The 144,179-nt window shown below is 36.4% G+C and overlaps 1 long non-coding RNA gene across 1 annotated transcript; it reads right to left on the reverse strand.

Moving 5' to 3' along the window:
* Positions 1 to 1,062: 1,062 nt before the first annotated feature.
* On the reverse strand, positions 1,063 to 58,386 carry LOC115483186. Its single transcript, XR_003944272.1, has 3 exons — positions 58,139 to 58,386; positions 20,020 to 20,046; positions 1,063 to 1,909 (listed from the first exon to the last, which is right to left on the reverse strand). It is a non-coding gene; the product is annotated as an uncharacterized LOC115483186 (long non-coding RNA).
* Positions 58,387 to 144,179: the final 85,793 nt, after the last annotated feature.

Genomic DNA, 144,179 nt, shown 5'->3' on the forward strand with positions numbered 1-144,179 from the left:
TTAAATATGAAGAGCGAAAAAGGATGCTGCAGCGAGATAGGTAGCCAGCAACACGAAACCCTTTTCTCAAACTTGTCCTTGCTTTATTTTCCTCTTGCCTTTTATACCCTACAGAGTGACTTATAAAGTGCGTTCGTGTCTATGTAGCGAATGATAGTGATTGAAAATATATTTTAAATTGAGTTATGAATCTCTAGAGGCCTTAAGCGTGGAGGTTGCAGCTCTGCAGCCTGAGCAGAAATATTATATAATTTCCTGCTTTGGCTGACTAAAGCTTAGTTTAATTAACTCTCTGCATATTGACTTAACTTTCCATATTTAATATTTAGCAAATCAGTAAGTGAAGTGATGAATATCTTAAGCATTTGTTATCTCTGAAACTGCGCTTTGAGCTCTTTTTTTAGAGCTACAATTTTTATTGTCTATACATAATACATAATAGGTAGATTACTGTCGTCTAAGAATTGTGTATAGAGATGAAGTATTTCTTCAAATTAAATTTTTGGAATTGCTGCAGAGGACATAAAATATATTGAATATTCTTGAATTTTAATACTGTTAAATAAATAAAATACAATATTTCTAGTTTATATTCAAGCTTAATTGTTTACAGTAATAGAAGAGTATATACAAGTTCAAATATATATTATATAGACTAAAAATAATAGTCTTGAGCTCTCTGGCTTTAGTTAACATAAAGAAAAAATCTTAAGAAAATATATAAAAAATTCTAACATAAAATACGCTAATTTTTAATATCTTTCTTAACACAAAATATTTCTCATATTCATTAAAATAGATTACCAGACAAAATAGAAATATTTTCTTTAATACCTCTCTTAGCTCAAGCTTGGCTAGGGTATCAAGTCTTTCACAAATTGAAAAAATTAAATATAAATAATAAAATATAAATCTTTTCTTTAATACTTCCTTTATCTCCTATACATTTTATCAAGGGTATCAACTCTTCCATAAGCCAAATTAATTTTTTTTTTAAATTTTTGCTTTGAACCTTTTCTTCTATTTATTTATTTTTGATGTTTTTGTCTTTTTGCTAACGAGTGCAGCGCATTGAAAGTTGAAAATTAGCATTCTTATTTGGTGCCTGAGCCAACTTCTGGCTAACTGGCTAACTGGGCCGGCGACTGGGTCAAGATTTCCCTTTCATTGAAGCGTAAAAAGAAGTCGAAGCATTGTCACTTACCAATTAACAAAAGTTTCCAAATATGCATTTGTATGTCGAATGCTGTTGAGTCCATTCAAATTAGAAGCAGACAATTTTGAAGCTTTGCTTCTGCTGCCACGCCTCCTGCTCCTGCTGCGCTGTTCGGCTACTTCTCAAGATACTCCTGCTGGCTATAGTGGGAGCTTGTTTGTTTGTCTGTTGCTAGTGCGTGCTCCGTTTGTTTCTTATGCCCTGCACAAATGTTGTTGCCAATGGATTTGCTCAGCTAGTTGGGGGCAGGGCGTTGGCAGCAGCATTTTGTCCAAAAAGTTTTTGGCTTTAATTGTTGCATTCGCTTCAGACGGCAACAGCAACGCCAACAATGAGAGCCGTGGCAATTAAACTTCCAGTTCGTTGGCTGGTTGGCTCGGCTGGCAATCGTGCAGCAAATTACTGACCCCGTTTAGATGCGACTATCTTCGTATTTTTTCGCCTGTCTCTCACTATCTCCCTTTCTCTTGATCTCCTTTTTTTTTTTTTTTTTGCAATTTTATGCAATTTTCTGTGGCAATTTTATGTTGCAATCAAAGTGCCTTCTTTTATCTGCTGCTGCTTTAATTTTTCGAATTTTCTTCGATATTTCTTTACGTTTTTTTCCTTTTTTTTTTTTTTGGTTTGCCTCTAATGTCTGCAGTTAATGGGATTGTAGTGGGTTCTCTTGTTCAAATTTAAATTTTTAAAGAGCTGCAATGAGAGAGTTACGAAATTTACATTAGTATTTCCAGTTGGTAAAGATGTTGAGTAAAATCCTAGTTGGACTAGATGTGTGCAGAGTAAAGTTTTTCTATATATATTTGAAGAGTTGTATTGGGTAATTTTTTTAGAGTTACATAAGTTTAAGTCAGTATAAAATAAATAAATATAATTTATATATAAATAAGATGAATTTTATTACAGAGAAAACTTTATGTTATTAATGGCGAAATATAATTTCGATGTTTTATGCTAGAACAGCGACTTTCACGAGCATTACGATCATAAGCATCACAGTTGTTAAAGACATATGAATTAATTAGCCCGTCAGAATAAATTGACATTCAGGAAATGGACTTGATTGTACACTGACTTAATCTCCGACATATACATATATATATACAACTTTAGACAACTGGAATCCATAATAGAAAATGCCAACAGCCATCGCTAGGTACACTTTAGACTTAGCATAATTAATTCAAATTTATACAAATCATTTTTCCCTTTACTCTGAATAAGTTTACATGTACTTAAACAAATATCTCTTTCACTATAAAAACAACTTCTGCTTGCTATCGACGCCAATTGAGCATGTCAACGGTGGCAGCTCAGTCGCTTGACAGCTTCATTCGGAAACTTTCATTAAGCCAACAATATCATTTATAGTTTTTAAAGTATATTTCATACTTTAAGTCCTTACAGCGACGTTTTTGTGTCATCATTTAAATACACAATAAAAATTTGAGCAGCCGTAAAAAAATATGCAATAAAAACACGTCGCAGCTTGAATACTCTTGCAGAGACAAAGACATAAAAATGGCATTTAGACATTTTATTTGTGTGATGGCGGCTTACTTATATGTACTAAAATTTGTTTATAAATATAATAAAATTGAATTTTTATTATTTATTTTATTTTTATTTTTATATTCTTTAAATTTCAAATTTATGTATGTTTCTATTGAGGTTACATGATATGGATAAAGTGTGTTAGAAATCATTTTTAAATTAAAGGAAATTATATTGAGAGGAGTATAAATGTTGCAGGTGGGCTTTAGTGACTGCATAATACTCTTTGATGATAGAGATAAATAATTTTTGGCAAGCCTCAAGAGACAGCCTGCATTTACTTCACTGCCAAATAGTAAAAGGTTTTGTAAATAAACTTAAGAAGCCATGATTTTATTTCCATTAACCACAGATATATCTTCTATATATAGCTTTGTTGTTGCCTTGTCTTCTAGAGTATACATTCAAAATTTCAAGCCTCTAGCAGCTTATCGCATATATTACTCTAGTATTTCTGTCATAACAGATATAGAATTTCCCAAATTGACACTACTTCTTTATTCGGCGTATGGAAAAAATCTTTAAAGGCAAGTTTACTTAGAGGTATTTAGGTTTAAGTAGGCTCAGACAGATGGAGGGACAGCAAGACGGATCTATATATTCTATTCACTTTGCCTAAGAGTATAGACACTGAGCCAACCTTTCTGCTGGACTAGCTGCAGCAAATATGTAGCATTCTCTAAGGCAATGTATAGATTATCTGATATATAAACGAAAATATGTTCCCTGGATACTCAATTTTGTTGACTAGTCTCGAGTTGCAGATGCAGTGTAAAGAGCAACTTATTGACTTCTAAATACAGCTTTCAACACGTGCATTATCATTATCTGTCCCGATCAATTCCTTAACTTCAACTAACAATATCTTTTCTCTATGCATTACGAACATCTTCATCAAGTCATGCCACCGACTGTAGTGTATAGGAACGTAGTACGAGTGATTTAATTTATGGCACTTTGTTGTTATTTATGCCAGTCTATTGGTTAATTATGCGTACTGCGCACACAAAGGCAGGCGGCTCTGACGCACTGCCTGATTGTTGCTGATCCAGAATGTCCTATCAAATATTGTCACAATAAATATTGCTGCAGAGCGAAAATAATTAATGCAAATTTTTTATGCATACCACCACACAGCGCAGCAACAACAACAGCAAACGGCGTCAAACTGAAATATTAAGTTCGATAAACGCCACAAGAAATATTAAAAAAAAAAATAAATAAAAATGTTAAACAAATTTGTGCACATTTTACTGCAATTAAAATGAACAGCAAAGAGAAAAAAAAACAAAGAAAAATTAATAACAGTGTAAACAAAAAATATTTATTAATTAAATAAGTCATTGGCATAGCTGGCGGTAGCCAAAGCGAATTGAAATTTCAAATTTAAAAAACAATTCACTGAGAGTGTTAAGCTGCTGCCTTAGCGTAATCTTGAAAATATTATAACGAGCAGCGAATTCCTGAAATTCACAATTGAAATATCGATAAAAAATATGCAAAGAATTGCGATTAAATTGTCAAAAGGTTGCTGGGCCTGGCCCGGCTGGCTTTAAGGCTTAAACCGAGAGCAGCTGTCAATTTCGATCGGCTGCGAGTAGGAACCGGCATCGGTATGCAGCCTTTGTCAAATCCGGAACATTACAATGTGGAAACTCATCTCGTCTCGTCTCGACTCGTCTGCTCCTGTCTCGTCTTGTGTCGCCTTGTCTCATCGCATTTCAGTTCTTCCCAAATGCCGAGCCGTCGCTTTTGTGCACTGAATTACTTTTCTTGACGTTTTGTTTGCTAACAACCGCAGAAGACAATGGCATTCTGTGCATGTCTGTGTATAGCAAAATTACGCAACACACACACACACACACACACATACGCACGCACACGCACACACACATATAGACATTCCCATGTCACTCGGCTGCTATTTAATTTATGAAGTAGAGCGCGTAAAAATTGTGCATTGTGGCAAAAGTTGCAGCGTTGCCCAACACTGGCGAAACGGCAGGCGAGGGCAAGTCGTTTTCTAAAGCGGGCTGGGACGGGGCTTGGGAGCTGGCAGTGGATTTTAGTGGGAATGGTTATCATATACTTAATGCATTTTTGTTTCTGTCCAACAAAGGACAGTTTAGAAATCAGTCAGACGGCAACGACTTTCGCATTGTGCTCGCCTCTATTCGGCAAATGTAAGCCCCATAAGCTAAGTACTTGCACATACATATACATGGCACGAGTTGGCAATGCTTAAAACTATGACTTAAATATTGCACAGCTACTAAAAGCTTTAAATGGCTCAGAAACCAAAAAGTTTTGCCATATTTTTGCTATAGTCGACTGAAATGGGTTTGGCTCTGGTCGAATTTAAATGAACATTTTTATTTCGTGAGATTTATGTGACTAATATGCATAGTGAAATATGGAAGGAGAGACAAAGAAATATATTAATGTCATGAATGCTGAGAAGTATTATAAATAAAACCACTTAAAGGATCATCCAGCTAAGGACTCTGACGACTCATGATACCTCATGATAATTTTTTGTATTTCAACATAAAAATGGAATTGTGAGTTGAATGCTTACAGAAGCTGTCGAAGTCCTCAAACAGCTCATTTTGGAGCTATTCCTTTGGAGTGAAAATTATTTCTAGCCTATGCAAAAGCGTTTTGACTACCAAGCAGAATATATTAAAAAACAATAGAATCATTCTCCTTATAATTATAAACTGAACCCATTAAAACTAGAATTTATTAAGAAACTTCATAGAAAAAAATATATGCAACAATTAAGTTGCAAGGCAATGCTGCAGCCCAAGCGGAGCAGCTGCTTCACGGGGTATCTCCTAGTGGAGCCGTCTCAACTAGAGCAATCTTACTTATTTTATGCTGTTTTTTATACTTAACATCTCATTTTGGAATGCAACAGTTTGGCTATAAAATTTGATAGTCAATGAAATTTATATTTTAATAATATTTATGAAATACTAAAATATTTAATTTGTTTTAAAATTTTCTACAAATAAATTTTTTTAACAAAAAAAAAATTTTTTTAGTCAACTCCAATTTCTATGCATATTTCAGTGCCATTTAAATTACAAACAATATTTCTTAACAATTTCTTTAGATAATAATTTTTGAAAAATTTCTTTCATTAGTTCTTTAGTTATATTTGAAAACTTCTTTCTGGCACGTCTTTTGCTGCCTAAGCCGTTTATCTGGCCCAGGCCACCTGCATAAGTTCAGTTGCAATGACCTCACACATTTCAGATATTAAATTCCACTGCCACATAACACCAATTATGCAAAAAGTTTTCAACACACACACACATAGAGAGAGAGAGAGAGAGAGAGAGAGAGAGAGCGTGTGTTGAAGAGGCAGCAAAGTTTTTGCCTAACTACTCGCAATTTGACGTCATTTTTTGCAGCAGATGTGTGCGAGGGCTCGCAAAACAGTAAAGGGGGCGTGACATGGGCTAAGCCTTCTCTATAAATCAAAAGTTATTAAACGCGCAACGTGCTTCCTGTTATACTCGATTTCACTCTGAAAGTTTAGCTGCCATCATGATCGCAAGTATTTTGTCTGCCAGCTTCAACTACTGCTGCCTGCTGTCCTCTGCCTTCATCCTTTGTAGCTGCCAAATTAGTTTGACCGAAATTTACGCTTCGTTTCAGCACATTAAACGCTTTCTCATTTATCGACAGCGAGAGAGAGCAAAAAAAAAAAATTAGCATTCGTCTGAGGAGATGGTCGCTGCGGCTGAGCGGGGCAAAATTAAATGCAGAAATTATTAACTGGCGCCATCTAGCGCTCGCTTTCATTAACGTCTAATGCCGGGCCACGTACACAGTGCGCGTTGCTACCGGCCGCGGGGGGGACGCATGGGTCGACAACTTTTTGATTATGATTATGCGGGCTGGGCTTAATCAGCATGTGGCTTATGATAATTAAGCTGATGATATGCTGATACGATTATGTTAATCACGGCGACGACGCCGATGATTGTCGTATGACCCGAACGAACGCGCAGCGCGTGAGGGGTCTCGATATAATAGTTTAGTGTTAATAGTTCGGGCAAATTAATTCTGTGGTTTAACCACAGTTTGTTTGCCTAATGGCTATGCACTGGAGTCCATTATGCAGGATTATATATGTATATATACATTTGATATTTAACTATATATTTGCCTGCTTTCGCAGCAGGCAGTGATTCGTCACATTAAAAGCCAACTCATTCAAACAATTGACATGGCTAGTGACACGTGTAAGCCATACATATATATATATGGCAGATTGAAAAAAAGTCGAAAAAATTGACTAGACATTGCCCATGCCATGGATATTTTTTAGCCAATTTTTTTTTCTTTCGGCATTGTCATGCTCAACGAGGCAAGAGTCTTGCCACATCACGTCGCGTCAACGAAACGCCAAACTCAAATATGTGTACAACTCGTACGACCAGAGACTGTGCTGCTACCAGGCCAGGCCAGACCATGAAATATGACTCGCTGTGACGACATCCAACAATGATGTCGAATAAAACGCTATGGCCATGCAGCTAACATAGTTTCCTGCAGTCGCGGAGTTGCTGAAGTGAAATAGTTGCACATGTCAAATCATCTTCAACGTGCGCTACATCTAAGCGCCCGCTGCAATTGATGCAGAGCAGAGAAAACAAATTGATTTGAAAGCTGAGCCAATTGTTCGAATGAAGTTGCCAGCACAGTTTCGGCGGCAGCTTTAAATATCGTTTATATATAAGAAAATGGAGTACAGACTAGACTAGATTATTCTCACAGTTAGCTCATCGGGCAGTCGCGTCAGCTGAGAGTCGCCATTTTACGGGCATCTGTCATTGGTATCCGCGCTGCATGATGGCTTAATCCAATTTCGCAATGCAATTGTCGCTGCTCAGATATGTGCACAGCACTGTCAGTGCGGATAGATTGGCGGGGCGGAGCCAAACAGGGTTTGGGCCCGGCCAACAATGCCGCGAGCAATAGTCATAGCCAAGTCAAAGCCACCACGCGCGTGAGAGTGATCCACGAGTGGAGCAAGTGACTCCATTGTGGTTTAACAGCGTCCATTTCTTTTTCCACTCGTATTTTTTTACTGCTGCTGCCGTTGCTGTCGCTGTTGCTGTTGACATGTCCCCAGCTATTTTTGCATGCGAATGCGTGTGAATGCCCTGCGGTTGCCTCTGTAATTGTCAAAAATGTTCTCGACTCAGACGTACGCACTCACACACACACCAAACATCTGTCCTGGGAGTCGATTATTATGAAACTAGACAGCTACCAAATGCAAGTTTTGACTAAAGTGCTGGCCAGAGTGTAGCTCTAACTTGGCTAGGATGGTGTCGTACGCACCAGAGCTTAGCTTGGCCAGTGGGTCGTATGATAGAGCAACATTTAGTAGTTGAACTAAAGTGAGTATGGAAACATTTTGTTCTGCGTAGAATTACATTTTGAAGGGGTTGTTAGGGTCTTTATTTGAGCCTCTCACATTATTAATATGTATTTTTTGTTCTAATAAAATTCAATATATAGAAAAAATAATAGAAAATTTCTTTAAAGTGCCCCTAAATACCTGAAATATCTTTAATTAAATTTTTTAATTTTTTTTTTTAATTTATAAAATAGTTGGCTAAACTAAATAACTAAATAAAATTAGAAAATATTTCTTATAAACACATATGAATATAAATAGTTTAAAAACCATATATAATATAATTTATAAATTCCACAGCAACTCCCATTTAATTAAGTTGAAGAACTCGCAAAACATCTGTAGAAGCATCCTTTGGTCAAACAATATTAATGAAATGTCAAAGCTCGTTTCGCCACACTTAAATTGCGCAGTTTTTTTTTTTTTTTGTTGGAATAACAGAGCTCAGGCAATGATCCTTGCAGTCCCTATGCCCTAAGCTGAACTCATTGTCAGCGGCTTAGTGTGGCACAGGGAACATGTGGCAGGCGGAGAGAGAGCGGTAGCACAACCACGTGGCAATGTACAGAAATTGTTGGTTACTTCCACGCTTTGCTGTTTGATGCTTGATGAGATTGGGTTGTGAAATAGGGTTTAAGCGTAGGGGCTGGCATCCATTGAGAATGGCTAACAAATTGAAAGCTCAATCATGTTGCAGCAGCTGTTCGTGCGAGTGGCCAATGCCAATGTGTGTGTTCCCGTTGTTGTTTTGTTGGTTTTATGCGACAAGCTGGGGCGGCAACACCTAACCCCAAGCCCACAGTCCGTCCGACCGTTGGCACATGAGCAAATTATGTAAATGTCATTAATCCTTATGGTACACAATAGTTTAACGGTTCGGCGCATTATTGTCACGTCGACAGCGCTCAGTGCGTGCCATCAACGGGTAACAGCAAACTGTGCACCAACCCGAAATTACATTCCCTCCCCCTCAGCCCACCCCACTTGGTCGGATGACAAAGTTTTGTGCTGGACCCACATGAACGTTCGGGTTTGGCTCTCTAGGTTCAAGTCCCACTCCCCCGCGCCTGATGCGTGTCACAGCTTTTTATGCTTACGTGCTCGCAGGCATTTTATGTGTGTGTGTGTGCGTGGGTGAATGGGAATGTGAATGTGAATGTGTTATGTCCTCCACGGGGCAGCCACCCACAGCCAACAAACCACTCCAGCATTTTCTGTTAATTACGAAATCACTCAGCGCCAATTGAGAAAAAAACTGAGCCAAGTGGCGTTGCCAACTCAACACATTTCACAATCAATTGGCCAAACGAAACGTGATCCAATGTTTTTTTCCCCTTTTGCCATAACTTTATGAGCAAATCGACAAGTATTTAAAGTAATTCATTCTGCTGTAATTCTTATGTAAGCTTAATTGCATAAGAGCTTAGTAACAAGTTTACCTTTTTACATATTTTATTGAATCGCAACTTACAATTTTGCATTGCTAATGTTATCGATAACTTATACAGGCGCTCGAAAGGAGTCTCGCTTTGTTTAGTGACTCTATATAATGCGTTGGGAATAAATAAGTTACTGAATTTCTAAATATCAGCTTAAAATGTTGCTTAATTTACATTATTCCGTTATCGATAACTCATATAGGCACCTAAAAAGAGTATCGCTTTGTTTAGTGACTCTATATAACGCGTTGGGAAAAACTAAGTTACCAAATTTCTAAATATCAGCTTAAAATGTTGCTTAACTTACATTATTTCGTTATCGATAACTCATATACTCCTATAGGCGCTTAAAAAGTGTATCGCTCCTTCTTATAGATTCTATATAACGCTTTGGGTATAACTAAGTTACAAAGTTTTTAATTGGCAGCTTAAAATTCTGCTTCACTTAAATCTTTGCGTTATCGATAAATTATTAAGATGCTCAAATATAGTTATCGTTAATAGTATTACTCTTGCTTGATAACTTTATATAGTGCTTTTGGAATAACTGAGTTACCAGGCAGCTTACAATGTCGCATCTCTGATATCATTGTGTTATCGATAACTTATGTAGGTGATCTAATAAGGTTATTGAAGACAGTGTCGCTCTGTTTTTCTAACATTATTTAGCGCTATTGGCATAGTCATCAAATTCTTGCTTTGCAGCTTTTGTTGTTGTTTCAGTTTTACCATTGCGTTATCGATAACTTATATAGGCGTTATAATACAGTTAGCGAAATCACTCTTGAATACTGTATATAGTCGTGAAGAGAATCAACAGCTATGTCGAGCTATCGTCTATCTATGTATACGTAGATCTGTGAAATTATAGTTACGGCAGGCGTCGCTTTCGATAACCGATAACTTCACACATATTCAATAAGTTTGGCATATATCTTACGCTTAAAAAAACCCCCATCTTTACTTATTAATTCAGACTCATATCTCTTTATTGATTATGTTAAAAAACTAACCGAAAGCCAGCGGAAAATTAAAGTGATTTAAAAAAATGCGATTTAATAATTTGCCGCCCATCCATAAGGCAATTATGTGGCTTTCACGCACAATTGTTCCGTAATATATCTGATTGATTGCATGTTGACTCGAGTAAATGACATGTGAATGGAGTGTAAATTCAATAGCCACGCCCACGCGCACGTAGAGAGCGGGAGCGAGAGAGGGAAAGGTTTCTTAATGACCCCAGCCTTTCATTTAAATGCTTGTTATTTAAAATTAAGTGCCACTTTTACACTTGCCGCCCCTTTTGTTTGTGTGGGCGTGGCAATTATTGTAATTGTTGCAACAACAACAACAGCAACAAGCGCAACATCGAGTGCAAAGTGCGCAATAATCACAATGGCTACACAAAGAGCTCAGTTCACACCACGCCCAAGCCCATCTATGCACGTGTGTGCGCATACTTATGTGTGCGACTGTATTGTGAACGGCTGGCTATTTATGCTAACAGCTCAGCACTCGCCCTGCTAATGTCTGCGCATTTGCCGAACAATGTTTTCTCTTTGCGTTTCTTTCAGCTGCACTCGACCTTTCAGTGGACAAACGCGCACAGTTCATTTGCCTTTATCGCATTTGCGAGCGCCTTATACGATTAATTGTTTTGCTGCTCAGTATTATAACACACACACACACAGACACATGTACATAATGTAAGCAGCTCTGCAGCACACGTGCATAATTAACAAAAAGTTCTTTGCTCTCGTCCTTCACGCACACGCACGCTGAGAGCGAAGTGGACATGGCCATATCATTAACGTGCGAGCCACATAAATTCGTCGTAATACACCACAGAAAAGTGGCTGCCCAAAGCAGCTTAGCACAAAGATGTGCGACTATAAGTTACCCTGTAATTGTTGCAGAGAAAAGTTAAAACAAACAGCTGGAAAGAACCAAGAGAATTAAGTATAAATATAAAATTAATCAAGCTCAAAGAGAGCCTAGGAAGTAGAGCTCTCTACAAGATACCCTGTAATTTATAGGCTGTACAAATTGTAGCTGAAGAGAACGAGCGTAGTGAAATCTATATAACAAGACACAAAAAAATGTTGCCACAAACAGCTACAGCCATATATGATTGACTAAAAAATACCCTCTAAAATGTTAAGTAGAAAAATTGCAACTAAAAGCAAAGCAGCAGCCAGTAAAGAAGGAAATTACACAACATTTTTATAAAAAACAGCGTATAACACATGTGATGAACTACAAGATACCCTAACATATTTGACAATAAAACGTAAGTCTAAATGCAGACCAAAAGAGAATAGAAAATGACTCAAAAAATTCTTTTGTCAGGGCAAACTACATAATTGACAAATGCTTTCACGAAGTAAAAGATACCCTATGATCTGTACCTTTTGGTCATGAGGTATATTGCATTTTTCACAAAATTTGTCAACTATGAAGTTTGCAGGAACAACAGAGTTTTAAAATAGTTTAATGATCTGTATTACTTGATGGAAAATCTCATAAATTTTCAGAAGTTCATTTTATGACAGACTAGAAGCTACCCTATAAAAGATAAATCCATAATTTAATTTAACATTTGAATGAAAGTAGAGAACAAACTATAAAGACTTTTGCTGAGACACACTTAATAGCTGATAAGCTCTTAAATACCCTGTCTTCAGTAAACGGCTTAGAACTTTGACTCTCAGGTAAGCTCTACTCTAAGGAGCTCAAAAAATGTCTAGTGGAAACATGAAGAACACTAGGAAAATATCTATAAAAACTTTAGTCAAGGCAAACCTCATGCCAACTGCAATGCCAATATACCCAATATACTTGCCATTTACAGTTTAAAGGGTAACAAGAAAAAAAATCACAGTTGTTTTTATGCGAGGCCGAAGGTGGGCGCGCGTGACTCCACGCTGAGGGAATAGTCCATGCTGAGTGGTGCTCGGTGCCCGGTTTTTGTGGTTTATTAATTCGACTGGGACATGCGACGACGCAGCACTTGCTAAGTAAGGTCGTAAGGAAGCCGTACACTTAGCTGGCCAAAATGATGATGCGAGGCGCTCATAAAGCTCATGTCATGCTGTCATGTAATTATGCTTTGGCCCGTCTTAAATTTGCTTAAATTAGTTCAAGAGCTAAACATTTGCTCAGCATCCGAGTTGAATCAATGGAATGCAAAAGGCGAGAGCACTTTGAGTGCAGCTCCATCTGGTCAAGTTAGCTTTGATTAAACTGGAGCAAAGCTCTGTGTGTCTGATGAACTTTTGTCTACAATAATAGAAAAATGTAAAAAGAACGAGAAAGAGAGAAAAGCAAAAATAGAGCGAGCAGAGAATTGCAATGAAATTCGTTGAGCAGAAGGTGAAATACGTAATTGTTAAGTGCTCATTAGAAATGCTCGAGTCGAGACGAACAAGGCACTGGGCGCTGGCTGCTGGGCGCTGAGAGCAGCTCAAGTGCATTTTCAATTAACTATGGCAAAATATTTGGCTGCACTTTGGCAGCCAGGGCAATGCCTGCACTGGGGCAACTGGGGTAAGCAGCCAATAAACTGCTAACTTACGACAGGTCCTAATAGCATTTCATTCATTTATTTCACAGGCAACAACAACACTTGAAGGGCATTGACCAAGTTCTAAGAACTCACATTTGGAATTCATTGAAATCAACTTCAAACAACAATCCACACACTTCTTGAACTTTGTTTCAGTTTCCATAAAGGTGAGTTCTGCTTTGATATCGATGACCATTGACTTTCGCTAGCATAAAAGATACATATCTTTTCGCTTCGGCTAACATCAATGCATGTTAAGTATACGCCGCGTGGTTGCTACGACTTTATCGATTGGCCAGCTTTTCTGAATAATTGACTTAAATTTTCTTTAATAAAAATATGTCTCATAATTCAAGAGATGAAGCAGCATGAATCGCATGGCAACTAATGAATTGGCCAAGTTGAGGGAGCAGAAACAAGCTTTGCTTTAAGCTGGCTCTGCTTCGTATTCATATTTTGTAAATTAAGTCGAGCTTCATCCATACTCTGACTGCATTGCTTCAATATGTCAGCTGCTTTTGTTGTTGCTGCAGTTAAGCCCTGTTTTTGAACCTGTTAGACAGTTAGAACAGAATTGTAATTCCACTCAGTGGGAACGAAAACCACATTCTGAATCAGAAACTGAATCTGTTTGCATTTCCAGTTGGCTGCCTGAACTTTTGCCACTTGAGTACATTGCTTTTTGCAGCCGATTAACAACAATAGAGCCGCAGCAAGCCAGCAAAACTAGAAGATGTTGCCCGAATAAAAAGCTGAAAGCTTTGTATACGCTTTATGAAATGCAAAAAGTTGCTCAGCTCGACTGTTGAGCTGGAATGATGCAGAGAGACGGACTGCAGTTGCTCAACTATTAACAGGGTATTTTCCAGTCGGGCGTATTGCTGTGCTTGCTTTGTTCGGTCTGCCAGTTGCCAGTTGCCCGCTAGACCATTTGGCATTTTCATGCACAGCTCGAGAAGATTTTACCTACTTGAGTAATGCAGCGCAGTGTGGCACATTGACTTTTTACAGCTGGCGGCTGCCAGTTGCCTGTGCTGCCTGTGCTGCATGTGGCATGCTGGCAGCCAGCATTGCAATGCCACATGCTTTGCATATCTCGCTTGTCCTCGGCTGGGCCCTTCAATAACATTTGATTTTTATTATCACTCGCAATTGTTGCAATAGTCAAATGCAAAGCACTCAGTGCGGGCAATAAGCGTTATGTGGGTGGCTCTCTAGCTCTTTCTCTCTCTGTATTATTTTTGAAATTGAATTGCTTTTGATTTTCATGCAACATTTTGTGTAATGTGGCATTAAATCTAGCATTGACTTCGTGCCTCATGCTCTTTTTCCCACAAAGTTTTTAGCCAACAAAACTTAACAACAGGAAACAGCTGATAACAGACATTCCCACACACACACACACACACATATATAAATATATATAATTATCAAACTGGCAACAAACTGTTTTGAATTACATCGGAAGGTGGCAGGTTCAGAGCACACATGCAATAGATAACAGCGGACATCGGACAGCTTTGCTAAAAACTTGCAACTTATGCCGGCGCTGCACACATTTTCATTACAGCCAAGTGTGCTCCCTCGCCCACGCCCTCCCCCTCTCCCCACACTGTCTCTCACTGCGCTCATATAAACAAAAATGACAGCTCTTTTGTAGCTGGCTTCTTGCTGGCATCCGGAAATAGTGCGGCTGCAAAAAAAAATATAGTTCGTGGCAAATAAATATTATGCAAAAAAGTTGCAAGCAACACAGAAATAACTTTCATACTTCAGGGCAAAGTAGAACTATGCACTTTGCGCATTTTACAACACTGTGCTTAGTTGTTAATGCATAATTACACGTAGCGAGTCGTTAGAGTCACAAGATACTCATGCGAAACTCCAGTTTTGGCATTTTTATCTGAATAGTTGATGCTCCTCAGCTGTTGGAATATTTGAAGTTGTGGCTTCTGGTAATTATTTCAAATTGAAGTGTATACATCAGATGTGATGTATGCATAGATATATTATTATATATATTTTAGATATATTTTTATATGCACAGAAATCGTTAGTTGGTTGCTTAAAGGGCAATCCTGTGGCAGAAGATTTAAGTTAAGCTTTGATACATTATCATTTAGCTTATTTCATTTGCTGTTGCTGTTTGATCTGCTTTAATTCCACTCATGCTTAAGACTAAGCTTGAGCATGCCAACAAGCTCTGGGGTTTCTGGGTTTCGGCAATGAAACCAGCTAATTTTATTAAGAAAAAAAAATTAGGAGAAAGAGTTTCTTTCGAATGAATTTCAGTTGTTTCATTTAATATAAAATGTTTTCTTTAAGCGAACTGGCATAGCGTCATCTGATATCAATGTTAATATTAATACTTTTTTCAAGTTGATGTTGCAGCTTTTGCAACTTGATCATAGATGTCCAGTAGAAGCTACTTAAGGCGCATTACCTGTGGCAGCTTCAAGTGGCGTTGGATTTTGTAACATGGCTCACGAAAATGAATATAAACTGGAGTTGAAAATAATTAACAAATTTCGGCGCGAATAAAATTTTATTTTTAATGAAGCTCAATTTCAAATGCTCAGTAAAAATGTATTTAAAAAAAATTTTACTTTTTATTTATAATCAATCAACACAGAGTTCCAAACTTAAACTTGTGTGATTTGCTTTAAATAAAGCTGATAGTTGATATAAAGAACCCGATTCTTAAGCTCATTTATTTTCAATAAATTCTTTCAATTACTCTGAAAAACTAACATTGTATAATCACTGTATTGGCACAGATAGACTTCTCAAGCTTATTTTGAGAAAAAAAAAACTAAAAACGCCATTAGGCAGTATTTCTAAAAACATATTTTCAATAAGAAGATTGCTGCTAATGACAGTTAATCAATAGAGTAAAATGTATCACTTTGTCGAGTCTAAAAAGTTATGTACACCTGTTATAACAGGTAAGTAGAAAGTGCGTAATGAAAGGCAGACAGGTTAGAGCAATAGCGGGTTGCGCTCAGAGTGTTGTGCTACAAGCACACGCACACACACACATACACACATACACTTGTACAAGCATGCAGCTGCATATGTGAGTGGGTGTGTGGGTGTCTGTGTGTGGGTGTGCTTCAGGCACATAAAAGTTCGTAAACTTTTGGGCCAAAAAAGTACGTCGTCACGTTGGCGTTTTGTATATTTTTTGTTGTTGTTTATTTTGATTTTGTTTTTATTTTTTTATTTTTTTTGCTGTGTGTGTAGCTCAAGTCATTTTCTGCAGATGACAAGTTGTGCCACGCATGAAACAAGCCAAGTTTTTCTCTCTCTCTCTGTGCTGAAATGTTGCTGTACGAAATTAGCTTTCAGCTTTATTTTTTCTTTTTTTGAATACATGAAATATGCACCAGTTTTGGGCTGCTGATAACTTTTTAAACACTTTAATATATATTTAATGGGATGTGTAATTAGTTTGGAAAGAATCGTTTTGATTTCTACTGATTGTGTGTGGTTGTGTGTTTAAAGGGAAGGAGCTTGAAGAAAATTTGAAAATTTCTACATTTCTAGACGGAATTATGTATGGAAAGGAGAGAGAGAGAGAGAGAGCGCCTAATGCAGTTGAACTTAGACTGTTCAGTTTATAGAGTTTTCAGTGTAATCTTGAGTTAAATTTCTTGGTTTTTATACACTTTGAGTTATAGAAATTTATTTCTTGCATTGTCTTGTTGATTTTATTATAAACGAGCGAATGCTCAGTTCCATTATTAATGGGCAAAGCGAGCAGAGTAAACCGAGGCAAAAATTATAGGACTTTGAAGCTCAGCCTGTCCAGCTACGTTGGCCATTTCATTGCTGAGCAAATGCTCTTATATGTTATTGAAATTAAAACAGAAACTACTTTAGTTTCATTGCAATTTCATTGCCTATTGCTCTTATCTTTAGTCTAGTTAAGTCTATAGTCTATTAAGATTATAGGGTATTCATAATGCACATACTCCTATTCGACTCTTGTTGCACTTAAGTAAACAATGCTTTAAAATAGGTTAAATAAACATTATATTTAATTGGCTGTGTGCCTTAAACATGCACAAAAGAAGAATGCGAAAAGTTTATTTGAATCAGAGACAAAATAAACTTCATAATTGGCAAGTGCAAATAGAGTTATGAATATAATAGTTGATAAAAACTAGTTTCTAATACAAATTCTAATACAAATAAATTGCTTTGAGGCGCGTTAGCAAGAAGTTCAAGTCAAGCGCTGCAATGTTACATAAATTGAAATAGTTTTGTCGACAAGTTGCAAAATGCATGCAAAACTTGCCACAAAAAAAAAAAAAACTAAGGAGAAGAAGCAGAAGCACAGCTGACATTTTTTTATTATTTTTAATTAAACTAAACTTGAGGCTGGTGCAAAGTTGTTGCTCTCAGCCCAGCAGAAATGAACAACAGCCCGAATAAAAGTCAAGTGCAAATAGAAATGTCTGCGTCGCAGTGGGCAAAAGTCATTTGAAAGTTTTAGTTTTAGCACGCTTGGTCAGCCATGAGTTAACATGCATGCGAGCAGCATCAGCCATACAATATTCTTATAAAACTAATCTTAACCCCTTGTCAACGGCACAAAAAGTGCCAAGCGAAACAAACTCAGTGCGAAACTTTTTCGATATTTCAAATTGGCGAAATTTGGAGTAAAAGTAAAGAAACCTTAGACAATAACTTTCAAATCCAATTACGTCGAACCATGCCTTATGACATGCGTCTACTTGAATTCATGGCCTTTTTGTCGCTTGCATATTAAATTAGCCAGCAAATTGGGTGTGCGTGTGTCGGGCACAGAGACCTGCCAATTTAAAATCAAATTTTGTTTTTGCCACGTCACAAGGGTCAGCAACAGACACCAGCAGGCCACAACAAGGCAGCGTGAGCTAGGCGAGCATGCTCGACGCTCAGATGCGCTCTGAAGTCTCAACAAAATATTTGCTCAGCTTTGCTTTGCTACAAATCGCTTAAGACTGCAGATGCTGATATGGTTTATATCGCCTTCAATCGATTGATGATTTGAGATACTTTTTCTTCCGCAAATTTCATGGGTATTGGCTATGCATCCGTTGCACGTTGCGTATACGCAATGCTGCAACGTTGCGTATACGCAATGTGTTACGTGACAAGTTTGCAATTATATGAGCTTTGGTATTTCGCCAATCGTTGCCAGGCAGCAAATTTGATTTGTCAATGCAAAAACGCAATGATTTACCTAAGTGTAAACTCATTTTCCACTCAACAGAAGATGTAACAAGATGCAATTGATTGTGCTCTCTCGCTGTCACTTGCTATATGCTAGCAACAATAACAAGGCCACTGCGCTTTTCACCTTAACAACATAATGGCAATCAACTGATAGAATTGACACAACCTCAGACTCTGCCACAGCCAGACGCTGCCTTACATTGAGTCTTCCTGCCAGCGCACGCTTCGCTCTCAGCCACACTGCGTCGGTTATATGTGGCTGGCATATACATTGACTGCGGGCATTTGCCATTATTCATTTAAACCTGGGATTGAGCAAAGTGTTGCATTGCACAGCCGACAAATAGCCGCAGGCACCGAGCATTCTCAGCATTTCTTACTTATTCTTTGTCGGGGTTTTTTTTTATTTTATCCTGCGCTTGTTGTGGGTTTCGGTTTCGATTTAGTATACAAATTGAGGGAGAGTCGAAATGTTGCTTTTCAAATTGTATAAGCCAAGTCAAAATTGCTTTCCATAGAACATGTGAGCAGATGATTGCTGTAAACTGCAACTGAGTGTGTGCCTGGGCCTGGGTGTGTTTAGACTTGATTAAATTGACTGGATTTGGTTACATTAAGGTAGGGCCTATTCTACGTTTGCCTGAATTGAGTTTAATTGGAATTGAAAGCCTGCAGGCTCTCAGCATATATTGATTTCTGTATCTATTGGATAATTTTAATTTGCAATTAATATTTAGCTAAGCTCCGACTGAGGCTGGCTGTTAAAAGCAAGAAAAAAACTCGATAAAGAAAGATTTAATATTGGTAGATGGCAGCAGATTCAGAAGCAGGCAGACATTTCGTATATAAAATCAATTCATTTATTGCTGGAATTATTTTTATAATATATATAATTGTTTAGCAGCCGATTAACAGTTGATATAAATTTAAACAAACATTGATTTCAAGATGTCAAAACTTGTGTCTTGATTATGCAAGCGAGTCTAACAAATAATAATTTATTGTAAAGGGTGTGTTTTTTAGAGCCGCACAACTTTGAGTTAGCAGAGCTAATTTGATTGACAAGTTATTTAAATCTTGATAGCTGATTTTTATTGAGTTTAGCTTGACATTTCAGCATGAATAGGCTTTGCTTAGTGCATTGCTAGAAAATTGTTAAAATATTGTGTCAAAATTCAGTTTGTCAAACTTATCGTGCAGTATAACATAATGATAAATAAGTTTTTTTGCTTAAGTCGAATTGTTGCATTTGGTGTGAGGATAAACGATAAGCTTTTGTCGAAACATTAAACATCCACAGAAAATAACTGTTAGGTGTGCTTTATGGTCTATCGTTGTTATTGGCGCATGTCGCTTCAAGCCCGCTTATGGCAATGATTGTCATAATTATGAAAATGAAAGTTCAACAGCCGAAATCATATTGAAACATTGATGTCATAAAATGTTTAATTTAATAAAATACATTTCAATTATATTAAAAATATATATAAATATTTTATTATAATTTAAACTTGTGTTACTTTAAAAAAAAAACCGATATTAGACGCAATCAAAGACAACAAACTTATCTTAACTAACATACCTTGACAGCTGCTTCGTTGAGCCAAGTCTGCAATAGAGAAGACAATTTCAATTATTATAAAAGTGTATAAAATATATAAACTAAATGTGATCAATGTAAAGGCGTGTTTGCAGTCATGTTTTATGCTTGTAATTGCGTTGAATGTTCTCTGCAAATCTTAAAGTTTAATCGCAGCAAAAACATGTCGAGAATGTCAGCGCAACATGATTGTCTGACTTTATTGTTGCTTTTGTTGTTGCTGCTGCTGCTGCTGCTGTTGCTGTTGCTTGCCATTTCAGATTACGGCTGTAGTTTGGTTGGCATGTACAGGCGGACGACACATGCCTAGAAGCTTATTTATAATAAAAAATCATACATGCTCGCACAGACAATGAGACAATAGACGACAACGACAGCGACAACAACAACAATGAGCGCAATGTGGCACGAACAGAGTAAAAAAAGAGAGACGAAGAAGAAGTAGCAAAATAACAACACGCCTGCCAGAGTTAAGCCAGTCGCAGCTTCGCCCATATAAGTTGACTGCTGACTGCCAGGCAAACACTGCCTGAGCCATCATTAACTGCGTAGCTGTAGCTGTGTGAGTGCAAGCTTACACACACACACGTACGGTGAGCACACCTCATCTAACCATTCATTGACAACATTCAGCATTGTAGATAACATTCAGCTTATCTACCTAGGGCAACCGAAAGCAACAAAAACATTGTAATGAAATTTTCGAAATATCTATGATGATTTGCGGTTGCCATGATTGTCGGCCCATATGTGTGCGTGTGTGTGTGTGTGTGTTTGTGTGTGTGTTCAACACTTCCGCATCGCTTTCAATACAATAGAGCTACATAGCAAGCAAGGCTTTTGCCCTCTGGTTTCCGGCAATTGCAAGTGACTAAAGTCACACTTGCTGCCTTCTGGCCATTTCATTGTTTGCCCTTTTTTGGCCAAACAGTCAGCCAGCCAGCTAGCCAGCCATTCGGCCAGCCAATCTGTGCACTGGCCATTTGGGCATTTGTGGTTTTAGCTCGCACACCCTGGGATTTAAGGCTACATGATGCTAACAGCATTATTATTAATTTTCTCAAATTGAAATTTTGTGCTTTAACAGGATTTGAGAGCTTGCTGAGAGGCTGAAAGCTTTAATATCCATTTTTGTGCTGCATAAGCTTTGTCAGTCGAATATTCAATGAAGCTGAACACTGGCCAATGTTTCTATCTTTATATATTTATATTACATTTATATGAAACATAATAAATCATAAATGAATTTTGCAGGTGCTGCAAAGTCGTTGCATAGTCTCAAAGTCTTAAAGCTAACCAAATTTATATATTTTTTAATTCTTATACTTCGATCTGCCTATCATCTATTGTATTTATTTTAAAAGCTTAAATTCTTTAGACTACTTATTCTATCTGCTTTGTCTGTTTGATGCTATAAAAACGAGTTTTTGTGCTTTTGAATTTGATATTTCAATAAAGCTCAAACTAAAATAAAAATATTGAAAAGCCTATATCAATACAGAGAATAGAGACAGACTCAGTTGGCCAGCTATGACCCAAATTCACGGCCAAAAAAATCATTAATATTATGAGACTGTGAGGCACTTCAAGGGACTACTCTAAAATATTTGTGAATAATTTAAAGTTTCCATCAAATTTTAAGTAATAAAATATATATACAAATTAATAATAAATCTGAATATAAGTATCAAGATAACTACCTAAATATATACACTTATAAATTCTTAACTGATATCCTGTGTGAGTCGACTTTAATGCAAGCTAGTTTCTTCGTTTATTTTTTAACAAGTGTAAGCATAGAGTTAACAAATTCCTAACACTTCTACAAGTCAGATCAAACTCTTTTATAGAAGGTTTAACTTTTTAACTTGTTCACATGCCAAATCTAATATGAGAGGTTACTCCAGAAGTTTTAAGATAATGAAAAGTGAAGAAGAATTTTATTATATTTCTCTTCTCTATATATATTTCACTTCTCTAAAGTGAAAAAAAAAAATTAGAGCTTCTTGTTCACCTGGTATGGCTGTAGCTGCTCACACAGAGCTCAGTTTCCCAATGACAGCCATAGCAATAATAACAGCGTAATAAATGCATATTTATATCAGAATTATTTTGCACTTGTGCTTCTTTTATTGACTCGACTCGACTCATTGCTCAGTTGATTTTTATTTCTCATTTTTGTGAATTGTTGATTTCAATATGGAAATAAATCATTCAGCTGAAGCAGCGCTTGTTGTTGTCAGGCACACTCGACTCTGTCGCATTTATAATTTCTCAAGGACTTTGCGTAGACCGCAAATGCGCTGCGATTTCTTCAAGTTGTGTGTGCAGAGAGACTGAGACTAAGGCCGAGAGACTGCCCGCAGTCGACGTCGGTTGCAATGGAGAAGCTGAAATGAGCTTTTAATGGCAGTTTTTTTTGTTTTTTTGTATGCAGTGCATTTTTCAATATTTGCCTTGCCAGCTGGGCGTGGCTGTGGGCGGTGCAGAATTCAAACTGACAGCAAAATAATTTTATTATTTATGGTGAATGGCGACGACGACGATAAAGTGGTAGCGTGTGAAACACTGACGGAGCAGCGCCTAAAAAGTTGTAACGGAATTATTGTAAAATTTTGTGTGTGTGAAAATATATATATATATGTATAAGGGAATGTGCGCATTCGTAATGCCTGGCCAGGGCAGGGCAGGGCAGGCCAGAGCAGGGCAGGGCATATGCAATCATAAATTTTTGTGTGTGGCATGCAAAATAACGTAATAACATTAAATATGCAAATGCCTTTTGTCAGCCATGCATTTACACATGGCAAACACGCACACACACACACACACACACACACACACACCGACACACATTTACAGAAATGGGACACATTTACTGAGCACTCGCATGGGCATTCATTCATATAGCACTCAATGTTTGGGTAGCTGCCTCTGCATCTTCAGACTCGACTTCATCACAACTTTTGCAATTTGCATAAAGTGAAAATGATGCACATTTCTGTTTTCCTACGACAATTTGCCTTTATTGATTTTCTTTGATTTTCTTTACACACTGAGTCGGTGTCGGAGTCGGAGTCAGAGTGGGCACAGTGGCTCCGCTCAAGCAGCGCACTTCGAGCTGCTTTACATGTGTTTTGAATGACGTTGAGTGCTGCTATGCAAACATTTTCTAACGAACACTTAGTGCAAATAGATTGCGCACAGCACACAAGAGTCTCTCTCTCTCTCTCTCTCTCTCTCTCTCTGTGTGTGTGTGCGTGACAGTTACATCGACTGCTTCACACTTCTTTCTATCTTTCAGTTCTCTTCAGCATTTTTTTATTGCTTGCCAATTACTTCTTCTTCTTGTTCTTCTCTGTGTGTGTCTGTCTTGAATTTCATTAGATTTTCTAGTTGTTAAATCAAAATTGACATTATGCATTCGATTACATTTTATCGAATGTGGCCTGTAGCCACAATTGTTATTGCGCCATGGCTAGCAAATCAAATTAAGTTTAACTTTAGAGCTTCTGAGGATTATGCTTAACAGTTGTGGCGCGCTCTTAACTGGATGTGCGAGGCATGTTGATCTAATAACATTTGACTTGAGAGCAAAATTCAATTGAATTTCAATTTCAATTTCTTTAAACTAAAAGTAAAATCAAATGAATTTCATTTTTAGTTATTTTAATTAACTTCATTCTGCTTGCTTTCGTTCTCATCTCCTGTTTCAGCGAAACCCGTATATAAAAATTCAATTTATAATAAACAATCTTTTTATTCAATTTATTCTTGTTAACTTTTTCTTTTCTTACAATACAATTTCTGCTAGAAATTCTTTCTTTTTTGCCGTTAACTCTATGCGAACTGTCGGTCATGTGCACCGGAACTTTATATTGCGAGTAAAGTTTGCAATATCGACAACGAGTGCAACAGTCGCTGCCATTTTCGCAAATTGGCCAATAAAGCGTGCTCACAATATTGGGCACAACTTGCTGGCGTTACCTTTCAAATAAACTTGGTCACGGCTTACAATTGCCAACTGTTAAGAGTTGGCTCAAATATTAAATGTGCATTTAATAGAAAATAAATGAAGTTCCATTTGAAAACAATTACAAATTGTTGCCTCTATAAATAATAGACTTAAATGGAGTGGAACTGTCGAGTCTAGCTGTCAGAGATGTTGTCTGTAGAAATGAGGAAAAATGAGGAAAGTGAAAGCTTAAGGTTTGGCACATATAACTCGAACTGCGATAGCAGCAAGGAGTAGCACAAGAAGTTTCAGTTGCCTTTAAGCTGAAGTAAGTTCTGTTTTCATTGCCTTTAAATTGAGCAAACATCAGAAGCAAAAATGTGTGTTTGTTTAAGCGATATTTTAAGCAAGCCAACTTTATATTGAGGCATTCTAGTTCAAAATTCTTAGAGTATATATAAGTTATCAGCTATATATACCTAGCTGATCTAATGTGCTAAGCTGGCGCATCCTATAATCGTCGCATTTCGCCTTAGCTGTCCAGAGAGACAAGTGTCTGGCTGTTTATGAGCCTTAAACAACAGCCTATGGCCGTTGTCATAGTTGATTAATCACACTTAACTTATATATAAGACTGAGTTAGTCGAGCTCTTCACATTAAATACATACTGCTAGTGAGTTCTAGCAAAACATCTCTCAAGAATCCATCTCGAGCTCATTTATTCACTTAAAAGTCTAGTCTTAACAACCCAATATGAGAATCTTACAACTACTTGAAGTCTTTGGAATGGTCGTACTTATTATCCACATATATTTACACATATTTACCACATGTGGCCCCTTATGACAGCCTCAGCAGTATTCAAGGCAGCTAAGAGATGCAGCTAAAGGAGTTAAGTATCTCAGTTATTGCATAATATCTATTACAAATCTAGATGCTTAAACAAGGAGTGTTGGCTTGAAATTTTAAGTTAACTTAAGTTTTAAGGCTCAAATTTCTAGCTTTTGGGCTCTTCTGTTGCTGTTGTCTGCTGTCGCTCAATGTTGATCAAATGCTGACGTTTGAATAATAACTAAAGTTGACATATGTATATGAATAGAATAAGATATCTTTAGCTACGTTGCTGTATGGATAGCCACATATTAATTTTCAAGCTTGCTGCTCACAGAGTTTCACGAACTCAGATATTTGAATACAAAAACAGCCGAGCACGACCTGATCTACATGGCTCCTGCATACATTATTTTGTAAGCCACGTTTTCTTCAGTTTGAAACATAAATTTAAGCACAATCATTTTGCGACTGCAGCTATACACTAACTAACTTCTAAAGGGCATTTGCTAGTCACTCTCTACAAGCAGACATTTCGACTTATATCGTCAGGCTGTCCCATTTTGTAACGTTGACTTTATCAACTTTTAATCGATTCAATCGACTGTGCACATTGCAGTCCATGTAAGCCAACACTTGCTAAATACTCAACAGTCATTGCCAACTTTGCCAATAGGGGCTCACACACACACACACACACACACACAGAGTGAGACACTTGTGTCTGTGGCTAGTTGGGCGCAAGGATTTGTGCGTTGCGCTTTGGTGAAATTAGTTTGGGGATTTAATGGAATTGATCATTAGTTGGTATTTTACAGCAGACTTTGGTATATGTCAAACTATCCAATCATCACACAAATGACCAAATATTTGCATGGAAGCCAGCGTCCGGGAATGGAAGTCATTAGCATAGAAACCTGTTGGTTTCGTGCAGCCATGCAGCGCACTATATTCAATTAAATGCCTGAAAAATAGTTTAGTGAAATTAATTAATTTGATTGGTATACTAAGGTAGTCTGTCATAGATGCAAACAATGCATGGGAATCTAGCTGAAAAGTATCGAACTAAAAGCAAAAGCTGAGCAGAGCAATTCAATGTGTAATTTGTTATTGTGCCGCCAGATGGCGCCACAACAAGCTGCGTGTCAGTTTGTTCATCAATTTCGCTGTCAGTTGTTATTATAATTATGCCCATCTAGTTCAATAGCCTCGAACCATTTGAACTGTCGTCGTTGTGAATTAGACGTTTGCCAACTGTTAATTATCATCCAGTTCTTGGGCTACTTCAGTTTTATTTTCGTGGCACAAGCGATGAAATCTCTGTGCTTTGCTAATTTATGCTGCTGCTACACATTTGCTCACCATTCAATTGCCGTTGCCATTGCCATTGCCATTGCCATTGCCACTATGGCTGTCAGCTCATAAGCATTACGGCGTGACCACATTCGCATTCACAATTCAGCGGCAGTCGTTGCCCATTGGCATTCACAATCAACCACTTGGCAGGCCATAAATTTAACACACACCTAACCACATAGTGCTATGTCTACACATGGAGAGAGCGAGTGAAACTCTGGCGGAAACCAAATCATTAGCCAGAAAAATTGACCAAGCTGCCGCTCTGGCAGGATATTCGTGCACGCAGAGGCCAACAGGGCACCACACACACACCCACATACACCCACACACCCCACGCACATATAGTTGGTGTTTATTGAATTTTCGACAGTGAGGAATAATTTTTGAAGGCAACCAAAGCAACGCAGTTTGGCAACCGCATCCGGCAGCCGCTGGTCAGCCCATAATTATCTAACCAAAAATATGCGACTGCAATTTGCAGCAACTGAACCAACTGAACCAACTGCCAACTGCCGTCAGCCGTCAGCTACCAAATGCTACATGGTCACAAAGAGGTCATGCCGCTGTAAACATTCACAAAATTCAACACGAATTGTTTTTGGCAACTTTTTTGAACTGGACTGCCGCCCACGCGCCCCAGCTGTGATTTGTTTATTGTGGCCCATGATTTGTTGAAATTATATGTCAAATGAAAATTAATAACCTACACTTGCCGCAGTAAATACTAGAGTTCATGAACTACGCCTAGATTGATCGAAGCCTTACAGTGAAATTTGTGAATTTTGTTGTGGCTTTATCAATTTCGATAGAGTTATGAGTGGCTGCCAGGTCATGTGTTGTAAATTGTTGAAATATTAAACGAACCGTTTAACTATTTGAGTCATATTTCATGACTTGAATTGTGATAGCAAGCTAGGCCGACAGCTTTTTGTAAGTTTTCATAGAATATTTAAAAGCAAATAATATATAAAGGGTGTTTTTTTAGAGGTGCAGAGTTTTGTATTGCAAGCACTGCTTTGTTTAATAATATATTTTAAAAGTTTTGATTGCCTTTTGTTGACTTTAACTTGACATTTTATTGTGTATAAAAATTTACTGGAGTGATGCCTGCAAATTGTTGAATTTTTTTTATCAAACTACGGAGTCTGTTTATAAAAATTATCGCGCAGTTCGTCAATTTTATGAAGTAGAAAACGATGAAGCCCATGTTTGATTTAAATTTAATTTCATTTTCAGCCAGGCTTGGCGGCTGCATAACCAAATTCATTGTTAAATATTAATGTCATAAAATTTGCTGCACAGCATCGTACATTTAATTGATATATAAAATTCAGTTCCTTGTTTTATTATGATTTAAATTTGTGTAGCTCTAAAAAAGATCACCCTTTATTTTAAAGCAATTTAATAATGATGTAGATACAAAAGGAAAAGGAAAATTTCATTTGTAAGTTTATCAGATCAAATAAAATAAACGAAGCAATTGCAATTGAAAAATTCTTCAAGTATTGTTAAAAATTGCAGCAGAAAATCAGCAGCAACCGGAAAGTATTCGTGTGAAAAACTGTTACCAATTAAAAGCATTGTTAACTAAGTATTGGACAAGGCAAAAACTGTTAAAAAACTTTTATTAAAACGTGAAAATTGAGATGCTGCTCGCTGACTTTGAGTTATTTATACTCGTATTTCACTGTGCGTATCTGTAGAATATGCACAATTTTATCTGATAACTATGGACTCATGAACTCAGTTTTTATTACAGTAATTTTCCTGAATCTAAAAAATTATATTAATATTAAAATAACCTGCAATGCGAGAATCAGTTTTTTGCTCTTGGTTACTTTTGGTTTTTAAATGAATTTTATGAACAACATAATTTTCATTAACTCTTAGCTTGCTTCATTGAAACTGAACGCCACATGGCGAGAGTTGATCAAAACTTGATTATGAGCGTTAAATAAACACAAAATTGATAGCCCACAGCTACACAGATAGAAGCCATGTGTTAGCACTCAGTGCCAGCGATAATCAAGCTCAGCTTTGGTAGGAGCAGAGCAAGGAGCAGGAGTGTATCAACGAGTTCACGCTGATTAAAATCGCACTATTTCGCCGTGTGAGGCAACTGAGTGGAAGTTAAACGAAGCAACAACTGGCAATAACTGCAGCACGAATTGCCAATGGGGCAAAGTTCCTGCCTGGGCGAAGATAACACTCAGAAAGTCATGAGCATATCATCGATGTGCTGGCATAGCAAAACAATTGCAATTCTTGCGCGTGGCGCCAAAAGGACTGTTGAGGACAATGGACAATGGAGCAGCGCCGGCAACTGGACCAAATTAATGCATTGTCCTCCAGGCTGCAGGCTGCAGGCTGCAAGCACAAACGGCTAGCAAACGCGTCGCATTTATCAGGCACAATACCGCACATAAGTAACGCACAAAGGGCCGCAGCACGACACAAAAACACACGCGAGTCCACACTAACCACACACACACACACACACACACAGGGATCACTGCACATACACACGCTAGGGTCAGTTTTTGCTGTCGATTGCCGGCAATTGAAACCTGCTCAGAGCATGAAGAGCTTTGGGGCCAAGTGTTCCCCTAACAAAACTCAAATAAATTTTAAACCATTTCAGCTGCACAAGTATCGAGGGCTACGCAGCAGCCAATGAGTGGAAATTTATATTAATTTAATAATTGTTTAGAATGCTATTAGTTACTAAATAAATACAGTAAAAAATTCTTAAAATTTCAAATTTAATTTTGAAAAAATAAACAATTTTCACATAATATTTAATTTATTTTTATTGTAGCATTTTTCTTATAATTACACAAATAAAAATGTATATAAAAATTTTTAGAACTGCAAATTTTATATAAAAATTTTAGAAATATATTGAAAAAAAAAGTAATTTAAATGAAAATATGAATTATATTTAAAAAAAAATTAATAAAAATAAATTAATTATAATAATTTAAGAATATTTAACACCTACAACATGAAAAACTTTGGACATCATTTTAAAAGTCAATTAATAAATAAAATAGTTAACTAAGAGAGAAAAATGAGTTGGAAATTTTCATAAGATATAGCTTTTTTATTATATATATATTTATATAATAAATTTATATTATTAAATTATTATTGAAGTCTTGAAGACATTTTACCAAGATTTTTAGTTTAAAAAAATAATTTCCATTATTTTAAAAATTGTTTATAGAATTTGTCCAGAAATTTGTGTTATTTATTAATAATATTAACTTAAATTTTTTTCTTAATTTTATGTTTCATTAATTTAAAAAATATTTTATTTAGTACTTAGAGTGCTGAATAACTAACATTACATGCAAAAAATAATAAAGAAAATTCCTTAAGCAAAAAAATGAATTTAAGTGCAAGCGATCTTCTCTAGCGATTTGGTGGAGAAAGCGATTTATGGAACAGCCCATTTACTGGCATGCTTTATGCAGCAGCAAAACCAGCAGCTGGCAACATTTTGTAGCTGTCGTTTGCTTTGCAGCAAAACCAATTATGATGGCACAGAACTCATTAAAGAGGTTTAAGCTGCCCCAGGCCCCAGGTCCCTCCTCAATGCAGCATACTTCATGCTGTCCCTCGACTATCTTCTCGCCCAACTGCAACTTCCTTTCTGCTCTTTGCTGCTAGTATATGAGTTATGTGTTGCGCAATTAACATTTGCATTGCTGGCACAAAATACTTTTGCATACACCCATTTGTTCTTCTTCTTCTTTTTCTTTTTTCGTTTTTGTTGTTGTCTTTTTGTTTTTGGCAAGCACTTAAAATTAAAAATTACAATTACATTTAACTTGGCACAGCCCGAAGCCGGAAATTTTTGCACTGCGACAGTCAACGGGTTTTGTTTACCATCTTTTGTTTTTATTTTGCTTTCTTTCTCACTCGTTTTTGCTCAACACGAACTATGCAAAAAGTTGCAGAAACTAAGAAGTTGCGCTGCATTACTTTATTTGCCACTTGCACAAAGTTGCCAAGTTGGCAGCTCCAACAAGAGCTTGACTCAAAGAGAGAGAGAGAGGGCTGGCTGAGCAGAGAACACAGGTTTGCCATTTGCCTGTCACACACGTAGCTATGGCCAACTTATGGCCAGCTATTGAAAAATTCATTAAGTGGCAAATAGACGCATTATGTTCACGTCTCCTGCTCGCTGCCAAAAGCCAACATGGCAAAAATATCGCATGCCAAACATAATTCGGCTAACAATTCATAAAATTATAATTCTTTGACTTCGGCTCGGTCGATTGCTCAACTTCTCATGAACTGATTTACAAATTAATATGCGATTTATTGGACTCAAACTAGAGTTTACTTTTGTTCATCCTAGGGTATACTTCAGCTTTGAAGTAGATCAACTGAATGGAACGCTTAGTGTCTGCTTTTTCAGCACAAATAACTTCTCACAGATTGGCAAAAATAATAAAAATTATAAATAGACTAATCTTTTGCATAAATATCTGTTTCACTTGAAAGAAGTAAATGTAACTAGAAATTCGTAACTAGAATACCGCTTCCTTATCCTTATATATGTGTGTCAATTCGCCTGAGCAGATTCTCGCTGCCTTTCTTAAATATCTAAACTCTCTTAGTCCAAGTAATTTGTAGCCGACCTTGGCATAGATTGAGAATTTAACATAGTTAAAACTTCTGGAAAAAGTGTAGCTTCAACAATTTACTACAACTTTTAGCCTCTACAACAATGTTGGCTTTCCAGCTATTTCAACTCAGCAAAATCGATCAGTCAATTCAAATTGACAGCTTAAAATAATATTTTCTAAAAGTCTCCTAGTTGATGCGTACTAGCAAATTAATGTGCCAATTAGCCGCAACATGGCTTACATACATCAGTTGCCAACAAAACCAGCCAGCGCACCAGCTGGTAATATAAAAATAAACTTTTAATTGCATAAATTTGCGTAAATTTACAGCGAGACAACAATTTCGGATGGAACATTTTATAAAATTGCATAAACTGAATAAGCTGAAAGCTTGGGGCGCGAAACATTTACAGAAATAAACTATGCAAAAACTAACAACAAAATTCCAACTAATTAAACATTACAGTTTAGGAGCTATCAAATATATATATATATATATATATATAGTTGTGTAAAATCTGATGTAAATTTGCTGGCGCTCGAAATAAACCAATATATAGTAGTTTGAAGAGAGCTGGCCTTGGCCAGGTCCATTGTTTGTTCAGAACTTGAATACATATTAGTTATATATATACATATATATATATGTTAGGTGGCGTGTTCATGTTCATCAGAATGATGATGATGTTCATAAAAATGAGGCAAAGTCGTTGCACAAGTGGGTTTATTATGAATGTGAAACCCTATTCGAGTCTAATATTCTGTATATACAGACAGACGACGTCTTTGACGGCACATTTAGCACGCATTAATAAAACCGCAGGAACGTGAGCCAAACAAAGCAAAGGCAGACGTCAGGCAGAGCAGTGGAGAGCAAAAGTGAATCTAAGACAGAGTCGCACACACACACACACACACATGTGTGTGCTGACAACAATAATCAGTCATCATAATGATGCCGAGACAAGGTCGTAGCATAAAAAGCATGCTTCGAGTGTTTGGCAAGAGTAAATTAATTGAATTCATTATGTCTGATATATGCATGTTGTATATATATTCTGAATATATATGTATGCATATATACATGTAAGCATGTGCTTCAAATGGGCATTTAATCAAATGCTTTACTTGCCATATTAAATATCATGCTGAGTGCCAAGAATTTCAGTTGCTAAATTAAGCGAGTCATGTGCCACACATATTTATTATCTTTATGGCATCTAAAGAAATATGAAAAGGGCGAAAGCAAAAACAAAAAAGAAATCATAATTTCTCTATATTTCTAGCTTTGTGCGTTATTGTTCCACTAAATGTTTTCTCTCACTCTTCTGGCTGAAATAAAATTTCTTTGGCAGTCGCACTTTAAGCTTCACCTGTGCAGCGCAATCAATTTTACAATGTAATTTGAATTTTCACTGTCTTCGAGTTACATGTGAATTATCTTGTCACCGTTTTTTGTTTTTTTTTTTGTTTTTGCCCCTTTGTAAATCACAATTTATCCCAATCAGACGGCAGCGCTCAGATGAAATAAGCAAATACTCATTTATATGAACTGTAGCTGTCCTGCTTTTGTGCTGGCTGCGCGGCGAAATGTTTTGTTCGAATCACATTACATTGGGAATTAAGTTGATCCCGCTTTAACCAACACTTTCACGTTCTGCCAACCTTTTGCCCTTTTCGACGTGTTTGCCATTTCGAATTGTTTGGATTTGGCTGCGAGCGGTGCTTGAAAAGTTTTCAATTTGTAAGCATTCAGTAGGGATATTAATCATGGTTACGTTGCGGTAGAAAGTATATTATTCTCGATAACTAAACTATGAATAATAATTAGTTGCTGAAACATTCTTTCACTATTCAAATGAAATATGTATACGTGAAAGACTTGAAGTATCTTTTAACATCGATTAGCAATAGAAACTTGAAAGAACTATTGATTGCTTGTCAATGTGGGAGCTGACCAAGCAAGAATGATACTATTTGAGGTGACTATATTGCAGCAGCTGCTTGAGTTATCAATATGATTTAATTTTTAGTATAATTATTGAAGTATGCCATTTCGTTTTGAGTAATGTTAGGCTTGCTGAGTGTTAAAAAATAATTTTTAAAATTTACTAAAATGATGGCTAAATTCTTACACTTAATGTGAACTGCATGGTTGATCCCAATCGTGCCTTCAGTAAACTCTTTTGAATCGTAAGTCCATATTCAAGATAGATATAGACTGTAGAACATTTAACAGTATTAGAGTCAAGAGTTGTCTGAGTAATGTCTTGGGCAACCCTCGTCATTTCATGTAGGCAAATATGTATGCATGTGTTTATATATCCTTTTAATGTAGCTCGTTGGAGCTTGCTGTTGTTGCTGTTGTTGTTATTGCCTATATGCCTACCTCATGATTATTGTTGTTGCCAAATACAGATATATATATGTATATATTTTCAATGAATATTAAATGTGAACACACTTTTAAACATCATTGCTGTTGCTGTTGCTTTGCTGTGTTGCTTTACATTTCTTTTTCATGTTTGGTTTTTTATTTTCATGCAATTTATTTTTATCAGCGTGCGGCTGCAAACAAATTACAATAAATATTGTTTTTGAGGGTCTCCGTTTTTTGATTGTATCTGATTGGACATATGCTTGCATGTATTTAAATTGAGATTTCATTTCCGTATCAATCCAAATTAATAAGCAGGAGACGTAATGAAATTCTTCGATGAAATTTGTATGTTAATGTGTGCAAAGTAGGCTGACAGCTGCAATTCGTCTCGCATTTCATGATTTAAGCGTTTTCTTTTTTTCGAATTATGCTTTTCATTTAATTTGCGAGAGTAAGGGTAATGAGTTGCAGATACTGATTGATGGATTGATTGATTGATGCCCTGTACAGATTATCCCTGGCAGCAGAAACGAGGCAATTGCCAAAGATTAAAGCCTCTGCATGGTAAGTTGTCTTATGTCTATCTCTTGTATCAGAGATGAAGCAATTGGCAAAGAGTTAGTCTTCCATATGAGAGATTGTTTCATATCTCTCTCATATCAGAGATGAATCAATTGTCAAAGCGTAAGTCATCCACATAACAGATGTATTTATTTCTCTCTCACATTAAAGCTTAAGCAATTACCAAAGAGTCAAGGTTTTGCCTGAGAGGTTGTCTCATATCTTTCCCCCACTTTTGAGATGCTGAAGAGAAAGTTTTCCACATAAAAGATTTCCTCATAGTGCAAAGCTTCTCTGAGAGATATGATTGATATCTTAATATCATTCCAATCTATAGATCATATAGTCCGTTAATGAAAATTTAACCTACTTTCAGCTTATTGAATAAATAAGTGAATGTATTTTTAAAAAAGTCCAAGCATCCCTCTTCCCTCAGCCGCATCCATAAAGGGTATGATGAATGCAATAAAATTCATTGTAATATGTGAAGCTTCACGCGTGTGAAGACATACTCGCTGCTTGATTAACCATACTGACAATAATAATTGGACGCTTGAAAAGATAAAATGAATATGCCAATTATTTGCAGCCCTTTCGTCTGCATGACATACCGAACGCAACAGAAAATTTGTAAGGAAACTGTGGAGTAATGTGGAACAAGACTAGGAAGCACATGCAGCATGCTGTGCGGCTGTAAATGGAAGTCGTGCAGCCCTAATAGCTGCCGCAGAAGGTAAGGCAAAGCATCAATAAGGCAGCTGAGTGGATTTTGTCAGACATTGAGGCATTGAGACATTGAGACGGTGTCAAGAGAGACACGTGACACCCATTTGAAATCGGAGTTTGCGGCAACGTAGCTGGGCTGCAGTGGCTGCCAAAGCTGCAAAGGTGCTATTAATGGTGTGGCGTGCTACGTTGCAGTGAGGCGCTTAAGTACTTCAATTAATTAATTGCAATTTGCAAGGCTGCGTGTGCCGATGGCTCATTGCCAGCTGCGTTTAGTGCACAGCCACTGAGCCAGTGAAACTAGCTCCCCTTTGGGCTCAGCGTTCAAGGGTAACATTGTGTAACATGCCTTGCGTACACAACATGGCGTATGCTTGATATGCTCTGCTGTTGACGTGTTATTAACACGGCAACCGCACAAATGCATCAGCAGCAGCAAAGACAGCAGCAACATCAGATCCTTTCCAGGTGTTGTCGTCGCTGTCAGTCTGCGTCTCTTTCTGCTGCTCATCGCTCGCTCGTACATTGCCAAGGTGTGTGTCAGCTATACGAGAGCATAAATAAATGATGATACTTCGGTTAAGATTCAGCAACACGCACGGACAGATAGCGAGACAGCTCACAGTTTATGAAGATGAACGGCAGCCATAGCCGAGATAAGCGCTCCTGTCTGAGCTCAACTCTTAACTATGCCAATGAAATATGTATACGTGAAAGACTTGAAGTATCTTTTAACATCGATTAGCAATAGAAACTTGAAAGAACTATTGATTGCTTGTCAATGTAGAGCCTGACCAAGCAAGAGTGATACTATTTGAGGTGGCTATGTTTCAGCAGCTGCCTTAGTTATCGCTAGGATTTAATTTTTTATATATTTAATGAAGTATGCCATTTGAATCTGAGTTATGATATGACTGCTGATTGTGGCATAATTTTAAAAATTCTCGCTATGTTGTCAATGCTCATACTGCAGTCTGTTGTCAGTAGAGGTTCAGTTTGTAGGCAATTCGTTAAGGTTGTAAAATTGAAAAATGAGTTAAGTCTCTTGAAGCTAAAACTAATATTTAGATGTAGATTGGTATGATGAGCATTGAAGTTGACACGGAAAGTTTGCTCACACGAAAATACTCGAGTAACTATGCGAGAAGAACATCTGATATGACTAAGAGATATATTCAAAATTTAATCTTATACTTAAAGCATTGCCTATATAGGCAATATATTTTAATATATTTCTAATATAATTTCATGCATGTAGCTTCAAAATAAAGCCAGAAACAATAAAATATGCCTAGCCATAAGCTACTCCACCACTGCTTTAAACTCTACTGATCTTTAAGCTTAATCATGAGCTATTAATTAAGCCACGATATCAAATGTTTTCGGTTTTAATTATCAAAGTTGTGCTAGCTACTTGAGCGTGTTGTATAAATTCTCAAGTCTTAAGTACATACCTTGGTCGCTTACATTATTGCAAATTTATATACTATACATAGGCCGCCTGTGTAGCTGGGCAATATGTGCAAGTAAATTTGCTTGAAATTAATATTTATATAACATGGCCAGAGCTTATAAAATATGCAGATAGTCAAAGGCAGACGGTGTCTGGCCTGGCAGCCATAGCAAGTTCAAAGGACCATAAAACTTCACTCTAATTACCGCAAATCGCCCGCAACTAATTTAATAATAGCAACAAACAACTTGACCATCTTCGCACACACACACAGACTGAGAGCGAGACGTTGCAGCTGCATAAACTGCCTCAAATGGCCATTAAAAGCCTCAGCGTACACCCCCACACAATTTGTGCGCTTCCAGTTTTTGGAGCCAAATTGACGTTCGCCAAGGCTCACAAAAGTTTCACGGCACTCAGAATGGCTCAAGCAACAGAAACAGCAGCAGCAATCAACAAGGACATCATAAAGCGACTGAAGAGGGTCTGGGGCAGGCACTCGAACAAGTACAACGAAGCACCGCAACTGGCATAAAACAATTGAACGTGAGCTGTTTGACGCGCTGCTCCTGCTGACCGTCTTGGCCATAAAAACTAAGTGACACTCAAACTGGGGGGGCAGGGCGGCGGCTAGGGTAGACTGTGATTAATTGCCGCCCGTGCAAGTCGTGAGCCGTAGCGGAACCTTAACAGTATCATTAAAACTTTGTCACCCGGCTCGATGTCAACGTCATCTTCATTTGGGCTTATGTTAATAATTGGCCAGACCGACTTCTGGCAGCCCAGCCCGACCCAGCCGCTATTAGCTGTCAATACGGCCAGCTTCTGTCAAATTTTGAGCAGCAGGCTCAACTCAAAGGGCGTTTGCCCAATGCCTGTCAGATTCATGGCTCCAGCTTGTCGGCCCTGGCAGCGGGTGCCAGTTATCAAATTGATGGCGTTTGCAACAGCATGAATACGTCAGAAACAAAAATACGCATGAATTGGACACTTGATTATATCAAAAGTTTTGCTCTTGTTATTGCCGCTGCGATGTCCAGTGATGAGGGATAGAGAACAAAAAAGAAATAGAATTATTTATACACCGGTCAAAAGTTTAATGAAAATTTAACATAAAACTGACAGCCATGATGAATGTTTCTGACTGTCCAAACTGGCCAAAGTTCCATTGTATTCGAGCATATTTAAATATTTTGTGTGCGCTTGCAGCACGTGCACCAGATAAAGCTCTGCATAAAAAATGAGGAAGCAGAGCCAAACTTTAAGAGCAATATAAATGTTGTCTGGAGTGAAATTTGGCATTTCAATAAGATGGACAGCAGCTGCTAAAGAGGAAATAGCAATGGCAATGGCAATGGCAGCGGCCATAAAGGCTTGAACGGTAGTGGAAATGTGGCTAGCAACGGATTGGCCAGGATTTCAATAAGAGCCAAAACAGCTGCTGAAAATTTGTAGACCCTTTTTCACTAAAACAAGTGGAAGTGCTTCAGTTGCAAGCGATCGACTAGCAGATGCCCTTGGGAATCTGAGGATAATAAGTTGTTGAATCGTTTCTGATTTAATTTGTTGAGATAAGTTGTTGAGGATAAATTTTAACTTCTGAATGGAATATAAAAAATTCTTCGAAAATAAAAAGAGAATTAATAGCTCTTGGCTCAAGCTAAGCCTGAAGGAGTATTTATCGATAATCAGCAAATACGAGTATGTATATTATATATTCATTGTATATATGAGACTTATACTTGGTATGCAGAAATTCATATTTGAAGTGACAAGCTTTCTGCTTTTTTAGAACAGATAGACATACAGCTGGACAGACAGAGTTGGCTGAACCATTTCAGCACGTTTACTGATCAAGAATATATGTGCTTAGATAAGTTAATCGCGTCGCTATGTTATTAGGACATAATATAGTTAATAGCTGAGTCTATTTTCATTGTTGCTCTTCCTCTTTCAGTGCTGTTTACCGTTTGCCAATTCTTTTCAATTTCGTTGTGATTGCCTTCTACTGCTGGCAAAGCATTAGTAAGAGGGTGAGAGCTAGTGTAGAGTTATTCTAGTTGCGCACTTCTCATCTCAAGCAGAGTAAGAGAGAGACAAATACAGTTATTGTTGACTGTTGCTGCGTGAGAGCGAGAGGTAATTCTTAGGGCACTTCGGTTGGGTGCATTACGATTTCGATGGACAAAGAAAACGCGAATAGAATTGTTCAGCCTCGAAGAGCAAATGCTGTAAAAGAGCGAAAGGTCTGAAAAACAACAGGTAAGACACAGCACAGTCGGGTATACGTTTCTGCGAATTCGTTTGTGTTGCACAGAATTCTGACCGCGCAAATTTGAGTTTGAAAGGTTAGCAAAACATTGCCTCTATTCATATGCGATGTTTATTTGTGAAAAAAACATTGTGCTGCTCGCATGCAGATCGAAACCGAAGGAGCAAATGAAAACCAGCTGGGAAAATATCGTTCGTCACTTCTCACTCATACATGCATATTCATATGCCCTTGAATACACGCTGCTTTGCCAGAGAAGATAATTTGCAACAGTTTGAGCGCAGTTAGAAAATTATTTAGTTAGAATGAAAGGCAATGAAAATGAATTGTTTAGAAATCTTTTTTAAATATTTTTATCTATTTTATAATTTTTGAAATATTTTGTAATATTAATAAATTGGAAAATGGTACCTAAAATAAAAAAAAAAACTAAAATTTCTATATATTTAAAAAGAAACCAAAGGCAAAAAATTGTTTCAGCAATAAAATCTGAATAAATATCTGAATATTGTTTTTATTCGATTTAAAGGAAATTGAGTACTTGGACATAGGTAGAACATTTAAACTCTGTAAGTCATTTTAATTAAGGGTGTCAATCTACTTTGACACACAGTCACACAGTACACTTGAAGTCAGCTGGAGATGGCCCTCAATAACATTTTCAAGCTTCAACAATCTCAAAAATTATTTTTTACATAACAAATCGTCCCCTAAATATAATAGATTACGATAAAGCCAATCAGCTTGTTTTTTTTTAGCAAATCAATTATTCAAGCATTGCAATGCTTTGATTTTTATATAAATTAATTTGTTTTTAATAATGTAAGCTACATATTTTATTGCATTTTGATTTGCAGAGAAATTTAAGCTTAAGCTTGTATATAATAAAATTTTATGTTCTCGCATTTAAGCTAGAAAATGTAATCAATTAAATGAAAGTATTTATCTATAACAAATTATCTTCGCATTTAATTGATTACAGATTCATGAAGCGCATTTGGTGCCATATATATAGACATATATATATGTATATATATATTTATATATATATTTATTATTTTTTATTTATGCACTAGCATGCAGTATTTATTTTATATGCGCAATAAATTATCTTATCATTGCTTACATATATGTTTCTATATACATATATATATATTTATCTATTTATATCTACTATAATTTAAAAGTTAGCGTTTATGTTGTGCGCTTTAAATTTATGAGACCTGACTCGATTACACATAAATATAAATGCCAATATACCGAGCGAGGTAGAGATAGAGCGAGAGTGAGTATAACCTTTTTTATTCAAGCACATACATATATATATATTCGTTGAGCAATTCATTACTCTTGGGCTCTGCTACTCTCTCCACTCCCAGCTGAATGGAATATAGAAACAATGCTGAATAAATGCATGTCAAAAATCGCGTAATAAATCACAGCGGCCTTAGAATAACGGAATTGCTCTTACCATGGCATAATTTATTTTCTAAGCCCCATCGCACTTTTGTTTTCGTAGTTTTGCGCCCTCCAACTGCCACGCCCCTGCCCACGCTCAGCATATTGTACAAATTTGAAGCTTATTATAAGTTTGCCATTTTTTACGATTGTTTCGATCTGCTTTCGCGCTTGATTAAATTTGCGCTGCGAGTTTTCAAAGCTTCATTAATCATTTTGTTTTGAGCGCAGCCTCGCCGCCCCGCCGCATCCCCAATACAAAGTTTTGCATAGTTTGCAAAAATAAAAATCTAAAAAATCTTGAGCTGTTGCTGTCGCTGCAATTGGCATTGCCAATAATAAGATTTGCGCAGCGTGACAAAAAAACAAATTGTGAGATTTTGCTCGTCAATTTGCTAGCTTTATATTCAGTTGAGCGAATTTGTGTCTGTCTACTAAATAAATTAGCGCATTATGAGTGGCAGAGCATCGCTGTGTGTGTATCTAATGGGCCACAAAATGGGACAAGCTTGGAGCTTAAAGATTTGTGGAGCAGCCAGCAGCTGTCGCCGCCTGGTGCTGAGTTTATTTTAATTATTTCATTTCTCGACCAGTGAATGAAAGTGGTAAATTTTTTGGCTTTGGCCACGTTCGCCTGGGCACAAAAGGCCTTCATTTATTCATCATCAAAATGGCGTTGGCAAAATCGCTGGCTAAGACAAAGCGCGCCCCAATGTATTTTCTGCCCAAGTTATTTGTATCTCAGATGCAAGGACTTGGCTTGCTAGCAGCAACCGACCGCAGTAACCGACAGCTCTGGCGACCACAATGCTTCAGCTGCTGGGGCAGGGCTGGGCTGATGAGTTTGCCTTGTTCATTTAGCAGTCAAACGGAGTTGCGACGAAGGACATCGCCCGGCGCTGTCTCCGTTGGCTTTCAGCTTCCTGCCTTGTGCAAATTTCATGGCAATATATTTTTGCTGGCCAACCAGCTCAGCCATCATCAGTCATTTTGTCTAAAAAGAATATATTGCAATTAAAAGCAGAAAATATGCTTTTACACTGGCCAAGTGCGCAACACAGTTTGCTACTGTCCTGCCATCTTCCTGCTCCCATTACAGCTCTACGCTCCCACTCTTCCATTCTTCCACTCTATTTTGCCTTCTTGCACTTTCTCTGCCTTTATTTATGAGATGCAACACTTGGCCCTGGGCCGCCCACTGCATTTTGTGTGGAAAAACTTTCGGTTTGGCTGCTCCACTGTTTTGCTTGTTGCTGTTGATGTTTTACTACCCCCAGCAAATTAAAATTGCTTCATTCTGTTGCGGCACAGCGCCCCGCCCAAGACCCAGCACTCAATGAGAAAGTGCGGGCTTCTCTTTTAACGCTCAACACTTAATAAATTGTCTGAGCGCAGATAGGCTTTAATGAAATTGCAGTTCAGCTACAAAGTCTATTTTCGACTCGAATATAATATGCTTATATAAATATATAGCCTTGTCTTTGCTATAAGGAACTGTAACACTGCTGGCATGCGCTGACACAGCTAAAGCTATACTATTTGCAATAATTATACTTCAGCAGCTTCTTTAAAAATTAATTAAAATAAGCTTTAGAAATATTATATATGAATTGCCATTTGATTCTAAATTGTTCTAATGTTGAAAATATTTTTTAAGAAACTTACATAAATGCCAGCTTGTTTATTAAAGCGCAACTTGAATTCTGTCATCATAAAATAAAAGCTGAGCTCGCAGTTAAAATGTTGAGCAGTTTGAAAAGTGGAAGTAAGATTAGACTCTTTTGGTTCTTAAGTGCAACAGCCAGACGGAGATTGATATGAAACAACAAAAATCTAGTTGCCGTAGCAACGAGTGCTCAAGAAGAATACAATTGGCGGATTAACTTTGAACAGATTGCAGCGCCTTATCGCAAATTATATCAGTCTGGAAGCCCTGTTAGCAAGGCCTTTGGTTTATTTTAATACATAATAAAAGTTGATTTAAAATTAAAGCAAAATAAATGCAATATCTCAAGCATTATTGCACTTACCTGACCCTATTCGCTGCTATTTGTTCACTCTATAGAAGAGCCAAATAAAAAGTTCACAAATTTCTTAAATAATTATCCAAATATCATTTCAGTATTTAAGTATGAACTTAGGCGTCCACAATTTATGCAGCTGAATTTTGATTAAGAAAGCGAAAAACTGAATCCAAATATGCGAGCAGCTAAATTTTTCATTTGAAAACTTTTGCGCGCTCAAGCAGCATCTGTTAACAAAACGGAAATGTGAACTTGGCGCGTCGCACTTGGAAGAAATGTCTGAAAGAAGAAAACATTTGAAAGAGCCCAACAAAAAAATGGCAACCAAAGGCATTCTGAATGCCAGCAAAATGTCATATACTTCATACATATTTAGATGTACTTGACGAGTTATGCCTGAAATTTAAGCTTACATGTGGCTGAAAGAAGAATGCCATGAAGCTGCTTCCGCTTCCCGCTCCGCTGACGCTGTCAAAACAAAACAATGAATGTCATCAGCATTGGCATTGAGTTTTCATAAGATGCGCCCACGCACGCTGAATTTCTGATGAGTACCTAAGGCGCTGACGTCGCCAGATATATATATATATATATAAATATATATATGCTGAGGAAGAAGCTGCGAGCAACCCTTTCAAGCGTTTTTCTTACGTTTAAGCTGTCATTTGAGTTCGCTCTCGGCTCGGCTTTATGAAGCGTGCAAAATTTGTGCGCTTTAATAGAAAAATTTATTCGCCGCCACACAAAAAGTTTTTAATGAGCCCAACGACAATGTTTTCTTGATAGTTCTGAAACAAAGTTTGTGCCGTCCACTTATTTATGTTGTTAGCGATAAAACATTGCTGAGCTAATAAAATGTTGGCACTAAAATTATTGAATCAGATTAAAACGAAGTTTCTCTCCCCATCTCGCTTTCGTTTCAATTCGAGTATTATTTGTGTTTAAAGCGCCAATATCAATCATACGCCGCGTGGCACGACGTATCAACAGCTGCCACGCTTCAATGTGCTGTTTACTTTAAGTCCTGAAAACAATTTCTCAGAAACAACATTACTTTCTGAAGCCCCTAGAAACACATGTAGCACTTACAGCGCCAGCATAAAGCGAAAAGAAACAGGCAAAGGGGAAAGGTTCTGACTGAAAAAGTAAACCTTTCACACTCGAATTTAAAGACAAACTGACATATGGATATATGGTAGTGTGAGTGTGCCAGTGTGTGTATGTGTGTGTGTGTTTATGTTGGGGGAGCGAGTGCTAAACAAATCACATCTGGGGCAAATAAAATCCCAGCTAAAGTCAGCACAAAAGATCTAGCGAACCGCCAGCAAATAGACACACGCAAATACACACACACACACACACTCACACACACACACACCCTGTCAGCCCGTTGCCCGTTAAGTAATTCCATATTTTATTTGGCTTTGGCCAAGTTGAGATACAGCGCTATGTGTGCCATGCTGCCAAGGCCAAGAAAATGGATTTGAACAAAGCAAAGCAACACAAAAAGGACTTCGACTTGGACTTGGATATCTAGAGCTCCGGCTGTGGCTAAAGCAGCGCCAAGTATTCGCATTCGTTTGCGCATTTGCACGTAGATCTTCGGTTGGCCACGGCCAGCCAGGTAGCAAATAATAAAAAACTTATTTAAAGGGATTGCAATAAAGTGCCTGGCACATTGGGATTTGCGCCTAGCCATTTCTACCTGTAAATATTTGAAGCACACACACACACACATACCTATACACACACATGCTAGCGCATGCCAATGTGCGGTCCCAAATGAAAGGATTCTTTTTTCGCCACATGCCAATGATGAGCCTCGCCCACATTAGGCCTAGGCCAGGTTTGCTCCGGCCTTTCCCAGCCGTATGGCATTCGTTTTATGTGCAATTCCCTCAAGTGCTTTATTTGGCCAACATTTCAGTTGGCCGCCTCATCGTTAACTCTTTGGTTTCTCTGTGCTCTGCTTTCTTCATGTTTTGCCCTTTTTTCTATTTTTTGAGTTTTCTCTTTTTTTTTTGATTTTTTAACTGTTGCATATAATTTATTGTAACTAAAAGTTTTTTCTGTTTGGCCTGGTCTTCTCTGTTTGTTGCTCTCTTGTGTACAATTTTATAGAGCGTTGTTGTCCATTTGTGCATGTGTGTGTATGGCTGGGTGTGTGCCAGTTGGACATTCTACTTTGGCAAAGTTTCAACTGTCAATGTGAACTTAGCCTGGGGATTAAAATTGACGTTAAGCTCAAGATTAGTAGTTGACTTGCTTTTGACTTTTGCGCCCAACCCTTGCACACGTGCGAGACTGCGAACCCTTTTTATTCGCTTTCGCAAATCTGCGGCTAAGTCCCTTGCAGGGCCACTTGTATCTCATAACATTAACTATAAATCACTTGCTGTCAATAACTCTGTTCGTGGTTTATCGTATATTAAAAATCCCTTTAAGTCTCAGTGGATCAAAAAATCAACTCATTAAATATTTATTGGTTACATAAAGTGAGTTGAAAGCAATGCGAAAAGTTGAAATGAGAAAAACGAACTCTACTGTGTGATATGGTAGAGCTTAAAGAGCTTAGGATATTTTGAAACACAAGCTTAAGACAAGAGCTGAAGATATGATTAAGCTAATCTCTTCAGCTGAATTGAAAATTTTTTCTTTATTGTTCCCATTTTTTTAGTGCATTTAAGTTAGCCCAAGTACCCAGACCTTCAATCAATTTTAATAATATTAAGACATAAGAACAAGAAAAAATTGTCCTAATTAAATAATCGTATTTGGGTAAACGAACTTAAAATTCGTGGCTCGACAAAATCAAATTGAAAACGGAGAACGAGCGCAGACGGCGTCTGCATACGCCTAATAAGACGGGCAAGTTGCGGCAATAACAAAATGTTGACATTAATTAAAATGTCATTTAAATGAAATATAACAGCGTGGCTACAACACTGAAAAATGTGCCCCTCTTATGGCTGACACCCATAAAAAGGGACACACAATAAACAACAGCCAAGTGGGCGACTCGAGGGGCAAACTTTGAGTGGGCATTCGACGACGAAGAAGATGAAGCAGCACCAGCAGCAGCAGCAGCAGCAGTGGCAGCGGCTGTAGAAGAAGACCCAACATAAAGCAGACAACACTCGACTCAGTCCTTTCAATGGCAAATGGGATTGAAGTGAACCCAGAAACTCGGCTCGTCCAAGCCCCACGCACAATGCATGGCAATGGCAAACGCTCCATTAGGGTAATGAACAAGTTAACAGGCGCATATTTCTCATTTTTATTGCTGCGGCCTGGAGGGTTCATGTTGCGTTTAAATTTTTAATTTCAATTGCGGGGCGCAAATTAAGTGTGCCACGCCCACTCGTACACGGCCACACTCAAGTGCTGGCCAAACAAACGCTCAATATGAAAGTTGTCGACACAAACTGTCCAAAAATATAATTATAAATAAATTGAACCAAGCTGAACGAGCTCCATAAATATATTGCGAATAAATAAACAGCAAAAGAGACGACAGTTGCCAAAGCGAAAGAAAAAGAAAAACATTTTGCGTTAATGAAGCGAGCAAAATGCCAAACCAATTTGTAGTGCGTATACCCTGTAGGCAAAGGTACAAAGGTGTCTGGGAATAACTAAGAAGAAGATTACAAATGGAAGATGGAAGATTGAAAATGGAAGAAGGAAGATTGAATATATAAGATATACGTTATACGATGTACAATATACGATATGTTATATATGTTATACTCTGTACGATATACGATATGCCATATACAATAAATGATATAAGTTATACGATATATAATAGAAGATAGACGATGTATAGTAAAAAAAAATAAATAAAATTTGTAACATTTTTTTTCTATAATAAAATTATTTATATATATTCCAAAAGGACTGAGATCTATTATATTATATAGAAAATGTATTACATAAATGTTAGATATGGATACACAATTTATCTTTCTATTTTTTGTAGAGCAATACTTGGTGTCATGATAATATACCCCGAAAAGAAACCTCAAATTTCAAGCTGATAAAAATCATACAAAATATATATTTTGTAGAGTAATATAAATGTAAATAAATATTCAAGTGGAATAACTTTTTTCTAGGTAATTTTATATAAATTGAGATAATTGAATCTCTGAACAGTATTAATTAATATTAATTAATTATTAATGCATAACTCTTTTTTAAATGGCGTGAAACAAGAAAACGATGTAGCAAAACCTAGAATATTTCCACACATTTTTTTATAAATATAACAAAGCATCTATGATTTAATGCTCTTAAGACGTATCGCACAGCTTAGCATTTGCTTTAATTTCTGTTATTATTCCAGCCGGCCAGCTAAATGACTGCGAAACCATTAAGTCGTGTTTCGCAAATTGTCCCGAATGTAAGTCTCTGTCAGAGTCTGAGACAATGACTAGGCAAATTTGGGGCCAAGGGTTGTGCCGTAAGCTTTCGGCGGGGCTGTTGGGGGTCAGCTGATTCAGCAGAAAAAGATTAATGATTTCTCATTGGATTGTCGCCGCGGCGTTAAAAACATTTTCTCGGGTCACGAAGAACTAAGCGCTTGTCTTTATTTCTGTTCTGGTTTTGGTTTTAGCTTTGGCTTTGGCTGTCTTTGCCTTTGGCCAATAAAATGAAATTAAATAAATTTTTGAGCCAAATCTTATTTGTATATTTGTCAGTTGACGTTGGCTTTGTCGCTGCTCTTCCTGTTGTCGTCGTCGTCATCGTGGTCTTTTGGCTGCTGTCGATATTGCTTTTATTTTGTTTCATATTGGCTTTGCCCTCGACTTATTTATGTCAATTTGTTAGCGAACATTTTCTAAGCCATTTGTTCTTGGACTTTATGTTTATTTGCGTTTGTTTCGTAATATTCCAAAGTGGATGATTGCAAAGTTTGCCTTCAACCGACAGCCAAATGCGAGAATAAATACAACTTAAGCTTGTGTTAAAAGTTTTACCAAGATAACAAAATAATATATATATAAATATCGAATGCTATAACAGAGGAAGAGCACTTCAATTTTTATTCAATGTTTTATTGGTCGAGATTTTTTAATCCTCAGCTATTCCATTAGCACTCGAAAATTTGCAAAGCTGACACAAATCTTTTGGCATATTTGATGGCCCTGGCCAAGGGAAGCCAAAACCAAAATCAATAAAAAATGCACTTAAAATTTTTGACGTGGGAATAAAATCGGTTATTTGTAACAAAGCGTGTTGGAAAGGCTTCAAATAATTAAACAAAAGCCAATTCGTGGCATGTTAAGAGGGCGAAAATCGAGTATACGCAGCGTGATACGCAGTCATCGCGTTGGCAGTTTTCGATGATAAATGGAAAGTCAAAGGTCTGCACCAACATGGCTTGTCATGCAAATTTCTGATGGCCTTTCAACCGAAGTCAGCAAATATTTAAGCAGGTCCGTGTAACAACAGCAGCACAACAACAAGCAAAGTGTGGGTATATTCTTGTGGTAAACCCAAATGTTGAGCCCGTTTGTGTTGCTCAAATTGCATGCAAATGTATGCACATAACACAACAGGCAAAGGCACACAACCAATACAATAACAAGACAAACAACAGCAACGGCAGCGACAACGGCAACGGCAACAGCAACATTAACACCCAACAGTTGGCACAGCAGCTGACACCGAGTTTTATTTACAAATCCACTTCTCGTTGACTTTTAAGCCAATAATAATATTAACAGAGCGTCCAAACGAAAGTAGATGCGGATTTCCATATCACACATACAACAATAAAAAATGTTGACTTTTATTTGTATAAAAGCGATAAATTCGAAATATATGAAAAAAGTAAAAATACGAAAAAGATGCTGAAAAGTAAAGAATGGAAACATTTTTGGATGACCAACTAAAAGTGATACCATTTGCCATAGCAATATTTCATCAATTGATCTAGACATTGACCACATTTAGTTGTGAGCATCCTTAGGAGCATTTGCCATCTTATTATTATCTTAGATATATTATCTTAGATATGCTAAATGTAAAAAATTATTTAGTACGTTTATGCAACCAAGCACAGTTTAATATCCTAAACAGTTTATCTTATAGTTGCAATCCCTTTTGCTACTGCTCTTATTTTTTTTTTTCACGTACGGCCTTGTTCATAAAAATAGTAGTGTGATTGAGCACAAAATGATTTAGTGATAAAAAAAATATTTCTGAAAAAAATTTAAAGCGAGTATTAAGATTAAAATATTTTTTCTTAATTTTTATACATTTTTTGGTTCTAAAATTAGGCTTGAGAAGAAAAAAGAGCAAAATTTAATCATTCATAAGAATAATAGTGGCTAAAAAAAATTGTTTAACAATAGTTTAAGTTCATATATTATATTTTACACATATTTTTTGCACTAATACTTAGTGTGAAATACACCTTGATATGGCTCTGGCACCACTTCAAAGAAATTTTGTGCCCCACGCCTCTAAAACTACAGGCCTCATTCGATGGCTCAATAATAATACAAAAATAAGTACAAAAAATTAATAATAACAAAAAATATTTTCAATGCATAAAAGAACAAAAGCACAACAAAGTAAAGCCATAATTTATATATTTAATAATTAAACCAATAAAACAGTCCGTGTGCTTAATGAGGTATTAACTCCTTTTGACTGCGCCACACGTAATGAAGTAGTTCACTTATTTTAACTACCAACACACTTCAATGCACAATAAAACATAAAATTAAAAAATAAACTTATATGAAAGTCAGCTGCTTTAACATTTTATAAATGAGCTGGGAAATTGATGCCAACACGTTTTTAATTTGCAAGCCGTGTGCGCTATAAATCTGTCAAGTCAAATTCGTGTAGTTTTTTTATGGACTCTCTGCTGTCTTCGGCTCTCACATTTGGCAACAGACAGAGTAAGGGGGGGAGAGAGAGAGGTCAGATGAGCGGCTGCTATGTTTCCTATGCAGGCCACGTTCTGAGCAGGAAAACCGCAAACCCAACGCTTAACTTCGTCGGTGGTAATACAAACGACAATTACAGTTTGCCTTCAAATGAACGTACAAACAGACGAACCGCAATTTGATGGCCAACAGAATGAAATGGACATATGGCACAGGCAACAGAGAGAGGGAGAGAGAGAACGGGAAATGGCAATGACCAGAGCAAATCTGTGCGGTTAAACGCAAGTGTCAGCTGTCATTTTAGTGCGGGGAATGCAAAAACAAAAACAAAATACAAAACGATCTCTGGTATATGCAAAGGCAATAATTCTTTGAGCAAGTGTAACAAGAAAATAAGGGCAATGGCAACCAGACGTAATGAAAAGCGCATAAAAAACTCAGAAAAGCACAGAGACAAGGACAGAAAGAACCGACTGTCACTTGGGGAAGTAAAACTGGCCAAGCTGTCAGCTCTGTATGTGTATGGACTGCACCGAATGAGTGCGCCATAGTTTAGGAATAAGGACAAAAACCGAAAGAAAGAAATAACGCCTGATGTGTGCGTGTGCCTGAAAGCAGTTTTGCAAAAGAAACGGATTTCCATAAGGCTACAAGATAGATGATAGTTTCTTTTGCCTGCCATGCTGCCAACTGCTGTAGCCACCTTAGATTAGGGCCAAGCAACGCACAGCATAAAAAGCTAAATCTGTGCGGTTAAGAACAAAGCAGCCAAGTCTCAAGTGTGAGACTTGAGAATGCTTTAACATGATTGCGTGTAGCTTTCGCAGTTTCGACAAGTGGCCAAATGAAACTATGTCTATAAAGTTCAGGCGAAAGCCAATGCTATATGCTAAGAGACAGCTTAGCAGACCATAATTGATGTTATATGAGCAAAAATTTAATATGTTTCAAACTTTCTTTACTTAACACTTGAGTAACTTTGTCTAAAAAACTCAGCGATTTATGGCTGCTGTCAGTTCAACCAGGTCTAGTTTGAATTCGAATTTTAAATTTAAAATAGTTTTTATATTACATCAGTTTATTCTCTAGCATATTTCCGCATTTAGTTTATAGGCAGCTATAACCCAAGCCAAATCGGACTGCCTTAAGTTGAGCCTTATAAAAAATTGCATCTAAAAGCCAAAGCGTTCGTCTGAGGCGTGAGCCAAGCTATCGTCAATTTGTTTGGCTTTCACAGTCAAGACAAAAGGAAACTAAAAACTAAAAACTAAAAACTTCATCTATCCGTCTTCGCTGCTGGCAGCTGCTGCAGCGACTGCTCCTTAAAAAGCTACTTGGAAGAGGCAGTAGAGGACGTTGCATAGACATCAGCTTACTGACTGTTTCTTCTGAAGGACAACTGGCCAGCTATACAGCTGACCGGTCATAATGCCTGCAAATCGCCTGATTATGTGCTTAAAGCCATAGCTACTGGATGGGCCATGCGTTGCAGGGACAGCAGCCTGCAGTGGGCAGCAGTTAGGACAGTGGCAGGACACTGGCTAGCTGGGGCATGTCGATGACGGGGCCCTAGCAAGTGCTTTCATCACCAAGCAGATGTCGTGTTGAGAGCTTCATGTTGCTCTGCTCTGCAGGATTTGCATAGCATTGCAGTTGTTTAGCTATTGTTTTTTAGCAACAAGCGCCAGGACCTGCTGTGAGTCGGCGCCGTTCTTAGCCGTATTTGTTTATGTCACTGTATTTGTGTATGTGTCTCTGCGTGCGTATGCTAAAATCATAGTCATGTCCATGAATATCCTTAGCTGATTACATGCACCGTAGCTTATAAAAACAAGGACAACAGCAGCGGCGACAATGACAACATCTGTGCTCTCAATGCAGGGCTAATATCCGAGCTCTTGGTCCGGCCAAGAGTTATGTCCAGTTATGTCTTGCCAACTTTGCCTGCCCGATTCAATAAAAACTTTTAGCCGATAATAAAGTTAAGTTAATTTACAGCTTGCAGCAAAGTGGGTATTAAAACTACTCGTGGAAAGTAACTATGGAGATTTCTAGGGAATGTGAGAATTTCCAAAGAATAAAATTATTGCTCAATCTGAAAATTGTTATTAAAATTTATAATTAACTATTTCTTAAGAGCTCAGAGACTGTCTGAGACTGAGTTTATTGCATTTCAGACACAATATATTGTATTCCAATTTCATAAAGGCGAGTTGACAGGCCACAGCACGAGTTTATTTACTGTGCCCTGATATATTGACATACTCATACATAGATTTAATATTAAAATGAGAATTGCTCTTGACTTGCAGACGAGTTAAATATTAACTAATATTGACATTCAAAAGGCTTTTGCCATTGAAATACAAAAAATGATAAATATTATATTAATAAATCAATATGCTTCTATATTTTAATAAACAATTTATTTAATCTTTAAATATAGTAAAATATTATAAGGAATTTAATAAAAAAATTATTATTTTTACAAAAATTTAAAGAAAGATTTTAAAAGAAAATAAATCAAAATTTAAATGGAATTGAAGCTAAAAAATTAAAATTTTTTTTAAAAAAATAAAAAAGTTTTTAAAAATTAAAAAAAATTATTTTTAAATATGCGTGAATTTTTAACTATGGGAGCAAAACAATTTTAAAGGAATTTTAGAGAAACATTAAACATTTAATTCATTAAGAATATAAATAGAATATTAGTAATTGAAAAAAAGTATATGAATTACTTAACTAAACCCTGTTGACATGTGTAAGTAAGCATTGTCCATGATTTTTTAATAAGAAATCAGACTGTATTTTCATTAAACAATTTTTAATATATATTTTTAACATTCTTACGCTCAAGTTGGAAGATTTGTGAAGACTGACAGCAAAATCAATAAATTTTTAGCGCTGTGTATTTGATGAAAATTAAATTGAGACGAGAAGAGAGTAGAAAAAGAGGCGGACATGAGCTGCATGTGAATGGGGCGCAAGTTGCGGGCGATCCATTTGAGAGGCACCACGCGGCGGGCACTTCAAAAACCACTTGGCCGCAATTACGCGCTGTTAATGAACGTCAATTGGGCGGCCACAACAAGTTGAAAATTATGCGACCCATAATGGACTGGCGTGGAGTGGAGCTGAGGAAACTGAAACTGGAAGTGGAAGTCGATTTTTGAGCTGCGACTGACAGGTGGACGCACTTAAAATGTTTACCCAGATGGGCAAGCGGTTGAAGCTGCCTTGTGCTGGGCTCGGCTCGGCTGTGTCTGCTGCAGGGTCCATAATGCAGCCAATTAATTATTTGGCGTGGCGCAGGCTGCGGGTGGGATGCTGACTGACAGCTGGGCATGTTATTATTGTTCCCATGCGCAGATATCGTGTGTCAGAAGGACACACTCCGGGTGCAGAGCGTGATTTATGTTTTAATATGGATTGCTTTCATTATGCATTTTTCGCCCATTTGGCGCCATTGGGTGCCGAGTAATTGTAATTTCTGTTATTTAAAAATTTATGACCATCGATGCGCCGGAAGCGTACGACATCGTACTACAGCAGGATATGCACAGCCAGCCGGTCAGCCATCGTCGGGTAGGTGAAAGAGCAGAAAATAATTGAATTTTCCTTATTTCTGCTTTAGCTGCAACAAATTGAAATTCCATATGGACAGCAGCAGCCACAGGCGCATAATGATGCAAAAAGATCGAAGTTACGTATTAATTAAGCACCTGAAAAGACTTGGCTTGTCTTGGCTTAAGCAGCAAAAAGTGGCCAGCGACTTAAAAGTTTCTTGGCTCTACTTAAAGCGAACCCATTGCCCAGCATCAACTGAGCCAAGTTATTAGATCGTAAGCTTATTTGCTTAACGTTTAAGCCCTTGGCTGTTAACATCATTAGACTTGGCTCTCTATAATGGCGTTTGGCGTTGGCCCTGACTTACGGTAAACTTTCTCTGGGGTAAAATCAAAATAAATAAAATCGCATAATAAAAATTGAAGTGGAGAAAGTTTTGCGACGTGCCAACTGCGTGTCCGGCTAACTTCCAAGCCAAAAAAAAAAATATAATAGGAGTAAAGTAGATAAGATGTAAGCGAAGCTGTGCGTTGAGCTACCCTCTGACTGATTGGTAATCGAAAGTTATCGATTTTGTGTGGCTTTGAAAAAGGGGAGCAAGAATAAGTCCTTTGCCATCCACGAATTTTTATTTAAAATCTACGATAAAAATTCAAATATTATGAATATATATAAAATGTAAATAATCGATATTTATCGAAATTAAACTTAGCAGAATCACATTGATTAGCCACATTACTTCATTATATATGTCATGCCCAACGTGGACAACTACAGGGTATACATAAGAAAAGGTTGCCTTTCGATTGCTTGCGGAATATAAGAAATCGTAAAAAATCAAAGGTAATGGAAATAATAAAGGCAAACGATACTCCCAACTAAAGGTGACAGGTGCGGCAGGTGCGACAAGTATGGAGGGAAGGACACAGAACAAGTCAATAAATTGACAGTCTAGTTGCTAAAGCGTACAATTACTTGGGGATTAGCGTGAAAATGTTGTGCACGTTGCCCTGGGAGCAGAGGTTCGCTTATTGTGCGAACTCCGTGACTGCGTGAACTTTGGGCCAATAAAATGGAAAAGTCTCAACAGTTAGGCAAAAGCAAGGCTTCTTAACTTATAATTATGCCACAGGAGTGCTATATATAGATAACTCAACTGTTTGTTGAGGTCGCTCTGCAGAAAGTTTGCCCGAGCATTGCAAATGTTTTGATTGGAAATAGTGAAGTTGGCATTAATGCTATTTATAGCAGTCTTTTAATGCGCATATAAAATTTAATTCAATTATATTTATTTACCCATTCATCCATTATAAAAGTAAGCTGACTAAATCAGGCATTGTCTCTCGCTCTCTCGCTGCTTTCCTGACGTGCCACTGGCTTAAGCGTCGCAGCTGCCATTGCAGTTCAAGTGGAAGTCTGCATTTTCGTTGGCCCTTTCTTCTTCTTCTTCTTGCTCGTTTTTTTTTGCTGGCTATTTGCACTCTTTATCTTGGCTATGACATGATTTATATGCAGCTGTTTTATCTGCTCAGCGCACACATAGCACCAGCAGCAGAGTGCAGCATATTTTGGTTTTGGTTTTGGTTTCGGCTGCCACAGTCCACAGGCCAAATACAAAAGGCGACAGCGCTTTACCTATACACACATTCACACAGACACACCCAAAGTTTTGTGCACATAATTTAAAATATGCATAAAGTGGACTTTAAATTTCTGCATTTGTTGCCGCAGCTTATTTCAGTTTTACATACAAATTTTTGTAATATCACGAGAAATCTTCCATATGAAATGCAAATAAAAGTAAATATAAGCAATTGTTCCGGCACATGCAAGGGCATCAAACTTTCGGCATGCCTACAACACTTATTCAATTTTCATGTGACTTGAACATGCGATTGTTGCACTTTGATGTTTTTTACAGCAGCTAATGATAATGTGTTTGAAAAGCGGCCCAATCAACTGAACTTTTTTGCGTTGTTTTTGGCAATTCAAGTGGATAGTAAGCAACAGCGCAAAGAGTTCCAAGGCAGACCCTTCTAAGAGCTGCATATGTAAAATAAAATCAATTTATATTTATGACTTTTTATGCCTTCCATCTTTCTTTAGACGCGCATCACTTGAAGCCAATATACCCGCTTGTTCCACCACACGGCAAGTTGACATCAATTTTTCACCTGAAAAGTTTTGCCGCACACGTAACTGGAACGACATGGGCGTTGCAAAAAAAGTTGCATACATTTCGGCGTCTACAATGGGTATATAAGCCATAACTTTGGCAGCCGGCATGACAGGCAGCGCCAACAGCAGGCGAAAACGGCCCAAAGCGCGCAGTTTTCGTGGTACACACGCTTTGCAGACGGCATATGAATAAACTTTATGACCAGCAGCTAAAGCAGCTGGCCTGGTAAGTGAAGACGAAGCAGTAGCTGTAGCTGTATGTGGGTAAGTGCGGCCAGGTCGTGGCAGCCAGAACACTAATCCATTTGCTTGCCCCTCACGCATTAAACGCATTAAGTTTTCGCAGCGAGTTTGCTTTTTAATTGAATTGTATGGGCGGTGGTTAGGGGTGGCTGGCTATGGGCGTGTTAAGCTAGCTCTTTGTTTACACTTGAAACTATTTGCACGCCCGCCGCTCTATAGAGTCTGTGCTGCTGCCTTCATGTGGAAAAATCTAATTACTTGGCTGCTGTTTAACTAACAAGCAACGACTACTGCCACAGACAGACAGAGGCAGGCAGGCGACAACAACAGCAAAAGCAACAGCAGAGATGGCAGACAGCATTAGCAGCTGGTATCTTTGTTTGATTTTACGACAGTGCGACTACGCGGCTACGTGGCGTATGCGTAATATTTGCGCATTGCGTATACGGCAAGCAGCAGCATGCCCCTTTTTAGTCTCTAGCTGGCTGGGCGTCCCTGTTGGGACATTAAGTGCTTATAATTTGAACAGAAAATGCGCGTAACTTATGATGTTTACACATGACTTACAAATTGTTTACGTCGTTCGGTTTCAGCTTACGCCAAGGCAAATGCACACAGCGGAGGCTATGCACAGACACCCACAGACCCACACACACACACAGGGTGAGAGAGCTAACCACAGATAGCTGTGGTGCCCACGTAATGGCTATGGCCTGGCTGCCGTAGCAGCTGGCAGTCGAACGTAGCAGCTGCCAGCTGTGGGATTTGCTTTTGCATGGTTTACCTCCGGCATGCCCGGCCACGCCTCGTCATATTTGTCAAGCACTTGAGCACGTTGGCATTTGCGTTGCGGCCAGCGTCGAGCTAAGCCGGGCTAAGAATTTATTTAACTGGGCTAAAAAAGAAAAGGGAACATTAACAGCGCGTGCACGGCACACGGCGCCCGTAACCTGGCAATAATCATAATCTATTTTATGATTTATCAACTGAGCGCATTTGCCATAAGGCGAAATTTTTTCACAACTCACGAGAGTTTAAAGTGGGCTCCTCTGGCTCGAGTAGCTATCTATACGCATGCCAATCACAAATATTATATTTGCCATGCACAAAATGGTAATTCATCAATGTCAATCAGAGCGCCTGCCTGGGCATACGACTAGAAATCAATAAATATATATGTTATGTACAAACTATATATATATATGTATCTGTATATCGATGCATAACCGTAAAAGCTGAGGCATTTAATTTGCATTATGCAAATAATTTGCAAGTCCATAAAATCGAAATGCAGCTGCAGCTGCAGCTGCAGCACAAATTCAATTCAGCAGCATTCCCAAGTCGATCTATCAACTGCTTCGCCTGGGCACAACGAACAGCGAGGGGAAAGCTTACTTTGTAAATAGTTGACAAGAGCCTGTGATGAATTCCTTTGAATTTCGTTGCGAAAATAACATTTTCTCCACTCGATGAAGTCATGACAGCAATTAATGTAAATGAGCTCTTGCTTTAGGGCCAGCACAGGCAATTACACATTACGCATACGCAGCGTGGTGCCAAGAAAAATGAAAAAAAAAAAAACAAAAACGAACGAGCGAGCGAAATATAAAACAAAACAGCCGCCGGCTAAAGGCATTAGCTTTGCTTTTCTAGCTGTGGTAGGGGATTGAGTATTATATATCAAAACAATTTATGCTTAATTTAAATTAATTATAGCCCAGTTTAGAGCCCAGCTCTATCTCGTTGTCCGGACAACTCTCGCCAGCAAAATTAATTACATGCAATAACAACAAAGTCGCCGCGCTGACATTGTCTCAAAATCAACACTAGCCAGCAAATTTGGGGGGCGCAATGCCAACAACATTGCAGCAAAAATACACAAAGTGCTGGAGGAAAGCCCACAAAAACCCAAGTTTAAAAAGTTGTGAAGTATGTTGCTTTCTTTACATAATTTTCAAAACTTTTTTTTATTAGAAATCAATTATTTTCTTTTTTGTGTTTAAGCAGAGCATAAAGAGCATGTTGGATTGCCCTAACATGCGCCGAACTCATTAAGAAAACAATGAATAATTTATGCGAAAAAACTCTCTCTGTAGGAACATTGGGCACACTCTTAATTAGATTCCTAGAAAAGGCAAACAATTAATTAACATCTGTACAATTTCAGAAACTGCGTACATTTCTTCCACTGCTTACGCTACATAGAACATTCAAATATTTTTCTATTGAATAATTTAATATGCGTTGAAGCGTAAACGCATTTGCAATTACCTTGCCCCATTGTTATGCGCAAATTAATAATTGTTTTTACACAAAGAACTATAGGGTCTTTGAATTGGTTATAAACTTGTTGACTCTATTCACATTAATTATAAATATAGATATATATATAATAATAATATAAATGAATCGAATTTGCTTTCATTAGCTTTTAGCACTTTTAACCAATTAAAGTTTCATTTCTTGTCAGCATTGAATCAAAATGAGTTCACGTTTTCTACAGTTACATTTTCTGTGAGATATAAATATCTATAGAAGCTATAGCTTGTCTTGTGGAGTACACTACTCATTAGAGACTTCACACTTTCAAATATATTTTTAAATAACACAGAATGTAGTTCAAGGTTATCACCTAATAGCACACTCCTGCTTAGAGAACTTTTATTTTTTTTGCTATCTTAAAGAACTTTAATTGCGGAATACCTTTGTTGCCTATGCTGCTGCATCTCCAATCGATAGATTTTAACCGATCTCTTTTAGTAATCTTTTGCTGTTTCTTAAAAAAAATTAATTTAATAAATATTAAAATTAAATTTAAATATAAATATTAAATTAAATTGAATAAATAAGTAAATTTTTAAATAAATATTTACAAAATATAAATAAATAAAATAAATAAATATATAAGTAAAAGCAAAAAAAAAAAAAAATTAATAAAAGATAAATAAATAAAATATACATGAAGAGAAAAATCTTATATTTTAGTTCTATATTATATTATATTCCTAGTCATTAAATAAATGTAAAGAAGTTCATTGGAAACATATTTTTGATAAATTGCATTTTTTTCAAACATATTTGATATCTGTAGAAGGTAAGTATTTTACAAAAATAAAATAAATAATAAATAAATAAAGTAAAAATAAAATAATAATTAGCTTTAAATATAAGGGTTTGATATCTGAATCATATTTATGATTTTACGAACTCTTCTATACTTTTTTTTTCTATTTTACGCAGGGCAAAAACATGTTGCATTTTTTTCTTAATCTTTTTACAATCTTCAAAAAATATTACACAAATGCAAATGAAAGCAATTTGAGCAGCGATTGGTTTATATATTTTCTCTGTATTCCAAATAACGAACCAAGTTCGATGCTTAAGCTGATGTCGCATTGCCTTATAAATAGTTGAATTCATAGTTGCCAAATGTGTTCTGCACTCATAAAAAATACTGCACTTAAAAGTCAGCTCTCCTATAGTAAGTTACTCTAGTGGGCATATTAAATTGATATAAAATATATAAAAATACTAAAAGAGTTCATTAAACCTACCCGTATTCGGTGCTCTGCTACAGTTTTTGTTGCCACTGATAATCCAAATGACGCGTTTTGTTTATGCCTGGCTTTTAATTAAAGCATTTACCAGCAGCACACACACAAATACACACACACAGACATATGCACTTGATATGACATTTTATTTGTTGCATTCTTGTTGGAAACGTGTCGTAGCTATAAATGTTTTATAAGCTTCAATTATTCAAGAGCGCATTTTTTCATAATATATATGTTAATATATTTATTTATATATGGCTTTTATTTAAATGCATGCTCAATTATTGCCAGCACACATACACACGCACACACTTACACGCACGCACCCCTCTCAGATGTGTGCAGAGAACAACACTTAAACACACTTATGCCATCGATTTATTGCTCTTTGCCATTGGAAAATATTTAGAACAAATTTATATGAAAATATATAAATAAATATATATTTATTTGAATGTGATATTTTTAATTTGAAATGCATTTACATTTTATTTCCTTTTTTTGTTTTAATTATTTATTATCGCTGGCAATTAGGTCAGAGAAGTGAATAATTTGATTATGTTTCAAGTGTTTTAAGCATATTTTTTAGATTTTTTAGTATATCTATGTGTATGTTATATATGTATATATATGTGCAGCATATGTCGCTAAATATTTGATTAATTTGCTTCACTTGTTTGCAATTAAATTGAATTGTTTTTATTTAAATTTTGTTGAATTTCGATTTCTTTCTATGTAATTAGCAATTGTTTGTATATATTTTTTATGACTAAGTAAACATTGAATTCTTTTTTTTTTAGCTTTTAGAGTTTATTGTTTTGTTTGATTTCTTATTTTTACCCTCATTTAATGCATTTTATTTGTATATGAAATTTTTATTTGATACTATTTTAGTTTGTTTTAGTAATAGAATTTTGTATGATTTTATTTTTAATGAAAATTTATTTTTGAATGAATATTTTAGCAATTTTTTCTGTTAATTTTTAATAATTTTATTTTTTCTTATTCTTAATTTTTGTTTCTTTTCTCACGCTTAAATTCACTTTGCAATTTGTTGCTTGTAATTTTGGGTTTTATGCTTTTTTGACCACAAGCCGAATGCTAATTGGTGTCCTAGGTTGTAGAGGCTACACCTGCTGACAGCACCACAAAATAGACGCACAGGTCTGGCAACAAGTTCGGCCCGCAAAATGTTGAACCACACAAAATTTCCACTTCACGAGCTGCCGCAACGAACAAAATTAAATTTTTTGTTTTTTTTTTTTTAACGATTTCGATTCTGATTCTGATCAGCAATTAGCCGCGCCTGATTGAGCATTTAAATTTGATTTGATTTTGAATTCGACAAGGTGCAGCCGGTGTGTGGCACACAATCTACGCGTTTTGTATTTTGACGAGAGTTCGAGCGCAGAACGTGGGCCGTCTGCCTGGTTGTGTGTGTGTTGTGCACAGTAACAGCTATGCCGTTTGACTGAAGACGGGATGCTGCTGCTGGCTGTCGTGTGGCTCTGTGTGGCATGTGGCATGTTGCAGCGTCTGCTTGATTTCTTGGTCAATGTTAGTTATTTCGAATTGTTTGTGGATGCCATCGAGCAACGCGCATGCTCCTCGCTCTCTCTAACTCTGTCTCTCTCTCTCTACACGGACTTTTCGGCTGACACAGTTTCGTTTTCTTTTCTTTTTTTTTTACTTTTTGTGTTGTTGTTATTAAGGCGTCGCTTGTTGTAGTAGGTTAGTGCCTCGTCCTTAAAGTAGCGGCTGGATTTCGAAGCGTGCTGCGTATTACTTAATATGCTTGGCACCTTCGACGTCGTTGCTACTGGTGCTGCTGCTGCTGCTGCTGGTATTTGGATTTAGCATAGCATAAATGATTCATGTGGCGTTATTAAAGCCACATGTTTACAGCTCCACGTCTATCCATTCATCTTTAATTCAAGCTAGCAGTCGACACAGACACACACACAGACACAGCCACAGACATACACACTTGGAGCTAGACTTAACTATTGGGTCAGTGTGATTTGTTCTTGGGCACATTTGTCTGGTACGGTGTAATAAGTTTACGAGCGACAGCTGCAAATTCATTTATGTTAATTTGCTCGGTTAGACCAAGGGCTGGCCGCAGAAGCCAGTGAGTGAAGAGCGCATTTAGGAGTCAACTACATTTATCAGCCCACATGCACATTTGTCAGCTACTCTTCGACATTTTCTTCTGCTTTGTAGTTGCTATCGCCTGTGGCTGGTGGCTGGCTTGTTGACAGCGGCCAACGAGGCGTATGCGTTATTTTAATGAGCTTTTTTCATGTAGATTAGTTTTATGATTGGGCATATTAGTCTTGCCGTCGACTTCCGCTCTGTTGTCTAACAATCATATGTTTAATTATGCTGTCTGTGTGTCTGTCTGGCCTTATGCTTTATTAGCCAGCGCCAGTTGCTTGGCTCACATTTGATTGGTTGAAGCCATAAGCCGTTTAGGTCAAGCTTATAACAAAATTCGTGTTGATTTCCGTTCAACTGAATCTGGCAAATTTAATGCAATCAAACATACTGAATCTTTCGGCTACCTTTAATTAACCTAATTAGCTTGATTTGTTTTTACTTTACTGCTTCGAGCTTTTATAAATTAATTAAGTAAATGCAATCTCTAAATTTGGCTCCAATTGAATTTTGTTTTCGTCGTTTTATTTAAATAAGCTTATAGCAAAAATTTATATGTTTTCTAATTGATAAATATCTAATTGGAATACCTTTTCAAATTTTACTGTAAGTGCATTAAATGTAGTTTTTGAATTATGTAGCTTTTAAGTGGGCATTGAAAGCCTGAACAGCTTAGCAAGTTATGTGGTATTTGGTTTTTTAGTTGGCTTAAATATGGATTTAATTTTAATTTTTTATATGTAAATAATTTTTTTTATTAATAATATTTTTTTTATAAATTTAATAGTGATTTAAGAAGTGATGTAGAGTATTATAATAGAGCACTTGACTTATTTGTATAATTATTTGTGCTATATTTCGCTCTCAGCTTGGATTTAAGATTCAAGTATTCAAAGTCTATTTATATATATCAATAAATTGATCTATTTTAGACATTTTTTATCTACATCTATCTACATCCCTTTTTCTACTCTAGCTCAAACTCTTAATATACATGAACTGATTTCGATTCAATTCAACTCTTATCTAAGCTGTTTTAGAGTATTCAGCAGCCGCTTGCATTTCATCACGAATTATGATGGCTTCGATAATGACTTTCGGATTGCGCAATTTGCCAAATGGCATTAAATTTAAAGCCTCATTAAAGCTGTGCGACCATTGGAAGCTCGATTTATATGCAAACATAATCATAACGACTTAAGATTTTACTTAATATTTAATTTTAAATGAATTAAATCCACAAAATTTCCATTAGAGGCCACATTCCTGTTGTCTACTCAAGCTCCATATTAATTCCATATTAATTCTGCATTTGCAACAAGGAGCTAAGTAGCTTACTGTGTTAGCCAGGCAGTGTACCTTGGCTTACATCCGATTCTGACAAACAAATCCGAAGCACACGCGCAAATTTCAACATATTGCCAGGAGCTCTCAGCTGCTGCCTGGGCAATCTGTAGCACTGCGAGTTCGTCATGGATGCGAGATGCTCGTAAGTAATACGCAGCCAAGTTTTAATCCATTGTGATCCAGTGCACACTGCAGCAACGCCCACGCACACTCGTAAAGTCCGTTGAAATGCGCATTCATAACTCAAAATGGCAAACTAATTTACGCCAGACTTATTATCTCAGTGCCGTGGCAACACGTTGGCCCATCCCCCTGGCCAGGCTGCCGAGCACGCAGGAGGCAGACAACAGTTGACAACGGCATTGGGCGCTGGCGCTGGCGCCACTCTACGCGCGCCAGACAAAAACAAGTCGCGTTGCTGTTAGCCAAAATGCTTGACTATGTGATACCCTGCCCGAGCTTAACACATGCAGAAACTGATCTGCTGAATAAGTTATGCATTTGTAACGCTTTTAAAGGTCTTAGAACTATCATTGAGATATTTACAAATGTGCTCAGCTTACTCAAACAGAAAAATGGCTGGATACCCAGGTAAACAGGCAAGGGACTTAGACAAACTTTCTACATATAAAACACATTTGTTTAGATATATTTCTAGGTGTCCCGAGGTAGCTGCTTCACAGAGTACAACAAGTCGGGCAGCAGTTATATTTTTGACTGTCGCGCCGTGACTGTAGCCACTTGGGCCAATGGCAAATATATTAACAGTTACAGTTAGAGCACGTGCGCGACAAACAGACAAAAGACAATGCAGCTGCGGGCAGGTGCAGTGCGCGGGAGTGGGAAGCGTGACGCGCCAGCTGCCACTTGCTATAAAAAATGACAAAAGATAACCCGCCACACACACACAGCGGCCCCACGTCTCACGTCCAGGTGCAGGTGTTTTGTCATTTTAACGCCACAGACGCCAAGATATAGACGGAGGTAGAGAGAAAGTAGCGTCTATCTCCATCGCAATCTCCCAGGCATGATTTTAGACTCGGCTCTATGCTTTATTTACACTTGAACGAATTGTTGCGCATTTGCGACATCGCCAACCGCTGGGCACCGGGAGCGAAGGGGCGACAAATGAGAGTTTGGGGGCCTGGGCGAGAGGCAAAACACAACAACAGGGCGCAGGCAACAGGCAACAGCCGACTGGCAACTGGCAACTGGCAACTGGCAACAATGCTGACGATGATGATGATGACGTAGATGGCGGGCATATGAGGACCGGAGCAGCAGTTGATGCAGCAAATGAGCTGCTTCTTGATTTTCAATGGCACTCGAAGAACGGCAACGACAACAACAACAATAACGACATCAAATGCGACATGTCACGTGATTTGAATTGAAGATGTTGTCGCAAATGTGCATTAATTTGTCAGAGCCTTGCCAAAATATCCTTAGAGCCTAATGCAATTTGTCCTGTTTGTAGCACAAGCGAAATGCGTAAATAATGAGCATCTCAGACCAAGCAACCAATCGAGGCGTCTTGTCCATGCTTTGCATTGTATCCATATGGAATGGATATGGCCAAGTGAGATGCATATCAGATGCCATCGAACACTATGGATCGATAATTGCATTGTGTGTCAGATATGTTGCTTCACTGAACATAGTTTCTGATAGAAGAGGTCTGCTCAAAAATATGGTGAATAGCTTTAAGTCAAGTCCAAAGAAATCTAAGAAAACTTTAATTTACTTTGCACAGGGTTCTAAGGACGAGCTTTAAATAGTTGTCTATGCACTCACAGCTGCCATTTCTGAAGTATTAGCTCATGTGCCTCACTTATGTCGGCAAGTTTGGCCAATTTGATTGCCTGCTTGGACATGTTTTGGTTCTCCTTCGATTTTTCTCCCAAAAATATAGCAAAGAATTCATTCTAGGAATGATTGATGTATATATATATATAAGTATATATATATATATATATATATATATATGCATGATCAGTAGGTGTTCATATAGTTGCATATATTTCTCTGTCTTCTATATCATGTAGAATGATGAGTAAAAAAGTAATAAAAATGCTCAACAGCAGAAAGAAAAACACATTTGACTCACACATATATAAAGTATATATGTATAGCATATATATTCCCGATCAGAATGACACGTTTTGCGTATATAGCTAGCTCCGTCTGCTCGCTTTTCCTTCTTCTAAATGAGTGCAAATTCTCACTCAAGAGGCGCTCTTGAGCTCTGCTTGTGCTGGCTTCTGAGTGACTTTCAGGTATAAAAGGGGCACCGCCGGCTGTGGGCGATCAGTCGAGTTCGTGACCTGGACTAGGTCAGTCGTGTGCAGTTCAGTGCAAATAGTGAATAAATTTAAGTATTTTTTGTTAAATAGTTAAGGTTTAAATAATTTGTATTTCTTTAATAAATATTGTATTTGTTTAAATAAATATATTTATGATTTTTTTGTGTAATAAATATTTAAATGTTAAAAATATATCATTGTTAGTATTTAAGTAACTTTTAAGTATTAGTAATAAACAATAATTGTTATTAAAATAATGAAGTTTGTCGTAATGTAAATTAGCGATAATGATCATCCGGAATAATGATCATTTATGCTCATGATTATTACCGATAATTATCAATAACGATAATGATCATTAGCAACATGATTTTTTCGTGATCATTTTCGTAATGCTAATTAAGTTACGATTCTCTACTCTCAGTTCTCTTTAAAATTGTTAATAATTACACTTACAATTATTATATACTTAAGAAAATCATCAGTTTGGCTTCAGGAGACAGCATGGAACACCGGAACAGGTTCACAGAGTTGTGCACCATATCCTTGGAGCCTTTGAAGAAAAGATGTACTGCTCTGCCGTCTTTTTAGACATCAAACAGGCGTTTGATCGAGTTTGGCACCTGGGACTGCTGCAGAAAGTGAGGACCACCCTTCCAGCCCCATTTTTCGCGTTGCTATCCTCATACCTTATTGGAAGAACCTTCCAAGTGTCAAGGGGGCAAGCAGTATCCTTGACTAGACCAATTATGGCTGGAGTACCACAGGGTAGTGTTCTAGGCCCAACACTTTATACTTTATTCACAGGAGATATGCCAACTCCCGAGCCAAATATAGGAAGTACAGATGCAGTACTCATAGCGACCTATGCAGATGACACCGCCATCTTATCACGTCATGTATCTGCGCAAGAAGCTTCAGACTCACTACAAAAATATCTGGACTCTTTCGGACGCTGGGCAAAACGGTGGTGTATCACCATTAATGCACAAAAGTCTGTACATACTACCTTCGCCACTAGAAGAGGAGATTGCCCAAGCGTTGCATTGGGGCCCACTATTCCCAAAGCCTCAAAAGTAAAGTACCTTGGTATCACTCTTGACAGAAGGCTGACTTTTAAAGCGCACATAAGTCAAGTAACCTCAAAATGCAAAAGCAAGCTAAAAACCCTCGACTGGATGCTGAGAGCTTCAAGCAAGTTGTCTTACAGCAGCAAGGCCGCCATCTACAAGGCAATAGTTGTCCCAACCTTCGTATATGGTATCTCTCTATGGGGCTCCTCGGCGAAGACTACAAGGAACAAAATTCAGACCCTGCAGAATAAAGCACTACGCAGATGGACTGGAGCCAGCTGGTTTGTAAGAAACTCAGTCTTACATAGGGATTTAGCAATTCCCACAGTTGCTGAACTCATTGGGCGACACAGTTCAAGATACGCGGACAGACTTGCAGCGCATCCTAACCATCTCGCAAGCAACCTGGCTATAAACAACAATAGGCGAAGACTGAAGAGATTGCATCCTCTAGACAATATTAGAACTAATTAAGATAGTAGCTACAAGTGCAGAATAATTGGCATATCTGCCCTCCCATTAGTTAAGGTTTAGAGCTAAATGCGCTATAGAGTCTAAGACAATAAGCTGCAACAAAATAAAGAAATAAAAACGAAAAAAAAAAAAAAAAAAAAAAAAAAAAAAAAAAAAAAAAAAAAAAAAAAATAATATTTAAGAGCATTTAATTTTGTTGACCTCCTTGTGATATAGTTAAGTTATTTGCAAAGTGTACTCAGTGCTTGTCATAGCAGAGAATCTCTTCTCTTAATTTTAATTTTTATAACATTATATTTTGGCACATATATTTTAAATGTTGCAAAAAGACATACCTGTAAATTTGTTTATATTTGAGAAATATTTATAAACAGGAATATATAAATGTATTATATATATAAATATATTTAGTATATTAAATATCATTGACAAATGCTAAATAATTTATTTATGTATTACAAAATGAATATTTCTGACAATTTGTTCTTTAAAAATAGAAAAAAATGTCTAAAATAAATAAGAGAAAAATAGTAGAAAGTCAGAAAAAAAATTTAAAACACTTAATATATTAATATTTATGTCTCTACACCTATATTTAATTCCTGAAGGGAATATATATATATTTAATTCCCTTCAGGAATTAAATATTTATTTAGTAGAGTTGCTGTATAGTCGATTTTGGTTTGAATATTAATGTTTAATGTCGGTTATTATTTGTCATTTTTTTAATGCTCGATACAAGCTGTGGAAAATACTAAAAACCGCAGTTTAGAAAAAGGTTCAGGGAATCTCCTTATCGGGCTTCATACTTATTTGTTATATATTTTAAATATTTAAGAATTTTTTTTTACATAATTATTAGCAAAGGTTTTACATTTACTTCAAACAAATTTCAAAGAAATTTAATTTTGTTTTTTATTCTCTTAATCATTTTTAGTAACCTTTAAGCGTAGACTAATTTGGTTTCATTTTAAATTCATGTCAGCTTAGTGTTAATGTGACATTAACATTTATAGTGCTGGCTGGGCTGACCTATGAATATAATTTGAATGTCAAAGGCACATTTATTACAGCTGGCGTAACTATTTGGCCCTATGCGCTGCCCTCATTCGATGCGACGCCAAAAGCTTCATTTTATTAGCTGTTAAAGCTCATGTTGATGCGCGGCTTCATTATCTAATGCCCATTTTCAATTTTTGCAGCTACGCACTTTAATCCTAGAGTTTTCTCGTGTTTGCTGCTGTGCACGCAATAAAAATATTTTAATGCACATTTTTTACGGTTGCCTTCCGGCTGCCCATTAAAAGGGCTGTGCCACGTGAAAAATGTGAAAGACACACGAAAAACAACGAGAGGATGAGAGAGAGAGAGAGAGAGGGAAAGAAAGAAAATATAAAATAAAATAATAATAACTGAAGGCAAACGTGCCGAAACTCATCTCATTTTGGATGATTATGTTTCTGATGCTGCTGCTTTTGCTCTTGAGGTTGGCCAACAAACTTTGTGCTGGCCCACGTAAAACATGGCCATAAACTAATTGAATATTTTAGGGCATTATCTAAGCCATTTATTGTTTGAGTTTCGCTTCGCTGCATTTCATTTGCACCTGCAAGGTCGGCGCCTAGTTACAGAGCTGCTCTGGAAAAAGGCCGAAAAAATCCCCGAAACGAAATCTGATTTTATTTATTTATTCCACGCTTTCTTTTTACAGCTTCCAGTGCTCAGCCTGTGTAGTCTCTATGCTATTTGTATACCCCGCAAGTCATTCTAAATAGTTAAAAAGAGCATATGCATTGCTACAGAAATCTGTGTGACATGGGGACGGTTGGTTGAGCTGAACACAATGTCAGAAGAGCTACATTCTTCTAAAATTTGATATTGATAACAAGGCATTCGATAGGTATTTTTTATTATTTATGAGAGCTTTGTAGATGAATCATCTAGTATCTGAACAGATGAAGAATATTTCAAACGAATATCGATTATTAGAAAAAGTCTTGGAAGTCTTATGGAACTAGAGACTGACTCTCACATAAACAGTTCCTAGCAATAGTTGAAAATTCATTCTATAACTATATTATGGATAACTATCGATTCTGGTCGAGAAGTTTTTATGGCATCTCTGACTTTATATAAATTTATAGAGTATTTTTAGTGCAGCACTCCCCACTTGAACCTATTTGCCCTATTTTTTATTCCTTGTAATCGGTTTTGCCTCATTTTTATTTTGGTGTTTAATTTTTCCGGTTTTCACTTCTGTTGTTTCGGGCTATCCTCAGCTGGCTAAAGGTGTTTTGCTCAGCTGACATTAAATTTGTGGACCGTTTTTTTTATTATTTGTTTGTCTTCCGTTTGTTTAAGTGCTTCCCAGCATCCTTTTCATATTTGATTTTTGTTTACGTTCTCTGATTGTCTATTATTTATTTTACTTCTGAAATGCTAAAAAAAAGAGATATTCGCTTGTTATTTGGCATTAGCTGTGTGAGCATAATATTTCGGTAGCAACAGATGCTTAAAGTTAAATATACTATATATATGTATGTGAAATTTAATAGAATTACGGCTTATAATTTTCAGTCTTTAAAGGTTTTTAGTCCACCTTTGTGCACTCGCCCATATCAATGTACATTATGTGTCCACTTAGCGCTCAGATTATAACTAATAGCTAAATTTAATTAAGCAGCCGCAACATGCAGCAAAATGCAGTTCTCAGGGGCTTTGCTAAGCCGATGATGAGTATCCGCTGCTTACACAGACACACAGACACTCACACACCCACACACACACACACGTACACAGACTCCTGCTAGGTCTTAGCTTTGAAGTAGACTACAGCCTAACCGCAGTCAAGTGCACTGGCGGACAATAACAAATGAACCCTGTCAGTGCGGAACAATAAAGTGAAAGATGAAGATGGAGTGCGGAATGGAAAAGCGGGCAACATATTGAGCGTAAAACCTAAAGATTTAGCGTTACATGATGCCCGAGATGGCTTTGCTAAGACAACATATGCCGCATCTATGGCGACAATTTATGGTAAAAGTACAAAAATGAGTGGGCGAGCGGCAGATGCGGCAAGAGGATAGCGCGGATGTTGGCATCATCAGGTTGAGTCAGCTCGTCAGTGGGCTTCATCTATCATGTCTGCAGCCCCTGCTAAAGATCAAGTCAAGTGCTTGTTCCGCAACAACAACAAGAAATGAAAATAAAAATGAAATAAAAATAAAAAAATATGAGCAAGGGAAACAGCAAAACTTAACTCCATTGTGCCAAGTGGCTGTTTATGATGCCTGTCTCCTTCGACTCCTGTTACTTCTCTTTCTCTCTCGCTATGTGTCTCTCTGCCAGCAGCCGGAAGTTATCAGTTGGCCAGGCCAAGAAGACGGCTTAAAATGTTGTTAGCCAGCCTCTGGCTGTTGTTGTTGTTGTTGTCCTTGCACTCTTCACAATTTCTGCAGTGCCCAGAGAGCATACTCATTTGAAATACTCTGCTTATAAGGTATATCATTCAGTTAACTAAAATGTAACATTATTGTGGATGGTCTATGAAAAGCAGTGTAGCTGCTGACTGCGTTTGAGATGCTGTTTACATATTCAAGGCGTAGTGATTAGGCCATTAAATCATATTTGGAACGTTTTCTTCAGAGTTACACAATCATAAGTTATGTTGAAGTAATAAAATATATTTGTAGTTTCAATGAAATTAATTTTTTTGGGTAAACAATCTTATGACATTAATGTTTACATACGATTTCGATTTCGTTTGAGATTTTTATTCAATTTTACCATGTTTAAAATTATTTATTTATAAATTATGTATTTATTTCATAAACCTAGCACTTTTAAGTCCTTTTCAACTCCAATCCTTTTAAATATTCCAAAAATTATTTAAGAGAGAGCATCAAGTATTCGCCTGTCCAAGCATAACACATGCTTTCTCTCTCCACATTTCTGGCTTTCAGCTTCAAGGCTTTGTCAACAAATGGTTTTCTTAAATTGTTTGCCCCTTGCCATTTTCCCATTTTAGCTTGCAGTCAGTATATGTTGTTGTTGTTAGTATTTTTGTTGCCCGTTTGGGTGCTCTAAACAACAATTTCTACTTTTTTTTTTTAGTTTACAGTTTCCGCATTTGCCCTGGGTGCGCCACAAAGCAAGCTCTGGCCTGTGCCAATCGGCTAGGCTAGAGTCCCCCACTCGTTGCTCGTTTGTCCTGTTGCTTCTTGGCTTCCGCTTCTCGTTCGTTTTAACAACGTTAATAATCTTATTTTGTGCCTCAATGGCGAGCCCCATTGTCTGGCTGCAACAAAAACCAAAATATATGCATAGCCTTTTATTGCATACCTTCAAAATGCAATTTTCGAAAGATACCAAACACAGCAAACAAAAAAGAAGATTTTTACTGCCTCGTTGGGCCTGCTACGTGTGTGTGCGTGGCGAGCTATTGACTGCAGCCTGCCACGCCCCCTCACCCCCTTTTGTAGCAGCGCCCACATGCGAAGTGCTTTAAATGATTTGTTGCTTGTTGTGTTAACAATTTCTGGATTTACTGTACATGCTGCTCTAAATAAGTTTGTTGCCTTTGGCTGAAACTTTTTGCAGTTTGCTCAAATGAAAATATTCCAGAGGAAAAACCATTGACGGAGCAGAAGAAGAAAGTAGACGAGAAAAAGCTAGTAAAAATAAACAAAGCATCATTCGACCTGTGGCACTTTCCAACCTGAACTTCAAATGCTCCAAAGATAAAATAAATATTTAACGAGCTTTATTGTGTCTATCTGGTTGAATCGGCTGCAGCAAATCACTCTCACAATTGGCTACGAGTTTGCGGAATATGTTAAGGTTGATTGCGGAGAAATATTTGCAAATTTCTGTAGCTAAATTTTAATTGACTTTTCATCGTATAACATTTGAAGTTTCCTTTCTGTTTGGGTTTCCAAAATATTTCTCATAGTTGGCATGCTCAGTGTTAAATAAAAAAAATAAAAATTATTGTTCTTTCTCTATAAGCTATGTATTGAGCATAAAGGCTAACGAGAGAGTAGAGCCACGTATTATATTAGGCTGTCAAAGCGTTTTAGTCTATCGGTTTTCTAGACAATTTTTTCCAAGAAACCCATATCTTAAATTTATAGCAGCCAAATGTAATTTGAAGTTTTTTAAAAAGCTAAAATTATAAAGATTTTATCTGCTGACATATAGGACGAAGAACTGACCAGACAGGGAGATCAATAACGCTGCTGCTTAAAAGATTTAACAGACGATATCTCTCTAATTGTTTCAGCAGAAGAATAATAATAATAAATTAAGAATGATAAAGAGGCAGTCATATTTATTTGTAAGACGAATTTTTCAAAATGATAAGAAATTTAAATAGAAGTCAAAGGAGCGATGAGAAGATTGCTAAAATTCCTTAAATCTATATTGGTACTTAAATCCTTAATTGGTACTCTGATATGTTGGTGATGTTATAGGATTAGATTCAAATTGATATAATTTAAGATTTACAGGCATACATCTTATATAAAAGACTGAAGACTTCAAAGCAAAACATAATTTACTTAGTCCAGCATAGCTCATGGCTTAACTGCTGAGGCATTGACATGTGAAGAATTGCCGCTTATTGTGTGTTGAGCCTCAGCCTTATAACAAATTATATAATAATTCATTATACAATAATGAAAGCCTTACTGATTCTGTTTTCCAAATAGCCTGACTGAAGCCTTTGGAAAATAATACTTTATTTCCTGTGAACTTAATATAGAATTTATTTTTTATGTAAATAAATTCTTTTAGATTATTGAATTGATTATTGTAAGCTCAACTTATGAGAGGGCGAGAGAGAGACTCAAAAAGAGTTTCTCAGCAAATACATGATTTGGTTAACTAATCATATAAACGACTCGACTAACGGCTATATGTTTATATAAATTTATATATATATATTATATATATTTGTATATATGTATGCATATATATCAGCCACAGAGCTTTGATTGTACAAATGAGAATGTCTTCAGCGCTTAACCAACTATGCAAATAACATAAAATTTAAATAAATTTATGGGGTCCTTTGATAAACGTAGCCGCTGTGTGTGCGCTCAAACTCAAAGAGTCGCTTGTTAAACGGAAAAATTCATTCGTAATGTAAATGTTAAATTACAAAATTGTTCCTTTGCCATTTACCAGCATCGCCAAATGGAACTGGGGGAAATGCCAACTGGCATCCCCTTTTCCGTGCCCCTTCAGTCGTTTCTTTTTTTGACCAGTTATATTGGACTGTGCCCTGCCCCAGTATAGCTGCTACGTGTGGCAAACACATTGAAATCCAATTAATGTAAATAAATACAAGAAAATCCCCGCATAAAACGAGACGAGTGCGTATGTTTTCTGTTTTATTTAAAGTGAGTGTGTTGCTTCGAATTGAAGGGGCATGCCGCGTGGGTGGCTGTGTGTACCCTCAATGCAATTAACGTAGCTTTTGTGTGGCCTCCACTTTTGGGCAGCTCGGCCAGCGTTTGTGCCTCTTCATGTCGTACCCGCCACCCGTGCTCAATCTCTCAGCTTATCTGTCGTTGTTTGCGCTGTACTTAAGCCCGGCAAAAGCAAGTTAATCTGTTGCGATGTGCCGCACTCTACCCGCATGCCCCTAAGCCTTGCCTTATGTCCAAAAAAAAAAAAAAAAAACAAAACATAAAAAGGAAAAGAAAACAAATATACACCCACACACACTACAATAATTTGTTTGGGCATTTTTTCTTTTCTGGCAGCAGCAAGAACCGTTAAGCAGTTTCGCCTCGTTTTTCATTGCCCAACTAGATTTGCTTTTCTATATGCATGGCATTCTCCTAAAGACCGTTCACTCCCAAGCAAAGGGTATGAATGCCTTATCGCACAACTTGTCATTATGTAAATGCAGACTGAAATCTAACTACTTGATTCGATTGCCTGCTTAGGGTTTCAAAGAGTTCAATTTGATAGCATTAATAATTTTCATAATATTTACACATCTGAAGCGCTTTTAAATTCAATTTGAATAATAATACAATGCAAAAAACAAATATTAATTCAATGTTTCAACTGTAACACGATAAGCACATTAGCGTTTATTTATTTATGTTTCTGTTGTCCATGTGTCAATAGCAAATATTCACAATACTAATTTTATTATTTATACACTGATTTGGGAACGTTGTTAAAATGCAAGTGAGTGGAAAATGAAAAATATATAAATAATATTTAAATATATATAATAAAGGTACTATGCTGTATTAGCTTTAAAATATCATTTCAATATATTTACATATTTTGAATATATTAAAAGCTCAAATTTAATTATTTTTTAAGTCAATATAAAACTTTGGTATGCCAAATAATTTTAATTAATATAGATAATAATGTGTATTTTGAACGCAATTTTTTTAAATTATTTTATGTTCTATTAATGTTTATTTAAAAATCTAAAATATTATAATCAAAAAATTTATTTTATGTCGCTCTATACGAGCTTATAAGTATCTTCCATTCAATAAAATTTCAGATTTAAATTTAAGACAACTTATTTAAAATTAATTGGAGTTAAAAATATAATAATATTTTTTGAAATATATAAAAAAATAATTATTTGAATGAAATTATAATTTTTTTTATAAAAAATACTTTTTGAGAAATATTAAGGTATTTTATAAAATATATTTGAGGCCCAATTAATTTTTAAATATTAGTTTATACATATTCATATATTCACATTATGATATTTTACATTTTACGAAATATATAATAAATAATAATTTTTTAACATTAATTTAAATACTTTTGACATTTTAGAATTTTATTTTGGACTACACTCATTAAATATATATAATATAGAGCAATATATAAAAACAAGATTAGGTAATTTGATTCATAAAAACCGAAACAAAGCTTTTTTTATATAGTTCTTTTCTTTTGTTAAAGAAAATATTAATATTATTTGAGCAACGGAATTTTAGTCTTACTCAGTTCAGGCAGTTGCTCTGCAGCTTAGTCGTGAGTTGAAGTTTATATGCTAAAAAGTTCAGAGAAAATAGCAAAAAAAAACAATGAAACTTAAGCTGAAGCTCAAGTTACTAAGGCCTCTCAATTTGACATTTTCGTATAATGTAATGAAAAATATATTGCCCAAGACTATGCTTTCCGGTATGAAGGAAGCTGGTAGGTTTTTATGCTTGTAAACCTGCTGAAGTATTTTCCCCATACAGGGTATATCAGAGTTACTTATACCCAAGGTCAGCGCTAGAAATTGTTTTTGTTACTCTTTTGTGCTGGCTAACGAAATTGCCAACGGAATTAGTACACCAGCAACAAGAAAAGAAGCAGAAGCAATGGCAGCAGCCCGACTGATACTGGTACTGATTCAGAGCTGCTGCAGTTGCTGGTCTTTGCTTCTCTACTCTCTATTTTTCCTTTTTGGCTGTTGCTTAGCGCTATCTATTACAGTTACAGATTCGGCTGGCCATATTCCACGTTTCGAGCCCGCCATTTGGTGGCCCTTAAAGCCTTCATGCATTTTTAAATGTTATGTGGCCATTGGTGTTGCAGCTTTTGCCAGCCAAACGCCCCCAGAAATGTCTACGAGCCAGGCCGCAGCAAATGTGCAGATAGCATAATTGATTAGATGTGAAGTGCTTATAAGACCAGACGGAGCTGGAGGGCGGGTAGACGACGCTGAAATCTAACAGATTTCGCTGCACAGTAAACATTTGTGTATTTGCTGCTGCTTCGCGTTTTGGCGGCAGCTCTAAAATGTTCATTTGCCTCAGTTACAAATGCAATTTGCTGTCCACATTTTGTGTTTTTTTTTCCCGTTTTCCTGTTTTTTTTTCTTCTTCACATTTTGCGCGCTGTTTGTCATGTTGCTGTGGCGTGACAGCGAAGGACGTAGCAGGACATAGCCAAATGGGTTGCAAGCGAACCAACTGGAGCCATCTCGTCATCGTCATCATGAGCTGAACAGCTGAACAGCTGAACAGCTGAAGAGCTGAAGAGCTGAAGAGCTGTGAGTTGTGAGTGAGCGACGTATAGCACCCAAGTGTTTTCCAGTTACCCAGTCAGCCCAGCCGCTCGCTTGTTATGCACACGCTGATGAAAGGAATTTTTTTTAGATGCACTATACTCTGTGCTGTATTGTAAGGGTTAAAGGGTATGATGATAGGGAGATAAATGTCGAAAAAATGAGGAAATATAAAAATACATGAAGCTGTCTGGCATTGAGAACTCAGCCTCTCAGCCGTAGAGTATCTAGAAGTCGTGTCATTGCCGCTGCTAGCTTCATGTGTGCTTCTTCTTTTCTGTTTGGAGTAACTACCAAGGCTTGGACTCTGGTTGGCGTTGTTGTTGTGGCAAATGCTGTTGTTGTGCCCCGACTTCTTGTTGTTGTTGGTGGCAATCAAAAACATGTTTTGCCAACAGCTGGCATGCGCCATTCATTCATTGTAGCTCGCCTCAACGAGACGAGGCGGCCTGCAATCATTTTTATTAATTTTTCCCAAAAGGGAATTTATGTTGCAAAGCGCACAAGAGTTTGCTCTCGCTCCCACTCCACTTCTCTGTGTGTCCGTTTGTCCGGTGCGGTCATTAGTTATATGAGCAGCTCATAAAGTTTGCCAAAAATCCCACAAACTTAACAGCGCACCGCATATGCAGATGAAGAAGCTTAGCCACGCCCCACACATCGACTTTGCCTAATTGGATATTTTAATTACGAAAGCTGTAAACAAGGCGAAGCATTTCGCATATGCTCAACACTCAACACTAGTCAAAATTGCCAAATGATAACCGGGCAAAAACTACTGCAAACGGAAGCAAAGACGGTTAACGAGGCTGCAGCCCATAATTCCCGGCCATGTAATTTGTTTGCATAATAACAATTCAGCTCGTTGAGCTTGGACTGGGGCGGGGCGCTGGTGTTGCTGCTGATGCTGCTGCTGGGGCTGCTGTTGTCGGCTGCCACAACGGATATGAAATGATGTTGGCCTCATCTGTTTGCAGACACAAAATCAGCTGCTCAAATTCACAGACAAAAACACAAAAAGGGCAGCCAAAATTTTGGCAAAACGGGCATAGACGACGTCCAGATGCGCTGCGACAACGAAATATGTCAAATGTCTGTTCATTAAGGTATGAATAATGAAAAAGTTACATTTTCTAAAGTATCATTAATTATTATAAAAGCTTCTCGATTAACTAGGAATTCTTAGAATAAAAAAGGTTTGCTCTATTATTTCCTGTCATCAAAAATTATAGAAAACTATTTGAAATAAAGAAGAAGGTATATAAAAAGTGTTCTCTAGCTCTAAGCTTATCTATATTCAGCCATTTAGTTACACTTAACTCCCCCTAGGTTACCAAATCTCTGCCAAATTTCATCATACTTTGCATTGTTAGTTCCATTAAAATCCCAAACAAAACAAGAAAAAGTTTGTCTCATTCCCAATGTTTGCGTGACGTTTGTAATGTTGAAATGTTCAAATGGCGACGTTGGCGCCAACGGCAGCCCAAATGCACATTAAAAAGCAACAACAACGGCAACAACAACAACAACAAAAAGGAATAGCAATTGTAGCATCTTCTTAAAGAGCATGAGTAGATGGAAGATGGAGATGAAAAAAAAACAACCTCACATAGTCGTTAAAACCAAATGTGCTGATTTCATTGTTGTTATTCCGTGTTTTTTTTTTTGTCAGATGTTGTTGTTGTTGCTGGGACATATTGTGGCACGTTGTTGTTTTATTTATTGTTGGCACTGTTTGCGCCGGCTTGGCCCTTCTTAGAGCATTTTCCTCATCACAGCACTCAGCGAACGCGTTATACATTTTGTATGAAAATTAATTTGAGCTCTCGTCTCTTGGATTTCGTTGAGCTTTTAGTCCTAATGGCCATAAGTAGGCATATTTTGTGCCACAAAATCTGTTTGAGGTGGCCATTTAGCTGCCAAGCAGCGCACAGAGCACAGCAGGTGCTGCGTACCAATGATGAGCGCAGAGCGCCCGAGTAGTTGATGAAAGAAAATTTTGTAAAATGATGAAGTGTGAGCTAAATAAAGGCATTGTTGAGCCGACCTTTGCAGCTGCTTTTCTAAACAATTTCTTCTGCAGAATTTATAGTGTAGTTACGTTGCTTAATTAGACTTTGATGAATTGCATTTGCGTGTAGTTCTTTGTTAGTAAGAAAATAAGCAAAGGCAAAGTTTTGCAGTCGAGCCTAATAGAGCGTAATGAAGTATACACAATATACATTCTTTGACAATTTTTCTATAAGAATAACCTCTATGTGTGGGGAATCTCAAGATGTATAAAAGTTGCTTTTAGAGAGTGCAACAGAAGGAAAGACAGCCTGGGGAAAGTTTTAAATAACAATTATATTTGTTTTCATTCAAATAATACTTTAGTAAGGGCCACTCTATATAATTTAAATTATTAGCTCAATAATTCTTATTTCTTTATATATCTATATATATATATATATATGTATATAGTTATATAACTTACAGTTATATATAATATATATAGTTACACCCTACCTCCTTCATCATTTTCAATAGAAATGCCTAACGAACCACTTTTTCAGCTTAAAAACTGAATTTGAACCAGTTTTTCAGCTTAAAAAATATTTGCATGTAATTGGTTAGCTTAAATCAAAGTGAAAGCGAAGTACAGTTGCTATTAACGCCATTCATTTTGAAGATTACAGGCATATAAGTAGCTTTATTAAACAGAAATATATGTGGACAGCGATTGCTACTGCCATAGCCATAAATCGAGCAGAGCTCAGCACATGGGCTCGACTGCCAGAGGCCGACAGAACAGAGCATAACCCACATAATGTTTGTCAATAAGCCAATATATGAACTGGCCACAATGGTCGTTAACAGCAATAAGAGCAGCAACACCTAAAACAAATAAAAGTGGCGCAAGAGAAATTACGCTTATCAGCTGCAAATCAAGCAGAAGAACGAAAGCCAAATTACACACAACAATGCCAACTGGCATTAAAGTGCCATAAAAATAAAGTAAATAAGTAAATCAAGGCCAGTTCCATGCGCCCCAAATAATCTACAACAAAAAGTCTGCCAAGCGCTCATAAAAAAATAAGAGAAGAGCAGCAAGCAGAAGGCAAACACCCACACACCTGGCTGGGGCCGAGTTGTTTGGCAGCCCATCTTTCAAATTTAATGTCTAATTTAAATGTTGTAAATACCAGCAGCAGCTGCGGGATCGGGTAGCTGTGTGGGCGTGGCGCAACTTTGTTATGCAAATGACTTGCGCCGGCAACGCAAAATTCACACAGTTAACACCATTGGCAAAGAGACTTTGGCCAGGCGTTGGTCAAAGGCAGCGCCAGCCTCGCTCCGCCTCAGCCCGCCACTTGCTCCAGTTTCGAATTTGCAGCTCAGTTCTCACGACCGCCGCTGTAAATATCATTAACGTGATTTTAAAGCCGGCTCGTAAAACTGCCAGGACAACGCCTAGCAGCGGATGAGGTCGCTCTTCGAGTGTCGGAAATTTACTTTTAATTTTGCAGCAGCAGCAGCAGCAATGCCAGCCGCAGCGTGGGCGTGGCATCGCCAGCCAGCAGCTTCTGCCTTTTTTGTTAATGCAGCTACTGGCCCAGCGTCCACGCACCTGCCATGCTCAAGCGCTGCTTTAAATTATGACCCTGGCAGAACGTTCTCTTTGCTGCTACACAAAAGTTTCAAGCCGGCTTAGTTCGCATTTTATTGCCCTGCTTCTTTTTTGTGGCCAACTGACAAAGCTGAAATCAATTTAAAGTGTTGCATAGTTTATGTCTAACCAGAGGCTGTTCAGTCAGACTTATTCAAATAAATATTGAAAATAATTGCATTTCAAATGTAATGACTAAATTTCAATTCCGAATTCGAAGTGATACTTCTATATCAAACGCACAGATTATTAAAAGTGTGCCTGTGTGCGAGTGTGTTCATGTCACATAAATTCGTATTTCCGTAAAGCTTATAATGCATGTAAGAAATCAAATCAAGAACTCCCACACACAAATGTGGAATCAAAGCACAAAGATTCGGCATATGCTGAGCGTGACTCTGGAAAAATTAGCCAAATTTAGATATTTAATGTGGCAAAACTTCAAATGTTTCTCAACATCAAACAGAGAAAGACATATTTAAATTTATTTATATTTAATAATGTCTATACATATATTTAATAAATCTTATCAGCCTGCAGCGAATGGTTAGCTCATGTGTTACATTGATTATATTGAACTTATTGTTTGCAAAGTTTAACTTTTCTTTTCTACTATTTTAGACAGCTCTATTGGTTAATTTTTGAGCATAATATTTAATTATATATCTTCTCAAGAAATCTAAACTGGAGCTTAAACTGTAAATAAATGATAAAAATATGTTCCTTAAGCCAAAAAAATATTTATTTATTATTTGTAAGAACTTATGGTTTACAGACAGAAATAATGTAAGCTGACCAAGCTTTAGTGATAATATTTTTAATAATTATAATTCAGAATCTGTTTAGCTTTATAACAAAGATTAGTTAGTGCAATATTAGGAAATGCTTGCCATTTATTTAAAAAATATTAGATTTGTGCTCAACATATGAAAAGAATTTTTTAGGAATTTACAAAATTACAGCTCTGCGGCTAACATGCTAAATGAATTTTGTCATGAAGTCCCTCATCCTTATAGCTTTAGTAGGCTGATAATTCAGCTATACGCTAATCATTTTTCATATATGTTTAACTTTTTTTTTATATATATTTTAATGTATATATATTTTTTAAATCGTCAAAATATTTGCACATCATTTGAAACACATTAACGAAAATATTTAAGTTCAACCAAACAAGCGTAATATAATTTTCAATAATTATCTCTCAGCAAATAGTTCAATTTTCGATAGCTTACTGAATATTTAAAATGATTTGCCATTTAATAATAAATTCTTTTATGGCTGCTTAACGTGTGGAGTGTAATTTAAAAATTGTTTCTAAATGGCTAAGTGAACAGTTAGATTGCTCATGGCATGTCATTTTTATTCAGCGTATTTAAAGATACATTCTATTGCCAAAAATACAACTTTGTTGGTAATAATTCTATAAATGTTGTTAAGCAGCTTAAAAATGTCTCTGCCTCATAAATTAAAATATTTTATTCACATTTTATGCCCCGTTTACATAAAGGAAACTATTTGACAAATTGTTTTTAACAGCCAGTGAAGTATATATATATGTGTAAAAAGTTTTATTTGAACTCGCGCATTTTGACATCAAATAACAGTTGGATCTGCCGGCAATATTGGTGCCGCAGAAAATTCGCTGAATAATTAACCGACAGCATAAAATTACATTACATTAAGTGCTGCTGTTGGTGGATGGTGCGATAGCCGGAAGAGCTGTGGCCAATCTTTTACTAACTTCACGCAGCCACTGTAAATGTGTAGGCGTGGCAGGTGGGGGTGGGGTGTGTTGTTGTGCGTTGGCCAACCGGCGTATTCCACGTGACTCCACTTTCGGTTGTCTCAATTGTGGCTCCAATGAATATTCTCATTAAAATTACGCGCAGCTGTTCTGTGTCCATGTTGGGTGGTTGGTAGGACGGTTGGGTGGTTGAGTGGTTGAGCGGTCCCTGTTGGCATTTAAAATTCAGCAACAAAATGATTTTATGCCATTGTAATGACCAAACATTTAACAGGCGGAAATGTTGCTGAAGTGTAAAACGTGTGCGGCTCTCAACAATTTAATACGCAAATATTATGCAACATGTCCGCAGGCGGGCCAGCAACACCCACAACAACAACAGAAAGAGCAACACAAACAGCAGCAACACCAGCAACAGCAACAGCAATGGCAACGTCTACTGTTGACAGCCAGACTAAACATGGGAATTGGGTGGGGGAGCGAGCATTCAGCGGTCGTCCTTGCCCATGTTCAACTTTGCTTGAAAGCATTTTGCAACATTTCAATGGAAACTTTTCTCATATTTCATTTGCTTGTAATTAACTTAATTTACTTGTTGTTGTTGGTTTTTGGCCATGGCAGCCGTTGTCTGCTCTAACTCATCTTCAGCTGTTGACTCATGTGTGGCACTTGGCAAGCAAGCAAACAAAATTCTAAAGCAAAAGCTTAACTAAGGTAATTCCTGCAGCTAGAAAATGTTAGAGTCAAGCATGTTGCAGCACAAATATACCCTATAAGCAAAGCAAGAGTGAAAGAAAGAGTGAAGTGGTTCAGTCAAACAATTACTAGAGAGTGAACACTATGAACAGCTTGTAGATAGAAGTATGGATAAGCAAACTTGAAGTTTTATTCAAACAGATATTCTACTCACATTATTGATATATAAAACAATCTGAATTGATTTGCCAACTAGATTTTTTATTATTGAAAAAATAATAAATAAATCTATCGCAACTAGTTGTGGCTCTCTTATAAATTCTTTCATATATTCCTATAAAGTTTTATCTTTACCCACCCGCTGCGCACAGCCTTGTTATGTTTCTACAATCACGAGGTATTGATAAACCCTTTCAAGACTCTTAGAAAAACTATTTCTTAGTTACAAAAGACTCAATTAGTAAAATGCCAAACGAAATTCATACACTTCATATTAAATTCTTATCTTAATAGCTTTTTTGCCGAAGTTAATAAATTGTAAAGTTAAATTCTGGTTTATATAAAAAATAAACAGATATTATTTGATCCCATAAAATCCCAAACTGCTTAACATCTAACGCAAACCCTTTGGGTATTCGTAGTCAGCCAATTCAAACGCAGCTTTATCTGTATTATCTGTTAATATTACCCATTATTAAACCAAAAGAGAGGGCATATGATGCAGTACTTATAGTTATGTTCGCTTAACAATTAAAATATTTTCTCTAAGTTCATGAAAATTAATCTGAAATTCATTAAGCTGAGCTTAAGCAGCTGATTAAAGCAGTAGATTAAAAGTATAACAAAATTATTTCAGGCTTTCAGCTAATCATTTCTGTGATCTACAGAGGAAATCGATATTTATCGCTAGCAGAAAAGAAATTCAAAAATACTCTTATTGATTTTCATATCTTTGGCAATATCAGTTTAATTATTACTTTCACAGAGTATCTCTCGCTTGGGCACTTTATTTGTTTTGCAAATATATTCTGCATATGCTGGTTGAAATTAATTTTGCGACCTTAATTTCCGATTGGCACAATGCCGCTATCCAATTTCGTTAATGAGCTTTTCAGCTTAAACGCAATTGTATTCAATTTGTCAGCAATATTACGTGGAATCCGATAAAGCCAACGCAAAGTGACAACGGCTTCCCATATCCGCGAGCTGACCCCCGTGGTCCATGGTCAGACCCCAGCAACAACAAATAAGCCACACGAATAAAGAAACCCAATAACAAATTTTTAAACAAGTGTTAAGGCCACCTGAGCTACGCCACCTCCTCGTCCTCCTCCTCCTCCTGCCACTCGTGCCCTTTGCCATGAGCTCTGCAGGGAAAAATCAAAAAGGCGCAAAAGGGTCGAGGAGAAAAGACAAAAAATACTGTTATAAAAATGTGAAAACGTGAAAATGGAAGTGCTGCCGTCACACGCAAGGCCCGGGATAAGCCTACGCGTGTGCATTGCGGTCAGCTTTAAGAGTGGGGAGGCAACAGCAAGGTGAGGAGGCCGACACGTCGAGTGGCAACAGGGTTGCATGCGAAACATGCCATGGCATTTACACTCACATCCACAATAACAGTATTCAGTTGCAGTGACCGTTGCCGTTGCCAGTTGCCAGTTGCAGTTGGAGTCGCTGCATAAGTTGAGTGCATGCAAAAGTGTTCAACTGTCGTTCGGATCGTAAATTCTTTGCATACAATAAAACGTTCTTGAATTCTTGGCCTTGTAAAAATGCCATGAAATATACAATGTATGTGCGAGTGTATTAAAAAACAATTTCGCTTCGATATCAACACCAAATATCGTTCAGTATCAGAGGTTGGTTGGCTAAAATATTTCTATATGAAAAAGGAAATATTTTATAAACAAAATGAAAAAAGTTCTGCGTGTTGCAAAATATTTTCAAGCATATTTTGATAATGTTGTTAGCATTTTGTTCAAAAATAGTTCGAATAAAAAGTTTGTTTAGCTCTTCTGATATCCACATTTTCATAGAGATAACTTATGTACAAACACTGCGTATACGTAACGTAAAATATTTATGAAGCAAATTTCTAGACAGATGCTTCGCAAGTAAAGAAGGTTACTAATTAACTTTCTTTTATAATATTGAAGTTTGTCAAAGTATAAACTGTCAAAGTATAATATAGTAAAGTAAAGTCCATGTGAAGTAAATATTTTCAACTTTGTAGAAAGATGCTTAGAAACCTTAGAGTTACTTTGTAAAGCTTAGCTATGGATAAGATATAAGAAATTATAGTATATAATAAAACTGTCTAGTGGAAGAAATTACGTATACGTAATATAATATCTATTCAAGAGCATTTTCTTATTTTCGTTAAGCCTTTCCTTACTTTTTTTTTATATTCAAGTTTTCTCTTAAAAAAATAAACGTATATTTAATTATATAAAATCCCTACGTATACGAAATTAATACAACAAAAATGTCGACAATTTTCAATTATCCGATAAAATTCAATCTTTTACAATAATTCGCTCTTAAAGCCTTTAGATGTTCTTCAGTGAATATGTAATTGAGAACAAGTAGCTGGTATAAAAATGTATTTGCATACATTTCAGCTACATTTACACTTGGCATCCGTCGAGTTCATATGCACAGAGATACAATTTTGGCTTGCTCATGTCTATATGCATTTGTGATAAAAATGAATTTGCTTGTGGTTCAATACAGAGCTCGTTCAGCTTACCATTTCGGCTGCACTGCGGAAGTTCACTTTTGCCTTCCTGGCAGACTCAGCTACAGCTACAGCTTCAGCTTCATTTTCAGCTTCTGCTCCAGCTTCCAGCTGCCAGCATCTCCAGCCCTCTTCCAGTTAGTTTCCTTTGATTTCCTGTGGCAATCGTGTAAAGTTGATTCTGTTGCTCGGTGTGCGTCGTTTTCAATTTGATTTTGTGGTGCCTCTCATGTGGAGACCGTCTGCCTGGGCCTAATTAGCACTCATAAATATTGAGACCGACGCCGTTTTTTACCTCCATATATACGCAGCGAAGGCAATCGCTTCCGTTACACATTTCAAATGTCAGTTGGGCACATATAATTAAATCAAACGATAGCCATCTAAAAAAATACACACCAAAATGACTGTAACAATTTGATTTACTAGCCAAGTGCTGGCAAAGTCATTAAATTTTGAAGCAAAAAGATGCCGAAACACAAAAAACTTTTTGCGCAGCCCAAAAATAATTGTGCAATATATCCAATGGAAATAAAACAAATACAAAAAAAAGTCTGTGACGAGTGAACAATGCTCTGCACGCCGTTGAGTGAGTGTATATTAAGTGTGATCGTGTGTGATGCAGATGGAGTCAAACAAATCACATGTGTTAAATTTAACAACAGAGCTATATGAAATTGAAGTTTTTAAATATTTTAGTATTTTACAAACAAAAAATACATATACTCTCCATTGTCTAACGCTGTCTCTAACAACACGAATCTATGCAATTTTGTATCATAAAACGGAAACCCAAAGCCAACCCAAAAGTTTTACATATTCTTAATATAAACCTTAATCTTAATCCTTAATCTAATGAATCTTAATCAAATATCAATCAAAAATAGAACATAATTGAAATCTAAACAAAAATCTGATTAAAATTAAAATTAAAATGCAAATCAAAATCAATCTAAAAATAAAGGTTTAAACATAAATCTGAATTCAGATTCCAATTAAAACAAAAACTCAAATCGAAATCGATTTAAAAATTATAAATTCCAATTCTTTAAATAAAATCTTGATTCTTGAGCAGCAGCTTCATTAAAATTAAGCTAAATAAAATTACGATTTAAATTTTTCATTTAAGTATAGCTCTAAATAACTCTCAAAGCCAATATACTGTGCATAGCTCAGACAACAGTGTATCTAAAATAGAAGCAAAAAAAAAATTGTCAAAAAAAAAGGAGGAAAAATTGAAGGCGAAAATGCGCGAAATTTATGAGCCATCTTTGCGCAGTAACACGCACGCACATAACGAGCCATAACCAACACACACACACGCACTCGTATATAGAGTATATATATATATTTGTGTATGTAGTATAAAACGCTTCTAACGGTACTTTGTTTTAGTTTAGGACACAATGGCAGCCATCGTTGCCACCATCGGAGTCAATAAAACGCAGGCAACAACATAAAATGAACGAACAATGGCGCCGGGCCACAGCCACAGGCACAGGACCTTGCAGCCGTCATAGTAGTAGTGCCCATTAAAGTTTTGACCAAGAAACAAACACACACTCACACACACATTAGTTAACACTCCGCACTTAGTTGCATTTGCAGTGTGAGTCGGCGTTTCAGAAGGGGGCGTCAGCTTCCTGAATCAATCATCAAGTTTAAACGCATTACACTGAGCGTTAAACGATAAGCAGCTTTGTTGCATTTGCTGGCAACATGAGTAGAAGGATGCTGAGCTACTCTCAGCTCAATCTAATGCTGCACATAAACACGCACACACAGGCACACACACAACTGTTTTGCTCTATCATCAAGTTGAGCTATTTTATTGTGCTGCGACCTAAAAACTGAAGCAATAATACGCTTGCTTGACCCATCTTGCATTTCTCAGTCTGACTATCTCTGTGTGTGTGTGTGTATGTATGTGTCTCTATATGCTTCACGTTGCTCTATAAGTATATATTGTATTATATGTGAAATATATTTTTGCCAGGATTTACGATGCACCCAGGCAAAAACAACAACAACAACAACAACAACAACAGCAGCAGCAGCAAGACGCTGTCTTTATTTCGAGTAGCTACATAAAACCCAATGGGTTAGAAAGGGACAGCACAGACTGCCAGCGACAAGTGAGTGGGATAAAGCCAGAAAAATGCGATTTTTTTTTATTGAGAAGCCGAAAATTTAATGCACTTACAGATGTGTGGGAATTGCTTATACTTTTATATCATATATCAAACGCATATACAATTTTCAGATAAAAATATATACAAATAAAGACACATTAATAATAAGAGTGACGCAGCACAACTAAAGCTGCTTTTTGTTAAGTGTCCAGTTAGCTAGAATACACTGATCAATTCAAAGTGAAAAGCGTGCAGAATATTTGAGCAGTTAAAAATCATTGATAACTAAAATACTAATATACTAATATTTTAGTTATCAATGATTTTTAGCTGTTAAAATATTCTGCACGCTTTTCACTTTTAATTGATGAATGTGTAGAAATAATTCAAACTATGTGAAAAATGGTTGAAATAAATTCTCATTTAGGAATTTCGATTAGTTTTAATAAAGCGAAATTTCAAATACATCTAGCTTATATAAAGTTATTTTATATTCAATAAATTTTTAATTAAAATATGTTCAATCTAGTTTTAAATTATTTTTTATTGTGCTTTGCTTAGCAGACACAGAACATAAAAGCTGTACTAAACTGAACTGAAAATATTTACGTTTTCACAGAAAATACCACCAACTACGTTACTTCTTTTATGATCAGTCTATAGTACCCACTGATAGGGTATTCAAAATGAGTAGATTGAAATAAATCACATGTACAAATGAAACGTTAAGAGATGTTGAGGCATTCTCTTGTACACATATATATACCTACATATATATACATGTATATACCTACGTTTGATATCTTTGCAGAATTTCAGGCCACAGATGTCACCAGAGTTAACTAAGTAATTGAGGTATATAAAACAAATTGTCAGCGAGTAATATTGCTGAGGACTTTAGTGCTTAATTACAAAGTATTTATGTATTCTAACTATAATAAAGCTTAATTGTCTTTTGTCAGCTAAAATCAATAGGTATAATTGATTGCCAAAGCTGTAAAGCAAGGCTGTTATTGTTGTTAGAGAACTGTGCCATTTAGAGCTGTCCGCTTATGAGTTATCTAACAATTAGAAAACGATTATCCAAGTATGGACATATTCTGGTCTTTGCTGAAGACTAAATTTCACTTTATAAAAGCAATAATTTGTATAAGTCTTTACATAATTTTACACTGGGTATGAATACCTTGAAATGTATCCAAAAAATAATCAAATTTTGAAGAAATATTTATTTAAATTTATACAAACAATTTATAATATAATTCTCAAAGAAGACTGATATAGAAATAAAATAATAAATCAATATTATTTAATTTAATTTTTGTTTACTATTTTTTATTTTGATAATATTTTAATTTCATTTATATTTTAACTTATGATTTTATTTTAATATAATTTTTATGTATGATTTTATTTTTATTTAACTTAAATTTATTTATTTTTATTTTTTAATAATATTTTATAGTATTCTTTTAATTTAATTTTTTCTTAAATTTCTAATGTACTTTTATTAAATTTAACAATTTTTATTTATTTCTATTTTTTTAATAGAATTTGAATTTATTTTACTATTTCTGATTTCAATGTAATTTAATTATAATTAATTTTTAAATATCTAATTATTTTATTACATTTCCATATGAAAGCTCGTGTAGTCTTTCGACCATTCTCATATTGTCTGCTTCGATGACCATTCACAGTGCTTCTAAAAGTATCTGCTAAGTGCCACAATCTAATTTACTGATTCATAAGCTTTGATAATTATTTTAGCATTTCACATTTCTTGCACAAACTCTGAAGCAATAGTTTTTCCGCTCTAATTAAATGACTTTCACTCATTCACTTAAAGTTCAGCAGCTTTGCTGTCAGCTGGCTAAAGTTTTAGATGCACACACCCACACACACACCCTGACTTACACACAATCATTTGAAGCCCATTGAGTATAGGGTTTTCCATTTGCTCACACATAAAACTGAATTTCGCATCGCAGGCCAATTCCTGTCTGTTTGTAGGTCTGCATGTGTGAGTCTGTGTGGTAACAAAAACTATTTATTTAGTTGGTCATTTTGTTGTTATTTGTATTTGTAATAGACACGCGCACACACACAGTTATAAGTTTCTGTTCGCTGTTCGTATCTCATGGCTGGCTTTAGTGCTCGTATCTGTGTATGTCACCAGAGCGACGCACATCCGGCCAGATCTATAAATTTCCGATGCCCTACGACTGTGTGTGTGTTATGTCGGTGAAATTGTGCGCGCATTTATTTATTGTTGGCGCTAACTCGCCAGGCCAAAAAGTGTGGCAAAAACCATGAAAAAAAAGATACTAAAAATGATATAAAAATTGTGGCTGGGCAGCAGGCTATGACAGCCGTTATAGCTGTCTTAATATATGTGTGTGTGTGTCTGTGTGTGTGGCGTTTATTGAAAAAAGAGTGAGAAGAGAGGCAGCGAAACGAGAACAAAGCAAAATATAGCAAAAATGCAGTGGCAAAAGCGGATATCAAAGTGCGATTTATTTTTATTAGTTTCGGATGTCAATGTGCGGGAAATTGAGAAATTAGAAAATATTATACACGGCTCTTGGCTTGTTAACGTGCACCTAAATGCCAACACTCACACACACACAAACACACATACACACATATTGCGCCGCTTTTGTTTTCTGTCGACATTTCCGCGTGCGTATACTTGATATTATTTGATTTTATTTACTCGCTGCTTTATGCCCTCGCTCATTCCTATGCTACGACCTGGCCAAATGCTTGTAATTGTTTGCAACAAAATGTGTTACCAAATGGTCTGGAATGGAATGTCAATTCATTTCAATGATAAATTTAATTAAAAAATAATAAAAGCATTAAAAAAAGCGACAGCAAATTGAAATTTGTTATGAAAATAAATAAAAACCGGGCAAAACTTCGCAGCCGTAAATAGTATGATTGTTTTTGTACATTGCCAAATTGATAAACATTTACAACAATTACCAAATGTTGTCCAACATTTACGTGTAATTGAAACTTTTCGCCAAAAGCCGAACAATTTGACAGAGTTCCATTCAAACAAATCAGGTAAACAGCAAAGCATTTGACAAAATATCAAATGAATTCAATGAATATTCCGCATTCTAATTTAGTTTAATTTTGAATTACATTTTGTAGCTCCGATTTGTAGTTTATTTAAAAAAAGTTTGAAATTATTTTTGTATATTTTTTATTAATATCTTTCTGTCTCTCTATCTCTCTCTCTGTCTACATATATTTTTATTTATTTCTTTTATCTCTATTTCGCTCTGTCATTCTTTTTCTATTTCTCTTATTAGTTCTTCTCTCTCTCTAGTTCTTCTCCCACTCTCTTTGTTTTTCTCTACTTCTTTTATTGTCTCTTACTCTCTGCCTTACTCTCTCTCTCTCTTTTTGCAGCATTCTCAATCTTTCTTTCTCTTTCTGCTTCTGCCTCTGCGAGTCTCTCTCTTCCTTTTTCTCTATCCCCCTCACCTGTCTTACAAAATCTTTAAGTCTCTCTAATTTGCAAGCAAGTAAATAATTTCAAGTAACTTGACAATATAATTTCTAGAGTAAACTGAATAACATATTGCAATCGAATACAATCATCAGATTGCGCACATAGTTCAGAGCCCTAAAACAATTAATTAACAGCTACAGCAATGACCACAGAGGCATAAAATCAATATAGTTTATGGGCAAACAACAATTAGCAGAAACAAAAATCAATGCGACAACAATATTAATGTAGTTAGTTCAGGGCATGAGCTATGGATATCCTGTGATAAATGGGTAGACCTAAGTTGACTTGACTGACTTGACTTATTTATTTATAGAAATATGACTAAAGTTGGTGGGGTTAAGTATATATAGTAATCTGATTGAAATCTCTACAGTTGTATCAGTTGTACTCGAGAAACCGAACTGCTATAGCTAGACAACTATCAGAAATTGATTCTTGTGTATATCTCTAGCCAGAGAGATGGTATTCCCCAAGTCACAACCCGATTACAGGGTATGACAATCATAAAATGGCCAACACCCACTGACCGTCCACTAAAAGCCGCATGCTGTTCGGGCGGCATGGGGCACGCGCTGTGCAATAAAATTAGACATAATTACAAGAGGACTGCCGCTATGCTGGCATATACGAAGCCCCAATACAATCAATGCACACACACACTCAGATATGCGTGGCAACACCAATACATATGCGAAATGGCATAATTTGCTGGGCAGTACACAAAATATATTCCCGTTAACTGTGCGAGATGGCGGACCGAAACTATTGTGAAACGTTGGCAAAAACTAACAACGAATACAAATACAAATACAAATATAAATACAAGCAGACGCGTGCACACACACACAGACTCATACATAGATATATGAATTTACTAGCAAGGCATGTGTGTGTGTGTGTGTGTGTGGGAGATTGCCTTTTATTAGCAAACGTCTGTAGTTGTTTGTGTGTTTCTGTTGTTGTTGCTCGTACGTGCCCCGAATTAGTTTTTTGCGATTTGAATAAAATTGTTTTGAATAAATTTGAATGCCACATGCACACTCACAATCTAAAACACACACATACACACACCCACACGCACACGTGTCGCTGTCCGCCCTAATATATAGGCAATGCTTTTTGTGCAGCTTTTTTGCCTGTCTGCTGCACTCGTTGCCCAACTTTGCGCTTTATGTTTTGCAATTAACCAAAGCGCTTCGATTGCCTGCAACCTCATTGGCACAAAAAAACCACACACAATTTGTATGCGGTTATTAAATTGGCCAAATTATGTTCAGTTTTTGTTTTTCAATAACTGACTAATCCTTTTGGTTACATATAAAAACTAATATATATATTTATAAGTGGTAAAAGCAAAGTGAATTGATTTTTTTGCTTAAAAGTAATTTCTAGGGATTTTCAATTTTTAAAAGTGTGAGACGATGGACTATGATAGTTTTTAAATACTATAAATTCTGGCATGAAATCAAGCCAATTGTAGCCATAGTATCCTGCAAGCTGAGCGTTATCCTTTATATATAAGTATAAGTAATATAAATGTCTAAGTAATAAAAACAGTAGCCGATGGAAACATGTGAACCTGGTATTTTTAGTTACTAAACAATTGAGGCCGATTCTCGAATTTACTAAATGTAGCCATGTTTTCCTTAAACTGTCTTTTACACTATTTTTAGATCTAAGATGAATATTTTTGTATGAAGACAATTTAATTTTTTGGGTACCTAAAAGTGACTTCATTCTCAAATTTACTAAATGTAGCCATGTTTTCCTTAAACTGTCTTTTACACTATTTTTAGATCTAAGACGAATATTTTTATATGAAGACAGCTTAATTTTTCGGATACCTAAAATTGACTTCATTTATTAACTTTAAGTTCTAGTATTAAATAGTATTCATCATGAGCTGAAGCTGTGGAACAGTGCAACAGATTGGAAGGCATACTAGCAGATGGACTGATTAGATACCACAGTGTGCTTAAGTTGATTAAAAACAATGAGCCAACAACTATACAGTCCCTTTCCCAATATGAGAATGTTTATAAGTCCTTATGCGTATAGCATTACGTTTACTTTTATATTTAATAATTTAACTTTTGCAGTTCACCTTAAATAGCTAAACCAAGAATTGTCAACTGTTTCCAGTCATTGGAATATTCTTATTTGAGGTACCTCATGTATCCAGTCTATGCACTTTTGTTTCCTTAACTTATGTTACAAACGTTCTCAAAGCTATTTTTACTTTAGGCGCAAGCATTGTGTAGAACTGCTCTGATTTCTATGTTCATGCGTGAATAGTTGCTGTTAGGTAAAGTAATGAAATATCCTAAGATAAGCTCACTTAAACTTCGCTTTAAAATATCCTTTTCTCCTGTACAATTTAACTCAAATGCTGTCAATCTTAAGAAGTTCATTTGTTTACATGCCAATCGATATTAACAATTTATCGAATCGAATAGTTTTACTTTTCAAAATTTAGATTTTTGTTAAACAAAATAATATTTAGCTTGAAAACGGCTAGTTTTTAAATTGATTCTAGTCGTAGCAGCTGTTTGACAATTTCTTGTAAATTGACATGGCTGAGCTTGAAAGAGTCGCATTTAGATACACAATAAAATTTGACATTTTAACATTTATTTATTTTATATATTTTAGATATGAAACTTTCACAGCAATAATTCTGCTTTTACATATTTTCTAAATTTTTATAGCTAAACTTTCGCTGCACGGCAAAAGCAAATATTTTCAATTTAGCGCTGCATTCAGCCACTTTAAGAATCAAATTGTATTCGGCTTGACTGCAGTCAGACAGCACACAGCCAGCCCGCCGAAATGCAATGGATATATTCATTTGTTCATTTGTGTATTTGGACAAGCAGAAACCGAGCTTAAATTCCAGACATACGCGAGTGCAGAGCAGCTTCAACTGGCCAAAGCGCTGGCTGTCCCCAAATGCGCGCATATCACGAGTATTTGGACTTTTTTTTGTTGCTGTTGCTATTTTTTTCTCTCTGGCATGTCTCTACTGTAATTGGAGCAATAGATGCGCTGCACCCCTCAAAAGCCTGCTCCATGCCGACCTACCGCCTGGGAAATGCTATCAATATTGGCTTGCGGACACTTTTTTAAGCACGAGCGCGCCTACACGAGCTGAAACAGATGCAAATAGATGCATATGCATGAGGCAGTGTGTGTGTCTGTGTGTGTGCGTATGTAGAGATGCGTGCGTGTTACGCATAAAGCCAAACACGGAAACACAGACCAACTTGATGTGACTTGATGCGAGGCATAGATCGTTACTTACTGCAGCAAAATGTTATATCAAGTGAAAGTTGTGCTGTGAGATGTGTAGTTAAAGTGCTATAAAATTCTGCCAGCATGTTAAATATATATTTATATATATATAAACATTGTATAAATTATGTTAATTCATGTTAGCTTGTCACTTTTAATGCTAACTTAAGTTGAGTTGGGCTTGGCTTGTCTTCGATTATGTTAGACAGTGTTGGCTGCTTATAGGGACTGCTGGATTGTGCCTGTATTTCATTCAAAGGCATTAAGTCAAGATTTTGGTTGCTGGAAGTAAATTTTGATCGTGAGCAGCGCTGTTCAGTCGTGTTGCCTCGCGCCTCAGTTGTGTTAGGTCAGGAGAGGTCGTGCTTAAGCTAAGTTTGAATGCTAGATGTTATGAGAAGTCTTAACTCAGTTTTGATTGTGCCAAGTAGTATGAGATCGCGATAAATCATAGCAAATCGTGTTGAGTCGTGCTTAAGTTGAGTTTGATTGCTTGAAGTCAAGTTAGATCATAAGCAGCACTGCCCCGTCGAGTTGCCTGCGAGTCGTGTCAGGTCATGTCAAATCGTATTGAGTCGTGCCTAAGTTCAGTTGGATTTCTTAAAGTCAATTTAGATCTGTCAAGTCGTGTTTGGTTTAATTATGTTGAGTTGTCATCGATCGCAACAGATCGTGTGAAATCAAATGGAGTCGTGCTTAGGTTTGATGCCTTGAGGTCATACTAATGTTGTGGCTGGTCAAGATTGCGTCTACGTGTTTTTAGTCTAAATCACTTAGTCCAAATTGAGCATGACAAAGCTTCCTCTATTGAGAAAGTCTTTTGAAGTTATATAAGCTAGACTCAAGCCAAATCGTGCCTTAGTCGTCCCTACTCATATTTCAATTATATTCAGATACATTTAAGACTTTTTTCAACGTAACTCAGTCGACATTTCTGTGCATAATGCCATTACGAAATTCTATTAGTCCAGCTTCGTGTCACGAAATTAACGACACGTGACCATGCGCGCGATAGCTGTTTGCAGTTGGGAACACGCACCGCAGCATACGTTTGTTTATCAATTTTGTATGCAGCTATCTAAACGAGAGGAAACGGCGGCCGCAAACCCGATGCGTCCCATTTGGTTAGCATTTGAAAAGCTATGACAGAGCCAAACGCAATTTTGAATTGTTGCTGCGAAAATTCGCTGCTGCCAATTAGCGAAAATGTAATTTCGTAGATTTTTGTTTTTGTTGATTTCTTTTGCAATCGAAAGCGAAGGCAAATTTAATTAAAATGCCCGAGAAAGTGTTAAGTGAGTGGGGCGGAGGTCGGCGTGGAATACTTTCTTGGCACTTTCAATAACAAAACATTAATTTTTTCGCTCCCCTTGCTTGGGGTGCAGAATTTGAAGCGAATTTTGGGGAATGTTTGTACGCCAAATACATAAATAAAGAGGCGTTTAAAAGCTTTTGCATGAAATATTCATGAGCGGCGCATAATTTAATTATGTAAAGGCTGCGGCCGCGTGCCAAAACTTATAATATTCTAATTTACTAACTGGCAAACGTTCAATAATAGTTTCCATAGGGAGCGGGCGATGGAGATTGAGTTGTTATTTATATAGGCTTGCAGATTGCGCTACAAAGTTTGTTTAGGCTGCGCCAAAAAACACAAAAAAAAAATAAATAAAAGTATAATTAAGGCAAACGAAAAATTCAATTAAAACTTTTTATGCTTATCAAACTAAGCATCTTACAGAAGCTAAGCCCGAGCTAGTTTGGCAATCAGACGTAAAAGGTGCCTTTAACTTGGCTCAGCCTCGTTCGCTTTGTTTCGAGCTCAAAGCAGCAAACTAACACAAAACTTATGATGCCTGCAACTTTAAAGGCGCTGTGAGCCGAAAAAAGAGTGGCGTAATTCATGGCCTGGCCAAAGAAAAGGACCCGAAAGCTTCCAGCAAAGAGTTGAAATCATTTTCACGACGCGCCACTTAAAATTTATGGCCAAAAGTTTTCGAAAGAAAGAAAAAATTGATCCATCTTAAGAGCCAATGACTTAGAGTTGGCCCACAACTAGGTCGCGCATAGACTTGGCTTAATTAAGTTTGATTGAGGCTGCGTACAGTGGAATGGCGCTAGGATCAATGAGCCAAGCGAAATGAAATTTAGATGTAAAATATAAAATGAATTTATACAAAAATCCACATGGTTTACACGGCTAACAGAAAGTCGCCAAAGTGCAGCGAAAAATCAGAATAAAATTTTTTTTCACCTTTGCTGAAAACGTTATTAAATTCCATGCATACAGCTCATAGAGGTAACAAGTTTTAATCCACTTTTCACTTCGACTTATTTTTAATAATATTATTTTCTTTCATTTTATTACTTCACTGTACTGCTTTCAGGCAGCTGCATGAACTGTGCGCCCGGCACATTTATCAGCTGACGACGCCCCGTTATTGTTTTGTTGCTGCAACGCTTCAGCTCGCCGCGGGAGCTGCGATGCCTGCCCGAAAAACGGGCAAAAAAAGCAGTGGAAAAATGGCACAAAAAGCAAATAGAAATGGAAATAGATATACAAAGTGCAGGCAGACGTTGCCATGGCGAAATATTTGCAAATAAAACGGCTGCAATGTGACGGAAGTAAGCTGGCAAAGGATGGACCTGGCTCAGGACCAGGACAACGGACCACGGACTACGGGCCACGGGCCATGGGCCACGAGCCAGCCAAGGGCAGGTTGCGGGCGTGCAGCTATCCATGGGGGTCACTCAGGCGACTGGGGAAATACATTAAACTAAGCACTGCGCTAAGATGCCACGATTTGAACGTGGACAGTTAAAAGTTGGCCCAAGCAGCAGTAGCTGCCACCCAGTTGTTGCTGCTACTGCTGCCGCCGGCGCTGCTTTATGCATTTGTATGCAATTTGCGTTTGTCTTCTGCTCACTTTATTCTTATTATTTGCCAGAGCCAGCCTGCCCGCCTGCCGCCTGCCCGGCCGCATGTCTACACCAACGTCTGACATCATTTTTGCTCTATGAATACATAATTCTATAATCTCATTAGACGCCCAGTGGCCAATGGGCAATGGTCGGCTGCAAGTAGCTGCAAATTGTTGAAGGCAGCCAGCATACACTGCATATTGAATAGCAGCACGCAGTCGTTGCCTTTAAAATTGTGTGTGATTGGGAGAAAGGCAATTCGAAGATATCTTTCTTTCAGATTGGAAAACCTTTGATCTATTTGCTGCTTTGCTAAATGTAATCAAAAATATATCTGTTTGTGCTGCGCTTTAAATGTAATATCCATTTATGAATACTTAATTATTTGTAAAGTTGGCAGCCCGCGGCTGTAGTTGCTTCATTTGAAAGTTTCTTGAATGTCGTTTGAAGTTTTAAGTAGTTTTTCAAGGGTTGCCCATACGAGGCAAATACCTTAAGCCACATGCTGAGTGGCAGCTTTAAAGAAACGAGCAGCAATACGGTAACAAATTGGGTTAATCTGTAACCAATTTGAAAACCATTTTAAACAATGACAGCCCATAATCATGAGACAGTGTGACAATAGCCCCACCGCACATTTGGCTCGAAATTGGTTAACCTTTGTTGGCCAACGGGCCACAATGAGCGCCTCTGGCCGGGCCTTACGACTTTTTGGTTGGCAATTTCTGGCCCTTTATGCAAAAACAATTTCGCCAGGGTCGCCTCTGAAGTGACGAAATAACCAGCGCCAAAATTCCCAAAGCTCACACACACAATAGAAAAGCAAGCCGAGTGAGAGGCAGGCGACGGTAGCTCGGGTCGATTGCCCCAATGGGCGTTATCTAATGAGTGAGTGACTGTTTGTAGTCGGGTCATTGAGATGAGATCCATTCAACTGTCGTATACGTGTGCTCATGTTTCCAGACGAGAGTCAGAGTCAGCAGCAGCAGTGGCTGGCTCTAACTGCCTCTGCCTCGGCCTCTAGTTGCCTGACAGACGACAACGACCACGGACGGGCTCAACTTCAAATGAAGCGTAAATTTTTGCAGTTGGCTGTCATTCGATATTTGCTGGCTGTGAAACAAAGCTGGCGAACATGTCAGATAAAGCTCCACCGAATTACGGGGCGTATACTTGATTTTTTGCCAAACTACATATCAACTTCAGCTGCAGTTGCGACCAACTGAGCTCAAGTAAAGGTTGGCTGGAAATGAAATGTCTTCTCATATAGCATGTGGCATCTAATATTACAGCCAACACTGTAAGTACGATATGGTTATACATACGTTGAGGTAGTTGAACTGGTTAGAGAAGCTAAGAAGCTAAACAGAACTCTCTACTCTTCTGACCAAACAAGAGCTATACTATTTTCAATAGATATATTTCAGCAGCTGCTTAAGTTAATATAAGCTTTAAGTTTTTTATATATTTTTGACATTTGCCATTTGATTAGAAAGGAATATGTTTGCTTAAAGTTTAATAATAATTTATAAAATATTACAAATCGCGTCGTTAAGTTTGTCGTTAATGAAAACAATTTGTCAAGGTTGAAGAATGTCAATATTTAGGTCTATATCCCTAAGAAGTTATGTGCAATATGAAGACAATATCAATATCAAAACAAGCTCAAGATAATCGAACCCTTTGCCACACACACTGAACCTCGCTAACCCAAATGAAACCTTAAACATAAATCCAAAGCGACCATTTACCTGATCTTCTATTCCACATATAATGGCACGACTCTATCTATATAAATATAAATAAAAATTGAAAACAATTGAATATATTTAATAATTTTTATTTCATTACCATTTATTTTCCCATTGCTTCTATTTGCACACGTTATATATTGTTTAAACTACTGTCAAAATGCTTTATATAGTTGGCATTGGGACCTCGTGGGCTACTGTCTGCACTCATAAATGCATTTAAAATTAAAGTTTTCCAGCAGTTGCTGATGCTACCAATTAGCCATGTCTAGGAGCGAGCCACACTTTCAGCTGAACAACAATAATAAAACAATTATTTTTGTGAATTGTTTGCAGCTACGAAATAATCGTTTAGAATAATTGCATTCAAGGAAAAAGGCCTTAAAAATGTCTGTGCCAAATATGCAAGAAATCTGAGCTGCACAACATTTTGCAGCTGTTCGTTCGACTAGTTCCAAAGCTCTGACTCGCTCTCTCTCTCTCTCTCTTTCCAGCTGTGCCGCTTGGTCTTTTGTTATTTTTAATTATATTTGGTCTGTGTGTGCTTGCTGACACACGGGCACACACAAAATGTTATACCCAAATAAATTTTAGAATTCAGTATTGTACAACGTCAACAGTTGACATGGACAGGTGTTAGTTTGTTCCCACTCACACACTCAGCTGCCGAGAAAATACACGACAAATGCAAATTGCCTGCCTGCTTTTTGACATATTTCTCAATGCCAGTACACACACGCACACACACACGCACACTCACTCACTCACACACATGCGCAAACATTGAAATAAAAACACATTTTGCAACACAGGAAAAACATCAACGAAAACTTTTTTAATAAAATTCATTTTATTCTTCCTTTTTTTTTTTGGCTGTATGCGCTTAACTGACTTTTTGTTTTGTATGAGCTTGTGTATAACAGCAGCAGCAACAACAACAACAATAACAATGAACGTAACAGCAACACCAAAATTATTATTAACCACACAAAAATCTGTTTCCGGGAATTTCAGTTTGTTGTATTTCCGGTTCGCTCTTTATTTGTTCATTTATTTTTTATGCCTTACCTTTTGCTGTGGTCAAAATATTTTAAAGATATAAGCATGTGTGTGTGTCCGTGTGTGTGTGTGTGTTTCTGTGTGCGCATGCAACAATTTGTCGAGCTCTGTTATGCATGTACAAATATTTTTTAGAAATCTGCTGCGTTTCCGATTTGCAAATTTTTTGGCAACAATTTTTGCTGCATAAATCAAGGCTCAACATAAAATGTTTGAATGAACCGAAGGAGTAAGCGGAATAAATATTTCATTTTAATTGCAAACGGCAACTACTTATTGAACCTATATTCCGTTCCAGCTCCTTTCTTTTGCTTAGTTATAAAAACAATAGTCTGCGCAAGCTGAAAATACAACTGAGGCTTGACGAAACTTAAGCCGAATTTTTATAGCTTTTCACATGATCAATTGAATAAATTCTTAAAATGTTTCGTCAAACATTCTTAAAATATTATTGAGTAATATGTAAATGCTGGCAATTCGTGTACGTAATTGTTAAAAATATTTATAAGGCATATTTATTATTTCTGATAGTTCATTTGAGTAGTTATCGATAGCATTAAGGTAGATATTAAATTAATCGCTTAAAATTCTCATATGTGTTATCGATAGTTAACAGCTAACATATCTACCACAGATGTTACTTCCTTCACATTTCACTGGGTATCGATAACACAAATAACAAAATAATAAGTGTTATTCCTTCTGATAATTGTTATCGAGCGTTATCGATATACAAATCTATGATTTATAGTTATAACATTCTGCTTTGATAGTTATCGTTCACACATATAACCGAAATAGCTACTAACAACTCCTATCGATAATTATCGATAACATTGATTATGTAATAAAAAGCTTTATCTCCCAGAACTGTTTTTAATAAATACATATAACTGAAATGGAACGTAAAAATATATGTTATCGATAGCTTTAGATTCCTCCCTCCACTCCCCACCTAACAAATGACATAACTTCTATGGCCAAGAGCTAAGTCAACTTTCTCGGCAAGTAAACTTTCTGCTTACTCATCGCTCGCTGTGAATCACTTGCAGCGCTATTACTTGGATCCCAAAATAGATAAGTGAATCATATCAGATTGTCACATTTAATTACCGTTCAGTGATTCGCAACTTTTCTAACACTTTCAAGCGCTAAATTTTCAGCATCATTAAAAGCTGAAATTCTGCTTTGACGCGAATGAAATGCGAGAAATGCTGCACGAATAAAAAAGAGCGAAGACTTGCGGCTGACATTGAAGCTATTCACATTCAATGACTGACAGAGTGCTGATGTGAGTGGGTGCTGATGGTGGGTGGGTGGTGCGACGTTTAAGTGGCGTTTGTTAAGTACAGCGCGCTTGACATCATTATCTTGAATGTCAACAGCAAAATGGGCGTGGCTTGATATGTCGTTGTATTCGTATGTTTATGATGTTGTTGCCGGCGCTGTTGTTGGTTAGACTTGCTCTCTGATTGACAACTTTCGCAAGTTTTCACCCACTCGAACCTATGCTGCCCCGCCGAACAGCTCATGCCTGTTGTCAATTGCCGCTTAAATCCAATTTCACCCATACCCAGACGAAATTCGTAAACGGCATTTTAAACATCAGCAGAAGCCTCGGCATTATTGACAACGTCATCGTTATCTGACAGTTTGGGCTTCAACCCACAAGTGTCAAGGCGTTAACGGTTGTGCGGTGTGGTTAGCTGGGTTTGGCGGATGCTGCGAGGCAACTCGCACAACTTTCGGCGACATGTCACGCGTTGTGCACGTCTAACGCTCAACTTGAACCAAAATTTTCCACATATTTAGCTATGGGCGAGAAATTTTTTTTAATAAATTTTTCAGCTAAAAATTTTAAGGAAAGTTTGTTCGGAGTTCTTTTGCCTCTTGAGTAAAATATATAGCAATTAGTGGTACAATTTGTTCAGTGGAAGTTAGATGATAAATGAATAGCTGGCAAGGAAAAAAAAAGGACGAGGAATACTTGAAAATATTGGATAGCTTTGAATAATGCATAGAGCAGAAGGCTGCGAGCGAGCTTGCTTAATAGAAATTTCGAAATGAAATCAAAAGGCAAGAGGCGACCCTCAGCATAAACAGGTGCCACACCTCGAGGAAATCAGCAGGCAGCAGCTGTCAGTTGGAGAAAAAGGAACTCGAACGGAAAACGTGCCTTATGCCAGACGCTGATTGCTTAGAGTTCCTGTTAGTCTGGAGACAGAGTATAAGGTAGGCTGTGCTCCCAATTGGCAGCATATGGCACAGACTCCAACCATCTATTGACATCAGATTGTCAAATGTGGATGGGAGTGGCAGGGGCTGGGAAGCTGAGCTGGAAACCGAACCCCACTTGAATTCAATTAAAATGGAGCACTTAATTTTATGCCAAGTTCAACGCATTCAAAAAGTGCCAACAGGCTGCCAAATCAAAGGAAGCGAAAGAAGCAAAAAGAAGAAGAAGAACAGAACGCGCTGTGACAGTCAACAGCTGCTCGAGTGTGTGCGGGCAAGTGTGTGTGTGTGTGTGTGTTGGTGTCGGTGTATATGCCACGCATGCGATATGAGTCAATAATATTGTAACAGCTGTCTGTTTGGTTAGGTTTCCCTCGATACCTCCTGTCGGTCCAGCTGTCTCTCCACCTGTGTGTGTGTGTGTGGCTGCGCCAGTTTTAAATGGAAATTTAAATGTGCCACGCTTAGAGCTAGAGGTGAAAGAGCAGCTGCTCAGCCAACGGCGAATGCATATGCAAACTGCCACTGGTTAGTGCAAAAGCCGCATTCACTATTTAACAGCTGCCAAGAAACTAAAGTCAAGCTGAAATGCGAAACTGACTTTACTTGGCTCGGGCTTGGTGTATGTATTGATTATTATATTTTGTATATGTTTCTTAATTGTTATAAAATATTTTCTTTCTAATTAAAAATAAAAACTCCGTTTCGCATATTTTCCATAAATAAACACAGTTTTTCGTTTCCACAAGAGCTGCTCTCTTGACTTGCTGCAGGGCTTAAAGCCAGCAGTGTCATTGCAATAAAAAGAGCTGTGGTATTTGGGAATCTATATATATATATATATATATATATAAGAATACCATTTAATTTGGTACACTTGCAGTGAAAACTTTAACCACATCTATATATGAAACTCAAGTAAGCAAACAATGCTTACACTTAAGCTGGCTTTGTGTGAAGTGGTCTGAAAGCAATTTTCTGGCACTTGCAAAAATTAGTTGAATGGAAAAGAAAATTTACAAAAGACAATTATAAGAAAACTTTCAAGTATGCTTTAAGGCATATATATATGAGAAATATATATAGAAAATATATATATATATATTTTTGTAATAGTTTTATTTACTTACATTTGCACTCTGTCCGTTAGAACAATCAGCAAATTATAGTCACATCATCTTAACATTTATATTGTATGTGCTGTATAACTAAAGGGGAGGAATTGTTAAGGCGTGGGCTTAGAATAGTTGACGGATCTTCTAAGGCTTTAGTTATCGTTGCTGTTATCAGGTATCGTTATCGGGTATCGTTGTTGATGAAAAGGTAACTCAATTTTTTTGATCTGTCGAATTTCCGGCACCTTAACTAAAATCGCTTTTGTTATACCAAATATACTATTCACAATTTGTCACGCCTCTAGTGAGTCGATTTTATGCCCGATTATATATGTTCAATTTCAAGTCTCTAGCGCTCATACCAAACCCTTCACTCTTTATCTTTGTGAATGAATTCAAAATATTAGCTTCAAGTTAAGTGAATGTTAAATTTAACCGAAAGCTAACAGTTAACAGCAGTATTTTAATTCACACAAACAACTTTTTTAGATTTTAGTAAAATCAACGATGTTTGACTTAACTGAAAGTCAAAGTAGCTGTCAAATTTAACAAGTGTCAGATTTTCTATAGAGTAACATTGGCCAGACTTCGATATATATAGAACGTAGATGAACAGCGGTAAAACTAACATGAAATTTGATTCAACAGCGTAAATTTAAACGTCATGTTAAAGCGACTGTTAAATTTAAGTTTAGCCTACTAGAAATATGCTTAAAGTGTAAAATGTCAAAGTGCTTAAAGCAACAAAAGGAAATCTTCCTTTGCTTGATATGCAATGCAGGTGCGAATATTATATTAAAAGAGCTCCTTTTTTCCCACTCTCTCTCTCACTATACCTCTCTCTCTGTCTCTTACCAAATTCATGTCTGTCTGCCTCTTTGTCTTTTTTCTCTGTTTTCTTTTGCTGCACTTGCTTTGACGCTTTTGCGTACTTTGTCTTAAGCCAACTGTCTACTCGTTCCCGATTTTCCTTTTTCCCACTCGCACTCAGGCGCAGCAGCTCTCATCTCAAGCAAAAGGAGACTTGAAATTATTTGAAAATTTGTAGTTTCGCAGCGCAATTAGAGGAGCAGCAGCTAACCGCTCAAGATTGCTCTGTGTGTGTGCGACTGTTTTGGGACCGACAGTTGGGAACCACACGACAATTTGTTTTGCGTGTGCGTGTGCACATTTTGGAAGGCGTAGTCGAGGGGTGGTGCGAGGGGGCGTGGCAGAACGAAGCGCTAATAGCTGGCGTTGCTTTTAATTGGCTCTCATTAAAATTAAACGCAGCCAGCAAATTGAATATGAGACTAGCTCAGCTGTTGACGGCTAAGTCGCGGCCAGCTGCGTTTCGATTTAGTTTCGGGTCGAGTCACATTGCCGCCCAAAAGCGTTTTCTAGCTATTTTTTAATTGCACGCCAAAGTTTTGCCGCTAATTTGTTCGGCTGCTTAGCACGCAGCGCGCGTGTGTGTGTGTCTTGTTGGTTTGTTGTTTGCTCACAGCTGTTTGTCGGCAAGCAAATGAAATTGAATACTGCTGCCGACACACATTAAAGTTGATCTTTAGCCCAACCCAAACTAGTTGGAAGTTCAAGTTTAACGAGTTTTTGGTGGACTTTCATAGCGCTTAGCACCGAGAGTTCTGCTTGTGGCAAGTGCGGCGCGGTGATTGAGTCGAAAGTTCTAAGGGGTCAAGGAAGGAAGAGAGACACTTAATGGAAGTTGAAGATATAGAAATGGCATAAGGAAATGGAATGTAGATAAATGTAGAGATGTGTTAAGGAGACTAAGAAGTTATTCATAAATATAAATATAATTTAATTAATAATGTAGTATTTTTTTAACATAAATTAAATAAAAGATATATGAGTCAAGGGTGAAAGACAGAGACTTAATGGAAAATGAACGAAGATATAGAAATGCTATAAGAAAATGCAATGTAGATAAATAGAGAAATATGCTAAGGAGATTTAAAATGGTTTAATATAATTATAAATAATTTCCATAATAATTTTCTATTTTTAAAAATAATTTAAATACAATTTTTCATATTTAATTTTTATATTTTTAGCACAAGTTTCCACTGCAAGTCTCTCACTTGTTAAATTTTTCATTTAAATAAATAAACAAAACAGCCGTGCAGACGTCTGTGACCAGCGGATATGTTCGTTAAATCTGACATAGTCAAGCGCGAAGACGAATTAAAATTGCGCATACGCCACGTGGCACGATTAAATAAAGCTCTTTGCGGTATATTTAAATGTGAAGTGCGGCACGAGCAGCCAGTTGTAGTCATAGTAGTAGCTGAATAATCCAATATGAAAGTCAATTTCTAGCAACAAAAGTGTGTTGTCAATGCCAATCAAAATGTCAATGTGCGAATTATACAGAAGGAAAAAACCCAGTCACACAGAGAGAGAGAGAGAGAGAAAGAGATTTAGGAGAATCAACAAAAATAAAGGCAGGGAATTGCAAGCAAAATGAAAAAATCTAACCAAGCAGCAAATGCGGCAAATAGGATGAAAGCCAATCGAATTTAGCAGTCGGCCAAGCCATATACATAGGTATTAACAAATATGTAAGACCTGACAGAGGCAAAGGAGCCTGGTGTTAAAGGTGAGCGAGCGAGAGAACGTATGTTCTGCTTGCCTGGAATTTACAGCTAACGAAGCGTGAAGTTGAAGTCGCAAGAGTCAAGAAAACGCACGCCACAAAGGTCAGAGAGTGGGAGAGAGAGGGAGAGTTAGGAATAGAGAGAGAGAGAGAGAGAGATAGACTGCGAGACAAACAGTCAGACAAACCTGACAACAAAGCAAGTCGAAGCGATAAAGGAATTCAATCGAAGTTCTTGTCTAGTTGACAGCATGGAGCGTTGCAAATATTTAGAGAAGCAAAAAACTGTTGTCAATAATGCCGAAGACTTAATACACTCCTATGCACATGTCTTCATACTAGAAGTTAATTTTGAGCAGATTCTTGCAGTGAGTACGGGAAGAGATAATAACATTGGAAAGCAGCAAAGACTTTGATCTATATGGAATCATAGATATACATTATAAGACCTACCTTCTCCTCTGCTCTACATATTAGATAACAAAATACGAATACTCTCGGTTAGCGTATAAAAACATCAGAAAAACAGGAGTGAATCGAGACTCAGCAACAAGGCCCCAAGGCCCGAACTCTAAGCATAGCCAAAGTGCAAATATTGTCCGGGGCAACGTTTGCTGTTTGATTTTGCAGCCATGAGATTATCATCAGAAAGCCATTAGAATTTTTATTGAATTCCGCACGCACACACACAGAATACTTCCTTCACAACAGCAGCAAAAACAACAACAACAATAACAGCTGGCATTAAGTAAGCCGCATTGAATTATATGCCCTTAGGCTGTGGGAATAAATCGAGAGAGCCGACAACACTTTCACGCGCATTTTCGTTAATCATTGGGGATTAGTTCTAATCAAGTTGCCATTTGCTGTTGTTGCAATCGTGTTATTGGATTTGTATTGAGTTCGTGTGGAATTTCAATTAATGGTAAGTCAGATACTTCAGCCAGACACACATTCTCACTCTCTCTCACTCTGTCTCCTTGCCTACTTTTGTCCCTGTCTATTAGCCAGTTAATCTTTTATAATTAAACTGATTTAGCTGCACTGTGGCGCCTTTTGTGTTTGCGCTGTGCCTTTACCTTTGCTCTGCTCATTGACTTGTTAGCATAATTATCCGTTAATATCATATATTCTCATTCCCGAGCAAACTAATTCAAATATATGACCGCAATGAACAGGACATTCATTGGACATACTATATATTTACTACGCTCCACACAGTTGCCTAATTGAAATTTAGTTTAGCTCCACAGCCATTGCCTTAAAGGTCAAGAGTTTGCTTGCTGACGGCTGTTGTCCCCGCTCAATGATCATTGAAATTGTAATAGAGCCTATTATTGGCCACACAGGTGCTTGCAATCAAACTAATTAGACAGTCCAGGTCAGAGTCCTATTACTCGTTTCAACTTGCTTTATACAGGCTAACCCAGTAAGAGTGATATAATTTCAAATAATTATAATTTGCTTGGCATTTAAGTTATTGATCAAGTTTGACAACTGAACTATTTAATCACATTTGCCATTTAATTATAAATTAATGGTAATCGTCTGATGTTAATTTTATCTTCAAGTCAAGCTTCATCAAGTGATGATACTTTTTCCACAATGTGAAAAGTTTCGCCATAAGTGCAGTTTTTTGAGTTTTAAGGCAACAAACAAATAAAGTAAAGTCTACAACAGACAAATATTCGTAGCTAGCATAGAAGAAAGGCTAATTTGGCGCCACCAATCGAGTCGCTATTACCGGAATACCAGCGCACATATTGTACCAAGTTATTTCAGATTGAAACTTACGTTTGATGCGCGGTTAAGGCAATGGCATGAATGTAGCTTAGAAAACAAAATCACAAATAATAAAATATCTGCAAAAGTTTTCGCATGTAGCAATTTCTTAAGCTTATTGATCTTAATCTTATTGATTAATTTATTAAAATGTATTGTCATTGGCAAAACAGATCGAAAGCAAACTATTTTTTCTGATTTTATTCTTATTCTTATTGTTTCTCACTTAAGTTTTTGATGGAAATTTTATAGATAAATCTGTCAACAGAAATATATAAACATAATAACACTCAACTGTGATAACTTTAGTTTGAAAAAAAAACTAAATAATTTTATTTATATATTAAAACAGATAGGAATTTAAATATTCTATTCAACATTTTCTTTCCATTTGATAGGCCATGAAATAAAAAGATAATAAAGATAAAATATTTATAAATAATATTTTATAATAATAAAATCCAATTGTAAATATTCTACTTAATTTCATAAAAAGTTTTTGTTTTTAAATTTTAAATATTTTTTTATAAAAACTTTTTTTTTTGCCTTTTGCATGATTTTATTTTAATGCATCGAAATTTAATCGTATAATCGTTGTTCTTAGTTGTTTTGTATTATTATTATTTATATACAATTGGTTAGAGAGTGAAATGCTGCTGCTGTAATTGAGCTCATGATTTATGGTGTAAATTAAATAAAACCTGGCAGCTGGCAGCTGAGCCTAAACGAGTTGTCAACCATTGCATCAGCCTATAAAATTAATTGCCATTAAAGTGACCAACACATGTATTTGCAATTTATGTTGATATTTTCCATAATTCCCTTTGTTCCAAGCAAAATTGTCTTTTGTTTAGTTATTTATTTAATTTAGCTAGCAAAGATGTTGGCATCTTGGCAAATGCAAATTTCAATTATTTATTTCGACAGAAAATGTCAAATAAATGCACAAGCGCCACAACAGAATAGATGTTCATATGGCTTAAGTTATGAATCCTAGCACAAAAAACAACAACACAGAGAAAATCAACTCAAAGTTCAACGACTTGGCACAGGGGAAAGTCAAGCAACAAACCAAACGCAATAACATGGCCAATTGCAAGAATTCGCTTCAAGAGCTTGCTGAATTGGCAACAAAATGGCTCAAAGAGCATGGCCATTGCCATTGCTTAAAACTTGGCAAAAGAATCAAATTTTGCCGGAAAAAAAAAACAAATAAATAAATAAATAATAAAACAACACAAAAATAACATGTTACAAGCTGAAAAAACATGCGGACGCCAGAGATACCCTGTAATGAAATTCTAAATATTGTAAGAAGCAAATGAGTAATTTATTTGTTATTAAATTTTTTACATTTATTATATTTATGCAATTTTATATTAATATCTGGAACATATATTATATCTAGAAAAACCTAAAGAAAAACTTCAAGAATGCCTTTGCTGTAAATATTAATCAAAATTATATAAAAAATCCAAATTGTTTTCCTGTAACCCGACCACAGCTATCCTCTCACTTACAGGGTATACGAATGCAAGCAACAATACATTAAGATGCCGAAAATTTAATCCACTTGAAGAAAAATTGTGAGTCTTGTGAGTCGTGCGTCTTGAATGAGTGAGTGAGGAGTGCCAAGAGGTTGGAGTGTGTGGCGGGGCTGCAGTGCTTAAGCTTTGCTTTCACTAGAGACTCGCCTTGCCAGCGTCTTGTGGCATTTTTGGCAGTGGCGGAGAAGGGGGCCGAGAAAATTTATTACCATATCGATATGCGTAATAACTTGGCAATAAAAATAAATCTCAGCATAATGCTATAAATACAAAAAGCATCAGCACAAATGCGTTATAAATAATACTGCGATTGCCGTATTACAAATTCATTTCGGAAGCTTCAACTCGAAATAAACAAACAGTCAGACAGACAGAGAGACAGCCTGACAGACAGCGAGTCGGCTCACATCAAAAGCTGGCAAATGCAGATTGGAAATCATCGTGGCCCAATGGACAGGCAAAACACAATTGTTGTCGTGGGCGCGTGGTGGGGTGTTGGCGCCACGCCCAGCAAGCGGGCGTAAAGTTTGGCCGCTAATATGAATATTGTCCTTGGCATAAAGGGAAATGAGCAAAATGTGGGCGTAACAGCTCGACCGCCCCCGTCCCTCGCCCACAGCTTTTATGCCCATGAAATGAGGCATGCGAGATTTCATAAAAAGCGCAAAGGCGAAAGTGAGCAAATGTATTTCTTGTTGATTGGCTCTCGCTTCCTTGCCAGGATATTGATAGCGGGCATAACCCAGCGGAAGGAGACGCCAGCCCGGCCAGCCAGCCAGCCATCCAGCCGGCTCAAGAAAAAAAACTTCAATTTCATTCGATGCAGAAAAATTGCTGGCAATACGTAAGTGCCTGATGGTAAATGAAATATATATAAACGCTTCGTTGAGCATTGTATTGCCTTCAAGTTGGCTGCTCAATACTCAATGCCCGTTACATAAGATACACAACACTACTCGATGCTCGTTGCTTGATGCTCGCTGCTCGATACTCGATACCCGATGCTCGTTGGTCGACCATCCACTTGGCTTTGCAGTCGGCCACGTCCTTGGCCCGGCACAACATTGTGGCATATTTTGTTCTGCCACGGCAATTTGTAAAGTGATTTCAAAAATAATTTCATTAATTTTACGCATTAGACTAACCAAATTCTATGACCTTTGACATTGCTGAAAGTGCGCTTGTCTTTTCATTTCGCTTCTTCTTATTGTGCCTGGCTTCATGGCGCCAATCGGATTATATCGAAATGTTGTCGTCGCTAAAAAGAACTCTAGTTGAAAGCAATTCTTGAATTCAATGCGGCCAAAAGAAAAAGAACAATTTAATTGGCTGAGCAAAGAGAGACTTTAAATTTAGTTAAACTGGGCTGTTGGCCAGAGAGATCTCTGCCTTAATTGCTTAATTGGCATTAGCAGCTGAAAAAAATGAATGCTGAAAATGTTTTCGATTTGTTAAAATACTGCACATAAGTTAAGTTAGCTTTTAATTGAAATTATTCAATTGAATTATAATTTTCAGTGAACACATTTTGGAGATCTTTCAACTGCCAGCAAAAATAAATAAAATAAAATTTGTCAATACACCATAACTAAACATTTCTGAATAAACTTCTCAATCAATCACTGCAAGCAGCTATTCCACCTACATTTTCAGAGACCTCGAAATATATAGAACACATTCTATCATCAATACAACAACTTTCAGAAGAACACTAATCGAATAACAATCAAACTCAAGCGATTCTCATGCAACAATTACAAATAATCGAATAAATTGAATGGGTAAAGCGAAGTCAGGAATAATTTGAAGCAGCCAAGGCAGCTTTTATATTTCACTTTGTAACTTTTCTTCAGTCTGCATATGCTGCACTCACACACCCACTCGCAGAGATTCGAATTCACACTCGTTGACATCAGCCTGAGGTCCACGTCAGTCAAGGGTTTCTGCTTGTCCTGGGGCTTATCAAAATTTACAGCTGTCGTCTGTGCTCTGCTGGCATCTCTCACGTATTTTGTTTATTTGTTTGCTTTTGCATCTGCTATAATATTTCCACTTGAAATTAATTTCTCAAGAGCTCAAGTGCACATGTGACGAGCAAGCGCAAACACACGCACACAGAGTCTTACCATGTCGGCATATTCCCTTTTCTAAACACTAGCTGTAAACAATATTTTGCATACATGTATTTACACATATACTCACATATATATATATATAGATATATGTGGTTGTTTACATATGTACATATTTTGTAAATATGCTCTATATGCATTATGTTGAGGTCCTCGTTGTGAAATCAGTTCAATCTGTGCCACTGACATGTGTTTGTTGTCGTAGCCGAGATTAGTTTGATATTATTGTTGTTGTTGTTCGCATTTTGTATTATAATAACTCACAGGATAATTCAACTGAGGCTCACTCCGAGGCTGTTGATGTGAAAATTGCCATTAAAATGTTTACTTCAAGTGCGTTGAGCTGCTAATGGAACTTGTTCAACTCCAGCTCACACAGCACAGCACAGAACAGCGCCAAGTTTGTTATGCAAATTCAAAAAAATAAAATATATATATATACACATATAGAAGGCAAAGTTTTGCCAGATGCCAGATATGTATATATATAAAAACATGTGTGTGCCTGGTCAAAAGCATTTTGAATTACGGTTGAGGCAAACAACTTTTATGAATTTACTATTATAGAGTCTTTTGCGAGCAGCCCAATTAGCACTGCTCGTAGACTATGCGAAAGCAGTTTATTTTTAATAGAATTCTTTGCATAAAATATATTTTATCAAGTTGTAAAACTGTCTGAAAGTTCTGCTTTTTTCTTAATCAAATCATAAACAGTCTGGACTTAAATTGTTTTAAGGAATTTGCTTGAACTGAGTGGAAGAGGCAAAGTGTATGACTGTATGGATAAATAAGATAAGCATGGCAGACTCTAAGAATATTTGAGTGAGTTCATCTTTGCGAAAACATTTCCTGATTAATTTATTACAATTTGCTTTTCTAAGATAATAAATAGAAGCAAGTTTTGTGTGTATAAATATGAAATCTAGAAAGATAATATATTTTTTATACATTTTTGATGACATTATATCAATATTATTTCAGTATATTTCTTAAGCTAATAGAGTGTGAACAAATATTGAATGTTTCGAAATAAAGCATATAAAATTATAGCTCAGCTTATGAATCAAATGTTGTATTAAAGACTGAGATGTAGCCCAAAAAAATGTTGCTGCAGCTGAGAATGTTCAACTTGTGTAGGCGGAACGAATAATAGTAACATAAATATAAATTGTAATGAGTCTGTCATACATTTTTAAGTAAAATTTAGATATATTTTAATGTAATAAATAAAACAACAAGAATTTATAATAATTTTTAAATAACATTGATGACTTTTATTAATATTTCTTTTTTGTTAATGTTGAATGTTTTCTATATGATTTAAGCCATGGTCCTACAATAATAATCTCGTGGAATCTGTTTTATTCTACTTAAATAAAACAAAATTTGGATCTGTATCATTTCAACAACTATTCAACAATAAAAATTTGCACAAAAGGTTGCTAATATCGGTTGTCATAATAAATATAAATATAATACTTAATTAATACAATACAATATATATACATCGATTGTTGGGTTTGCCTTCTACTGTTGCACTAGTATTAGTGAGAGGCTTCACGCTTGTTTAAAGTTGTAAAAATATTATCCGACTGAGCTTGCGTTTCTGCATCTGAGAGAAGGAGAGAGAGAGACAAAGATAGTTGTTGCTAAACCTAGACTCTGGTGCTACTGTAAGAGCGAGACGGCTACTAAAGCTGTGCGTAGCACAAAGAGAACGAGACCAGAAAAGCACTGGGAGTGTGAAGAGCAGAAGGTGGGCAAAGGCACTTAGTGAAAGAGAGCATAAAGGGAATTCCTTCTTGCACACAATTATGAAAATGGATCAAGTTGATCCAACCCACACACATATATACTTATATAAATATTTATATAGGAGCATGTTTTCAGTGCTTGCAACGACTTTTGACTTTTGAACTGTTGACAATCACAATTACCTACGCAACTACACACATATATATTTTTGCAAATATATCCATATATAAACACACACACACATACATGTCCCTTCAAGTAAACTTTGTGATTGTTATATGTGTTATTTTTTGACTCTGTTGCATGACTTGTTTTACGCTCAACAAAGTTAGCACACACACAAAAAAAAAATAAACAAACAAACAAATGTCAAGGCATAAAAAATGTGAGCCCACACTAAAAGGCGAAGCGGGCAGCTCACGGGAATGCCATTAATACATGTTGAAGCACACTGGCTCATGTATGTCTGTGGACCTCTACCTATATATAAATATATATACGTATATAAATTAGCTGGAATTCGTCACTTGGCTGTTAAAGCTTCAGCTGGTGTTGCCGAGCCGCCTCTTCGCGTGCTCGTTTTAGCCTGGCTAAGTGTTGCTATTAAAGCCCATTGACGACGACTGTCGACTGTCGACTGTCGACTGTCTGCATTGACGTCTTGGTGGTTGCCTTGCCAGCCTCTTAGCCATAATTGTTGCTTTACTTAGAGCCGGCTCATTCCACACAATCTTTCGACGGCTGCCACTCACCTCGAACGCTCTTCAGCTGCAGCGCACCTTTGCGCATTTCATTTCGTTCCTCTTCGTTTTTTTTCCTCTGCTCCTCTGCTCCGTCTGTAGTTTATTTCATTTGTCTGCTTTGCCACTCGGCAGCATTTTCACTTATTTCCCTTACATTTTTGTTGCTTTTATGACTTTTGGCTTTTAGTGGCCTCTTAAGAGGCTCAGAGTGTTTGTGCGCCGTATGAGTTATGTCTTCGGGCACAACATAGCACAACATAACACAAAAAAATAAGCTCTCGCTGCTGTATAATATTACTTATACGCACATTATTCCCGTGTTGCTAATAAACACCTTGTGGGCATATCAAAAATTATTCAACTTCATATAAAAAGTAACGCACAGCCCGCTAAATTAAGTGAATCTTAGTGTAGACGCGTGGGCTGAGGCCCTCGTGCTTTTCGCTTTTGACAAATTAGTTTGATTTATTACGCCAAGAGTCGCAGTAATTTCAGTGAAACAGATATTAATGAAGCTTATAATGGTGGTTCGCATATGCGCAGAGCTAATAAACTTCATGCGTGGGTGGGGCACTGGAATTTTATCTTTAAGCTGAAAAACTATACGGAAATGAACTTTTATTTCGCTGTCATTACAAATTGAGAGATGATTGATGAGCACAGACGAGCTCTGCTTAACAAGTATCACGAATATAATAATATATAATAATTATAATTATATAATACTATAGCTATTTCATAAAATGAAGCAAAGTAGTTGTATCAATTTGTTGATCGAAAATATAACACTAATTATGCTTCAGCTGAGGTTTTCTTCACATCTGGCTGCCTGTAGCTTTCTTTCCAAAACAAACATATAAAAGCTTGAAATTACGCTAGTTGATAAAGACGGCATCGAAGGGGAAATTGAATAATATAACAAATAAATTAACAAAAATAAAGTAATACTTTATTCAGTAGCTGTATTTGGCCAGGTAACTAAATTATCAACAACACTCAATTATATAAATAATCAATATGATTTGCTACCTAATTATGAATAATTGTTTGCTTTCTGATCTCATAAAAATATATAAGAAAAATACTTGGCAATGCTCAGGCTCAGTTGTTCATACTCCTAATCATCAGTTACCACAAGAAAAATTTAACAATAATAATATTAATAAGTACTATACCTGCCCATTAACACCATATTTAAAAAATTCAAAATTCCTTAAATATCATCAAGATATCATCACTTGTATTTATTGAACACCTGCCCATTAATCATCTTTATCATCTCTCATCTTTACCATCCTCTCCTCATGTCTCCTTATTTCTTTAACTCTCTCTCTCTCTCTAATTCTCTCTCTGTCGCCACGCCTATCTCTTCTCATTGAACCTTAAAAGATTTAACCATTTCACAGCGAATTGTCGTCCTCTCAATATTACATCTCTAACGCAACCCACTCTTAGAGCAAATATCTCCCCCCTCCCGGTCGCTCTCTCCCCTAGCTATTGAACAAACTTAATTAATTTTTAACGAGTTCAATAAACTGTCTCCCAAGCTTGCGTGCCACTTATAATAAAAAACTATTAAATCGTTCTTAAAGACATGCCTGATTACAATAGCCCTTGTTAACGCCCATATATAGCGCACTGATAGACGGTCAAAAGTGATGCCCGTCAACACAGAGGGAGAGCGAGAGCCACGCCCTATCGAAGCCCTCCTTTCGCCCACAAGCCCAGCTATAGCCTACAGTAACAAGTTGCTAATGCTGCCTGCTAAATTTATTGTGCGTCTGACTGTCGGTCAGTTGTTTCCTTTGCCCTGCTCTCCCTCCCCGCCCCCTCTCTCGCTCTCTGTCTTTTTCAGTTTATCTTTATGTCTCTCCTTCTCTGGAGACTTGTTGTTGTTGTTGTTGTTATAGCTGCAGCGCCTTGGGGAAATTAGTTTTGTGTGGCTGCCCGTACCTCGCCTTCTTTTCCTATTAGAGATTTTACTACTTCCTATTTCCGGCGCACACACATACACGCCCAAGCTTCCTGTGTGTGTGTGTGCGTTGCTTTTTACGTTTACTTTCATTTTATGGAAATTTCACACCATTTATTAGCCGCAAGTGCGAACTGTGCAAAGTTATACTTTATGTATTTTTTTCTCTCTCTCTCTCTAGCTCACTTTTTTCTTCCTCATTTTTTGCAGCTCTTCTGTTTAGTTTTAATTTTTGGTTTGCAATTGCCTTAGCTAAATGTTTGCTGCCTAAATTTAAATATGCAAAAAACTTTGAGCGTAACACAAAATGGCCCGAAGTAGGTGTCGAAATGTGTTTGAACAAAGTTTTTCAATTGCACGCGCGCTTGAGGAGCGGATTGGATATAAATTTAAAGCATAAATAAATGTGAAATTCAATTAAAATTGTAATAAATTTAGTAAGATGAATAGTTGGCTTAAAAGCGAGTGAGGAATGGCTAAATAAGGCATATTCCAGCGTGAAGATGAATCAATAGTTTATCAAAATTAACATTCACAGCAGCAAGACGCTGGCTCCTGCTCCGTGTCTCTTGGGAGACTGCCGAAGGTGCAAAATGAAAGAGGCAACAAGCTCTTTTTGTAATGAATTCAAAAACTTAACTTGTTTACTTAAAGTCTCTCTTATATACCTAACAGAAGCATCTGAGAACTACTTCCAGTTACTAGAAGCATCAAATTTGTGCTTAGTGCTGCTATTTGTACTAATTTAATTTATGTTTGAATATAACGAGAAGGTTAATGGATTTTAAGTGCTATGTTTACTTTTGACAAGAGTCAGCAGTTTAACTTTTCTCTTATCTTATTTATTCCCACGAAGAGCTTGCAGATCTTCCAGCTAACCGAAGCCCACATGGAAAGACTACAGAGACACACCAGTCCCTCGCCGTCAACCTACTAGATAAGAAGATATCAGCCGCTGGGTCTTCCACATCGTTATGACTGAGTCACCAACCTGCTCGAAGCACCCACTTTAATAATCCTCCCCTTTTAGTTATACAGAACAAACAATATAAATGTTAATCTGATTGTAATTGTAATTTGCTGTTTGCAAATGCAAATATATAAAAATAAAAATAAATCGTATTTATTACATTTATTATATTAAATTCACATTACGCATGACTGCACTTGTCGAAAGCAGGAAACCAAAGAGAGCGATTGTAATTGCATTCCTCAATATCTAAGATATTTCCCTGCACTTACATTGAAACTTCCTGATGATCGTTATCGCAGACGATGCGATGGCGCAACTTTGCTATGTGGCTATGTGTGTGGTAGTCAAGCTTTAATAAATGAAACTTATATGTTTAAGCTTAATTAGAAGAACCTTCTACCATAGCTGTTTATCTGTTCGTGTTTCCTCATTGATCTTGAATCCTGTAAGAGATTAAGCAAGAGTTTAGTTAGGCAGATTTATCTATGGACTAACTTTGTTTCAAATTAACCAAAAACTATATCAAGCTTCACCATATGCATTAAATGCATTAAATATCCATATTAAATATCAACATTCCTCTTCATTCCCCTTCCCTTCACAATCAGATAAAACTAATCATAATAATCAATAATTTCCAGGGCATCTGCTAGTCGATCCCTACCAACTAGAGCCAACCTACTTATTTCTATTTATCTGCTGAATTCGTGAACAATTTTTGCCATATTTCAACAGCAGCTTAAATGTAGAGATTATATTTTCATGTACAACATTTACAGTGGGGCAAAAGTGTTGAATGATTGATTGAGTGTGGCCAAAGAAAATGCTTTAAAAAAATATAGTTTAATAGATGCGGCTGCCAGAGACATGCTTCGAGCTGTGGCAATTTCTTATCACTGGTTTTGCACGCAGCTTGCATAAAAACGCGTTTTGGGACAAACAACATTCAACAATTTCGCCTCGAAAATGTGTACAGCACTTGCCACACTTTGGCCACCAACTGTCGCCAGGCGAAGCGCACAAAAAGCAGCAGCAAACAGCAACAGCAGCAAACAGCATAAAACTGTGGAATTATTTGAAAACACGTAGCAAACATCAAACAAATTGTGGCGGAATCCTTTTAGCCAAGCTCTTTTCACGCGGGCCAAACAGGAGCTTCAATGGCTGCTTCCGGTTTGCTGTGCGCTATGGCAGCAGCACTTCCGTTGCGTCCTCCTTGCCGCCTGCACTCGAAAATTAATTCAAGCAGCAAAAATGGCGCATTGATAACTTTTCGCAAGAGCCAGCACAGGGACACAAGGACACAAAGACACCCGCTGTCTAAATGCTCGCACAGATGTTGCTCCCTTTTTTTGTGTTGTTGTTGGCCAAAGCAGTTTGTGTTTGTCTCGTTTTTATTTTACTTTTTATTTGCTCAATTCGGACCGCCTGCCGGCTTAAAGTAAACTCTCGATTTGTTGCAGGATATGTGTTTAAAGTCCCATGCTGCGCGCCCCACAAACAGGACGCCAAGCACATCTTTCATATGGCCCTGTGTGTGTGTGCACAAGTCGCGACTGTCACATAAACTTAGAGTCCAAAAACGGACCAAGTTCAATGTCCCACACGCACTCACACATGAGCACATGACTGCTGACTGCTGACTGCTGGTGGCTGGTGGCTGGCTGCTGGCTGCCGTCTGCTGGCCAAGTGCTCATTAGTCTTTGTGAATTATTACAGTGCCCAAAGTTTGTCAGTGTAATCACAGTCCACAGTGGCAGTGTGCTCATAAATTTATATGCTTCACAAAAATTTAATAATACTTAAAGTACTTTAACCTGATTTTCATTATTAACTATTAACATATTGCTGAGCTGCTCAATTGCAGCGAAACTCAGTTGATCTAGCGAGATGCCAGTTGGGTCTTAACATTCCTTGAAGAAGTGTAGAGGCAGTATTAACTATATGGAATGTCCATTTGTTAAGGACAAAGTTTGCATATAAATAAAAAAATAATACTAATAAATATATATTAGAAAAATGCATATGAATGTTTAGCCATAAATTAAATGCATAGAAAATCAATATTTCATAATTTTATATGCTCATAAATTTATATGCTTCACAAAAATTTAATAATACTTAAAGTACTTTAACCTGATTTTCATTATTAACTATTAACATATTGCTGAGCTGCTCAATTGCAGCGAAACTCAGTTGATCTAGCCAGATGCCAGTTGGGTCTTAACATTCCTTGAAGAAGTGTAGAGGCAGTATTAACTATATGGAATGTCCATTTGTTAAGGACAAAGTTTGCATATAAATAAAAAAATAATACTAATAAATATATATTAGAAAAATGCATATGAATGCTTAGCCATAAATTAAATGCATAGAAAATCAATATTTCAATATTTGAGAACACACAAAAGAAGCATCCCTATATTTCATAGACCAATCTTTAAATGATCCTCCCGCAGTTTTAGCTATAAAACTCTTGAATATATTAATTTTCTTTTTTTTTTATATGTGTTTAGTTTTCTAGATGTTTTATTTTTGGGCCAACTTGAAGAGGTAGTTTAAGGGCAAGTCTGCAGGAAATTTAGTATCAAATTTTAAAGCTTGGGGAAGACATCGAATTTGCCACGCCTCCAAGAGATATATATAAAATTTTTGGTAAATCAATAAAAAGGTCAACAGTATTTGCAGTCAAACTGTAGAAGACGCAATTTTTGCTGACATCCCACGCCCCGTAGGCGTGGTATACAATGTTTTGTAGTTCTGTAAATCATCTTAACTGGTTCTTCAGTTTTAAACTATGGCATGACCCTAAAATGCATTCAATAAGTCAATACAGAAGGTCAACAGTCCTTAAGTTGTAGGTGATGCAATTTTTGGTACATCATTTTTCGTGGATCTGTAGAGAATCTCAACGGAACTCACGAATTAAATTTTGTAGTATCAAGCTTTAAAACTGTGTAACAGTTGCATTCAGTAATATTTAATTTAATAGAGAAGGTCAATAGTAACTTGATCAAATTTTTAGTTTCTAGCTATAGAATTGAATTGATTGCGAGCTCTAGCTCTGAAGCTGTAAAAGAAACAGTTTAAGCCAATTTGCCACGGCTCTACCTCGCGTAATTTTATATACTATATTTATTTAAGCAATTGCCAAGCAACTTAAATAATCGTATTTTTGTTATATCAGATATAATATTTAGCAATTTTCATAACACTTTTTGTGTTGTATTCAAATCAAATCAGATCAAATTTCGTTAGACAAATGGACGAACAGTAGAACGAATATACTCTTCACTTCGTGAACATATATAAAATATATATATAGTATTATTTATAATACGACAAACTCTACTTGAAACAAAAGCCTTTAAAATACTTAATTTAAATTCTACCCGAACTTTGTGTCTAAAAACCATTTCTAATTACAAGTAAGCAAAACTTTTTTATTTACCATATACTTAAAATTGTTTTTACCTGCAAACATCTAATCAGACCAACCAGAAACTGACGCCAATTTTTATGGCAAAATTTAAATTTTAACTGTTTTTTATGAGCCAAAAAGAGTAGCAACAAAATCAGTGCTAAGCGCCTTACAATTCGTTTTGCAGCCAAAACTGAAAACTGAAAATTGAAAACTGAAAGATCCCATATTGAAAACAATTTATACATTTGTTTGTTCCATTGAATACTTTCATGCACATGCTCCAAAAATTGTGCGAGAAAAAAAAGGGAAAATGTGTTTGAAATTGATGACAAGCAGCTTTTGAAAACACACTCGATTGAGATGGTTTTTTCGACTCATTCATTTTTTCTCCGTTCGATTCGAAATGATGGAACTAACCATGTCGAAACATTGGGGCGCACCACAAAATGGGCCACATGAAAAGTTTGCCTGGTCAATAGAAATACGTATATACTTATGTGTGCCAGCGCGGAGGTGGCTGCCTGGTTGAGTGGGGGTTATTTCTTTCATTCTTTCTGTTTTTTTTTTTTTTTTGGAAAATGTTTGAGTGCCAAGCTCTTTTGTATGCTTGCCAATAATTCAAGGAACACAGCAGGAAAAAATATATGTATATATGTGTGTATGTAGCGAGCAGAGAAGAGTAGGAAAATGTTTTATCTGCCCTGGGTGGCATTTACATAAAAAAAAAAAGGAGAAGAAACTGACTTCTGGCTAAAAGAGGAAATACTAATGGAAAAAGTGCAGGGCACAAAAAAAAATTATGAAAGAGAAATGAGCAAAATGGCAGAAATTCGAGATTAGCTTATGATGCGAGTGGCTCAGCCGAGCAGGCAGCACATATGACAAGGAGCTCAAGAGCGACATTCCAAGCCCTCCTGCTGCCTTGTTCTATGTTACTTAATTAAAGGACATTGCTCCCCATGCCCAAAGCATGCAAATGAAGTGCGCGACACAAGACAAAAAGAAATGGGGGAGTAAAAAAAACCGACAGCAGCATTTTCTATTAGCAAGCAAACATTTTTAACGCCGCAGCATAATAGAATTGCGAGCCAACAAGAGGAATAAGCGGATGAGGCTGAAGATAGTAGCAGCCGGAATGAGCCACTCACTTATCAGGTCTGATAAAAAGCAATAAAGAGAGCGACAGGAAAAATACAGCCACCCGGAAGGGCAACAACAAAGAGTAAGCAAAATCTAGGCAACTGGGCACGGCTAAGTGAATTCTCGTAGCATTCACACACACACACACCACACACATACGCACAGAGCGTTTAGTATGGAAATTAAATTTGCATAAATAAACGTCGACATGGGGAAAGCGACAACGACGACATCAGCTTCAGCTTCAGCTTCAGCTGTAGCACCAACGACTTTGCCAGAAATAACAGACAGACAGACAGTGAGGCAAAGGGGCATAGTGCTAGAAGAGTTGCTGTCTAAGCTCCGCACTAACCGCAAAGCAGCGACAGCAAAGAAATCTCAAATATGTTTACGACTCCGGCGCCGACGAAATTACATTTTTTCACAAAATCCCACAACAACAAAAAGAAATAGGCAGCACGTGTCAAGACCTAAACTGAAAATCAAAATAAGTTAAAAAAATAAATATTCGAGAAATAAATTAGCAAGTGAAAATGTAAACGAAAAGCACAACAATTGCGTGTAAAAAATGCGCTACGAAAAGAGATAGAGAAAGTAAGAGTGAGAAAGAGAGTGAGAGAGACAACAAAGCAAACGATAATCATGAGGGGGTTAAGGTTCAAAGCGCAATACTTGTCTGCAAATCGGGTCAAGTGCTTTTGTTTTGTGGTTAAAATCTTGACCTAAACTGTCAAACAATATGAGCAAGTGGCATTGCCAGACAACTTCACAAAGTCATATAACTAAGCGGATAATATGGCAATGGAGAGACTTAAATCAAATAATAATGGAAAGGTTGACAAAACTTCAAGACTTTTTATAAAACTCAATCGAGACGGCATAAATGGAACGCTTAAGCTGAGAAAAAGTAAGAGGCACTTGGCCTAGAAGTTATCTAAAAGGCTGAAAAGAGTTAATGTTTTAATCAATGTAGGCTGATTGACGAACAGACTCAGCTTGTTGTGCTTATTAAGAATATCAGGCATAAAGTATAAATAGTTAAAAACCAGCTTATCATAGCAAATATATATATTTATTATAGAGAAAAGCGCGCCAAGTATTTTATGTAGTTGAGAGCATATCACAATCGCATCCAATTGGCTAACTGCATCAGCACAGTTAAGTCAATCAAAATCTTTCTTATTTTCTCACTCTCCCTATAAAAATTCAACCTTTGTCTTACGCAGATTGTCAAATAAATTAGCAGCTCGAACGGCAAGTCAATAGCTGAAATTAACAAATTAAAATCATAAACAAATTAATCTTAATCATAATCAAAATATAACAAATTAAATATAAAACTCAACATGAATCAATCATGTTCCAATTTAAGAGTGCAAATAAAATGAATAATTATAAATTTAGCATTTTGTCTCAGGTGTTCAGCTGAAACACACGCCTTAATTTAAGCAAGCTGTCAGAAGTATTATTAAGCACTTACATCCTCTGCTTAAGCAATTCTTATGCAAGATTAATGCCTACAATAAATGCCAGAAAAATGTCAGCTTAATCATTGCTTTATATATGAACAGATTTATATGTTTTTTCTTAATCTTGCTTAAAGCTTGTTAATCAAATTATTTGCATTACCAAAATAACTGAAAGTCGCAGCTGCTGGCAAAGATTACTTAACCGAATTAAGTTCATTATGCCAACAATGCGCAAACAACAACAGCAGCTACACACACACACCACGTAAAAACGTGCGCTAATTTCACACAGCTTAAAGTCTTCATTATTTACAATGTTGACAAAAAAAGAATAAGCTGAGCCGTTGCCAGTTGCAAGGCCGCAAAAAACATTACTCAAGCTTAAAGGCGAGCCTGCAAAAGGAACCAACAAAAAATTATGATTCTCCTGTGGCGCACCTTGACACAGCCTCGCTGCGACAACAACAAATGACAATGCCAACAATAAATAAACTAAACAAGCGCCAAAGCAGCCGCAGAATCTACACAAAAATCTGCAAACAAATGACAAACAAGTGGAGCCAGACAACAAAATAACAAAACAACAAACCAAAACCACGTAACGGTAGCAAAGGACTGCGGTAAGTGAGAGAGAGAGAGGAGAGATAAAGAGTAAGAGAGCGTTGTCTTCCTAACTCCCACACACACACGCGTTTGAGCATATACACAGACCATTTGGCAATTTGGCCAAAACGCTGCCATTACATTGGCGCTGATTCGCCTTTGCCAACAAGCTACAAACCTGGCCTGTTTTTACTAAACGCAGAGCCTTGTTCTAAGTGCTTAAAGCGCCCAAAATATCTCACAGAAACATCTAAAAAATATAGATTATACAAATTTTAAAAAATAATTTTTTTTTTATATAATTTTATATAAAACATTCTGTATTTCCAAGTTTAAGGGAGTTGCATGAAAAAATATATAGAAAATTTTTTAAATATTAAATTTAAGTTAAATATCTTTTTTATATATCAGACATAAATATATGTTTATATAAGTGTATGAATGTATGTATTAATCAAATTTCTGAAAACTTCAAAAAAATTCTTTAAAATGTAAAATTTAAATATTTCTAATTTAATTTTTGTTTAAACAATTTTAAATGTATGTACAAAAAATTCAAAAGAAAATTTTTTATTTTATTACAAAAAGTTAAAATATTAAAAACTTAATTTAAAAGTTGGTTACGCTAGAAAAAGTAAAAATAAATAAATAAAATAAAACTTTAATGTTAAAAAATTTTTCTTTTATATAAACACTAAGTAGACCTTACATATTATGTTTAAAAAATTAAAAATATAAATAAGAAAATGTTTAAAAAATGTAAATAAGTTATATGCCATTCACAGCTATAAGATATTCATTATTGGTCTTTTAACAATTCTAACAAAATCAACGCTGAAAAGTATGCTATGAAAATGTGTAAACCTTCCTTTGGCGAAATTGGGGTGAAAACGTTTTGGTGAACGCATCCAATTAGCTTGATGTTTTGGCGCCCAATAATATTCATGCAAATCGCCTTTCATGGGCGTGGCAGTTTAAATGTACGCCCCACAGACGCCACACCCTCTCCACCTACATCTCATGAAATGCCTGTAATTGTACCACGCTGAGTCTGCAATTTGCGTTTATATATATGTGTGTGCGTGTGTGTATGTAAGCATTTAGAAAATATAACAAACTACAACGTCGTGCAGTATACCAACCTAAATGTACATAGAGCATACGAGTACGCCACACACCCACACACACACAAACATGCAAGTTGGGCATGCAAATAGAGCATCGAAATTGCTAAGATTAGTACCCAATGCATTAGGCGTTATTGTTGTAGTCTTGATAGTTGGCTGCCTCTGGGGAATTGGCCACAGCCAATTTTGGCTAGGCAACAACTTTTTGGAAAAGATTTATTAACAACATTAATATCAAATATTAGATGAATTAACATACGAATGCATAATTTAGTAGTTCATTAACACCTTATTTAAGCCCAAAAGCAAACATAGTCAGACAGCCCATTTGGCCATTGCGTTTTGCATACTTTATGGTTCAGAAATTAAGCAGTGAGTATTAAATTAACAAATAGTTTAAATGTTGGGTAATAACCCACTTTGTTAAACAAACTTTATTTAAATAGTTTATGTTAAATAAAAAATTTACTAAAATTATATTGTTCTTATTACATTCAACAGTTATGAATGACAACACATTGTCGACCTTCATCTATGAATAAAGCCATTTTATTAAGCAAGCATACTTTCAACATATTCTTCCAGACTCCAGCGTATCTCTTGGTCGATCACAGTTTATTCAAACGCTTCTTAATTATTTTATTTTCGAGTTTTTGCCAGGCGATAATTGTGCAAAATGTTGTTGCGTGATTGCCAAAATTTTACAGCGCATGCAAAACTTTTTTCCATATGTAACATTAATTACAATTGTTGAAAGTTGCAGGTTTTGATGATTTAATGATGTGTATGTGTGTGTGGCATGCGATTTCAATTAACATATTGTGGCTGTTGCCAAGCAAAGCTTGTAGCTAAATGCAGGATTGATTGATTCGAAAATTTGCAATTAATGTAATGGCGAAGTCATATTAAAACAATTCATGGATTACATTTCACAGTTCTAAGAGAAACTCAAAGTATCATTGATGGAATTCCGCAATTAAATGAAATCTTCAAGAGCTTCCAATTAGAAGGGGATTTCGAAGTCAATTTCTTAAGAATATCGGTTACAGTAAGTGAAACGAATTTTAATATGAATATGAGTAATAATATGTGGGTGAATACGTATATAGATATGAATATGAATATGAATATGGATGAATGTGAATATGAATATGAATATGAATATGAAAATGAAAATGAATATGGAAATGAATATGAATACGAATACGAATATGAATATGAATAAGAATATGAATATGAATATGAATATGAATATGAATATGAATATGAATATGAGTATGAATATGAATATGAATATGAATATGAATATGAATATAAACATGAATATGAATATGAATATGAATATGAATATGAATATACATATAAATATAAATATAAATATAAATATGAATACGAATATGAATATGAATATAAATATGAATATGAATATAAATATGAATAAGAATATGAATATGAATATGAATATGAATATGAATATGAATATGAATATGAATATGAATATGAATATGAATATGAATATGAATATGAATATGAATATGAATATGAATATGAATATGTATGTGAATATGAATATGAATATGAATATGAGTATGAATAAGAGTAGAGTAAGAATAAGAATATGAATATGAATATGAATATGAATATGAATATGAATATGAATATGAATTTGAATATGAATATGAATATGAATATGAATATGAATATGAATATGAATATGAAAATGAAAATGAAAATGAATATGAATATGAATATGAATATGAATATGAATATGAATATGAATATGAATATGAATATGAATATGAATATGAATATGAATATGAATATGAATATGAATATGAATATGAATATGAATATGAATATGGATGAATGTGAATATGAATATGAATATAAATATGAATATGAATATGGATGAATGTGAATATGAATATAAATATGAATATGAATAAGAATATGAATATGAATATAATTTAATATAATATAAATATGAAATATAATTTATATACTTTCAATCAGAAATTTGTGTCTCATACTGATACAACACAACATAGTTCATAGTTCACAACACAATTTCATAGTAACTAACTGTTTCCTAACATGCCACTCACTCGTGATCCAAATAACATTCGCTTACCCCAATCAAATTTCTGTAAGGGGAACGGATCTGAACAGTTCCCCTTACAGGGGCAACAGCAGCTCAACTCCCCTGTTTGTTAACAGCGGCTCGTATGTTAAGGCAATGGAATCCACATGCGTTCCACACCAAACACCAAACCCCAAACCCCCTCTCAAAACACACACCCTTCACGCTAGCTGCTCGACATTAATGTCTCTCGGCGGTGACATGTTAATTTCGTAGGAACTTATTACAAGCCGGCTGCCTGTAGAGGAAATAGCGGAGCAAGGAAGTTGGCGGAATGGCTGGGATATAGAGAGGAAGGGCGGGACGCAGGGACTACAGCTATGGCGGATGCTAGGGTGTGTCGCTTTGATTTCTGCAGAGAAATGCGCTTTAATTTCGAGCAGGAGGCTAATTTTTGTGAAATTGGTTTCAGAGGCAAAGCAGCAGCAAGTACAAAAAAGAGTTTCGCAATATTTGCTAACTGAACTACGAGTCAAATCCAAAATTGGCGAGTTGAAGGACAAAATTGAATTCCAAAGGCTCCGCTTGCTTACAGACTTTAAACGTTTGCGAGCATTTGCAATCAATTTAAGTTTATCGCAACGCATAAAGTGGGCTGAGCACTAATAAAAGGGAAGAAAAAGAAGTGTATGGCAGGAAACTCGTCAAATATAAGATACTCTTTAGAGACAGATCATAGAACTTAACTTGTATTTGGTATGAAGTAAATTTAAGTAAATTATCTAACATTCAATTTTAATTTTAATTTTTTTTTATCTTTAATTAATAAATTAAAAACAATATAGCATATAAGTATATATATAAGTCTCCCAGCTCAAAAGAGCTTTCACTTTATTAAAATTCCTCCTCATGCGCTTGAATATACCCAAGAGAAAATATGTGAAATTGAGCTGAACAAAAAGGTTTTTTTTTTGTGTATATGAAGCTTCATTCTATAGAGTATAATGCTTAAACAAAGTTTGTATAAAAAATAATAATAAATAAATTAATTTAAAAACTTAAAATATATTCCAGAGCAACTAAAGGTAATAAAAAATTATCAGCGAAGACTTCAACTAAAAGCTGCAATGCAGCACTCCAATCAATTCCCACACATGAGCTTAAAGCAGGAGAAGGAATACTTCATTAAACGTTTTTAATTATATCAATGAAAGTTAATTTTATCTTAAGAGCAATCTCATTGAAGGCCTGTCATAAATATATATTTAAATAAGTTTCCACAATCTCGCATAGCTCATAACAAAATTACAATACCTAACGCCAGTTAGAGCATAACAAATGAAGGTAACTCGAAGCAAGGTGCACAAAATCATTTTTACCATAAAATTTATTGCTTTTGGGTTTTTCAAATATTTGCCACACACACGGAGAGTGAGAGACTTGGGTCCAGACGAAACTGCAGACTGGCAGCTCACGGGCTCAAAAGTGTTTTATAAACCTTCAATTGCTGTCAATTTATTGACAACATGTCGCAGCGACGTCTCCACAGACGCTTCAGGCGCCAAACAGACAAAATCCTTCCCAAAAAAAATAAAAAATAGGAAGAAAAGAATTCAGCGAGAAGGGACAGAAAGGCAAGTTCTGAAATTTGTTTGCCAGGAGCCTTTGGGCCCAAGCAAGTAAAGCAGCTGCACACACACACGTACACACAAGTGGTTTAACGTTCTTCTTTTGTCTGTGTGTAAGTGCGCGCTGGTTTTGCTTGTGAGAAATGCTTACAATTTACAATAGAAATTGCTGCGTGTGCATTTGGATAACGCGGCGTATACGCAATCAGCGCGCAATTGCTAAAAGCATGACGACAACAACAACAACTAGTGTGTGTGTATGCCGCTAGCAGGTGACACAAGACAACAAAAAATACTATACAAAACGAATGTTATATTTTACATTTCAATTGTTTTTTATGATTGCGCTCAAAGTGCACACGTACAAGCAGAGCCTGGCAAAAAAAAAGACGAGCCAAAAAAAAATTGTTGTTGCTGTCTTCCGGCTGTCAATTTGAAGCTGTGCGTGTAAATTGCACAACAGCTGCTCGATTGACAGGCACAACTGCCAAATGTGTGTGTGTGTGTGACTGAATGAGGGTTTGTGTGTGTGTGTGTGTGTGTTTGTGTTTGTGTTTGTCTGTATGTGCCATCAGCATTTTGCTTGATTTTATGGCACGCCGCCGCTGAAATTGAAAGTGAAAAATGCTTTTCTCAGGTGCTTAAGTGATGAAGTGCCAATTGCCGCTTCTGTTTCCCGCTTACTACTTGGCTTTGATTGCATCCCATTCGTGATTACATGTGTGTGTGTTTGTGAATTGTACCCTTGCGTATCGATTTCCCAACTCAGCCCAGCCCAAAGAAGTAGGCAACAAAATTTTATGCGCTCGCGTGTGAGAATTACACGTATCGTATGTAAATCGAAATCTATGAGACGGCTAGCTACGTGTGATGGGAATGAAATCAGCTGCCATTAGGTGCTATAATTATATGCCGAACAGTATACAAAACTTGAATCATAAAAATATTGCATAAGCATGCAAAACATTCGTGAGTATGAAATGGTATTATGACAGCCATTTCATAGTCACGAAATAGTAACTCTATTTTAATGCTTACTAATGTATTGGAAATGAACAAAAATGCGATGCTAAATCACGCACGATATTTGTGTTTATGTTCATTGAAATTATTGCTGAAATGCAAAAAACAATAGAAATAGTTGCGTCATTTGGCAAAGTTTATTAAAGCCATTTTTACTATTTATTATTATTTTCATTGTATATTTTTTAATAATCAGAATGTTTGCTATACTCACACTAAACACAGCTCGTAAATTCGAAATAAATATGGATAAGTTTTCGCTCTTAATCATTCTTTTCCATTTAAGGTCATTTAGGTCTCGTTCGGCTTTTGTCCGCCTTTTTCATACGAAATTGCTGCCTTTGTTAAGCCAAATTCATTCATCAAGGATTACAAAGCATTTTATGTAAAAGTCAAGCAAAGACTGCATGAGTCAAGTGCTTCCTGGCTTTTAATAAAGCCGAGTTGAAGACATACTAATATTATATAGTAGTGTTCACAAAAATAGTAGGGCTCCATTTTCATAAATGTAAAAATAAATCTAGTGGCATGTAGCTTCAATCAATCAGAAGAAATATTAATGAGATTTTCTTTCAATCTATATTAAGGTCTATAAGCTTAAGTCTATAAGACCATCACAAATATTTCTGATTATTTCACATGAGCTAAGAGACTTACAGCTAGCTTCAACTGCTCGTTTCACAATGTTAACTCAACAAATTAAGATGGGCTCTTCATACATGAAATCTTTCTATTTTCAATTCTTTGGCAAGCCATAAGGCAAGTAACTCACTTATGGACTGCACCAAGGCATCGTCAATGGCATAAAAATGCAAATAAAAAAAGGTTGGAAAAAAAAGAGAGAAAATGTAAAAGGAGTAGCATCAGTCAACAGAACAGTTATAGCAGCAACATGAAGAAGAAGAAGAAGCAGACGAAGAGCCATGGGCTCTATGTGGCCAACTCCCAAAAGTACAGTTACTTGCCAGCAACTGGGCCACTTCAGCGCAAACTACTAAATTAAGGCGCTTGGTAATAAAACAAGCCGAGAGAAGATGATGCCCAAGTAGCTGCAACAACAAACAATTTTACAACTTGAGGCGCGCGCTAACATAAAAATAAATTTCTTATTTACATAAAGAAACTTTTAGGCAGGCTTACAAAAAAAAAAACGCAGAAAAAAGATAAATATAAAAAAAAATGAAATCAAAATAAAACCGCAAACGGAAATATCTTAAGTGAGCGAGCAGCAGCAGCAGAAGCAAGCAACGAGGCAACAAACATTAACAGCAACAACTACATTTGCATATTTATTTATTTCATTTTTTTCTCGCTCTATAATTTCCTTGCACACGCACAGCCCTACATATACACGCACAGTGAACCTTGGTTGCCAAAAAGCATGCAACAGCTAAGTGACTTTTGTTGTTAGACGGCTTAGTCAAAATCATTTGAGTCTATTTGTATGAATAGAAGAGCGTAGCGAAGCTGGAATGCTCTCTTCTTCCATCTCTCATCTCTCTTCTATCATCTCTCATCTCTCATCTCTCATCTCTCATCTCTGATCTGTCATCTCTCATCTCTGATCTCTGATCTCTCATCTCTCATCTCTCATCTCTCATCTCTCATCTCTGATCTGTCATCTCTCATCTCTGATCTCTGATCTCTCATCTCTCATCTCTCATCTCTCATCTCTCATCTCTCATCTCTCATCTCTCATCTCTCATCTCTCATCTCTCATCTCTCATCTCTCATCTCTCATCTCTCATCTCTCATCTCTCATCTCTAATCTCTAATCTCTAATCTCTAATCTCTCATCTCTCTTCTCTCTTCTCTCTTCTCTCTTCTACCTTTTCTCTTATCCCTCCTCTCTTGCCTCCCCTCCTTTTACTCCCTCTTCTCTCCTCCTCATTCTCTTCCCTCTTTTCTCTTCTCTTCGCTCAATCGAATATACCCACTCACTTGTAGGGTATATTGCTCTAATAGAAACAAATAGATGGGGCTATGATAGGGTACAGCAACATGCTGACACAAATACGCCAAAATGTGAACAAGGCTGAAGATCTGCTTGAAACTGGGACAACTTTTCTAGGTAGCGGGCATTAAAAGCAACGATGCGTGTGTAATTTGAAGTGGGTGTGCTCTGTCTCTGTGTGTGTGAGCGCTTTTCCGGCCTATGCCAATTCCCTGTACAGCATTTGGCTTTTGCTCTGTTTGCAGTTGTTGGCTGTTGATTTGCTTACACTGCCAGACGCAGCTGCACATTGAGCTGCCGGAGAGCGAGCTGAAGGGACAGCGCTTCATATTGTTGTTGCTGCTGCTATTGTTGTTATTGTTTTTTCACAGTCATTTGGGCGCGTAACAATCTCTTATTTTTTTACTTTTTTATTTTTTGCTTTGCATTGGCCATAAATATTCAGTCATTGTTTTGCTTTATTATTTTTATGGTTATTGTTTCTGTGAATGAGGCATTCAGCTGCCCCCTCTCGCCGCGGCATAGCTAGTTTCGCCCCACACAATTTATGTTGATTATTTTTATGGCGCGGTCACTTGGTGGCCAATCGAGAATCAGAACAGGATCCATTTAAATGCGCCCGGCAATATGTCAATACGCCGTTTGTTGTGTTCAGCGCTTAACATGACAAATTGCCACGCCCCATGCATACCAGAAATTTATGCATCACTATGATAGTCGAAGAGACCCTAAAAAACAAATGAGTTAAACGCTTCGAACATGAACTGAACAAATTGACAGACATAAAGGACGGCGAGTCACTTGTCGCGCAGAGACAACCTGACCCGACATGTTTATGGAATATGTTTTTAAAGCTCAAGTTAGAATAAACCAACCTGACTCCTGTCTAGTCCACACAATTCCGCCGCATAAATAATTACCAACCACATAGCCACAGCCACATAGTCGAGATTTCAAGTCCTATAGAACCGCAGATTCCTTCAGCTTATGTTAAGCATCGCCTTAGCACACACAGAGAGTCACACCCACACACCATTGACATATATAGCGGAACCACTTGTGTGACAGATGTACACAATTTTGAGGTGAAGATTAACTTGCACAGATATTACCAAGCTCACACACACACACATGAACAAGTCCGCCCCAGACCCACACACACACACCCACGCAAACACACTCCAGACCGATGACTGTCAAGTTTTAGCTAAGCTCTAGCAACTCCCAACCCACTTTGCCAAGAGCTTTTAACCTTTTCCACGTCGCACTTAAACCCGTTGGATCTGTTGTTTGCATTTTGTTCTTTTTATGCTCTACCAAAAAAGTTGACAGCTTTTGTTGCTAGTCATGTGACGTGTAACATATATGGACATGTATATGATTGGAGCTCTATATCATATAGAAAATTTATGAGTATTATGAACAAAATTTGGTAATTGTAATTGTATAGAAAAAGTTTTTTTTTGTTTTCAAAATATCTTTTCATTGAGTTATATAATCTTCGTCTTTCAGAATATATGTCCACTAAAACACAGATCTAATATATAAAATATAGCTACAATATTAATTTATTTGGCAAATCCATTTAGTTCTTAAAGATTTCTTCTACAGGTCGCCGAATCTGTTTTGTCTTAAGACTTGCAGCCTTAAGGGTATATAACTTTCATAGTTGTTCGCTCTGCCTTAATATTTATTTTTTTCTTTGGCTTTTCTAGTATCTGGCTATTAATATTTCTTGCTCTTGTGTTTTTGTTTGTCTAGCTGGCAGCCGCAGTGACGCCCTTTTCTGTTGCTGCTGTTGTTGGTTATTGGTGTTGTTGGTCTGGGCAGACGTGTGACGGCATCTCGGCCTTGTGCTCGTCCTCGTTTTGGCTTGTGCTTCTGAGTTGTCTCTGTCATTAATACGCTTAACATGGGTAACATGATAAGCTAACAAGTGTGTTTGTCTAGGCTTTGACTTGATTTTGACGTGGTTTACTTGGCCGCTGCTGCTTCGCCCCAGATTTTATGAGTGTTTGTCCTTGACTCGGTCCTCGGGCTGTGGACTGTAGTGCTGAGGGTATTTGGCCTAATTTAAATCAAAATATTTGTATTTGCATCTAAAATGCGCTTTTGTTGATTTCTAATTTGCATTTGATAAACATGCAATTAATTGCAGCTCATTAAAAAAAAATTACAAATATTCAAGCGCACATAGAAAATCAATTAAAAGTGCCAACCGATAGCAAAACATTTTCAACAAACCGCAAATCGCAGCCGCAAAACACAAACAATAGCAGCAACGGGAACAGCAACAAAATGAGCAACACCAAAGAGCAAAAGCCCATACCTCTCTCCACCTGATCCAGTCCAGTCAATATTAGAGTTTTATACATGGTGCATTAAATATTTGTATGTAGTTATATTTACAAGCTCCATTCTTGTTAGAGTGGGCGAGCGCCTGCGAAGCGACAACAATTGACAGTTGTTTACCGCTGAGTACATAAGCATAAGCACACGTTGAAAATATTAAGTATACGTTAGCTGGAAATCAAGCATACGTAAGAGTTCGTTTTCCATAAATTCAGAAAAGAAACTCTAGACAAACACAACAATAAAATCTAAGTCAAGCCAGAAAATCATCATATCATATCGATTGTGTTATCGATAGGCAGCTAGTTAAATAAATCTAAAACAACTCAGACTTAGAGTTCATGAAAAGCTTCTTATTCTTGCTATTTTCACAAAAACAAAAATACCAAAAATACTTTAGGGCTTCCTCTAATTACAAGTACTGTTGTTTCTTCTCTCAGTGTACATATGTTTAAATATAGGTACACACACATGCGATATGGTGCGCTGCACTTATCCACAGACCAGACAACCAAACAACGCAAAATGCACAACGCAAAACATACACGAAACAAAGCAAATAAAAATGCATAAGCAGAGCATGCTCGACTCAGGCGTATACCCTGCACAGCCAGCAGCTTGCGTATGTTGCTTGTAAGTGCCACTTTAAACAAGCTTCATTTTACGTATTTTTGACAACTCCTCTTCCTTGCTTTTACAGGGTATTCATAACAGAGAAATTTACATTTGATGCGCATTTTCTTTGCTGCCTTTGGCAAAAAAAAAAAAACAAAATAAATAAAAATTGAAAACGAAAAACAAGAAAAACGAAACGTAAACGCAAAGCAAATAAACTTCTCATGCGCATAAAATACGAGTGCTCCACGTGTATCTGCGGAGCATGAAAATTGCATTTGTTTGTGTAACAACTGGACAACTGGCGACTGGCAACTGGCTATGCTACAAATGAAGCTGTGTAAGCCAAGCCGAGCCAACAAGCTGCACTTGATTAAATTGAGTTAGGGACGAAATGCTCTCAAAATATGTTTTAACTGTTATTATGAATGCTCATTAAAATAAATGAGGTTTTGGTCTAGAAATTATATTTACACAAAGCTTATAAATTACTGAAAACATAGCTCAACATTTCCCTCAGTGTATATGTGTGACATTTTTACTCTTAGAGAAACCTAAGTCCCAATGACTTAGCTCTTTATGCCACTCAGTTGCTAATGCCAAGTACAGCCGCTGTTGTTTTCATATTACCCTATAAAAGTGTCGATAAAGAGTCTAAAAATATTTAACAAAAGGCGTGGCACACGCACAACAGCCCTAGGCCTTAGCAATAATATAGTAAATAAATAAATAAAATTTCACATATTTTTCATTTAGTCATATTTATTACGCTTAGCTGAACAAATAGCCAATAAATATTAAAAGCATAAAAAAATAATGCTAAACCGATTATTTATAATTAAAATCAGGCTAAAAATTCGCTACTTGAGCGTACAATAAATCCACAAAAGCAATTTGTATTATGTAAATGCAAAGCAACAACAAAAAAGCTGACGACAAACATCATCAACTTTGACACGCACTTTTTATAAGTCTATATACGAGTATATAAAGCATATGAATATATGCAGTTTTTTTGTTCATTAATTTTTTATGTCTGTTTTTTTTTTCATAATTACGAAAATTGTTTTCCAATTGATGGAGCACGAATGCACTGAAATGCAATCATAAGCTCTGTACAAATTATCTTGCTACTCTGCTGCTTACTCTTTCCTTTTCTCTCTCTCTCTCTCTCTCTCTGACTTGCCTCATATAAATTAAACGGACTATGTTCAACTCGTTTACCACTATATCAATAAATTTATGGTAATTTGCACATTCGGCTTGTTCAGGCCACGCAAAATTGAAATCCCTCGCTCGCCACATTTGGCTGGCGACTTTTTCGTGGCGTCTGCTGCTGCACAATGAAGCGTGAAACCAATGCAAATATTTAGCAACATTTTATTGTAGCAATTTGATGCCATTCAAGAACTCAAATTAAAAGTAAAAAGTAATGCGTTTACGATTTAATTGTTACAGTCAGGCTTCGGTTTTCGCCTAATTGAACGCGTCAATTGGGTATGCGGCTGACAGCTGCAGCTAAAGACGTGACACTGACAGAGCCACAAGGCAAATTTGCACTGAACTTTGCAAGCAACTGCGGTCAGGCAAACCTGTCACTTGCATGGAACATTTAATTATCCAACTAGATGGGCCTAAATATAGAAGGAGGCTTATGGTATTATATAAGAGAAGGTAAGTGAACAAAGAAAAAACATCTGGATGAAGCCAAATGATAAAAAAAAACAAAGGAGGTGACAAGTGAAAAGTTAAGATTAAAGACTTCAAATGTGAGCAGGTTGTCATTATATAAAAATATAATATTATAAATTAAACAACGCTGACTGGATAAGAAAGAAAAGAAATTGTTTCCATATAAAATTGAAGCGCTGTGGAGCTAATCAGTAAAGCATTTTTATTTCTCATACTAAAATCATTTTATATAATATAATTAGTATATATATATTAAATTTGTAATATTTTTCAGTGTAAAACCCAAACATAATCCCTAATTGCATTTTCAAACTAATTAAGCTACTTAAAAATCTAAAACATGAAAATTTTTCATGTAGAACATTTTCATATTAAATACTTTTTCTGAATTTTTATTGAATTTATATGCTCTTTAGCCAGCTACTTAGACTGCAAACTGGGCAAATATATATACATGTATAAATATATATATAAATATATTTTGTGTGGCAAGCAAACTTTTGACGAGAAACTGTTGCCCGCTGTGGGCTGAGAGGGGTGGGAGTGGAGAGAGAGGCTTCTGAGAACGGAGTGGCGTTCACGACGCCAGCCTCGCCGCATAAATATTTTAGATACTGTGCGGAATGAGCAGAGGGCACGGAAGGCAGGCAAAAATAGCGGCAGCAATAGCAGTGGCAGTGGCAGTGGCAGTGGCAGTGGCAGTGGCAGTGGCAGTAGCAGCTGCATATTTAGCCAGCCTAACCGGCAAGCTGTTCATCCGGCTGACGCTTGTTGTTACGGCCTGCACCAAACTCTTGCCCCAGCTAGTTGGCCAACTTGGCATGCGGCAACTGCAATGTTGACGCTGCTGTTGCACAGTCACTGCTCGCTGGCAGGGCTTGGGGTGGGGCTTGGCATGGAGTAACTGCAAAAATATGCAAGCTGCGGGTAGTTGCTTTCGTTCGTGTCCTTAACTTGGTTTTATGTACATGACGCTGCTCTGGAGCGGGCTATTAATTTGTTGTCTGCGTCAAAAAGTGCTTAATAAATATTTTAATTAAGTGGCGGGTCATGTTTGCGTGCCACGACAGGCTTAAAGGTGAGCGCATGTGACAATATTATCAAACTGTGCCAAACCATATCGAAGGGCAGCTGCTGCTAAAGTCTGGCAAAAGATTTTTAGTTACTTTGCTCAAGTGAACAGACTGAACTTTGGCAGTGCCAAAAACTTGTGGCCTTTTGGCTAAAAAGCAAATAAACTCATTTGTATAAGACACACGCAGGCAGGCACACCCACACACACACACACACACGCACGTGCATATGAAAATTTGTGCCGAGTTTTTGCCACAAGCGCTTTAGCAGCCTTGGGGCGACATTTAGCACTTGCCACGCCCCTTTGGCATATGAACCTAGACAAGCAGCCAGCAGGAGAGCCAGACCCTAAAGCACGATCCCGACCACGACCCCCAGCCCATTTCCACACACACACGCACAGCGTCACACAGTCGCAGCTTAGCTCTGACACATTTTACACATAATTTTCAACACCTAAATCCGCAAGTTAGTGCAGCCATCAGATTTTGCACACGTTAACGCAAACATAAAGCGTTGGATTTGTGGCATGCGGCGTGCAGCAGGGGGCTGCCCGGGTGGCAGCCTGCTCGTAGCAACTACTCTTCAGCTACAGCAGACTTGGCCAGCTGGCCATTTCCTCTCATGGTTTTTTGTGCATTTTTAACCAGGCTCGAGGCGCAAGCGAGACAGCACAAGGCAAACAGAATGAGATGCACAACTTGCTGCATGTGGAATCAAAAGGGCCAAATGATCTGCCATGAAGGCGAAAAAAGGTGAAACTCTTCACAATATTCCGTTGCGTGAATTTTGACGGTTTAAAGTCTTAGACAAACATTGGTATGAGCTCTACATGGCATTAACATAGTCTTAAGTAGACTAAAACTAGCTAATATTGACATAGCTTTAACATAGGTTTAAGTGTACATAAACTAACTTACATTAACATAAGATTAACATAATGTTAAGCATACGTTAACGAGCTAATGTTAACATTTACTAACTAACTCTCGCATAATATTAACATAATGTTAAGCATACTTTAACTACGTAATACTGCCATAGCATTAACATTAACTAGCTAACATTGACATGCCCTTAACATATGGTTAAGCGCACCTGAAGTAAGTAACATTGGCATAACATTAACATAATGTTAAGCATACACAAACTAATATTGACACAGCATTAACATTAACATTATAGTAACTTTAGATGGCCTAAAATTAACATAATGTTAGCCCTGCTTAAAAACTTTTTAATTACTTTTTTTTTTATTTAAATGAACGCTGAAAAAAATTTGTAAAATTATTTAGTTTTAAATGGAAGTTAATTAGTTTTAATTATGCTTTTTAGTTTCAGAATAGTTTACTATTATGAAATAATATATAAATTTATATATTCAATATTTTTTTTCTACTTTCATTTTTCCCCCTAGCAGATGTGCCCTGAGTTGCTCTGTATAATGTGGCGTACATCTGTTTAAGTAATTTACATATAAACCCATTTGTTGCAGTTGTTGTTGTTGCGGCTGTTACCCTTGTAATTGTTGACCGTCCATCATATGACGTCGCTTGTTTGTTTTAAACAAAAGTTTGCATCGCAGAGACGTTGCCAACTTGAAACGGAAATTAATAAAAAAAAGATGTTTGCCCAGGCAGCCGAGCGATGAGAAAGAACAAAAAAAAAAACTTACATAAAAAAAAATTAATATGCAACATTTTGCTGTGAGTGTTGCCGGCAGACACGTGTCCATATGCGGCATGTGTTGCATATGCAAATGCGTTGGTCCAGCAGCCATAACATAAAACAAGACCAAAAAAGAAGATTAAGAAAAAAACACATCTACTCGTAGCTCTCGGCTTGTATATTATAATTCTATGGGCCCGGCCCGGGGCCCATGTCTCTTCAGTGCGTAATCAATTATGTTTATAGTGTGGCAGCTGCCATCAGCTGGCAGCGCAACATTTGTATAAATTTAGTTTGCCACGAACTCTGGCAAATCTGCTGCTGCTTAAACCATTTTTATTTTGTTGTTTGTTTGCATCATGCACCAATCGAGTGGATGCGAGCATCGTGTCCTGGCATTTATTTATCATGTATGCTGCCAATGACAACCGAGCACAGCCAACACTTGAGATGCCGCGCGCTGCCAGCCACCACATTTTGCCAATCAAATTGGCTGAAGCAATACCAAAAGCTTTGCCAAAAGAATGATAGACTAGACCATGCCCTGGCGGAAACCTAAGTGGTGTATAAAGTAAAGAGAGAGTATAAAGTATATGGAGTATATAGATTATACAGAGTATATATAGTATATAGAGTATATAGAGTATATAGAGTTTATAGAGTATATAAAGCTTATAGAGTATATAGTATATATAGAGTATACAAAGTATATAAAGTATATAGAGTATATAGAGTATATAGAGTATATAGAATATATAGAGTATGTAGAGTATATAGTGTATATAGAGTATATAGAGTATATAGAGTATATAGAGTATATAGTGTATATAGAGTATATGTAGTAGATGGAGTATATAGAGTATACAGAGTATATAAAGTATATATAGTATATAGAGTATATAGAGTATATAGAGTATATAGAGTATATAGAGTATATATAGTATATAGAGTATATAGAGTATATAGAGTAAACAGAGTATATAGAGTATATAAAGTATATAGAGTATATAGACTATATAGAGTATATAGAGTATATAGAGTATATAAAGTATATTGAGTATATAGAGTATATAGAGTATAGAGAGTGTATAGAGTATATAGAGTATATAGAGTATATAGAGTTTATAGAGTTTATAGAGTATAGTGAGTATATAGAGAATATAGAGTATATAGAGTTTATAGAGTATATAGAGTTTATAGAGTATATAGAGTATATAGAGTATATAGAGTATATAGAGTATATAGAGTATATAGAGTATATAGAGTATATAGAGTCTATAGAGTATATAGAGTATATATAGTATATAGAGTATATAGAGTATATAGAGTATATAGAGTATATAGAGTATATATAGTATATAGAGTATATATAGTATATAGAGTATATAGAGTATAGAGAGTATATAGAGTATATAGAGTATAGAGAGTATATAGAGTATAGAGAGTATATAGAGTATATAGAGTATATAGAGTATATAGAGTATATAGAGTATATATAGTATATATAGTATATAGAGTATATATAGTATATAGAGTATATAGAGTATAGAGAGTATATAGAGTATATAGAGTATATAGAGTATAGAGAGTATATAGAGTATATAGAGTATATAGAGTGTATAGAGTATATAGAGTATAGAGAGTATATAGAGTATATAGAGTATATAGAGTATATAGAGTATATAGAGTATATAGAGTATATAGAGTATACAGAGTATAAAGAGTATATAGAGAATATAGAGCTTATAGAGTATATAGAGTATATAGAGCTTATAGAGCATATAGAGTATATATAGTATATAGAGTATATAGAGTATATAGAGTATATAGAGTATATAGAGTATATAGAGTATATAGAGTATATAGAGTATATAGAGTATAGAGAGTATATAGAGTATATAGAGTATATATAGTATATAGAGTATATAGAGTATATATAGTATATAGAGTATATAGAGTATATAGAGTATATAGAGTATATAGAGTATATAGAGTATATAGAGTATATAGAGTATATTATATAGAGTATATAGAGTATAGAGAGTATATAGAGTATATAGAGTATATATAGTATATAGAGTATATAGAGTATATAGAGTATATAGAGTATACAGAGAATCTAGAGTATCTAGAGTATCTAGAGTATATAGAGTATATAGAGTATATAGAGTATATAGAGTATATAGAGTATATAGAGTATATAGAGTATATAGAGTATAGAGAGTATATAGAGTATATAGAGTATATAGAGTATACAGAGAATCTAGAGTATCTAGAGTATCTAGAGTATATAGAGTACATAGAGTATATAGAGTATATAGAGTATCTAGAGTATATAGAGTACATAGAGTATATAGAGTATATATAGTATATAGAGTATATAGAGTATATAGAGTATATAGAGTATATAGAGTATATAGAGTATATAGAGTATATATAGTATATAGAGTATATAGAGTATAGAGAGTATATAGAGTATATAGAGTATATATAGTATATAGAGTATATAGAGTATATAGAGTATATAGAGTATATAGAGTATACAGAGAATCTAGAGTATCTAGAGTATCTAGAGTATCTAGAGTATATAGAGTATATAGAGTATATATAGTATATAGAGTACATAGAGTATATAGAGTATATAGAGTATATAGAGTATATAGAGTATATAGAGTATATAGAGTATATAGAGTATATAGAGTATATAGAGTATATAGAGTATATAGAGTATATAGAGTATATAGAGTATATAGAATATATAGAGTATGTAGAGTATATAGTGTATATAGAGTATATAGAGTATATAGAGTATATAGAGTATATAGAGTATACAGAGAATCTAGAGTATCTAGAGTATCTAGAGTATCTAGAGTATATAGAGTATATAGAGCTTATAGAGCATATAGAGTATATATAGTATATAGAGTATATAGAGTATATAGAGTATATAGAGTATATAGAGTATATAGAGTATATAGAGTATAGAGAGTATATAGAGTATATAGAGTATATATAGTATATAGAGTATATAGAGTATATATAGTATATAGAGTATATATAGTATATAGAGTATATAGAGTATATAGAGTATATAGAGTATATAGAGTATATAGAGTATATAGAGTATATAGAGTATATAGAGTATATAGAGTATATAGAGTATATAGAGTATATAGAGTATATAGAGTATATAGAGTATATAGAGTATATATAGTATATATAGTATATAGAGTATATAGAGTATACAGAGAATCTAGAGTATCTAGAGTATCTAGAGTATATAGAGTACATAGAGTATATAGAGTATATAGAGTATATAGAGTATACAGAGTATAAAGAGTATATAGAGAATATAGAGCTTATAGAGTATATAGAGTATATAGAGCTTATAGAGCATATAGAGTATATAGAGTATATAGAGTATATAGAGTATATAGAGTATATAGAGTATAGAGAGTATATAGAGTATATAGAGTATATAGAGTATATAGAGTATATAGAGTATATAGAGTATATAGAGTATATAGAGTATATAGAGTATATAGAGCTTATAGAGTATATAAAGTATATAGAATATATAAAGCATATAGAGTATACAGAGTATAGAGAGTATACAGAGTATACAAAGTATACAGAGTATATGGAGTATACAGAAAATATAGACTTCAGAGATTATGTGGTGTACACACAGTATATAAAGTATACAGATTATATATGGTATATAGAGTATAGAAAGTTGTATATACTTACCATATACAAATATTCCTCTTATATAATAACCTCCCGCTGCATACAGAGCATAACAATGACAAGAGCACAGCCCATGCTCAGTCACGGCCCTAACTACAAGCTGTAAACAGATAAAGGAAACTCGACCCCGAGACCGAATGCCGATACGGTCACGACTTCCCGCTTCCAACCTTGCAACCTCGCAACGCCCCCACGTAGTTGCCATAGATACGCTAGTAGCAAGCAGGCAGGCAGGCCGGCCGACTGTGGCTGTGAGTGCGGCAGGCATTGAGGCAGGCAACACGAAGATAAAAAGCCCAAAGGAATCGCAACAGTTGGTAAAAGTTTTCAATAAGCTCTTCCTGGGGATCGGCGAGCGCAACGAAAATGCATAAATATTTACTAGAAGCATTTTCCGAACATCTTCAACATAATTTGATGGCATCTGCTCCTTTGAGCGGTGACCACTCAAAGGAAATTCAATCGAAACTGCTTTGTGTGTGAAATTATGGAAATTCATTTTTGTTACTCAGATTTTTGCATATCGGTTTGCATTATTAGAAGAATCTAAATCAATATAACAAAGACAACGTCGATTTATGCACAATTGAAAACGAGCAAGGCCTAATTAAAATTTATATTTAACTAATGTTAATGTTAAACAAAATGCAATTGCCACACACGACACACACACACACAAGCAGAGAATTTAACTAACGCCCAAACATTTGTTAGCCCCAAGCACATGTTACATACATTCACATATACATATGTATATGCCCAAGACTCTAGATCCGATGCCTAATGCCGCCATAACTCAATGCAAACCTATTGAATCACAGCAAATTAACATGCATACGAGTTTATCTAATGCCAACGCTGTCTCTCCCACTCAGTGTGCCTGTGTGTGTGTGTTTGTGCCCACAGGGGCAAATGTCGCCTTTTAGCCATGCGCTCGCTCGGCTGCTGCGAGGCTTAAAGCAGGCCCAAATGCTCTGGCTGGCATACAAAATAGGCAGTAGCAAATTCGATAACAAATGGTTCGGAACTGAAACAACAACAAACACTATACAATATATTTATATGTTGATCTAAAATACCAGAAAAAAATATCAAAAAAATAAGGAGAACAATAAAAATGAACAAAGGACGGCCGCCGAATGTGGAACAAATGACATATTGTCATTGACAAACAAAAGTGGGAGACGGCAAAAAAAGGAAAAAGAAATGGAGCAAAAGCCAAACAAACACACACAAGCTTATATATTTATATATATATTTATATATGTTTAGTTGTGCGATATTTTGTGTATTTCCTCAACGTAAATATAAAATTTATTATCAAACGAAGCGCATAAATTAGCCAACAAATCAGCAACAGAGTCCTTAGCCGAAGATCCTGATGATTACAAATGAAAGCGTATGTGCACTAGGGCATAAACATGTATGAATAGCTAAGAGGAGGCAAGAGCAGCAGCTAAGCTGAACACTAAATGACCACTAATCAGAATGCTCTTTCTTTGTCGCACACTCTCTTGCTCTCTCTCTCTTGCTCTGTCTGGCTGATGTTGTTCAATAAAGTTGTCAAGCTGTTAACTTTGATGCTTTAATAGCTTAAAACATTTCAATTTAGCTGAAAGCTTTGCTAATAAAACAAGCAAACATTAAAGCACAAGAGTTCAAGAGTTTAGACTTTGATTGGGGAAATGGCATACGGAATATTGATAACTTAGAGAATCTAAAGTGTATAAATTCTTTGAATTATTATTACTTTGAAGTGTATCAAATTTATATTCATGAATCAATAAAAAAGTTTTTGAAAAAACTCAAAATTTGTCATATTTTTTGACTTTGCTACTTTAACTTTAGTGAATATAAATAGTTAAGAGAGCAGGTTAAAAATTAGTCTTTAAACTTGAGTACTCTAAGATAAACGCGTACAGCCAGGATTGTTCTCTCTGAGTCGCTTTGGCCATCAATACATCAACCTCGCATTTGTGAAGAAAGTTATTGTCCAGAAGTGGACCAAGATAGCGACCAATCAGCTTCTGGTCATCCTAATCTTGATTATCTCAAGACAAAATAAGTTCATATGGACTCAAACTGAATTCTTTCTAAATTGTTGATCATTTTGACAATTTACTTGAATTAATTACTTAAATAATTAATAAATTAACTTCCAAATTGAATTTACGACTTTTTGAGTGCAGAACCCTATAGATAGCAGAAATGCTTGCATATTTATAATATGAACTCATATTACAAAACAAAGGAGAAAAGAAAGGAACTGATATTAAGAAAATATTAAAGTTCCTTGCTCATTAGAATATCAGCAGAAGATAGTCATTATATGCTATGCTATGCTCTTTTACAAGCTGAAAATATACAAAAATCCGTATGTCCCATGAAAAGATAGTACTAATACTTTTACTACTACTAATACAATTACTACTACCACTTTTACTACTACTATTACAACTAATACTATACTACTACTCTAGTACTCTACCACTATTTTCAGCCAATTCAAGAACATTTTCTATTGCAGTTTGTTTTCTAGTAAAATCTTCTCCCTCAAAAATTCTTTACTTTCTTCCATTATTTTCCCTATTTACGCCTCACGTAAATTTCCTTAAAAAACAACTTAAGCATTACATTCTGCCCACATTTATCTAGTTTTCCCTGCAACTATTTGATCTTTACGAAATGTAACGAAGCTATGACAACTCCTTATCAGAGTTCCAGTTGCAACTTTAACATAAGCTAAGGCTTGCCAAGGCTGTCATCACAACTAAAATAAAAACTAAAGCTGCCTAAACGCTGGCTTCCAACTTTATCGATGCACTCAGCGCGGGTGTAACCATTAGGTAAGTCCAACAACAACTAAGCAAGGTCTAAGCGCAACTTATCTCACTTCTTGCTTTAACGCTAAAAAAAAGCAAACGAAAAAAAAACTGTGAGATAAGTGGGAGAATGAAGGAATTCTGATAAAGCGCGTTGCATTTTGCGCGGCTTTGCCAGCTTTTTTTTTTGCAGCAGCAGCTGCAGGCCTGTTGACAGCGTTTCCGTTTCCGCTGCCTAGCGCCACCTGGCGACGGCACGTGATAAAGTTATGACGGAAGGGTATGTGTGTGTGTGTGTGTGTGAGGGCGAGGGTCTTGCGCTGCAAATAAATTGCATTTGTTTTGGCAGCCGCATTTCATATTTGCTGCTGTTGCTGTCGATGCTTAACCCCACATAGCCCCACATTTTTATTATGCATAGCTCGCACTTTGGGGTTGTCGCTGTCGTCATTGTCGTTGTTGTTTTTGTTGTTATTGTTGCCGCTACTTTAGTCGACTTTTTATTTATTTGCGTGTAAACTCAGTCACGTTCACAGCGCAAGAGACTTGGGCCGCCTGCAATCAGCGCTTTATTTTTATGCATTCCCCCGGCTCATCCAACACGCCTCGCTCGCCCCAAACGCCCACTTAAGTTCCCCAAAAATATTGCTAGGGCTGCGCTCATTTCACTTCTCTTTTCCGCAACTACAACAAAAGCCGCATAATTTTTAGTTTAAAATACAAATTTTTTCTATTTTTTTTATTATTTTTATTTTTGGCATTTTATGCACGACAACGTTTTTGGGTTAATTTACATTTTTTCGCACCTGCCGTACCACCTGGCAGGCCGGCTGGCTCCCTGGCTGGCTGGT

The sequence above is a fragment of the Drosophila hydei genome, unplaced genomic scaffold, assembly GCF_003285905.1.
Source record: "Drosophila hydei strain 15085-1641.00,03,60 unplaced genomic scaffold, DhydRS2 tig00008114-arrow-pilon, whole genome shotgun sequence".
Lineage (NCBI taxonomy): Eukaryota > Metazoa > Arthropoda > Insecta > Diptera > Drosophilidae > Drosophila > Drosophila hydei.